This window comes from Falco biarmicus, chromosome W, assembly GCF_023638135.1.
Source record: "Falco biarmicus isolate bFalBia1 chromosome W, bFalBia1.pri, whole genome shotgun sequence".
In the NCBI taxonomy this organism is placed as follows: domain Eukaryota; kingdom Metazoa; phylum Chordata; class Aves; order Falconiformes; family Falconidae; genus Falco; species Falco biarmicus.
Window position 1 is genome coordinate 19,511,812 of NC_079310.1, and position 144,179 is coordinate 19,655,990.

Here is a 144,179-nt window from a genome sequence, read left to right on the forward strand (position 1 = left end):
CCCCTCCCTCCTGCTGGTGAGGGGGAGGGTGCCAATAATGCAGGTCAATAACTGGCTGTGGAACTGGTGCTGGCACCAGGGTTCTGGGTTCTACAACCATGGAACCCTGTTTGCAGGTCAGCGTCTGCTTTGGAGAGATGAGACCCACCTTGCCAAGTGGGGCAAAGGTATCTTTGCCAGCAGGATGGCTGACTTCATAAGAAGGGCTTTAAACCAAGAATGAGAGAGAGAGTAACCAGCAGCCTTGTGAAGGAACAACAGACAGGGCTGACGTGCAAAGGACCTGAAGTGATGTGACTGAAAGGGATCACAAAACCAACAAAAGAGGGCCCATGTTTGCAGGTCCTGGCCCTCATGGGGGGACTTCAGCCACCCCAATATCTGCTGGAGGGACAACACAACAGGGCATAAGCCACCCAGGCAGTTACTGGAGAGTATCAACAACAACTTCCTCATCCAAGTGGCAGAGGAGCCAAGGAGGAGACTGGCTCTGCTGGACCTCATACTCAACCACAAGTAGGAACTTGTTGGGGATGTGAGGGTCAAGGGCAGCCTTGGCTGCAGTGACCATGAGATGGTGGAGTTGAGGATCTTGAGGGGAGGGAGCAGGGCAAAAAGCAAGACCACAACCCTGGACTTCAAGAGAGCAGGCTTTGGCCTCTTCAGCGATCTGCTTGGAAGAGTCTGATTGGATAAGGCCCTGGCAGTCAAGAAAGCTGGTTGACACTGAAGGATCGCCTTAATCCTATTCTTTGGGATGGACTGCTCTTGAGCTTGGAAGTCAGGTAAAAATGCCAGGAGGCCTGTGTGGATGAACAAGGAGCTCCCGGCCAAACTCACAGAAAGGAAGCATACAGAAGGTAAAGAAAGGATGGTGTACTGGTGGGTTTATGTGGCAAGGTTGGGGGGGAGGGGCGCACGGTGCTCTAGGGGTGGCTTCTGTGAGAAGACACCAGAAGCTGCCCCCCTGTCCAACAGAGCCATTTCCTACCTGCTCCAAGATGAACCAACTGCTGGCCAAAGCTGAGCCAATCAGTGATGCTGGTAACCCCTTTAAGAAAGGGTGTGGGAAAACAAACAAAAAACCCCCAAAACCCAAACCACAAAAAAAACCACCAAAAAACAAAAACGCTGGAGCAGTCCATTACTGAGGACCTTACTCTGGGGAATGCTCCCATGTGGGAGCAGTTCATGAAGGAGTGTATCCTGTGGGAGGGATCCCATGCTGGAGGAGGGGAGTAGTGTGAGGAGGAAGGAGTGGCAGAGATGAAGTGTTATGAACTGACCACAACCCCCACTCCCCACCCCTCTGTGCTGCTCAGGGAGGGAAAAGGAGGTAGAAGAGTTGGGAGTGAAGCTGAGCCTTGGAAGAAGGGAGGGGTGGGGTGGGAGGTGTTTTTTTGACTTGTTCTTATTTCTCATTGTCCTACTCTGTTTAATTAGCAATAAATTAGTTTCCCTAAGTTGCATCTGGCTTTGTCTGTGGTGGTAACTGCTGAGTGATCTCCCTGTCCTTATTTTGACCCATGAGCTTTTACTTTCTCCCCCTATCCTGTAGATGAAAGAGGAGGGTTAGAGCAGTGTGGTGGGCACCTGGCGGCCAGCCCAGGTCAACTCACCGCAGATGGGTAACCTGGGAGGAATAGAGACACTGTCTGAGCTTGCTGGGAAAGCCAAAGCCCAAATGGAATTGAATCTGGTCAGGGATATCAAAGGCAACAAGAAGGGCTTTTTTGAAGTACATGGGTGACAAAAGGAAGACTAGGGAAAGCATAGGCCTGCTGCTGAATGAGGCAGGGGACCTGGTGACACAGGATGTGGCAAAGTCTCAGGTACCAAATGTTTTCTTCACCTCTGTCTTTCCTGGCAAGACCAGCCTTCAGCAATCCCAGGTCCCAGACAGCAGGGGGAAAATGTGGAGCAAGGAAGATGTACACTTGGTGGAAGAGGATCAGGCCAGGGAATACTTAAACAACCTGGACATACATAAGTACATGGGCCCTGATGGGATGCATCCACAAGTGCTGAGGGAGCTGGCTGATGCCATTGCAAGGCCACTCTTGATAATCTTTGCTTGATCATGGTGATTGGGAGAGGTGCCCGAGGACTGGAGGAAAGCAAGTGTCCCTCCTATCTCCAAGAAGGGCAGGAAGGAGGACCCAGGGAGCTACAGGCTGGTCAGCCTCACTTCCATTCCTGTGAAGGTGATGGAGCAACTATTCCTGGAAACCATTTCCAGATGCACAAAGGACCAGAAAGTGATTGGGAGTAGCCAGCATGGATTCACCAAGGGGAAGTCATGCCTGACCAAAACTGATAAACTTCTATGATGAAATGACTGGCCTGGTGGTTGAGGGGAGAGCAGTGGGTACTGTCTACCTAGGCTTGAGTAAGGTTTTTTGACGCTGTGTCTCCTGTAAAATACTTCATTAGCTTTTGTATGAGTATGTGCTGGACAAACGGACAGTGAGGTGGACTGAAAATTGGCTGAGTGGCCAGGCCCAGACTGTGGTGATCAGTGGCATGAATTCTAGTTGGACACCAGTGACTAGCACTGTACCTCAGGGGTCAATACTGGGTCCAGTTCTGATCAACATCTTTGTTAATGATCTGGATGATGAGCCACAGTGTACCCTCAGCAAGTCTTCAGATGACACAACACTGGGAGGAGTGGCTGATGCACCAGAGGGTTGTGCTACCATCCAGAGGGACCAGGACAGGCTGGAGAAATGGGCTGATGGGAGCCTCATACAGTTCAACAAGGTCCTGCACCTGGGGAGGAACAACCCCAGGCACCAGTATATGCTGGGGGTCACCCAGCTGGAAAGCAGCTTGTCAGAAAAGGACCTGGGGGTCCTATTGGACAGCAGGTTGAACGTGAGCCATCAATGTGCGCTTGCTGAAAAGAAGCCAAATGGTATACTGGGCTGCATTAGGAGGAGCACTGTCAGCAGGTTGAGGGAGGTGATCCTTCCCCTGTACTCAGCACTGGTGAGGCCCCACATGGAGTCTTGTGTCTAGTTCTGGGCTCCTTAGTACAAGAAGAGAGACACAGAGCTACTAGAGAGAGTCCAGCAAGGGGCCACAAAGATGATTAAGGGACTAGAGCATCTCTCCTATGAGGAAAAGCTGAGAGAGCTGAGACTCTTTAGCCTAGGAAAGAGAAGGCTGGGGGGGGGGAATCTCATCAGTGAATATAAATACCTGAAGGGAGGGTGAAAACAAGATGGAGCCAGGCTCTTTTCAATGGTGTCCAGTGACAGGACAATGGGCACAAGCTGAAACACAGGAGGTTGCACCTGAGAATCAGTAAACAGTTTTTCACTGTGAATCATTCCATGATTCAATGTGAATCGTTCCATGATTCTATGAACAGACAGGGACCCCAAGACAGAAGTGCATGCACACACTTGGCTTTTGAGGCAAGCCACAGTGTCCTGAAGTATTCTGTGAGTAAGAGTCCACACCCTTAAATAATACACCCAAGACCCGTTAAAAAAAAAGGCTCTAATTTCTTTCAAAGACAGAGGGAGATACACAAGTTAGAGCTACTGCCAAAGCTCACAGTTTGGCTTCCAGCCTTGTTGCATGTCAGATGAGCAGTTGTGCTGGTCCCTTCTGCATAGAATCACTATAAAAGCATTACCTTTGTGTGCTGTCCCCAGACTGCTGAGCACATCCCATGCTTAGTTTGCAACCCATCACGTTTCCATCCAAGACCCAAATCTCATCCATACCAAATGTCATGTTTCTTCCCCCACTCATTTCCCAGACAAAGTATTTGCTAAGGGACAGACTGTCCTTTCCATGCTACAGCAGTAATAACTTTGTCCGTCTCAATAAACAGGAGCAATGACCCAAACAGAGCCAGAGCCAATACTCTTAACTCCCACAAACCAGAAAAGCTTCCAGTAGGTGAAGCTGGCAAAGACTAACAACATTATAGAAGTGAGAGAACCAAGAAGCTCCTATGGGAAGAGCAAAGCCTGATTTCCAAGAGAAACTACCCAGTGAAAGTAGTGACAGCCATAAAGGCTTTCTACTGAGACATGTAGTAGGTCTGACAGTCTCCAGAACCAGTTATAATACTAGTAAGATGTAGTTAACCACTTCACCTCCTGGCCATCTCATTTGACTGATTACCTCCAAGTCCCCAGAGATGTTTAAGTTAAAATGCAATTTCATTCTGTTCCATGTTCCACCCACCTCATGCAAATGTCTGGTTCTGGCACAATACCAAACAGATGAAAAAAACACCTGGTTAAATCAGATTAGAAGAGTTGCAAATAGTCTGAATTGCACCATACATACTAAACATATGTACCCACAGGTGTAGTGGAATGAAGCTGGGTTAATTAGCATTGATAATATACAACTGTGGGTTGGCAGATGTAGATAAGGTGCAGCTGTGGCTGGTTAAGTGGTTGAGAGCCAATGAAGAGAGAGCAGCCAAGAAAGGGAGAGGGGGAAGAAGCAGAGAGAAGGGAGAGAACATGTGCCCTGGATGAGGCGAGATGAGGAGAAGGCAGCAGAGGAACTGTATGAAGAGTGTGCTGGATGAGATGGTAAAAGACTTTGTTGCAGCTTGATAGTTTGGAGAGTGCTGCGACACACAGGCACCTAAAGCAGGACTTGTTCCCCAACAGCTTCAAAAAAGTTCACATCTCTTCCCATTTCTATATATGAATATGCCCTTATCTCCCCAAAAGGGGATCATTTTTGCAGCACTTGTAAGCTCAATATCAGCATCACACTAAGGCCAGCTACAGTGCTTTCAGTCAGCACGGAATGCAGGTCACTGGTCTCCAGAGCCAACACACACACACACACACACACACACACACACACACACACAAAGGTCAACATCCTTACACAGGTAGTCTCTCATTTGCCATCTTGCAAGACTCAGTCTAAGGGCACATGGGCACCCTACTCTCTCTTAAGCAGAGGAAGCAGAAGCAAGCCACATCTGAGCTCTGAGGTGCAAATTCATAGGAGAGGCACGCCAAATTCCAGATGTGTTTTCTATTCATAGATGTAGCCTCTCTACAAAGATTGTCACAGGCTGTGCCTCATTTTTTGGGAAAACAAACTTCTCTCACACAAATGCACAGTATTCAACAGACTTCTTGTGAATGTCAGGTATGCCAAATGCTAGGGCCCTCTTTTCTGAAGCAGTGGTCTTAAGGTAGGAAATTCTGTGATATCCCATCCAGGCTCCCCTTGAAATGTTCTCAAAGGCTATTTTCACTTTAGCCCACAGCATTATGAAAATAAACATCAGTATTTTGAAAGTAACAATAATATAATTCTGGGAAACATTCTTTCAATGAAGAACACTTCCCTGCAAATACTCATCGGCAGAATGCTAGAACAGCACTCCCCCAATCGCTGTTTGGCATTATTTCTAAGCTAACAAAATCTAACACATTTGTGATTCTTAGAGGAGTTAATGCAGTAACTAAATTAAATTTTAAATGTAAGCCAGATTCTATCTAATACTCAGATTCTAATAATAAACATGGACAGTAAGAGTTCACAGGCTTTCCAAGTGCTTTATGTAAAAGAAGAATGGAGTTTGCAAACCCTGCAATGTAAACATCTTCAATAGACCAGCTATATATATATTTTAAATAAAAATTAATATTCATTGAGATACTGCTTTTAAGCAAGCCTTTTCTAGAAATTCAGTGCATGTACCTATGAAACAATAAGATTACATGCTTAATCACTGCTACATGCACTGCACAGAATACGCACTTAAAAAAGAAAAAAAAAAAAGTGTTTACGTAAATCACCCAAGGTTTTACCTCTGCATACAGTTGTGAAGGACAGTTTCATTCCAGAATTTCTTCTACAGCTATCTGGATAATACATCATCATCAAAGAATCAACTGAACAACAGCCCTTAAAATGCTTTATTGAACTGAGTCTTTTTGTAATGTGCAGAAGATGTGTCTGAAAAGACTGCAGTTTGATTTTTAGGGCTTTTTTTTAACATCCTCAACAATCAATTAAAAATTAATCTTTATTGAGGGTAACTCCTGAGATAACCATAAGACTATGTTCTCTTAAAACATTTTCTGTTGCAGAGACTAAAAGACAAACAACGCTAATACAGTACAAAATGGAAACAATCGGAAACTGAGAACTGAGAAAATAAGAATGGAACTCGAATGTCAACCTATGGGGTAGCTTCTTTTGTTGCTGTTATCTTAGATGAACATACATATCACAGTTCTCTTAGGAACATCATCAGGTTTTCAAGTCTAATTTTCAGAAGTTGTGTGCATTTTTATCTTTATAAGCTAACTTTACATTCCAAATAATTAAAGCCTTGCTGTCCCTTGCTTTGGGGCTATTATAATAATCCATACCAAAAAAACTTATAGGATTAACAGTATAGGCAAATGGGTAGCATGACTCAATTAAACAGGCTTTATTTTTTATGTCAGAAATATAACCCAAAACCCCAATAAATAAAAGTTGATAGGAATTAGCATTAAAAATTCAACTGTAACATATGGAGATATCTGGGAAGTCAAATCCTCAAGCTCTCCTGACACTAAGGAGTCTCTGCAAACTATGAAGCAAGTACATAAATAACTCAAAATGATAAGGACTGTGAAGGCTTAGAACCTTTAAGACAACATAATCCAGGTTAACTCCCCCCCCCCCCCCCCCGACAGCAAATATAGGAATCATTTACACCTAAATAAAATATGTTTAACATAAAAAGGAAAACTTTAAAGAAAGGTGAGAAAAAAAAAAAGTGGGTTTAGGGCACACAGAAGCCCTTTGTGGTAGATTCCAGTAGTGGCCCTTGGGTTTTGTCTCCTACAGGTGAATACAAAGTTCGATTCCACATGGATATGATGTCTAACAGGGCAACATACTGGTCATAGTATAGCAAAATGTCACACTCTGGAAGCAAAAACATAGCCCGCTGCAGAGTTTGCATCAATACGCAGGGAGATCACATAAAAAGGTTACTGGTCATGTGTTACTCAAAAGGCTAATTCACAGCCACGAACTGCTAGCGAGCATTATTTTTTTTTTTCTTTTTTTTTTTTGTCACATTACCTTTGAATAATGGGAAAGCTTTGGGATTTTATAGTTTTACTCCTTGTACTTACATTTTTTAAATGACAAGGTCACTAAAACTCATGCACGCTGCAAAAAAAATCATGCTGTAGTTAAGGTAAACCATCCAAGCAATTTTTATTCATTAATATTCATAAATACACACAGCAGCTTCATTAGAGATTTTTCATTTTTTCCTCTTCAGTTTGAATGTGGAGTATTAGGAGAGCTTTTTGCACGTCAAGCTACAGGACGCAGAGCTTTTTCTCTGCAACCTATATTTACCTGCTAAAAGTAAAAATTGGTTAAGTGGAAATGATTATCATATATATCTTTTCTCTCTTCCTTTGAATGTACACAACGTAACAAGAGTGACAGACCTGAAATTACAATCACCAAAACAAACCCAAAATAGTTGTTGTCCACTTTCATTGGCAAATACAGCACAGAGGACATTGTCTGCAAAGTGGGATGCCATCAAAGAGGAGGCTCATTTCCTTTACTATTCTCTTTTAAATTTAGGTTTTCTAAAGCAACATCTAGAGGCATAATATCTACACAGCCCATAGCACCAAAATCAGCAATCTCTCCCCGTTCTTCCTCATCTGAGGAGGAACTTTCTTCCCGCATCAAAGTGGACAGTAGAAGCTCTTGAACAAACAAGCTGCGGTCTGCCCGTTCACTTTCCTTTGACTGACGCTCTGCTTCTGACATCTTAGGATCATTCAACCTGCATGGCATCACAGAAAGAGAGAAGACAGGACATGTAGTATCATCAACAAAATGAGCTTTCACTAACTGCCTAAACAGCTGGACTGATGCATGCTGAACAACATCTGAAAGCCGTTCCTTTGAGAAACAATATAGGTACTGCTGCACTTCTCTTGACACACACAGATCTGACAACACCTGACACTCCTGATGCAAGAATCCAGACGTTTAACAAACTTGTTCCTAGATGCTTCAAAAAACTTCACAAAAGTAGACTCTAAGGCTGAAGGAAAAAAATAGCTATTTCTGAAGTTTCTTTCCCTTCAGAGGGGTTTTGTTTTAAGGGATGTTAAAATTCTCTAGTCATCCCTTAAGTGCTCATGGCAGAAGAGTTAAAACCACAGAACAAGTTACCTCGTAAGAAGAAACTGGGAATGCTGTATAGTCTGCTGATTGTTTTCCGTGTTAGATGTATTGGTTGCTGCTATAGACTGTGTAAGAGTGGTGGGGATGCTGCTTGTGTTAGTGCGTCTAGTTGCATTGCGTGCAGTCTCCAGTTGTTGTCTTGCTGCCTGTGCATGCTGTCGCTCCAACTGCAGTTGCATCTGCAGCTGCTGTAACTGAGAAGCAGAAGGGCCAGAAGAATTCAGCTGCCCTGCAGAACGTCTCACACCTGATAACTGAGATAAAAGCTCTGCCAGAAGAGAGAAAAGTTTCTACAGTGAAATCTGGTTAAATACATATCGCACAGCAGTATAAATATGTTCTGAATACCAGTATATCAATTCCTTTGCTTTCTAAAAATTTTCAGAAATTAAATTAATGAACAAATTGTATTGATTCAAAAAGCTACATGGGCTATCCATTACAAACATCCCATGTCTCAAACCCCATAGGGTAAGGAAGATTAAGAATCATCTAGAGTAAAGAACCATACATAAATAAGAGAGTCAAAGTTTAAAGCTTTTTAAACCAATAAAAGTAAACCTATGAGGAATACCATATAAGCAATATCCTGTGCAACAATTCTCTAAAATTTTATCTTCAAGTCAAAATAGTTATTGAATAAGAAACCACTTCAATTCTTCAGTTGGTGGCTTTATATACCCCCATGCACCTTCAATGCATATTCCAGAGGGAAGCTGTGCTGCAGAAAAGACAAATGTTATAGCATAATTCCAGACATTTTTAGAAAATATTCAGTTCAGAAAGGTTTTTCAAATGTTATCTTATATGAAAAATATTTGACCACAGCGGGAGTTTTTTGTGAGTCTTTCAACCTCTACTGGAAAAAAAGATAAATTCTAACAATAAAAAAAAATGAAAAAAAAGTCATTTGATTCCTTTCCTGCAAAGATTAAGACGGTGACAAATTCTGTCCATACTAAGCATTTCCCCAAACAAATGTTAATAATAAATTATTGCTCAGTGATTTACTACAGATTACATTCCACACAAAGTTGAGTACTACTCTGTTATGTTTGATGCAAGGAGGGTAGAAATAGTAGATTATTTTTTCCCCCTATCCATCCAACCCTCATTAAAGCTGCAAGTCATTATTACAGGTCATAAAAATATTCCTTCCATCTTACTTTCAAGATATAATCCTTTGAAATTAGGCTTTTCTTAGGGGAATAAAGCACAATGCAGTAGCTCTTTTCATCAGGAACACTTGGAACGCCAACAGTAAATGCTCAAGTCACTTTTAATCAGCACAGCTAATTATATTCAGATTAACTATCAATAATACTTTATTTCACTAATTACTGATAACCACCACAAAGAGAATAACTAATGTTTACAGGTCTGTTACAAGCACAAGTTCTAACTTCTGGTAGCATGTACTAATTATTACCATAATACAAAGGAAGACTTATAACACTGCCAGGTAAGACAGATGTATTTATCCACACTGTTTGCAAGATCACTTTGAGTACAGCTTAACAGAACCCTGGTAGAGATGTGAATTTGAGACACAGGCTTGGCATGACAGAGACAGCCATCCACACTGCACTACATTCTCTGAATGAAAAAAAATAATATTACTTCCACCAACAAAAATAAAAGACAAGACTAAAAGGAGTACCATTTTACTAAACACGCTCCTAAAAGGGAAGGCCTTGTGAGGCTGAACCAAAGGCAGAAATTCTGAAGTTTCCCTGACACTTATTATCTTTAACTATATGAGTGTAACATTGATATCTTAATATTTAACATTAGGACAAAATATAGATCTTTTAAAAAATAAAAATCAACCAAGGAGTTGATTTTACCTCTTTATAGAGAACTTATTTTTCAAAATCACAAAGTTGAAAAAATACAGATTATATCTGCAAATCCTAAACACATGCCTGCGTGATTGTTGCAAATTAAAAATGAGACATCTTCCCCTTGAAAATTCTCCTAAATCTGACCAAAATATGACACAAATCAAATAATGGTTTAGGTTGGAAGGGACTTTTAAAGATCATCTAGTCCAACTCCCCTGCCATGGACAGTAACATCTTTTACTAGATCAAGTTGCTCAAAGACCCATCCAACCTGATTTTGAACACTTGCAATGATGGGGCATCTACAACTTCTCTGGGCAACCTGTCTCAGTGTCTCACCACCCTCATGATAAAAATATTTCTTCTTTATGTCCAATTTAAATCTACCCTCTTTCAGTTTAAAACTGTTGCCCCTTGTCCTGTCACTACAGGCCCTGGTAAAAAGTATCTCTCGGTCTTTCTTAGAAGCCTTCTTTATATATTGAAAGGCTGCAATAAGGTCTCCTCTGAGCCTTCTCTTCTCCAGGTTGAACAACCCCAACTCTCTCAACTTTTCTTCATAGGAGAGATGTTCCAGTCCTCTGATCATTTTTGTGGCCCTCCTCTAACACATCCATGTCATTCTTGTACTGGTGACCCCAGAGCTGGACTCACACTGGATGCAGGACCTTGCACTTGGCCTTGTTGAACTTCACGAGGTTCACATGGGCCCACTTCTCAAGCCTGTCAAGGTCCCTCTGGATGGCATCCCTTTCCTCTAGTGAATCAGCTGCAGCACTCAGCTTGGTGTCATCTGCAAACTTGCTGAGGGTGCATTCAATCACACTGTGTCATTAATAAAGATATTAAATAGTACTGGTCCCAGTACAGACCCTTGAGGGACACCACTCATTACTGGTTTCCAATTGGACATTGAACCATTGACTGAAATTCTTTGGATGCAGACATCCAGCCAATTCCTTATCTATTTAAGAGTCCATCAGTGATATCCACCTCCCTCCAGTTTAGAGGCAAGAATGTTGTGGGGGACCACATCAAAGGCCTTACAAAAGACTAGATAGATGACATCCATAGCTCTTCCCTTGTCCACTGATGCAGTTCCTCCATCATAGAAGGCCATGAGATTAGTCAGGCACAATTTGCCCTTGCTGAAGCTATGTTGGCTGTCTCTTATCACCTCTCTGCCTTCCATGTGCCTTGACATGTCTTCCAGGAGGATCTGTTCCATGATCTCACCAGGCACAGAGGTGAGGCTGACTGGTTGGTAGTTCCCAGGGTCCTCCTTTTTACCATTTTTAAAAATGGGCATGATGTTTCCCTTTTTCTCTGGTCACTGAGGACTTCACTTTACTGCTGTGACACTTCAAATATGATGGAGAGTGGCTTGGCAACTACATCAGCCAGTTCTCTCAGTACTCTGGGATGCATCTTGTCAGGTTCCATAGACTTATGTATGTTCAGGTTCCTCAGGTCGTCTCAAACCTGATCTTCTCTTACAGTGGGAGGGACTTCATTCCCCCAGTCCCTGCCCTGAGGTTCAGGAGCTTAAGAGATGTGGAAAGAGAGATTACCATTGAAAACTGAGGCAAAATAAGTGTTGAACATCTCAGCCTTCCCTATGTTGGTTGTCACTAGTTCACATGTCTTATTTATTGGGGCTGGGTACATTTTCTTTAACGTTCCTTTTCTGGCCAACGTACCTGTAGAAGCTTTTCTTATTATTCTTTGCATCCCTTGCCAAATTCAGCTCCAGCTGTGCCTTAGCTTTCTTAGACCCATTTCTACACATCCAGGCAGCGTCCCTATATTCTTGCCAGGATACATGTCCCTGCATCCACTGCCTGTGCATTTCCTTCTTACACTTTAGTTTGACCAGGAGGTCCTTACTCAGCCATGCTGGTCTCCTGCCTTCCTCCCCTGAGTTTTACACATGGGAATCGAGAGCTCTTGCATCCTGAGAAAGATGTCCTTAAAGAGCTGCCAGCTCTGTTCTGCTCCGCTCCTTTATCCCTGAGGGCAGTTTCCCAGGTCACATTCACTAGTTCCTTAAAGAAATGAATGTATGCTCTCCTAAAATTTGGGGTCCTGACTCTACTCTTCACCTGGTTCATATCCCTCGAGATTGTAAATTCCCCCAGGGCATGACCACTGCATCTCAGGCTGCCAATAATCTTGACCTCTCCAATTAGTTCATCTGTGTTGGTAAGCAACAGGTCTAGTTGCTAGCTCTGGTGTAGCCCTGGTCAGGCTGTCTATCATCCGGATTAAAAAACTATCCAAATTTTCCAGTAGATGTCACGGTGGTTGAAGTCCCCCAGCAGGATCAGAGCCTGCAAGTGTGATGCTTCCTGTAGCTGAAGTAAGAACGCTTTATCAACAGGCTCCCCTTGATCAGGCGGCCTGTAGTAAACACCAGCCGCAAGGTTTCCTTTGTTGGCTTGGCCCCTAATTTTTACCCATGAGCTCCCAACCTGCTCATCGCAGTTTTTCAAGGACAGCTCCGTGTGGTCAATACATTTTTGTTTTACATAGAGGGAAGTCCCCCCCACCCCTCCTTCCTTGCCTGTCCCTTCCTGGATCCTGTCTGTTACTCATGTGCTCTTCGTTCTCCAACTCCAAAGCATCATATCTGTTACATAGGGGAACTTTAGGGGAAGGTCCTTCCTTCTACCCTGAGCAGAGACAATGGTCGAGCCTCCTTTGTCTCGTGTGTTACTTGCGTCAGTCAGCTCAAGGTTGAATTCAGGCTTCCCCTTGCACAATCTTAAGGCAGGGCTGTCACTCAGCTCTATATAAAACGCTTGTTAAAATAGTTATTTAAGAATTTTAGAAGTGTTAGAAGACCTCCTAAAAAATCAGGAAGCCTGTCATCCAAACTGTACTTTTAAAATAAACTGAGCACATTTTAAATGTCTATCAATAATATTCCAATTGAACAAATTTCATCTTGATGAATTCAAGTACAGTACTTTGTTTGCACTAAAAAAAATAAGATTAATTTCTAATACCTCTATGCACATGGCAAATTAAAGCTAGATGCATTGAAGCAGTTAATGGTGGTTAGAAACAATTACATTTAAAAATACATACATACATATCATGAGGAGAGGCTAAGAGACCTGGAACTCTTCAGCTTGGAAAATAGAAGGCTCAAGGGGGAGGAATCTTATCATTGTATATAAATACCTGATGGGAGGGAACGAAGGAAAGGGAGCCAGACTCTTCTCTGTAATGCCCACTGACAAGGCAAGAGACAATGGGCACAAATTAAAACAAATGAAATCCATCTGAACACAAGAAAACACTTTTTACTGTGAGGGTGGTCAAGCACTGTAACAGGTTGCCCAGAGAGGTTGTGGAGTCCATCCATGGAGATATTCAAAACCTGACTGGACATGGTGTGGGCAACCTGCCCTAGGTGGCCTATCTCAGGAAGGGGTGGGGTGGGTGGATTGTGTTTGACTAGATGATCTTGAAAGGTCCCTTCCAACTTCAACCATTCTGTGGACAAGTCAGTCATGGGAACGAACCTAGAAGTCTCTACATTTGAAAGCACAAGCTAAAGGGGGAGTGTTTTTCATTTCAGAAGTTCCAAGTTCAGTCCCTGTAGACAGTCCAATTAAAGATACTTTTCAACAGTAAACACCCATCAATTACAACATTGGGAAGCGCCTTTTTTTTTCCTAAAACACACAAAAACCCAAGGCAACTATTATCATCTTGGATTTTGATTCAAAGTCTATTTAAGGACTCTGAGCTAACATCAGTGGTTACAGCTCTTACCAGCTATAGGATCCATGGTTTCTCTATTGCTTGGAGAATATGAACTCTGAGAAGATGAAAGCCCACCGGTGGAGCTGCTAGTAAAGTGCATGTTTGATCTACGTGCACGGGGGCCTCCCAAACCCCGGCCTGGGTGAAACATTCTACGTACGTGCCGAACACCACTAGATTCATCGTAACCAAGCAGTTAAGAAAAGTCTTTTGCTATCAAGTATTAAATAACAAGAATATTTACAAGGTGGAATAATAAGGCAACACACTATTCCTCATTGATTCAACTTTATAAGTGTGATGCAATCATAGCTACAGTGATAGTCAGACCTATAGATATGAACCCATGGCACCCAGGGCTGCTTGCACCAAATTCATCTTTCCCAGGCTTTTTATCATGTCTAAAAAAATGTCAGGATGGATTTTCTGCCTTCTGGATCAAAGTTTTCTACTAGGTAATTTAAACTGATAATGCATATTTAGCAAAACACATTACTCAATAGACATAAGGGTTTTAACATCAACATTGGGAAAGAAGGGTATTTAAATACTGAAAATAATCTAAAAAGTTTTACTGTCATTCTTATGAAGAGCACACAGTAATTATTGCATTTTATACTTTTATCCAAGGAATGTCACCCACTCCAGCCTTCAAGGAACTGCAGATCAACAGAAAATTCAGCACTTCTCTCATACCCCTTTGCTTCATCTTCCCTCTCATTCTCCACACAAATTCCACTTGCTCCAATTATGAAAACAAGCCCTTTCACTTTATTTCCCACATTTCTTAGGAGATGTCTATAAAAGCTATGAATTGAAATAAGTGTTTTCATACATTATTAAAAGACTATCAGCAAATCATTTAAAGATGATCTTTCCCAGAACAGTGTTAACATATGAGTTCTCCCAAGAAAGTCTATCTAAAGCTTCCTTTTATCTTAAGAAGCACTAGTGCAATTAACTACTAAGCTAGGAAATAATGTACTTGGACATATTTTATTTTTCCAATTTCTAAATTAGTAGCTTTAGCTCACCTTATGTCCAATTTTCTTATTTTCAAAAATAGTGTGTTTATCACTTGTATAAAATCTATTATTTGTAGCAGACTGGGACCCAATGTACTTATCCCACAATGTACGATTATGGTGTAGAAATAATTTCCTCATGACATCACTAAGTTGAGAAATTTAAGACTGAGAAATTATTAGACTTCTTCTGGCAAGAATATCCAGTTACTATAATAAATACTTTCAGGAAGAATTAACTCTTTCAAATATATTATGCTACAGAGCATAAAACATTTCACTTGCAGGATTTAGGAGGGAGGAAAAAAATATCTCCCTTAGGACAGAATATAGTTGTCTAGCACAGATTGGTTTGTTCCTCCTTTGAATCTGTTGATACTGGATACTGGCAGCATGTCCTGGTTTTGACTGGGATAGAGTCAATTTTTTTCCTAGTAGCTGGTACAGGGCTGTGTTTTGGATTTAGTATGAGAATATCATTGATAACACACTGATGTTTTAGTTGTTGCTAAGTAGTGCTTACTCTAAATCAAGGACTTTTCAAGTTTCCCATGCTCTGCCAGTGAGCAGGTGCACAAGGAACTGGGAGGGTGTATAGTCAGGACAGCTGACCCAAACTAGACAAAGGGATAGTCCATGCCACAGAATGCCATGCTGAGTATATAAACTGGTGAGTTGGCCAGGGGCTGCCAATCGCTAGTCGAGGACTGACTGGACATTGGTCAGCAGGTGGTGAGCAACTATATTGCGTATCACTTATTTTTTTCTTTTTTCCCCCCTTGGGTTTAATTCCTCTCTCTTTCTCTCTCCCTTTCATTACATTGTTGTTGTTATTATTATTATATTTTACTCTATTTCAATTATTATTTTTTTCTTATTCAACCCATGAGTTTTACCTTTTCCTGATTCTCCTCCCCATCCCACCAGGGGCATGGGAGGGGGGGGGGAGTAAGCAAGCAGCTGCGTGGTACTTACTTGCCGGCTGGGGTTAAACCACAACATAGTGATAGAACGTTGTCAGTAATATTTTACTGATTGACTAATACTCTCATGCAGTTTGGGAAGCTTTCTCCAGCTACATCTGACAGAAAAATGCCCCTGTTCTGGGATTTTTTTTTCAAGTAAACTTGGGGAAATAAGAAAACTAGAACATCTTTAATATAAATCCTTTAAACAATTCCAGCCTTGGTCTCATTTAGAAAAGGATCTTAGTAGCTGCTAACTGCACCTTTAAAAGTGTTTTTAAGATAAACAACATTATTTAAATACTATTTAAGAGTATATTGATGTCTCACCCAACTATGTTAGGGTTAAAAAAAAGCATTTGGAACTCTTAATTCATTGCAAACATATACTGAAAACAATCCAGCTAGAACCATTTACACGGTCAAGACTAAAGTCATGTTTTAAACAGTAAACCAGTTGAAAATTGTTTAAGAAAGAAACTGGAATTTAAAGAGCTGTCCAGAGTCTCCAGGAATAAAGGTGATATCTTGCAGTGGCTGCACAGGATTCTCACAAGAAATACGTGCAGACATTTAAAACATCTTAAAAAAATCCTTCTAACTGCTACACAGAAAACAATATCCTTTCCTAAACTGCTAGCAACTGGGTGGGGGAAAAATCTCTCCTCCTTTTTTCTTCCTTTTAGGCTTAGCTGTCAGAAGACATGAAATAGCACTCAACATGGAACAGCTAGTCCAGAAAAATTTTCTCTATCAAGTTTTGTGGACTTGGCAACACTGATTGCTAAAGCAACGCTGTACAGAAACTTCCACGTGCATTTTCTATAATTATTTATAACATGGTCTAATTTATAAAGCTCCCCCCCATCAGATTTGTGATGACTGACACTGTGGCCTTATTCAGTAACTGAAAAGATTAATCTGATTTCTCTAGCTCTTATGTAGCTAGTAATAAACACACATTTCCCAATTAAAAGTTATCTGACATCACTGATGTGGGGAGGGGGAAGAAAAACTCCAGAAGCATGAATTCTAATCCAACACTTCATCCACTTCAATAGGAAGTCACTGTGTAATTTGGACTGACAATTTAAATGCTAACAAATTTAAATGTAAATACAGATCACAACCAAAGTGAAACCATTTCCTCTAATGCTACTAGCAGTAGATATAATGAACTTTTTTTTTTCCTTGTAAGAAGCCCTGAACAAAAAAGGCACTATCAAATTATACTGGTTTGATTTTTAAATGAGATACAGAAAGATAAATAATTTATAGAAATCACTTAACAAGAGTTTTTCATGATGGCCTGTACTTCCATGAAGTAAGAGTACCTTCTGAAATTATGTTGTAGGTATTTGTATAGCAAAAACCAAGCCACATTACTATTCCTAAGACCAAGTAGCACAAAAGAAAATTGTACTTAAAGTGCAAAGAAACTGACAGTTTGAGCTCTTCAGTCATTAAGAGTAGTTATATCACTACAATCTGCAAATAACTGAAAGACAGCCCTAATCCCTAGGAAGTCTCCTGATTGCTCTTCTAGTTACAGCTTTAAAAAAGTCAATAAAACCCAGGCTGAAACTACTGTATGAAATATGGTGATAAAACTAACCAAACACTTAAAATCACTCAATTTCAAAGTTCAAAACATTCTCTAACACATTTGCTTTTGGTGAAATTTGCTGCTTTTGGTCTTGTAATTACTTATAATACACTATTGCATTCAGATTGCTGCTTTCCCATACACAAAGCGGCATCAAAACTAATGACAAGGAAGGGTAAAAACTGCAGTGCAGAAAGAAGCAACTAGGTATTCAAAAACATCTTTAAAAGGTTTTCCTATCAGGAATAAAACAAAAACACACACCCACATTGTCAAGCTACACCTAAAGCCCATTCACAGTCTGATAGATATAAATATTTATACATATAAAAAAATCAGACATATAGACCCCCTATAACTAAACATCAATTCTAAAAAATAAGCAAAACTGATGTAGCCACTTAACTACGGAAGTCAAAACAAGTAGTTATAGCTATCATAAGGAACAGTCTATCCCTTTTCCCTCGACTTAGGAAAGGATATTAAATCTCTAGGAGCTCTGTGTTCCAGTGTAAGATGAGCTGCAAAGTCATCTGTGACATGATTCGGATCCCCTCCAGGTAATGCTGCACATATTGGACAGATCTGAAAAAACAAAGTGAGAAAAAACCCAAACACAACCAATTTCTTTACACAAATCACAAAACACATAATTCAGAGTTGATCACTTGACATGGATTCTTATACTTTAAATATCACATTTTAATCCTATATTTAAACAGCCACAGATTTAAAACAGTAAATGTGTTCAAAGGCAGCTGTTAATTTTAGTATTTTTTAAGACCCAATTTTCTTTGTAATTATGCTTTTAATAATACCACAGAAACCAAAAAGTAAAAATTTCAAATCCTATCTGCAATGTTTTGGCTTTCAAACTTGTCTTTATATGTCAATTCCAACACAGACAGCAGGCCTGGTTACACATGATTACTGCTTGTATGTACCTGCATATGACATTATCAAGTTCATTTACCACTCTTTGAATCCCCAAGCAAATTATTCATCTCACCAGAGAAGTGTGGGAAAGAGAAATCCAGATAGAATATTCATTAAAGTATCACCACTGAGACTACCCATTTAGGTAACATGCAAGTAGAGATTTGGCAGAGAAGAGAAACTCCTTATTCCTACCAAGTATTTTGGGAGATGACATTATAGTTTTGTTTTTTCCTTAAGCCTAAACACACATTTTTAAAAAGTCTAGGGGACACTTACTGCCATAGTAACCTTCATTTATTATTTTTATTTTTCCTCCCAGTGACTTTGCATCTACCTCAGAGAAGCGTGCCTTAAAAGTCCTTTGCAACAGTTTTGCAGGCCAGTCTTAAAGTTTGACAGATCACAGGATAATAAGCCAGAGAGGATAAACTTCCACGCAATACGTTAGATCTTAACTACACTTCCAGAGAAATGAACCTGGACTTTGCAACTGATAAGACTGTAAAGTAGGGGGGAGACACTGGACACCAGACTGGGAGGGGCGAGGGAATCAATAGAACCATACAAACCAATGAAAAGACATGCAGGGGAAGGGACAGCAGGGAGGAACAAATGGAAGGGTAGATGGAAAAGGATATAAAATGGGACAGTCGCATGTAAAACAGAGCTGGTGAGTATGTTTGGCTGGCTGAGCCCTGAGCCTGATCACCGCAGTCTGTCCTGTCTTTTTATATCTTCTTATTAAATCTTAACAATCTCTCTGCATAATCTCACTCTATCCCATGTGTATGTATGCTGCAAGGACTAAGTGCCAGCTACTGGTGAGGCCCAAGCATGTGTGAATGAAATTTGGTGCCAACTACTGGAGTCAGACTGGGGCTGTAGGTGCCCCTGTAACCTATGGTGTCAGCTACTGGAACAAATGAGAGTTTTAGCATAAGTAGTTGGAGGGGCCATAGCTCTCTAGACCTAGGGCAGGTACCAGAAACTTTGTGCCTGGAGTACTAGCTACTAGGGGGGGCTTCCATGAGTGAATTTTCTGCCGGCTACTCCAGTCAGACCAGGGGTGCAGGCACCCCTGGCCTGTGGTGTCAGCTACTAGACTGAGTGGGGTCTTAACATCAGCTACTGGAGCAAGTTGTGGTCTCTGCCTCCAGCCACTGGGCCAGGAATGGTATGTCCCAAAAACAGCTGATGGGAGGAACCAACATGAGTGAGGGGCCCAGCACTGGTGGCTGGAGCAGGACCACCAATCACAGACCATGAGGTGCCAGCTGCTGAGGGAAAGGGGGGGGAGGTGTCTGCATCTTCCCCAAACCTGGAGCATGTGTGTATTGGCTAGCAAACTTCAAGCTGAACTTCAAGCTAATGAGTAGGGAGGAGCCTCAAGTCTAGGCAGTAGTATGAAGCAGGCAAGGGTCTGTGTGGATATTCCCAGGGGGACCTGCAAATGTAGAGTGCCTGTGAGACAAGTGCACAAGTGTTTGCTAGTGAGCATCAAGCTGGACTAGCTGGTAAGTAGGAGACCTGTGAAGCAGGTAAAAGTGCCTGGAATCCAGGCGTGGTAGTGGACAAAGGGGGCCACACCAGTACTCAAGGGATCACAGCGAATGTGTGTGCGCATGTGAATATAGAGAGTATATCATATGTGTACCTTCACTAGTGACCTTCTGTCTCTACCAGCTGAAGAGGAAGAAGGAGAACATGGCTGCTTATACTTATGTTTTATGCAAGTCCTACATGTAGGTGTTATTGAAGGCAGCACCATGTCAGTGGTTGTCTGTGTGATGGGCCATGTCAGTGTCGTCTGTGTGTGTATGGGTCTCTGGAATATATGCTCAGCTTTCACTACTGGTTGAACCTGCAAACAGGAAATTGGCAGCTGCATCCCTCAGCCTAGACAGAGGCCCCAGGTCTGGGCTTCAGCAGCTGAGCAGAAGGGAATCCTGGACTGGAGAAGGCAGCCATGCTCTTAACATCCCTTAAAATTAACAGATCACCATATTACTTTGAATGAAATCCAGGAGATGATTAAAAAGCCTTAAGCCAGTTAGGCTCCAAACATCACAGTTGACAGTTTCTAGATTTGTTCTCTTATTACCATCACCTCCCTATTTATACAAATACTTGTGGTTTTGGCTGGGATAGAGTCAAAATTCTTCACAGTAGCCCATATTAGTGCTATGCTTTTACTTTATGACCAGAAGAGTGTTGATAACACAACAATGTTTTAGCTATTGCTGAACAGCTCTCACACAGCATCAAGACCTTTTCTGTCTCTCACATTGCACCAACAGCAGGTAGACTGGGGATGTACAAAAAGTTGGGAGGGAACACACCTGGGACAGGTGATCCCAACTTAAAGGGATATTCCATACCATATGCCATTATGCTCAGCAATAAAAAACATGGGGAAGAAAAAAAAAAAAGGGGAGGGAAGGAAATGTTCAGAGTTATGGTGTTTGTCTTACTAAGTAACCATTATGTGTGATGGAGCCCTGCTTTCTTCCTGAAGATGGCTAAACACCTGCCTATCAATAGGAAGGAGTGAATGAACTCCTTATTTTGCTTTGCTTGCACAGGCAGCTTTTGCTTTATCTACTAAACTGTCTTTATCTCAACCCACGAGTTGTCTCACTTTTACCTTTCTGATTCTCCCCCACCCCCCAAGCTCACTAGGGGCAAAGGGGGAAGTAAGCAAGCAGCTGTGTGATGTTTAGTTGCCAGCCAGGGTAAAACCATGACCAGCATTTTTGGTACCCAACATGGGAATCAAAGGGTTTGAGACAATGAAAGATTTGACCAGAGCATATTAGAGGGAACATATAATTATCATAGCTGTTTCACCACTGCTGACCACAATATTAACTTATCTGTTCTAATATTAGTTTATCTGATCTGCACCATGCTCCTTTTTTTTGCTGTACATATTAAAGACTCTTTTGGGCTTCTGTAACAAGACACCAGAAGCTGCCCCCCATGGCCAACAGAGTCAGTTCCAATCAGCTCCAAGACAGACCCACCCCCAGCCAAAGCTGAGCCATTCAGTGATGGTGGTAGTACCTCTCTGTAACATATTTAAGGAAGGGTAAAAAAGCTGCACAGCAGCAGCTGTGAGAGATGAATGAGGAAATGCAAGAGAAACAAACCTGCAGACACCAAGGTCAGTGAAGGAGGGGGAGGGAGGTACTCCAGGCAGCAGAGCAGAGATTCCCCTGCAGCTTGTGGAGAAGACCATGGTGAGGCAGGCTGTCCCCCTGCAGCCCCTGGAAAAGCACATATCCACACTACAGCCCATGGAGGACCCCACACCAAAGGAGGTGGATGTGCCCTGAAGGAAACTGCAGCCCATGGAGAGGAGTGCCTGCAGGACCAGATTTTCTGGCAGGAACTGTGACCCTGTGGGGGACCCATGCAGGAGCAAGCAGTCTATTCTTGAACTGCAGCCTGTAGGAAAGACCCACGTTGGAGCAGTTTATGAAGGACTGTATCCCATGGGAGGACCCCCATGCTGGAACACTGGAACAAGCTGCCCAGAGAGGTTGTGGAATCTCCTATGAAGACATTCAAAACCCACCTGGATGCAATTGTGTGACCTACTCTAGGAGAACCTGCTTTAGTAGGGGGTTGGACTAGATGATCTTCATAGATCACTTCCAACCCTAACCATTCTGTGATTCTGTGGAGTGTGAGGAGGAAGGAGCAGCAGAGAAAGCATTATAAACTGACCACAACCCCCATTCCCTGTCCCCCTGTGCTGCTCAGGGAAGGGAAAGGAGGTAGAAGAGTTGGGAGTGAAGTTGAGCCTGGAAAGAAAGGAGGGGTGGGGGGGAAGGTGTTTTTTAGATTTGTTCTAATTTCTCGTTGTCCTACTCTGTTTAAATTGGCAACAAATTAAACTAATTTCCCCAAGTCGAATCTTACTGAGAAAGCCAGAAGCAAAACAATTGTTCCAGTAGTCTATTATTACAGTGTATAATTGCTCTGCACCAATCGTTATTGTTGAAATAATCAGGAAAATCAAGTGGTAAAGGGAAACAGCAAGGGCCACTTTTTATAAAGAGTCAATATATTTAAAAGCTATTTATTTTTAAAAGGGTTTAACCCTCTCTGTAACACCAGTATTTAGCAGCCTGCATACCAAGGATCCAAGGACTCAGCTGCATAACCTTAACTCAGACTGCTGAGAGAGTACTGTGAGAGTCTGTAGAGGTAAAGGTGATATTGTAGACAGATGTAGGGTCGTTATGTTGGGGACTGTTAGTAGCGCAAAGAGTCAAGAGGGGAAAACACCAGCATGGTGTGTATGTATGGTACACACCTTCCTAGTCAGTATTTAAATGAACGCATATTTCAAGAAAAAAATACTCATTTTCCGGAATTTTTTATATACTTTCATTGTAATTGAAAAGCAATGCTGAAGTGACTTGGCTTACCACCTCTGATGATGTTTCTGTGTGTTCAGAAGCAACGTGTTCTTGAAGAGATGTTTCTGTATAACCCATCTTTCCACAGTAAGGACAAGTAAAGGACTGTGGCTGCTCTACAGAGAAAGCTTCTCCACCATAATACAAATCTGGAAAAAGATGTTATTTTATGAGGGATTATTTTCAAGCAGCATTATTATATTTATATAACCTCTTTATATATACACCTATGTGCACGTAATCACTGTCAAATTAATCCATTATTTAATCAAAATAAACATATTAATTCTGCACAAAGTGCATATGCCAATATTATAAAGTTGTTCCATGACTCAACTTCCAAAAGAATAGACAGACTACACAATTTTCACTAGCAAACAACATAACTTTCTAATATTCAGGAAGAGCAAAGTCTGATGGTGCTGCCAAACCATCACTTTTCCCTCCACCCTTGTTTTTACTATAGGTGAGCTTGTACTACATATAAGATCACTGTAGATGTACTGTGCTCTCACAGCCTTACTTGCAGCAAATTTATATTAAATATTATAATTTTAAAAGCCTCAGTGACACCAGCACACAATATGTTGATATTGGTGCCATAGCCGTTAACTAACAATATGGGGAAATTTTAGTGAAGCAAAAGGAGGTGTTACATACCAGTTTCAATACTTCAACACTTCTTGACTACTGAAGTAGCAGCCTCCCTTAAGCTACTGATTTAGCAATTAACATGAGACAAACTGATCATGAAGATTTAACAAACCATGCTAAATTCATACTAAATTGCATCACTCCAGGAAATTTTTCCTTCACTGCTTACAGAGGAAGAGCACTAAGACGATGCTTAGGCTCAGAATGTTCTCTAAAGGGGACTTGATGGCATACTAAATTAGATTTCGAGCCTAAGAGTATTTGGAAACTATAGTGTTTCCTAAAGGAAATGGCTTTAGGATGTTTGACAATCTCAATGGGGAAGTAAAAGAACAATTTTGCTTCATCAACCACAGAGCTAGCATATTCTTCCCTCTAGTTGCAAACCTCCTGGCACTCATTCAGAAATACACTAGCATTCCTTCGACAAAACCAGTATTTCAAGAAGCTGATTCAGAACTCAATGTAACAATTTGCCCTTGTAGACAGAGGAGACATATTACTTTAAGAAAGTACACAGAAACCAGAGTAATTTTAATAACACTTATTTTCATAAAGTACAACTTAATTTCAATTTAATATGCATAAACTAAAAATGTTAATATTATACAAGTAATATGCTGATTTCACACTAATATTTGAACTAAAAAGTTAAAGAAAATTAATGCTGACAATCTTTTTTCCCTCCCTTTTTTTTTTCTTGAGGTGGTACTTTAACAGTGATCAATAAGCTTCATTAATCAGAACAGTATTACTCTTAAAGCTACTGCATCTTCCGTTTTGCTTCACATTTTCTAGCTATAAAGATTCTGTGTTTTTTAGTTTCTGCTAAAGCAAAGTCTGGAAAAAGTTGCCAATTGCTTCCATATAGCACATCAATATTTCAACCTTTTTGAAATATCTCAGAGTATAGTAATAGCAAGAAACAGCACAATCTCTGGTTTTCTTCATACAAATTCATCAGTTTCTCAGTGTTCAGCTACAGAGCTAAGTAGTGCTTGCTGGGCTAACTACTTGAGAATCAGAAACACTCTGCTGGACATTCTGTTGTTGATACCACATACCAAAGCCATGAACACACTGAGGTGATGATGCAGATTACAAAGGATTTGATTTGATGCCCAGCTGTCAACGTCTAACACTGCCAACACAGCTGTCACTAACTGACTTAGCAAGACATGCATGACTAAATGGATCATCATCTAATAGTTTAAGACTGGTAAAGCCTCAAGCTGAATTCTAGTCAATTTATCCAGACCTCAGACTTGGCATTTTAAAGCTTAACTTCATGTACACAGTTCATGTTTTCGCAAAAGGTAGCTGGAGGGTTTTGATCTTGTACCCTATAAGCACCTGAGCTGAATTTACACTGGGGATGTGAACAGAAGTAACACAATATAAGCTCTTAATACAATTTTCCAGGAAAATCATATTACTTTCTTTGCCTAGTCTAACCCCTTGAAAATGGCAGGGATAGTGAGGAAATAACATGCTTCCACATAATACAAATCAAGCATCCTAACAGCTTCAAATATAGAGTTTGTGGCTCACTGTCAACAATTCTTTTTCAGGAACATGGAAACTGGAAAGTCTGCTCTGAACTTCTATGCTGCTCTAGCAAAAAGTATAATTTCTATAGACTACTAGACATGCACATCCCTATTCTTAAAGTAGACCTATTGCAATGCTTTCTGTCCTTTGCTATGACAGCATACCAATGTTTGTGCCCATTCAGCATTTTAAACCATGTCTAACAAGTATCTTTTCCCAGCATCACTCTAGGAACTGAAAAACAATACAACTGTCATCATTCATAATTCCACCTTCCTCATTCAGAAGAAATACTAGATTGTGCATTGACTTACGGTACTAGTGAGCCAACTAGGCTCATAAACACAAACATGGGTGAAGCTGGAAATCACTAGGTGCTGCTTATTCATTTCCAAGTCTCACATGAGTTCCTATACTGATCAAAGTCTCTGGAAATTCAAGGCCATGACGTCCTGGTTTCATCTGGAACGGAGTTAACTTTTTTCTTAGTAGCTAGTACAGTGCTATACTTTAGCTCTGATGTGAGAACAATGTTGGTAACACACTGATATTTTTAGTTGTTGCTGGGTAATGTTTATACTAAGTTAAGGACTTTTCGGTTTCTTGGGCCTTGCCAGCCAGAGTGCTGGAGGGGCACAAGAAACTGGGAGGGGACACAGCCAGGTCAGCTGACCTGAACCAGCCAAAGAGGTATTCCATACCATAGGACTTCATGCTTGGTATATAAATTTGGGGTGTTAGCTGGGGCCCGGAGATCGTTGCTCAGGGACTGGCTGGGCATCGGTCAGCAGGTGGTGCTGTGCATCACTTGTTTTCCTTTCTCCCTTTTCCTTTGGGTTTTATCCTTTTCCCCCCCTTTCCATTGTAACTTATTATTATTGTTATTTATATTATTGATGTTCTTTCTTTTTTATTCTGTTTAAGAACAACTGAATAATTTCTCTCAAGCCCCAAGTTTTACATTCCTTTCCAATTCTCCTCCCCGCCCCTCCGGGTGGGGGGGGGAGCAAGCAAGCAGCTGCGTGGTACATGGTTGCTGGCTGGGGTTAAACCATGACACACAACTAAAGCTCCTCCAGCAACCTGTCATTAGTATATATTTCACAGCATTTTAAAGCTCCTATGCACTGTAGTAATTGACCTTGGCTGGCCACCAAGTACCCACCAAGCCACTCACTCTCCTCCTCTTCAACAGGACATGGGGAGGAAATAAGATGAAAAAGCTTGTGAGTTGAGATAAAGATGGGAGATTGCTTACCAGTTATTGTCATGGGTGAAACAGACTCTTACACGGGGAAAATAATTTATTGCCAATTAAAAATAGAGTAGGATGGTAAGGAATAAAGACAAAACTAAAAACCCATCCCCCCCCGCCACCCTCCTCCTCCTCCTCTTCCTAGGCTCAACTTCATTCATAGTTCTTGTACCTCCTTCCCCCAAAGCAGTGCAGGGTGATGGGGGGTCGCAGTCAGTTTGTAACACTTCATCTCTGCCACTAATACCTCCTCATGCTCTTCCCCTGCTCCAGTGTAGGGTCCCTCCCACAGGATTCAGTCCTTCACAAACTGCTCCAACATGGGTCCTTTTCCATAGGGTACAGTCCTTCAGGAACAGACTGCTCCAGCACAGATTCTCCATGGGCCACAGATCCTGCCAGAGAAACCTGTTCCTACATAGGCTCTTCACTGGCTGCAGTTCCTGCCAGGAGCCTGCTCCAGTGTGTGGTCCTCCACAGGCTGCAGTGTGGTATCTGCTCTGATGTGGTCCTCCATGGACTGCAGGGGAACCTCTGCTCCAGAGCCTGGAGTACCTTGTCCCCCTCCTTCTTCACCAACCTTGGTGTCTGCAGGGTTGTTTCTCTCACATTGTTCTCACTCCTCTCTCCCAACCGCTGCACAGTGTTTTTTACCCTTTCTTAAACATGTTATCACAGAGACACCACTGACACTGCTGATTAGCTCAGCTTTGGCCAGTGGTGAGTCTGTCTTGGAGCCAGCTGCACTGACTCTTACAGAGTTATACAACTGCACAGTAATTTCATTAGATGTCCCAAGCTATTCCTGACACCTAGGAGAATCTACTTGGTTCACTGCCCCATCACAACCCATAACTTTAACAAGGTTTCAAGCACAGATTACCAGTACAGTCTCTCCACTTTCTATACAGAGACAATGCTGCCTACTGGTTAGCATGCTGAATGGAAGCAGAGATACTTAGGTCCTTCCCTTAGGTCCATCTTCATCACCAACTACAGATGAATCTTGAACATATCATCTCTATGACATATCTTCCCCCCCATGTTTAAAGGGGGTGGGGTGGGTGGGTGGTACTGGCCTCCTCTGAGCTTTCAGTTTTGCAATAAAATATATATATATATATAGTCTCCTGCCTCCCTCTTTACCACAAAATAAAGTGTTCACCATCTTGCCTACTGTCCACTCCCCAACTCCATCAACTAATAACCACCACAATGAGCTTATTCCCATTAAAACAGTCTCCACACACGCACAACCTTACATATTTTATTCAAATCTGACTGCAAGCAACAATTCTCATTTTTGTCAATAGAAAGGTATTCTAGTAGCCACACATCTACCTCCGTTAAGTCTTCAGTCTTCCACTCTGTTTTTACTTCAGGTGTTTTCCTCCCAGTGTTCTTTATTCTTATGTTTCCCACCCATACTTCCATAGACAGCAAGTGACATCTCTGTCCAGTTCCATCTTTTTTTCCATTTAGTTTTATACTGCTGATGTTTCCCTTCAGGATGTTTTCTTTTAACCTTCTTGTACATCTTTGGTTAATTATTTTTAGTTTCACTAGAACAACTAACCTGACAACTCTGAAACAAATTTAGACTAACTGCAGCATTAATTATATTTTTTCATTATCTACTAAATACCTCTATGTTCCTCTAAATCACATTACCTCCTTATTTATACAACACCCTTAAAAAACTTACTACACTTTCTCTATGCATCCAATTTTTAACCACACTGTACATACTTTCTTATATTACAATCCTGTATGGAATGTAAGGTAAGGCATAAGTATTTCCAGAATGAAGTCATAAACCTTCCTAAAGCCTAAGCAGAAAGACATTTATAAACATTCTTTATTTTAAATTGGTGCATAAATCAACAAGGTGAACTGTACTTTGGCTTTCTCTGCCATTAGCCCTTGTTGCAGTTCAGAATACAGTGACGTGCTTTCCTCTCATGCTGTTCCAGGTTTAATAAAACAAAAAGTCTTGTTGAAGGGCTGAGCTTCAGCATTTTCTTCTTTTACTATCACCAATTCTAAGGGAACAGTGTTCAAGTATAAGCTACATGAAAACACTAGAAGAATATTTTAAATTCTTCTGACAAACTACAGAAACATCTCCTATACTCCATAGAAACCAAACAATTTGTAAGTGGTCCTAAAAACATTTCAGATCAGCCCCCGTCCCTACTTCACTGCAAAGTTTCTTCCACCTTCCTGGCTTGTTTGTTCATAAAGACTTAGAATAGAATCGAATAGATTATTTCAGTTGGAAAGGACCTACAATCATCATGTAGTCCAACTGCCTGACTACTTCAGGGCTGACCAAATGTTACAGCATGTTATTAAGGACATTGTCCAAATGCCTCTTAAACACTGACAGGCATAGGGCATCAACCACCTCTCTAGGAAGCCTGTTCCAGTGTTTGACCACACTCTCAGCAAAGAAATGTTTCCTAAAGTCAAGACTGAACCTCCCCTGGCACAGCTTTGAACCATTCCCATGCATGCTAACACTGGACCCCAGGGAAAAGAGATCAGCACCTCCCTCTTCACTTCCCCTCCTCAGGAAGCTGTAGGGAACAATGAGGTTGCCCCTCAGCCTCCTTTTCTCCAAAGTCCTTAGCTGCTCCTCATAGGACGTGCCTTCCAGCCTTTTCACCAGCTTTGTTGCCCTCCTCTGGATGCATTCAAGGACCTTCACATCCTTCTTAAATTGTGGAGCCCAGAACTGCACGCAGAACTCAAGGTGAGGTCGCACCAATGCTGAATACAGCAAGATTACAGCCGAGTACAGCAGGATAATCACCTCCTTTGACCTGCTGGTTATGCTGTGTTTAACGTACCCCACAATGCGGTTTGCTCTCTTGGCTGCCAGGGCACGCTGCTGATTCATATTGAGCCTCCTGTCAACCAGCACCTCCACATCCCTTTCTGCAGGGTCACTCTCCAGCCATTCCTCTCCCAACTTGTGCCCAGCATTACTCTGTCCCAGGCACAGAATTGGACATGTGTTCTTGTGAAATTTCTTCCCATTAATCATAGCCCAATGCTCCAATCTATCTAGATCCCTCTGCAAGGCCTCTTGTCCCTCAAGAGAATCAACAGCACCCCCCAGTTCAGTATCATCAGCAAACTTGCTAATGCTGCATTCAACTCCTGCATCCAGATAGTTGATAAAAATATTAAACAGAACTGGCCCTAGAATTAAGCCCTGAGGAACACCGCTGGTGACCAGTCACCAGCCAGATGTAGCCCCATTCACTACAACCCTTTGAGCCCTGCCGTTCAGCCAGTTCTTCACCCAGCGCATGCTCATCCCACAGTTGGAAAACTCGTCCAGAAGGATGCTGTGAGGGGCAGTATCAAAAGCTTCACTAAAATCCAGAAGAACTACATCCACCGCCTTTCCTTCATCCACTAGGCAGGTGACCTTAACGTAGAAGGATATCAGATTCTTGAAACGGGACTTTCCCTTTGTGAACCCATGTTGACTGTGCTTGATGATTGCATTGTTCTTTAAATACCTTTCAGTAGTACTCAGTATAATTTTCTGCATAATTTTTCCAGGTACTGAGGTTAGACCAACAGGTCTGTAGTTCCCTGGGTCTTCCCTCATGCCCTTCTTGTAGATTGGAATAACATTGGCCAAGGTCTATCAGTATTATTAAAGACCGAGGGGGGGGGGGGGGGGGGGAAAGCACGCATTGAATGCCTCTGCCTTTTCTTCATCCTTATTTGTCAGGTGACCGTCTTCAACAAGTATCGGTCCAATGTTTTCTTTAGACCGCCTCTTGCTATTAACATACTTGAAAAAGCCTTTTTTTGTTGTTTGAAGCAACACTGGCCATTTTAAACTCCAGTTGAGCTTTGACCTTTCATGTCTTCTCCCTGCATATATGAACCACAGCTCTGTAATCTTCCTGCAAAGCCTGACCTCACTTCCAGAGATCATACAATTTCTTTTTCCTCTTGAGCTCTACGAGGAGTTCCCTGTTTAGCCAAGCTGATCTTCTGCCCTGCCTGCTTGACTTTCTACACAGTGGAATTGCCTGCTCCCGTGCTTCTAAAAGGTGGCTCTTAAAGACTGAGCAGCACTTGTGGGCTCCTAAGCCCTCAAAAGCAGATTTCCTGGGGACACTGCTCCCTGAATAGCTCAAAGTTTGCTCTCCTGAAGTCCAGGGTGGCAACTCTGCTGTCCTTTTTTCTCATTACACTGAAAATTTTAAACTCAACCATTTTGCAGTCACTGTGGCCAAGACAGCCACCTACCATCACATCCCCCACGAGTCCTTCTCTGTACATAAATAACAAGTCTAGGAGGGCATCTTTCCTAATTGGTCACTGAGTACCTGTGACAAGTTCTCTCCTATAAACTTCAAGAATTTTCAAGACCTGCTCATCACAGCAGTATGGTATTCCCAGTTGATGTCTGGGAAGTTGAAGTCTCCCATAAGAAGAGCTATGATCCAGAGATTTCTCCTAATTGCTTATAGAGTAACTCACCAGTGCCAATATCTTGGCTGGGCGATCAATAGTAGACACCCACAGCAACATCTGTTTTGTTTTCCTTCCCCCTAATCCTTACCTAGAGGTTCTCAACCACATCATCACTAACTGAAAGGGCTGTATATTCAAGCCTCTCCTCTACATATATAGTGTGACACCTCCACCTCACCTGCCCCGCCTATTCCTCCTGAACAGCCTGTAGCCCTGTCCATTCCAATACTCCAATTGTGGAACTCATTCCACCAAGTCTCACTAATACCAATGCCTTCCGGTTCACCCTGTTTGTTCTTCCTCCTGGCACAAAGCAGATCCAGGACCTGCCTCCATAACAGCCACGCTAAGTTGGTTTCTATGCATCAGAAATGACAGAGTACAGCTCCATTGATCAATCCCCCTCTCAGACTCTCGAATACTCCTCAGTCTACTCACCTCCTCCTGCTGCTCGGCCACCAAGCAGAGCAGTTCCTCAGTCTGGTCATACACCCCCCAGTCTTGCTTGCAATCACTTTCTACCTCTAGGAATATCCCTTCACATATCCCACTGCCAGAAACCTGGACAATTGCATGTTTGAACAGGAGCTCTGTCTCTGTGGATGCGCTGGTTTTACTAGGTGCTAGAAGCTCAGGAGAAGCAGAGGACACTGCTTTTTGCCACGTGCCTGCCTGCTGGGAATACATATGCTCCTGGGTTGCAATCAGCTGGGCCAATTATTTTCACCTGCTTAAGTCTCCAGCAGTGCAGGCTCCACCCCTTGCTGTCTCTTGCAATCAGCTGTCTGGGGTCAGTTGTTCAGGGAATACCCCCCGTTCAACTTGTCCACTTATAATTTTAAAAACCCCATGAGGGGTACATCAGCAACACACTCTAATCCAAAGGTGTGTTTAGAGTCTTTCAAAGAAAAATATTGAGGTTTCCAAGAAACAAAATGTTTTCTAGATGCACAGAACATTCACATGATTAGTCACTTTAACTTTTAAAAGTCCTTCCCACCAATACAATGGGAAAATTTATTGCAACATTCAAACTTTTAACACTGATTGTTAACTTATGGCTTCGTAGCAAGCATACGTCAGTCCTCTTTTCCCTATGAATCACGTACACTTAATGTTTATGATGATGCTGCCATTTAACCTTATATGTAACATGCAAGAATAACTGTCATCAGGGGACAAATAAATCTGAACCATACATCTCAAATAGTGACCAGAAAATTGAATTAATATAGATTGTTGCACAAATATTTTTACCTCATGAATAAGCAAAAAAGTGAAGCCCAAGAAGAAATATCTAGAAACTTAAATTATATGATTTTCAAAATTATATTTGTATATTTAGAATTGTCCTTCCAAACTCTAGATTCTCAGAGCACAGATTTCAAAGTCATTACAAGGCAGGCTTAGGGAAAGCAGGTACTTGAGAATTACATGTGAATGAGAATTCTCTGCTCAGAGAGCTCTGAGAAAGCAACTGTATATTGGCATATTCAGCTGTTCTGAGCTTTAAATGCATATAGGAAGGAGCATAATGTGTATATTCAATTTTTTTACCTTTTTGATTAAAAAAAAAAAAGAGCGCTGAAAAACTTCAAAACTAACATAGTTTGAATCACTGCAAACAGTTTTTAATAAAAATTACCCATGCAGGCTTAAAACAGGTATAAAAAGAAATAAGCATCCAACGTCAAAAACATCTTAATGCAAAGATCTGCTATGGAAATACCTCCTGAATGACAACACTGGTGTTATAAATATGACACAATAGAAACAACTCAGGGAAAACGGCAAATAAGACTATTACTTCCTAGCCCTTGCCATTAGTCTTCCACAGTCAGTACAGCCTACCACCCCTGCTGCATTAACATCCCCCGATGTAACTAGAAAACAGCATTTTCCCCAAACTCTCGCCACTATTTCTCTTCTTCACCATGGTACTTTCTGGTACAACATATTGAGGGAAGGGGGCAGGGGTGTGCATGTAGTTTTGTTGCACCTTTTGTAGTGGAAGTTAACTTAGGAGTAATCCTTTTTGTCAGATAGATATCTAACAGTCTGATAATTTGCTGTGTGCCAAAACACTTAATCCAAAAGAGTAAAGCTGATTTCAGATGCTAGAACCAAAGAGAAAACAAGCTTTTTATCACAGAGACAGGAACTTGCTATTATTTTCAGCATGCTATTTGGGGAAAAAAGTTCCTAAAGCAGTGAAACAAAAATACAAGTTTTTAACCACTGCAAACAGCTCTAATATGAATTAAATTATTACTTACCAAAATCTACTCTTGTTAGTATGCACTGCATTGGATGGTCAGTTGTATGCCTTGTTGTTGTTGCACCACTTTCATAACAAGTCGCACACAAATCGTAATCATAGCAAATTAAACACTTGTATCTGCGACCTCGAAAATTTCCTTTTAAACATGCATCACAACTGACACCTGTGAACAAAGATAATTGCTTGAAAACAATAATTTCACATTGTTTTAATGATCTAGATTTGTTGCTATTGCCCCCCAACAACAAATGGAATTCAGCCGAGAAGCTTTTATGCAGCTGATGCACAATAACATTCAATTTTAAGCATATTTATATCTTTAAAAAGGCAATAATCATCCAAAGTGAAAGTCAAACTCAAAGTAAAAAAAAACCCAAGCCAAACAGTCAAGCACTCAAAATTATAATTGGTTAGGCTATAATTTCTTTTTAACCACTTCCCCCCCCCCCCCCCCCCCCCCCCCCGGCCTTTGGAAGCTTGGTTCAAAACACTCTCAAGGTTAAATAGTACAGTGGTTGATCTGAAAGTTTTGTGAAAACGAGCAAAGAAAAAGGCCACAGCAGACCATCCCAGAAGCTGCACAAGAACACACACCACCACCACATAACACCATCCCTTACTGGCTTTTGTGTTTATTTTTATACTTTCTAATAGTTCAATTCTGAAGAATACCACAACCATTTTTCACAACATATACATATCTGGGAGCAGAAATTTGGATATTCTATTTTGAAGTACAGAACAACTTTAAATACATCTTAATTTTATGTTGCATCAGCTCTTCAGCTTCTTCCTTTTGGAAGTTCAATCTTTGCATGTAAATCAGTCACACTGCCTGTATCAGGAAAAGGCTTCATTATCTTCTGAAGGTTTTTAGATTTTTCTCTGTGTCATTTCAGCTCTCTGCTGTTAATTTAGATAAAGACAAAAGAAGCATCGTCATCTTTTCATCTGTCAAGGCCCACAACTTCTTTCACTAGCAGTAGTAAATTAAGGGCCTTCATGAAAATAACTAGCGTGTACATACAACACATGCGATATTTTGATTGAAGTCCTCTTTCAGGATCAATTTAAACAAGCTTTTCATAGTTCAGTGCAAATGCAAAATATGTTATAGAAACAAATTATTGGAAGAAAGCACTGACATTGACTCCAAGAGGATCAGTAGAGGAAGATCAACAAGGTCTCAAAAACTGCAAATATCCCAATGATCATTTCCTAACTATAAATTCTACAATCAGATAAAAATTTAGTATTAACACAAATCACCACTACTACTTGCAACATCAGGTTCAGAAGACAAAATTAAATTACATAGAGAATTATCTCAACATCTCTCCATGCTAGTATTTCTTCACTCTGAATTACTATGTTTTCATTTTGATAACCTGACAGCAGATGGCATAACACACTACTTTCATATCCTTTAATGTAACAGGAGAGGAAAGCGTCAAGAAAAAAAAAAAAAAAAGCCATATAAGTTCAACTGTTCTTTTTAACCTATAACTGTGTTAATTAACATTTTAGAAGTTTGGCTCTCTGCCCCTTAAAAAAACCCACAAAACAAAGCCACACACACACAGAAAGATAACAATGCTAAATTGAACTGGATGCATCCATATTAATCTCAAGTTTTGATGAAAAACACACACTCATTAAGGGTTCCATTATAAGCAGGGAACAAAGAAAGTCGTTGTGAAAAGAATTCAGATTCTTCACAAAGTTCTGATTTACATGACATGTTAGTGACTTTTAAAAAGCTTTTAAAATTAATTCCTATTCAATGGAAACTGTTCTCATGCATCTTCTCCAGAATGACCTTATGGAAACGATGACAGAAGAGAAATAATCCAGTTTATTTAAAAATAAAGTTTTTGATACATTTTACATTAAAGAACAAAGACTTTTTCAGTTTTTCTAGTATCAATTATCAATACAAAAAACCCACGTGCAGACTGATAAAGAGGCCCAAATAATGACATTTATACCAGTGTAGCCTCTCCTCACAATCAGAATAACTAGGCCTACCAGGTCTAGTTAAAAAACTTGTTGCTGATGGACAAAAATGTGCTAGCTTTTTAATGCAACAGTATTACACTAAAGGGTAGCATTGAGCTAAAAACCTAAAGATTCTCAATACATTATACCTTTTAATGATCAAACCTCACTCCTAAAGGCATTGTCAGCAGTATTCCTTTCTTAGTAATATCAATAAATTTCTACAGGTAAGCATTTTGAATTTATGGACAAGTCAAGAGATGCATAACAGTCCCATGAATAAAAATTAATAATAATTAAAAAAAGGTGCTTTCCTTTAACACATTGGACTCACTATTCTGGTATGTCAAGTTAACCACATTTTTCACCTCTATCATGGCTGAAAATTTCAAAGAAGAAGTTATCACACAAGCATTTTATGTGCAACATGCTTAATACTATCATATTAATTATATATATAGTTCCATATTTATTTTCATCTTCCCAATCAAATATAACTTATTCTTATACTATAACATTTGGTTAATCCCCAATAAAAGCAAACAGAAGAGAGAAATATTTATTAAGATCAACATCTAACCTAACATCAAGAAAAGGAAACTAGTACTAGAATAATATTAGGGTTCAAATGCCACCTCACATTGGGATTATTTTTTAAACCTACAAACAAAACTCGGGTGTGAAATCTAATAAGATAACCTGAACATCCAAATCAAAAAAATTAGTAGCCTTGAATAAACAGAAATAACTTGTTTTCTCTCTGAACAGTAAAAGACTTTTCCATTTTGCTTCCCTAAATACTATGGACAATCAAGATAATATTAGGAATGGGTAAAAATAACATTGAAAATTTCACATTCAACTCTCACAGGATATGCAAGACTTCAGGCTTATCAAAAGACCTCAGGAATAGCATTTCGAGGATATCAGTCCAAGACAAAGTTTTAAATAACTTGCTTCCTTTGTCAGTCTTATCCAAGACTAGCTCTATCCTGTTTCAGTATTTCATAGGAAAAGCACAGAAATATTGAATTCCACTTAACTAGCGGACAAAGTAAAAACAACACTTCGACGTAAATATAAAACAGTTAAAGATAACACATCCGTTTAAAGCAGCACTCTTTACTTGAAGACATTAAGCTCCAATTACTTCCTACTCAGAATGTATACCTAAGAAAAATAAGATTTTAATTAGAATAAATAACAGTTACAAAGTAAGGAGTAATACCTCATCCCCTTACAATCAAATTAAAAGACATAGTTTATGGTCACCAAGGTGAGCAGCACCAGTGCTGGCATGATCTGCAGTGGCTCACTGAAGTACTGAGGCCTGAACAACAGGCCCTGAGCCAAAGCTGACCTCTAGATGAGCCCACCAAGTGAATGTTATATATATATTTAGTATCCAATCATTAGCAAAATATGCATGATCATTAGTGAAAGATGTAGCTTAGAATATAATCACTAGCAAAGATATAGCGCATCCTTCCTTGCTTAGATGTAGGTAGTCAAGGCTACGAAACCAGATATATGGCCTTGTTTGCAAACCAGTGGTTAAAATCAAGTAGATAAGGGAAACTCCCTTGGTTCCTCCCTGGGCCAGGCTTTGGTGGGATCCAAGAGGAGAGTGAAACCAGATGTTTCCGCATCTGAAATTAGGTGAGCTTGTTTATTCAACAGCATAAAAGCTAGACACTCTTACAGTGACTTTAGAAATCTCCCAATTGCTGGGAAAGGTTCTCCAAATCCTTGCTGTAACTAGGGCTCCCCAGCAACTGTGGATCTGGATGATGGTAAAGTATTAGGGCAATTAGCGATGTATCTTTCTTAACTGCTATAGTCTGTCATATGCAATAATGACTAGGTACACTACCTTGTTTTATTCTTGCTGTATTATTTCACTTACTATTCTATTGCTTTAAACATAAGTAAAGACAAACTCGCTTCTTTAATTAGGCTTCTACATCCTTTGTACTGACCCAGTCTATTGGTAAAACAGTCACTCTAGCATTGGGGGGGGATCTGAACTAGGGAAATGTCAGGGGAGTGAAGAGACCCACCAGGAGCCAGCAATAGCAGCTGATGAAACCTGAGCTATGCCAGGAGTAATAGCAGCCAAGCCCCCAGGCTGCCCCCATATGTATAATAGAGGCCCCTAGGAAACACTAGTGACCAGGGCAGGGAAACAGGGTGTGGCATAGCAGTTTGCACAGAAGGGTGCTGTAACTCTGCTGGCCACGCCAGGGAGCAATGGTATCTAGCTGGCAGAAGGCCATATCCTCTCTAAACTCTGCACCTGCCACAACTTCCCAGACAGCACCGTGTTTTCCATCGCAGCTCTACGCAGGTATCAGACTGCAGGGTGTGCACTACTCTTATGACAGTACCAGAGAGCAGTAGTGAGCACAGCTGTGGGAGGTGCACCCAGGTAGAAGAACTCCTCTGCTTAATGGCAGAGCTCTGGGAGGAGGCAAGTAGGTTGAGAAGTATCAGGGAGTCTGAGGAGATAAGCTACTGGAACTGCACCTTACCTTCCCCAGGACAGATGATACAGAGTTCCCTGTCCTCTTTCCACCCAGCACATTGCAGTGACTTAAGGGATAGAAGGCAATGGTGACAAGTTCCTGCCTGGTGCAGCAGGCATGTCTCCTCTGTGACTACCTTTACCTTCCCAGGTGCCCCTGCATAATAAGTATAAGGCTATGCAAGTGGAACCGAACAATTACAAGGATGAGGGTTCATCTAGCATGGAGGTGTCACCAAGGTTAAGTCAGCCTATGCACCATGTCAAAACCAATTCCATAAAAAAAGATGAGTCACTGTCATAGGAGAGCCTCTTTTGAGAGGAACAGAAAGCCTAATTTCTTAGGGAAGTCTGCTGTCTCCCTGGGGCCCAGGTTAAAGGTGTGATGAGAAAACTTCCTACCCTGGTACAGCCCTCATTATTATCCGTTAATGCTTTTTCATGTAGGTAGTGTCAAAGTGGCAATAGGAGATCCAAAGACAATCAAAAGAAACTTCTGGGCCTTGGGACAACTGGTTATGGGATCAGTAGCAAAAGTACATTTATTTTTTTTCCCCCCTCTATCCTTCTAGTTGCAGGGAATAATGCTGGGAGAAACAGAAAGGCCCAGCTGATCAATATCTGGCTCCAAGCATGGTATCACCAGCAGAATTTTGCTGGTTTTTATCATGGGTTGATCTATATGACACCAGACCTGCTGGCAATGGATGAAGTATACCTTTCTCAAAGGGGGGAAAAGGATCTTTGCACAAGAGTTAGAAGAGCTCATTGAGAGCACCTTAAACTAGATTTTATGGGGGAAAGGCATAAAACAAGGTTCACTAGAGATAAGCCATGGAGCAGCATGCCAATATTTGAGGGACAGTGGGCTAGTGAGATCATTCAGCCTGCTCCCTGATGTGCTGAGTACACTGGAGCACATTTGAAATGTCCTTATACTAATACACACAGCACCCTAATCATATCAGTAGCAGATGGAGATCCCCATGGCAGAAAAGACACAAGGGTTATTGATGCAATAGAAACCACAGAAGTACCTGAGTGGTCACATTGGGCTTCTCCCCCTAAAAAGGTGGCAGGGCCAATAGCCCAACCAAATTGCATATACACCAATGCATGCAGCATGGGCAACAAACAGGAGGAGTTGAAAGCCACTGTGAAGCTAGAAAACTATGATGAAGTTGCAATTGCAGAAACATGGTGGGATGACTTGCATGACTGGAGTGTTGCAATGGATGGCTATAAGCTCTTTAGAAGAGATAGGCAAGGAAGGAGAGGCAATGGGGTAGCCCTCTATTTAGGGAGAGTTTTGACTGTCTAGAGCTTGACAATGGTGATGAAAGGGTTGAGTGTTTATGAGTAAGAATCAGGGGAAAGGCCAACAAGGCAGATATCATGGTGGGAGTCTGTTATAAATCACCCAACCAGGATAAAGAGGCAGATGAAATATTCTATAAGCAGCTGGGAGAAGTCTTATGATTTCTAACCCTTGTTCTTATGGGGGACTTCAACTTACCAGATGTCCGCTGGAAATACAATACAGTGGAAGGGAAACAGTCTAGGAGGTTCCTGGAGTGTGTGGAAGATAACTTCCTGACACAGCTGATAAGTGAGCCAAGTAGGGGAGATGCCCCGCTGGATCTGTTTTTTTTGTGAACAGAGAAGGACCTGTGGGTGATATGATTGTTAGAGGCTGTCTTGGGCATAGTGATCGTGAAATTGCTGGTTTTGATTCTCAGAAAAGGAGAGAGCTTAGCAGAACTGCTACCTTGGACTTCAAGGGCAGACTTTGGCCTGTTTAGGACCCTAGCTGATAGAGTCCCTTGGGAGGCAGTCTGAAGGATAAAGGAGTCCAGGAAGGCTGAACACTGTTGAAGAAGGAAATCTCAAAGGTGCAGGAGCAGGCCCTCCCCACATGCCAGAGACCTGCTGGCAGGGAAGACTACCAGCCTGGCTGAACAGAGAGCTCTGGCTGGAACTAAGGGGGGGGGAAAAAAAAAAAAAAAAAAAAAAAAAAAAAAAGAGAACTTATGACCTTTGGAAGAAGGGGCAGGCAGCTCAGGAGGACTATAGGAAATTGTAAGGTTACACAGGGAGAAAATTAGAAAGGCTAAAGCCCAATTAGAACTTCATGTGGCTACTGCCATAAAAGATACCAAAAAAAAAAATACATTCCTACAAATACATTAGCAACATAAGGAGGGCTAAGGAGAAACTCCATTCTTTATTAGATGCAGGGGGTATAGTGACAAAGGATGAGGAAAAGGCTGAAGTACTTAATGTTGCCTTTGCCTCGGTCTTTAACAGTAACAGCAGTTGTTCTCAGGGCACCCAGTCCCCTGAGCTGGAATACAGAATGAAGCACCCAAAACCCAAGGGGGAAACTGTTAGCAAACTGCTACATCACTTCTTAGACACACGCAAGTCTATGGGGCTGGATCAGATCCACCCAAGGGTACTGAGGGAGCTGGTAAAAGTGCTCACTGAGCCACTCTCTATCATTTCATATCAACACTCCTGGCTAACCAGGGAGGTCCCAGAAGACTAGAGGTTAGCTAATGTGATACCCATCTACAAGAAGGGCAAAAAGGAGGATCCAGGGAACTACAGGCCTGCCAGTCTGACCTTGGTGCCAGGGAAGGTTATGGAGCAGATCATCTTGAGTGCCATCACGCAGCATGTACAGGACAACCAGGTGATCAGGCCCAGTCAGCATGGGTTTATGAAAGGCACATCCTGCTTGACAAACCTGATCTTCTATGACGAGGTGACTCACCTAGTGGATGAGGGAAAGGCTGTGGATGTTGCTTACCTGGATTTTAGTAAAGCCTTTGACACAGTCTCCCATAGCATTTTCCTGGAGAAACTGGCTGCTCATGGCTTGGACAGGTGTACTCTTCACAGAGTAAACTGGGCCTGGCCATCCAGCCAGTTTAAGAGTTACATCCAGCTGGTGACCAGTCACAAGTGGTGTTCCCTGGACTTAGTATTGGGTCCAGTTCTGTTCGATAACTTTATTGACAATCTAGATGAGGGGATTGAGTGCACCCTCAGTAAGTTTGCAGATGACACCAAGTTGGGTGGGAGTGTTGATCTACTTGAGGATAGGAAGGTTCTGCAGAGGAGCCTGGACAGCCTGGACCAATGGGCCAAGGCCAATTGTATGAGGTTCAACAAGGAGAAGTGCCAGGTCCTGCACTTGGCTCATAATTCCATGCAATGCTACAGGCTTGGGGATGAGTGGCTAGAAAGCTGCCTGGTGGAAAAGGACCTGGGGCTGCTGGTTGACAACTGGCTGAACATGAGCCAGCAGTGTGGCCAAGTAGGCCAATAGCATCCTGGCTTGTATCTAAAACAGCGTGGCCAGCAAGACTAGGGAAGTGATCATCCCGCTGTACTCAGCATGGACGCCAGCAAGGCCACACCTCCAGTACTGTGTTCAGTTTTGGGCCCCTAACTTCAAGGGAGATGTAGAGGATGGAGTGTGTCCAGAAAAGGGCAATGAAGCTGGTGAAGTGTCTGGAGCACAAGTCTTATGAGGAGCAGTTGAGGGAACTGGGGTTTAGTCTTGAGAAAAGGAGGCTCAGGGGGGACTTTATTGCTCTCTACCTGAAAGGAGGTTGTAGACAGGTGGGGGTCAGTCTCTTCTCCCAAGTAGCAAGCGGGGTGATTGAGTCACCATCCCTGGAGGTATTTAAAAGACTTGTAGACATGGTTTAGTGGTGGACTTGGTACTGTTAACAGTTGAACTCAATCTTAAGGGTCTTTTCCAGCCTAAATGATTCTATTTCAATTGGCATGACTTAAAAGCAGCCACATGAAGGATATTTTCAAAGCACAGTAAAGATGTCTCTAACATGAATTGTCATCTGAAGTGAAAAGCTCAAGATCTAAGCTGCCAAAATTATAAAGCAGTGCAAGCTTCACTTATCAAAAAACTAAGTCAGAACTAGAACTTAGGTTAATGGTTGGACACAATGAAACTAGCTACTAACACTCCCAAGTTAACCACTTTCCTGGGCAGCCTGTTCCAATGCTTGAAAACCCTTTTGGTGAAGAAATTTTTCCTAATATCCAATCTAAACCTCCCCTGGTGCAACTTGAGGCTATTTTCTCTTGTCCTAGTGCTTGTTACTTGTGAGAAGTGACTGACATTATCCCCCAATCACTATAAAACCTACTTAAAATGGACATGAAAGCTGCATCTGATATTCAAGTACAAAATGTTCCTGGCTAAGAAAGCTCAGCGAGGACAGCAAGATTTAGCTGTGGATACAGAACAATATCTCAAGGTTAGAAAAAAAATTTAGACTAAAACCCTTTCGTTTTAACAGGACACTGAAGTACTGCAATGTTTGTGGGTAGTTCCCCTATAACATTCCAGTTAAGCATTCAAGAACTAGCCTTCTGGCCTGTAACTTGATTACAGTCCTTCCTACATTAATACACTAAGAAAGAATTACCAAATCCTTTAGGTATCCAACATACATACAAAACTAGCCTAACACTCATCTCTTCTCCAGAAGAGAAGTGCCAGTTATCTAAACTTTTCTTTGTAACTTATACAGAGTGCTAAGCAGGTTGATCCTTCTCAAAGACTAATGGAATTACATACAAGAATACTACTGAATTTCAACACGCAACATCATTGTACAGCAGCACGGAAAAGGAAGTAACCTGACTAAAGTGTTTCCAAAATGAATTTGTAAGACTGAGGCTGCAGCCAAAGGCAAGGTAGAATTATAGTTGAATAGAAAGGAAGAAGAAAACCAGGCCTGTACCAGGCCAGACTGGCAGAAGAGGAGTTATTCTCCAAATGAGACTCCTTTTCTCTCCCACATCCTAACCTGGAGTAGAAGCAGATCCCCAGATCTTGTTCTCTCTCAGTTATCAAACTTGTGGAGTCCACTGCTACAGTATCTGATAGCTGTCTGACCCTATTGTAAAGATATGAGCATGAGTTTCAGCTCTGCTCATAATACATATGGGTGTAAACACAAGGTTAAAAGGAGTTGTTTCACTTCACTTTCACCCCCCAGAATCCAGAAGTTAGACATAAAAAGTACAAGTTATCTAGAAAGCAAGTAACAAGTGATTAATAAGCACCCAATAAAGTTTGACTTGCCTGACACTGTACAATAGACATGTGGCAGAGGTACAGTTGGTTTTCTACAGCAGTATCTTAAACATGAACGTATAATTTTTTTTTTCCTGGACTTCCCAACACATATATCAGCTCTTGCAAAAAAAAGCAGCAATGATTTTTATGGGTGTGGGTTTGTTTTGGTTTTTTTTTTTTTTTGGGGGGGGGGGGGGGGCAGGATGATGACACACAGGATGGGACACAACAGGACACACAGATATCACCTCCCTCAACCTGCTCATCACATTTCTTTTGATACAGCACAGGATACAGTTGGCTTTCTGGACTGCAAGCACACAATGTCAGCTCACGTCCAATTTTTCATCCACCAGTATATCCTCAAATCCTCCTTTGCAGGGCTGCTCTCAATCCATTCAGCCCCAGTCTGTCCTGATACTGTGGATTGCCCTGACCGGGTACAGGACCTTGCACTTGGCCTTGTTGAACTTCACGAGGTTCACATGGGCCCACTTCTCAAGCCTGTCAAGGTCCCTCTGGATGGCATCCCTTTCCTCTAGTGAATCAGCTGCAGCACTCAGCTTGGTGTCATCTGCAAACTTGCTGAGGGTGCATTCAATCACACTGTGTCATTAATAAAGATATTAAATAGTACTGGTCCCAGTACAGACCCTTGAGGGACACCACTCATTACTGGTTTCCAATTGGACATTGAACCATTGACTGAAATTCTTTGGATGCAGACATCCAGCCAATTCCTTATCTATTTAAGAGTCCATCAGTGATATCCACCTCCCTCCAGTTTAGAGGCAAGAATGTTGTGGGGGACCACATCAAAGGCCTTACAAAAGACTAGATAGATGACATCCATAGCTCTTCCCTTGTCCACTGATGCAGTTCCTCCATCATAGAAGGCCATGAGATTAGTCAGGCACAATTTGCCCTTGCTGAAGCTATGTTGGCTGTCTCTTATCACCTCTCTGCCTTCCATGTGCCTTGACATGTCTTCCAGGAGGATCTGTTCCATGATCTCACCAGGCACAGAGGTGAGGCTGACTGGTTGGTAGTTCCCAGGGTCCTCCTTTTTACCATTTTTAAAAATGGGCATGATGTTTCCCTTTTTCTCTGGTCACTGAGGACTTCACTTTACTGCTGTGACACTTCAAATATGATGGAGAGTGGCTTGGCAACTACATCAGCCAGTTCTCTCAGTACACTGGAATACATCATCGCATTGGGTCTCATGGACTTGCATATATTCAGGCTACTCAGACAGTCTTAAACTTGATCTTTCCTTGCGATGGGGGGTGGGGGTGTTCCCCATCCCTGCTTTGAGATTCAGGGGCTTGAAACGTGGGAAGAGAGAGAGATTGCCAGTGAGAACTGAAGCAAAAAGAATCGCTGAGTACATCTATCATACCAGGAGAGGGCATGCCACAACTAACACCAATGCTACAAGGCCTAAGATTGCAATCCGAGTATAAACACAAAGTGCTTAATTTTCCCCTTTTAAATCAGTGAAGCAGTTTCACTACCACTCTAGGTGGAACAGTCTGTTGGCCAAAGATTTCTTACAATCCTAGGTGGATGTCATAACATAGATTACTAGTAGACCCAGAGAATGCAGTTTATTTTTTTAAAAATTTATTCAATACAAGGTTATATTCAAACAAGTGATTAAATTCACTGAACTTTGTGTCCCCTCCCCAATCCCACAAATCACTAAACTACTGATGTTATCAAGTTGATTATCATAAGAACCAAGCCACTGAGAGGATACAATATATTTTAACCCAGAGAAGTATTTGTAAACATTACCCATTTATACTGAAGTAGACCAGAACAGGTTCTATATCAAAACACTTTAGGTGGATCAGTTTCTGCCAATACTAAACATATACACTCTCTCAGTATGCCAATAAAATAAATCAGTTCTAAAGATTCACATGCAAATCTGCAGATGCTTTCAGCTTTTCAAGTATACCTCTGGGGCACCAAGCACATGAATCGGAGACTCCTCTAGTTCGACACTTGAAAACAGGACCTGCTCTCTAGACAGCATTTGACACCACCACCACCCCACCCCCCTCAAAAAAAAAATAAATCATTCAATCTAATACAACTATATTCCTGACGAGCCAGGATGAATACTTCCCAGTCTCAGCTCTAGTGAAGAGCAAGCTTCTATCCACTTAGAGAGAAAAACAGACAAAAAACTGGACACCCTTATGTCAAATTCAGAAAGCAACCATAGAGGAGATGATAATTTTAAAATGCTTATAGGATTCCCAGGCAACTCATCTAGATAAAACAGATGCAGAATACTTCATCTCAAGAATGCTTTAATTTGTTTAGCAACATGCAATTGCTCAATTCACATTACTGGAGAAAAGCTACTGCTGAAATCTCCAAGAGTAACACTTTATTTGCTGTCTTAGATACATTTTTTCACTAGCTTTACAACTTCCAGAAAACACTGCAAGAGACACAAACCATGTTTTTCAGAGTTGAATAAGCAAAGAACTCTACATTAGTAATACTGACCATCCAAAATTTATCCTTTATGCCTGATGCCCTAATCAGTCTCTTTATGATTATAGTCTACTTTTCTCTGAGTTAGTTCAAAGAACTATTAATGAAGCACTCTCTCCTACAGCACACAGACATACCTGTATTCAGACTATGGATAGACCTTTGCATTTAAGAAAAAGTTAGGTTAAATCTAATATTTTTAGAAGATACCTATCTAAACATTTAGAAGATAACAGAAGTCATAAGCTGTAAGCAAAACTTATTTACAATAAAAGTTTTTTCATACCTAATAATCTCATAAAACAGAAACACAAACTTAGCGGACAATGCAAGGACTTTTAATCAAGCAGACTTTGTTTTCATTAAATATCTGACATTGTCTCAGTAGCCTTATCTTTCAATTAAGATAATGTAGTCTTCAAACACCAGCACATGAAAGGTTGCTAAACTACTATAAATACAGTAATTTAAGTAAATAGCAAGGCATTGTATCAGCACAGACAGACTTACATGGCAGCATAAGAATTGGCACTGTGTGGTCTTACTTAACATTTCTGTTAGTTTGGAAATTGGTAAACAGCACACGAATTCTACAGAAATTACTTGAACTGAGGAGAGCTCTAAACAATAACAAGTGCAAGAAAATATTAATAGCAGCATCCAAGTCCTGCACTCATTAAAATCAATGATGAAGTTTCTTACTTAACAGCATGAGATCAAGGTCCTGAGATTTTTGTAGTTGTGAAAAGGACAATAAAGATTCAACTTGGGAGAAGACGGGGGGGGGGGGGGGGGGGGGGGGAATATAAGGACTGAAAGTTGTCTGTCAAATCCTGTGGGGCTTAAGGGTTGTCATTCTGAAGAAAATCTTTGAAGGTTTTTAAGAACTTGCCTTAATCCACACAACAAAACACACACAGAAGAGTGACAAAAAAGGAGAAAGCAAAGCAAACAATGGAAACAAAGTGATATACCTGCTTAGGCTTCAGAGAATTAAATAGTATGGTTCAGTTGAGCAGACAGACTACCTTCACCTTAACTCATACTTTTATAAACTTAACCAAGCTTTTTCTTTCAGCCACTGATTATTTAACCCATCTGGCAACAGTACAAATGAATTTTCCTTGTAAACTCTTACCTTTACACACAGTTATGTGGAAATTTACTATTTATTTAAAAGGTACACTCTGTTAGGAGGTGCTGAAGCTGGTAGCTCAGTAAAGGCAAGGCTACCACAGTGCCATACCCCCAGGTGCAGAGTAGCAAGACTGAGTGAGCATGTATTTCCAAATAGGCACACATGCTACAATACATACACACAAAGCCAGCCACACAGATCAACACTGACAGAAAAATGCAGCAGCACTCTTGATATAAGAATTATTTACTTTTAAAAAGAAAAAGGGGGGGGGGGGGGAAGTAAATATCTATAGTGAAAAACAAGAAAGAATTTGAAAAACAGAGGATGTTAGTTAAATCCTTACAAGCAGTTAACTAAGCACGGCCTTGGGAGAAGGAACAGACACCATAAATACCTCAAGCTGGGGCACAAGATAACCATTTGGTTCTCCTTGAGTTTAAGGAGACCAAACAGTAAATTCCTGGAACTGTGAGAACTATCCTAATTAGCATAGTAAAAGATCCACCCCCGAGCAAAGAGAGCCCCCTACTGACAAAGCCACCTCCCCACAGAACATGCAGGGTGGGAAAAAACACCAACCACTGTACCTTTAAATGGAGACGAGGCTCATAAGAACCAGTGAGAATTAAGTGCAACTAAACATAATTGTAAACAATTGTTTAAAGTGTATAAAGAGTTCTGCTATGCGTTAAGAAGTGTGCTAGCTTTGTGGATTTACCACCTAGCACCCATCTCTGCAGACATGCAATAAACAAGTATCTTGGCTCTGTGTGTGGATTGGCTCTTGCACACCAGGTAAAGAACCCAGATTTGGGATAACACTCTCTCAAACAGCACCAATGACCTGTTCCTCTCTCTGGCTGATCAGGATGAAATCCTGTTAAAGGAAAATACATACGTATATATATACACACACAGTATGGCCCCTAGATCCCTAGTCTCCCCCATTCCTGGCAACTAGGCATGCGAACTCCCAAGGCATGCAGGCACACTCCAGCTGCGGGTACTCAGACCTCATGCACCTACACACACATATACCGTGGATTCCTCCAGTAACTGGCCTTAGACAGTGTATCCAGTAGCTGGCCCCTGGATCCCCTGGTCTTCCAGCTGCTCGACACACACAAATAGGTGTCTCTGGTAGCTCATCTGGACTTATGGCCAGTAGCTGTGTCTCAGACCCTGTAGCCTTGCCAGTAACTGACCCAGACTTACCACCTCTCCGATACCTGGCTCACAAGCCTCTCATCCTACTTTCTGGCTAGTCTGGCTTGAAGTTTACTGGCTATTACATGCGCTCAAACAACTGGAAGGCACTCCAGTTGCTGGGACCTCAGGCTTATGAGGCCCTTTCTCCAGTTGCTGGCATTCAGACCTCCATACACACACATGCACACAAAATAGAGAAACTCCTCACCTAGGAAAAATAGGGAGTTTAATAAGACAGGTTAGACTGTGTTGATCAAGCACAGGGCATGGCCAGGCAAATGTAATGATAAGCAACCTGTTTACACGTGACTGGGCCTTTTATCCCCTTATTCCACTATTTTCCCATGCTTATTCCTCTCCAGTTCACCTCTATACCTCCCTTCCCTTGCCTTTGGGCCTTCCCCTAAATACCCCATACTAAGTCTTGCACAACACCAAAATGCTCTTCCCCTGCATCCCGAGTACTATATCCCTGAAGGCAGAACACACACACACCCCCCATCCCCCAGAGTCTGCACGGCAATAAGGAAAGCCTTTCTTTTTGACTACTCTCAGCAGGTCTCATACCCAGACAATGATCTGATTTGCAAAAATAAGGGTTTCTTTAAACCCAAAATAATACAAGTGTACTGAAAAATGTTATAGTAGAACATAAGAAAAAAACCTACACTGGATCATTTAAGTATTACCCATGTTCTACCTTCAGGAATTCTCAAACATGGTCTTACAATGGAAACAACAAAGAGAATGACTTCACAACCACTCCCACTCATCCTCACAGAGAACCTCTTTTCAGTCAGATAACACACCCACAGAAACTACAACTGCTTACAAGGAAAAGCAATAGAGAAAGTAGTCTTTAATATGGGATTTGAGGCTTTTATAATAAAGAATGTACAAGAACTTTCATGCCTACTTCAGTCAAGCTTTAAACTTGTTGCATTCTTCTCCTCCCCTTCTTTCACTCACCACTGCACGTGCTTCTTAGCTACTGGCTTGTGCTTTCCCCAAATACACAGCCCGACATACCACACATCCATCTTGCTTTCTCTTGGTCTCATAAGCAAGGGTCACCCCGTTGGCTTCACGATTCATAATTTCTAATTTCTTTCCTGTTGTCATACACAGGAAGTATCTAAAATATACCACAGTATGTTCCCCTTCCAGTCTTGAATCATTTTTACATGCCTCAGACCTATTTCTCAACAAAGTGCCTGAACATTCCTCCCTAACAGTACGCTAACACAAGGAAATTAGTAAAAACAAGTGACAAAAAAGTATTGTTATATGTAAAGGTAAGAGCCATCACTGACCTATGGATCACAGTTGATGCAATCAGAATAACTTATGTGGAAGGGACTTCTGAAGGTTTCTGGTCTAACCCCCTACTCAAAGTAGGGCCAATGAGAGCAGATTGCACAGGGCCTTGCCCAGTTGAGGTTTGAATACCTCCAAGGATGAGGATATCACAACCTCTCTGGGACCCTGTTCAAGCATTTAACCACCCTCATGGGGAAAAAGGTTTCTCCTTATATCTAATCAGGATTTAACATGTTCCAACTCATTGCCCCTTTCTTCTTGTCCTATCCTTGCACACCTCTGAGAAGAGGCTGGCTCCATCTTCTCTACTCCCTCCCATTAGGTATTTAGACAGCAAGGAGATCTCCCTGAGCCTTCTCTTCAAGACATCTGGGTTTGTTCAGTCTCTCTTCACATATCACATGCTCCAGTCTCCAACTGTCTTGGTGGCCCCCATTGGACTCACTCCAATATGTCATAGAATGGTTTGGGTTGGAAGAGATGATCTTTAAAGGTCATCAAGTTCAACACCCCCTGCAATGAGCAGGGACATCTCCAACCAGGTCAGGTGGCTTAGACCCCATCCAACCTGACCTTGAATGTTTCCAGGGATGGGGCATCTACAACCTCTCTGGAAAACTTGTTCCACTGTTTCACCACCCTCACTGTAAAAAAATTCTTCCTTATATCTATTGTGAATCTACCCTCTTTTAGCTTAAAACTATTGTCCCTTGTCCTATTGCTACAGGCCCTACTAAAAAAAGTCTGTCCCCACCTTTCTTATAAACTCCCTTTAAGTAATGAAAGGCTGCAATAAGGTCTCCCTGGAGCCCTCTCCAAGCTGAACCACCAAAACTCTCTCAGCCTGTCTTCACAGGAGAGGTGTTCCAGCCCTCTGATTATTTTTGTGCCCCTCCTCTGGGCCCACTCCAACAGGTCCATGTCTTTCCTGAGCTGAGACCATCATCAGATGCCTGTGAGGAAATGCTCACCCTCACATGAAACACCTCCAATAGTTAGCACCTTCTTTAAAAACATAGGATGCACATAAGATGTCAACGACTCAATGTCCAAGTGGAAACCAGTAACAAGAGAGGTGTCCCTCAAGGGTCTGTACTGGGACCAGTACTGTTTAATATCTTCATCGATGACATAGACAGCAGGATTGAGTGTACCCTCAGCAGGTTTGCAGATGACACCAAGCTGAGTGGTACAGTTGATTTGCTAGAGAGAAGGATGCCACCCAGAGGGATCTTGGCAGGCTTGAGGAGCAGGCCCACGGGAACCTCGTGAAATTCAACAAGGCCACATGCAAGGTCCTGCACCCCGTCAGGGCAATCCACAGTATCAGGACAGACTGGGGCTGAACGGATTGAGAGCAGCCCTGCAAAGGAGGATTTGAGGATATACTGGTGGATGAAAAATTGGACGTGAGCTGACATTGTGTGCTTGCAGTCCAGAAAGCCAACTGTATCCTGTGCTGCATCAAAAGAAGCGTGGCTAGCAGGTTGAGGGAGGTGATTCTGCCCCTCTACTCTCACAAAACCCCACCTGGAATACTGTGTCCAGCTCTGGGGTCCCCAGTACAAGACAGACATGGACCTGTTAAAATGGGTCCAGAGGAGGGCCACAAAAATGATCAGAGGGCTGGAACACCTCACCTGTGAAGAAAGGCTGGGAGTTGGGGTTGTTCACCCTGGAGAAGAAAGGTCTCCAGGGAGACCTTATTACAGCCTTTCAATACTTAAAGGAAGTTTATAAGAAAGGTGGGGACAGACATTTTACCAGGGTCTGTAGTGACAAGACAAGGGACAAGGGTTAATAAACTGAAAGAGGATAGATAAGATTGGACATAAGGAAGGATTTTTTTTTTTTTTTTTTTTTATGATTAAGGTGGTGAGACACTGGGACAGGTTGCCCAGAGAAGTTGTGGATGCCCTCCCTCCCTGGAAGTGATCAAGGCCAGGTTGAATGAGGCTTATCTAGTGAAAGATGTCCCTGCCCATGGCAGGGGGGTTGGACTAGATTATCTTTAATGTCCCTTCCAACCCAAACCATTCTTTGATTTGATGTTGCACATATGAGGGTCTCACCTGTGTGCTGTATTCTCAAGTTTCCTTTTAAGAATGCACATCACAGAAAAGTACAACTGTATCACCCTACTAGTTTACCACATCAAGACAGCAGTTTTCTATTCTAGGAAATTATGTACACACATACATGAACTTGATATTCCATCAATTAATTTCAGAGAAACTTTTAAGAAGGTGGCATTTGGGGTGTGCTCTAGCCTAGAATAAGTCTACCTGTAGCACAGAACCTCTATATTCCTAGTACTACTCTACACTTATTTTCACATCTTTTATGAGCTTTCTATATAGAGAGTTAGCCCACCCTGGCTCCTGCAGGAGATTCTAAAGGATGAATTGCTCTCCTCCTACATTCTGCCACACACACCATAGCAGTCACTACCTTACAGCACTGGCAACATAGCTTTGCAGAACACAAATTCAAAAACAGCTCAGCACCCTCATACCAACACCTCCTGTCAATACCAACAGATGTCCAATACTTTTTTAATCCTGCATTACCCTGTCAAAGAAAGAGAGGTATAATACAGCAAAGGCCCTAGTGTAGTAGCTGTAATACCGACCACAGAATGCTTTTCTTACAAAAATAGCTCAAGCTTTTTCAAGTTAGAGCTTATTAACAAGTCTGCTTTTTTTCTGCAACATTTGCAGAGGCCTTAGAACAACCACAGGTAGACAACAGAAGTATTCTCAACCCTATTGTTCATATGCAACTTCTCTAGCATCCTGAACTTCTAAGTTGTTGGGGTTTTTTTCTCTCCTTGAACTATATAAATCTAAATTCAAAAGTACTGCCTCATTTTAACCAAAAAAACTAAAGCAGCATAGACTACTGTAACTGCATCACACAGCTGAGATTCAAGTCCTTAGTGCCACAAAAAAGAACGCAGGCAACTTCTTGCAGTCTAGAGAGGTTTAACACATTATCCTACATAGTTAAAAAATTCCATTGACTTCAAAAACATTAACAAAAAGAACATATGAAGAAAGGGGAAAAACATGTCTGGAACAAGTTTAACATGAAATTCAATGCAAGCATCACAAACAGAAGCCATTAGCTGCTGATCTGATGCAGTTGCTCAGAAAACTGCCATTGTGGCATCCCTCCAAGCCAGAATTCAGAGTTCTGTACCCCCAACCAATTATTTCAAAGTGGTTCCATTTTGGTTGTTGGGGGTTTTTTTGAGGGAGGTTTGTTGGTGGTTTTTTTTCATTCCTGAATAGACTTGTATTTTTACATGTTTTTCAACAATCCTATCAGAGATGAGCTCCTTATTCAGCTTTCTTTTCACACCACTTAAATCATTCCTGCTTCCAGAATACAAGAAACAAAAGAGTAACTAAGCTCTATATTACAAGGAACCAGCAAAGCCCTGATTCTCCGTTATGTAAAAGACTGAATAATTTATTTTCTCACACCATTACAGACTATAAAACATGCCCATATATGTCAAAACACCATTTAAATATGATTTCTTTTATATGCCACCATGTGTTAAGCCTAATAACCTGTGCTCTGCAGATCCCCTGTTCCTTCAGACAGCTATCTGGAATAACATCGACAGCAACACCTACCACTAATAGTTTGACCCATGAGGATCACAGAACTACTCTAAGAACATCCTTTACTTATAAAGCACTCTTCTATAAGAAGGTTTCATATTGCTTTTTCAGCTCCTTGCACCAAGTCTTCCTTATCCTGGAAGTTTTTGGTTTGTTTTTTTTTTATACTGTTGGGTCCTGCCTACCAAGTAGTTTGACAGATTTGTAGACCTTATAACAAGAGACCCGAAAGAGAACATTTTGCAGATCATTGCATCTATTCCACTTTCAGTATCCAAAAAAACACAGGGCAAAAAGCTTTTCATCCTTAGAATTCTCTGAAATTGAAAATAACCAAGGGAAAAGCGTGCTAGGAAACATATCTAAAGTCTTTAGGAATTAACTGATACCACCCAGCTCCCAATTCAACTTAATAAATCTGCAGTTGATTTAATGAATATAGTTTACAATTACAAGTCTATAAGATGAAAGATTGTCATGGTTTACAGCAGGAGTAAGAGTCTGGGGACGAGCATTCTATCTGTACAGCAGTCAACTTACATTTGTTGATATTTTCATCTTACATGGGCAATACGTACAATAGCAGAAGACAGAATTAAGATGTATACAAGGTAGTTCACACACACTCTTAAGGTCGTATGTGTGTGTTTTAAAAGTTTAAACTGCAAAGGGTTGTTCTCTATGGCTTACATTGCCAAAGCTTTGGTGCCCTTCTTAAAGGGCACCTTGAATTTTTATTTCAGACACCTACCTTTCCATAGTCAAATTTAGAATGAAACCTGCCATAAATGAACCTGTTGTCTGGCTACAAGAACTTTCTAATAATCATAGAAGTCCAGTTGAGTCCGTATTGAGACTCCCAGCAATTTCAAGATCCACCCAAGTAAAAAAAATACCACCAGCGTACACAGAAATACATAAATTATGCAATAAATGTGTAGGAAATAAACCTGAATGCTTCTTAATAATTTTTTTCCTCAGCAAAGATTGAAGTTACTGACAAGTACACAATGAGTCCTTCTACTAATATCTCTTAATACATTTTCAACCTTGAGAAACTCCTATGATCCGCTGCTTCTGGGGCTGGGATATTTGAGATAGGTATCCAGACGTCACCACTAATAAAGCAGTTTAGATCATATCTATCCAGTTGGATACCTCCAAGACACTTATGTCCAGACCCCAAATAATACTGAAGGCTTTCTAGCACACTTGCACATGCCCATATATTTATTCACAGAAGCTACTACCAGTTTCCTGCCACACTACCATGAATCTGTAGAGAAACTCAAATGTTTCACAGAGGTAAAGACATCTTTAGTTTAAACAAACCTAGTCACTTTTCAAAGTATCTTGAGGGTTTTCTTCATGTTCAAAAAGAGCTCCAACCTCAACCAAAGACTGCAAAAGGTACGAGTCAAGCAACTGCTTGTACTCACTTCTGAACTCTATGAATGAGGACCACTTACGCAAGTGATAAGGAAAGCTGAAGCCACTTCTATGAGGGAAAAAACAGTATTTTAACTTTGCAGAGACCTCACTCGCTTTTAGGCTCTAGACAGTTGTTGAGCTTACACAAAATAAAGCTTCATGAAATAGCTCAAAACCAAAAAATTCGTTTACACATACTGGAAACCAGTGAAACTACTGAGCATGTCACTATACCCTGCACTGAAAGAAATTCAAAATTACTTTATTTCATTGTTACTTTATCACAGTGTTATCATAATTAACTTTGAAACAAACGTGTTGTGGTGGATTAACCTCAATTGGTTACCAGATAGCCACCCAGACACTCTCACTCCCCCTCAAGAGGTCAAGGAGGGGCAGGGGTGTGGAATAGGATGAAAAAGCTTGTGGGTGGAGATAAAGATAGGGAGATGACTTCCCAATTACTGACACAGGCGAAAGACTTGATTTGGGAAAAATATTTTTTAATTGGCAATAAAGTAGGATGGCGAGAAACAAGCCCAAAAAACTAAACCACTCCCCCTCCACACTTCTTCCCAGGTTCAGCTTCACTCCTCCATTCCCAACTCTTTACTTCTTCCCCCAAATAGAGACACACAGGAGGGAGACAGAATTGGGGGTTGCAGTCAGTTCATAATAGTTTTTCTCTGCCACTCCTCCTCCTCACACTTTTCTCCTGCTCCAGCACAGGTCCTCTCCACAGACTGCAGTCCTTCAGGGAAAAAAGACTGTTTAGCATGGGGTCCTCTCCATAAGCTGCAGTTTCCGCCACTAGCCTACTCCTGCACCAGATTCTCTCCACAGGCCACAGCTCCTTCCTAGAGCCTGCTCCATTGTGGTCCTCTCGACAGGTTCCAACACTGGTCTGTTCCCATTCCTCTCCATAGGCTGCAGGGAAATATACCTGCTATAGCATCCAGAGCACCTCCTCCCTCTCCTTTTATTCTGACCTTGTTGTCTGCAAGATTGTTTCTTACACTTTCACTCCCCTCCCCTGTTTCTTACACACACTGCTGCACAGCATTTTTACCCTTTCTTAAATTTGTTTTCACAGAGGTGCCATCAGCTTCAGTGACTGGCTCAGCTTTGGCCAGTGATGGGTCCTTTGCAGAGCCAGCTAGAGCCAGCTCTGTCCAGCACATGGGCAGCCCTGTCTCTTCTCACTGAGGCCACTCCTGGAGCCCCCCCACCAAAACCTTGCCGCATAAACCCAATACACGTGAATGACGTTAAGGATCATATTTACATAAGAACATAGGAATTAACATGAGTTCAGATCAGAGATTCAACTATTCATGGAAGGTTGTAGGAACATCACAGAATATCAGACGTTAGATTCTCTACACAGCAACCTTTTAGTCTCAATTAAGAGACATGAAATATTAGGTTTGAGATAGAATCCAAAGTTTTAATCCTTCAAACTAGAAACCAGGTGGTATAACTTTTTCTGTGGAAAAAGTATTGCACAGTCTAGTTACGGTGTGAAAAAGCACTTCTGTTCATCAGTTGTGAATCAGCCTCTTTAATTGTATAACCTCCTGTTCTTGTATTACAATAAGCAAAAGTTATAGGCACTCTTCATCTGTATTATTTAAGCTATTCATTCTTTTTAGATTCTCTTTGTCAACCTTGAAGATAAGGATTTTTTTCAGTCTTTATTCATGCAGTAGTCTTTTGTCTCCTTCCCCCCCTCCCCCCAGTCACATCACTTCTTGAGTTGTTTGGAGGGGATTCAAGCTGCATACAATAGTTTATATTATAAACTTTTTTATATGTTATAAATTTTATAACACTATTATACTGAAATCTGACAGTGCTGCCTGAATTTAACTGTTGGTCTTATGACACATTTTCACAGACTTTAACTATCACATTTGTCCACCTAGTTAAAGTTCCCTAGGCCAATAATGCATTTTGATTAGATGTTTTGGTCAAAACATTCCTAAGAACTAAAATAGGAGAAAAGCCACTGATTTACAGGTATTAGTTGCAGCTTTGAACACCCAGAATTTTCAGTTGGGCCTTCATGAAACAAGCAGCACACAGATAGTAGCCACCTGTAAACTCCTGTCCAAGTGATTTGCCTGGCATTTCCTAAGAACTCCATAGAAGAGGAAGGAATGAATCCAGCTTTCCACAGCAAAATTCAACTATCAACATCACAAAAATAAATCCTTTCTATAATGCCTCATCTAGTCCTCCCCTATATACAACAGCCTCCTTCCCTATACACCACTGACAAGGCAGAGTGCAACAGATAATATGCAGCTATGTAATTTCATAGTGCATGTATTCAAAGAGGGCTGAATTAGGTTTCTCTGCACAAGCTAGCTCTGGCACATCCCGACTCCAGAGTGCTCAATTTGACAATCTTGCTGAACAGCTTCATGAATGCAGTAACATTTTTCATCTTACCAACAAACAGTAGCAGTAAAAACAAAAGCATGATTATCTACAGTGATACCCCACAACCTTCCCCAAGTTGATACCGCTGAAGTAGACACTTTAAGGTACCTGAAAAGTTAATTTCTCCCTATTGTTTTCCTTTAAACACAAGTTAATTTCACTCATCTAGCACTGCTTATTGAGAGCTTATTTAGCTCTTTCTAAAGTTCCTTGGAAGACCTTCTAGTCACCCCTAGCTCAAATAACTGTCTTATTTGCAAACATTTCTATCCCACTATTCCCTTTCCCCACATTCTCCACTCGCTGGATAAAGTTCTATACCAGTTCCATTTCTGAAGGTATTAAACAGTCAACGGTTGAATTCTCCTCTCTTTTCCCGTCTCCCAACCAACTTCTGAACCACAACATGACTTAATTTCTTGTCATAAAGCAAAGAAAATTACCAAGAGACTGATGAAAAGTAAGCTTATACCTCCATCAGACACTTAAGAGCCCCGAGACATTTGAATTCCAAGTTCTCCAGTATTTATCTTCTCAAATACATCCTTCCCCATGACAAAACTGATTCTTGCAAAACCAAGCTATTTTGACAAAACGCACACAGCAGAGATACAATTTATTAACATATTCAAAACTCACTTTTCTCCTATACCTTATCCTTGCAAAAACAACTTCCATCAACTTACAGATTAAGAACTCTCAGCTAACCACAGACCCTATATCAAGGCAACTTATTCTAACTTTATAACTAAAATAAACTTAACACTTAAAACATGTTAAAAGTGGAATAAAATAAAAACATTAAGAAAACAAGACAAACCAGGTTCCTATAAAAAAAAACAACCTATCAAAGTACAACTGTTGCTGCAGCTTTATATCTTTTCAGTTTTTATGAGGTTTTTCCTTCTTTATATAAAAATATGTCAACAATGTAACATTACCATCAACAGTTTTAGAAGATGTTTTCATTTTTAAAAACATGCAACTTCAAAGAACATTGATATACCCATTTCCAATTTTTAACAAAACCATATTTTACATTATTTCCATACTTTGATTTTGATGAAAAGACTGAGAAAAAACCTATTATTCCCCATGCTATAAACAAAACCTAGCATCCACTAGAAAGACCTCAAAATGTAACCTCTATCAATCAAAACCACTTTTGATAATTCTCCTTTATTAAAATTTCACAACACTGAACAATGCATCATACCACTTTTGTAGCTTTAACCAGTGCAATCTAACAAGTCACATCATACTACCCTGCTTTAAATAGCATACCATGGATATCTATCAAAGCAGCAGTTTACAGAGTATTTTCTCCAACAAAGCCACAAACAAAAAACTTTTTATTAACCCTTCTTTTACTCACTGCTTTTAGCATTTGCCTCATTATCTACATAGGATGCGGATAATCCAACAACCCCACCCACCCTCTGGAAAAAGCACCAACATACATATACACCCCAAACAAAAACCACACACACAAAACCACATCTTAATCAGAGTAGAACCATGAGGCTTTGGTACCTTTACTAGAAAAAAGGGTTAGTAGATTCAGGCAAGACTGGTCTTAGATAGGCAAGCACACACAGTAACAAAATGCTGAATAACCATCATACTCTAGTTCAACATCAAGCTACCAACCCTCCATCTAGAACTCAGTATTATTATTCCCAAACATTAAAGTCTTCTAGCACATTGCTTTCAAAACATTAAGATTAAATAAAGATATCTCATTCCTTTTAAAAAAGATTATTCTCACAGCTCTAGGAGAATCAAAATTATATATGGAGACAGGTTCCTAACAGAACAAAATATTATCCTTTTAAGATACAAGGAAGAACTTCTATGTAATATGTTATACTAGTGTAACTACCAGTAAGAAAAGGCAGAAAACCAAGCAAGTTTCCTTACAAATATCATACACGACTTCTCACTACATAAATTTCCCTCTTTCATTTTCCTCTCCATTCTTCTCACTTTTAATTAATCCTTAACTATTCACTTCACTTACCCATAAAAAAATAAAATACAGAAGAACAAACACACAAAACAATTGTATGGTGACCTCTCTACAAAAGCTGCTGCTACATCAGCATGTTTCCTCTTTAAAATACAAAAAATGTACATTACTTCTCAACCTGCCAAAGCTATCAAAATACAAACTACACATGAACAAGGCCATGAACATTCTATAAACTTTTTCTCCCAATCCCAACACCACAGCCAATTATGTGCATGAGTTCCTTCTGCACCTACCATGCACATACCCACCCACCCTTCATTATACCAAAGCAAACCACACCCCAATCCAATTCCCCTGGATACCAGGCCACCTCTCCTTGCATCGCCTCCCCTCAAATACTATTCTTCCCATGCTTTATGCCTACGGTCCCTTCTCTTCTTTCTCCCTACCCTAAGAAACCTGGGGGTACTTCCCATCGTCACAGGGAGCATATCATGCCAAACCTGCCTCCCCTTCCCCTCCTGCGCCCCTTCTTCCTTCACATCGTGCCATTCACAACTCCCAAGACACATCAGCAAGCCACCCTGACACACATTTCCCACCCCCCTTACACCTTCCTCCTTTCCCCCCAAAACAGATTCCTCCAGACCCATGTCTCAGGCCCGTCCTTCAAACAGTGAAGTAAGAGGAGTGAAAATAAACAGCTCTCCTGTCTCCTCCCCTCTATTATCTGCCTCGGACACACTCCTTGTCCGGGGCAAGCCAAGGCCCGAGTGGCAGGCTAGTGAGGGGTGACGGTGAATAGGCCTACTTCAAGCTGTAGCAGGCCCTTCAAACTCAGTGAGCACAGGCCTGGCGTGCATGTTTAGTGGCGACAGAAAAGGGACTCGGGGCCTAGGAGCCTACTCGTAACGGCCACAGCCACCACCTCTCCTCCCGCGACACTGCAAAGCGAGGCCTGGCAGCCGCCTTCCTCCTCCCACCACAACCACTTTTCGCAAGCGACTCCACAGACCTCGCTCTCAGCGACGGCGCCGCCATGTTGACCCACCTCACACGGCAACACGCGAGGCCCTAACGCCGTACAGGGCTCAAGGACATCTCTTTCCGATTGATCCCGACACCCCCCTCCCTCCCCGCCCCCCCGCGGACTTGGGTCTCTCACCTTCATGTCGGGACATCCTAATTTTGAGGCTGCAGCCCGAGCCTGTCCCTAGGCTCCTACTAGGCTGCTCGGGCGTCGCTTTAACCTAGGTCCCTCCCTCCTTACGGACTGACCGCCAAGCGAACAAGCAACAAAAAGGTGAAGGGGGGGGGGGGGAGGAAGGAAGCAAAGAGATATCTGTTCCAGCGGCGCCGGCCGGCTAGCCAGCCTGCCTCTCCCTCCCTCAGAGGGGCGGATCCACCAGCAATAACTTCCCAGGCGCCGCGATACGGTGAATCTTAGGCCCCTCTTCCTCTTCCGCCGCTTTAATCTACACCCCTCTTCCTGAGTCCCCACTTCTGTTCCCTTTTCTGTTATTGTAAGAACAATAACTCCTTCTTGCACCCTTCAGCTCTTTCCCGTCCTAAGCTTAATGTCTCCCAGTTTCTTTCCTTCTCCATCTGTGTTTTATTTTTAAAGTCTTTCTCTCTCTCTTTTTTTTTTTTTTTTTTTTCTTCGTTCCTTCTCTGTCCAATAGCCGCTGCTACTGCACACAGGAAGGAAGAGAAATACACAGCCAATGGAAAGGAGGATCGGCACCACCCAACGCAGGGAAAGCTGTGGGATTGAGCATAGTTTACGTGTACTAGATGGGGCTCTTCCCTTCTTCCTCTAAACTAGGAAAGACTGCTGTCTTTCCACCAAAGGCACAGCCTCCTCCACCATTTCGGCTTCTGACAACTGCCCGCGTGCCGCGGGAGGCGGAGAGAAGCGTCTCCCCGCTCGCCCCTGTTGTAGAACACACTGCTGTAGCGGTGAGGCTAAACCTTTGCGGGTGCACGGAGATCTCCTCCCTCATCCCCTAGTAAGGATGCCAGAGAGCAAGGAATTGCAGCAACCTGAGAGCAGCCTTGAAGAAGGGGACAAGTTCAGCGAGGTGGTTCATGGTACTTCCCATTCCCTCTCCTTTCCAGTATGGCTTGCAAAACCCTTTCTAATTCGAGGAGGTGTAGCAAATAGTGATGAATCTGACAGGTCCTGGTGCTTCCTGCCCCATCCTGGCTGCCTGACTCCTGCAATGCTGAGGGTGCTCGGGTAACCTCTTAATCAGTCGAGAAAGGTAAATGCCAGCCTGCCTGCAACAGGTGCCATATTGCACATGTGTGAGTTTTACCTAGTCTTGATAATTCTCAGTGTTTCTGCTTAGGCTGTGAAGTGCTGAGAGGTGGAGAGGGTGACCTTGTGGCCACAGTAACATACTGATTTATCATAGGTGAACTAAGCCATTTTAGTGGGATATTCCCATACTTTTCTGTGCATTTTTTTTTCATTCTGCCTCTTACTAGTGTTAGGCTCCAAAGGACAGGGTTGTGTGTTTCAGAATGCAGAGGAGGAGCTCCAAACCTTGCACAGCTCCTGACTGCTGCAGGAGCTTTCCCATAAGAGGATTAAGATAGCAGCAGGGTGCCTGATTACCGTGACGTGCTGAGAAGTGAGAGCCACATAGTTTGGAAGGGGGGAGGCAGAACCTTATAAAGAATGATGAAAAAGCAAAGTTTGTGACTTGCAGAATTTTATTTGCTTTCCCTGCAACTTTTTGTCTTTTGCGAAAAGACATTAGTCTAGAGAAGAAATTGTAAAGGTAAAACATCTATCATGGGAGGGGGGGGAAGAATGGATCAGATGGGGGAGGGGTGGTAGGGGGAAGGAAGGAAAGGGTGGGGAGAAGGGGGAGGGGTAAGAGAAAGATGGGGAAAATGGGGAGGGGTAGTAGGGAGGGGGACAGGAAGTGAGACAGAAGGAGGTGTAGGGAAGGGAAAAGAAGGGGGAGTAGGTAAGAGGGTAGGGAGAGGGAGAGCGGAGGAGACAGGGGTGTAGGGTTGAAGGGAAAGGGAAGAGGTGGAAAGTAGGGATAGGGGGTTGTGGGGAAGGGGGTTGGGGATAAGGGGGAGCGGAGGGATTTGGGAGTAGAGAGGTAGGAGGGTGTTTTGCACCAGGAGGTGCTGGTTCATGATGATCCTGGTAAGAAAGGCACTTAAACTCTGATGTATCATTTAAAATGCTATTTATTAGTCCTAACACTATAAAGGAGAGGATAGTATAGATAATGTTATGTCCTATAAGGTGCTGGGAACACCCAGTTGCGCAGCATTGAATGGGTCTCTGATCAGTGCAGCACACCATGAAAACCCTATCTGTAGAGACAACCCTTTTTGGTCATTTGAGCTCTTATAGGGTTTTCTTACAAGAAAACAACTCTGTTCATTTCTACTGTCAAACAGAAAGGATGTTTAGAATCATAGAATCATTTAGGTTGGAAATGACCTTTAAGATCATCAGGTCCAACTATTAACCCAGGACTGCCAAGTCTACCACTAAACCATGTCCCTAAGAACCACATCTACGTGTTTTTTTGAATGCTTCCAGGGATGGTGATTCCACCATGTCCCTGGGCAGCCTGTTCCAGTGCTTCACAACCCTTTCAGTGAAGAAATTTTTCCTAATATCCAATCTAAACCTCTGAGAAGAGACCTACCCCCACCTGCCTACAACCTCCTTTCAGGTAGTTGTAGAGAGCAATAAGAGCCCCCCTGAGCCTACTCTTCTCCAGACTAAACAACCCCGGTTCACTCAGCCACTCCTCATAAGACTTGTTCTCTAGACCCTTCACCAAATTCATTGCCCTTTTCTGAACACACTCCAATACCTCAATGTCTGTCTTGTAGTGAGGGGCCCAAAATGGAACACAGTGTTTGAGGTGCAGCCTCACCAGTGTGGAGTACAGGGGGACAGTCACTTCCCTAGTCCTGCTGGCCACACTGTTTTGGATACAAGCCAGGATGCTATTGGCCTTCTTGGCCGCCTGGGCACACTGCTGGCTCATGTTCAGCCAGCTGTCAACCAGCAGCCCCAGGTCCTTTTCCACCAGGCAGCTTTCCAGCCGCTCTTCCCCAAGCCTGTAGTGTTGCATGGGATTGTTGTGACCCAAGAGCAGGACCTGGCACTTCTCCTTGTTGAACTTCATACAATTGGCCTTGGCCCTTTGGTCCAGCCTGTCCAGATCCCTCTGTAGAGCCTTCCTATCCTCAAGCAGATCAACATTTCCCCCCTCCCCCCAACTTGGTGTCATCTGCAAACTTACTGAGGGTGCACTCAATCCCCTTGTCCAGATCATTGATAAATATATTAAAAAGGACTGGGCCCACTACTGAGTCCTGGCGAACACCACTTGTGACTGGCCACCAGCTGGATGTAACTCCATTTCCTACCACCCTTTGGGCTCAGCTGTCCAGTCAGCTTTTAACCCAGTGTAGAATACACCCCTCCAAGCCATGAGCAGCCAGTTTCTCCAGGAGAATGCTGTAGGAGGCAGTGTCTACCCATCTCCTCCTGGACTGTGGTGACTTCATTGTGCTCCTTGTCCCAGACTTCCAGTTCAGGGGGCTGAGTACCCTGAGGGTGACTGGTTTTGCTAATAAAGACTGAGGCAAAGAAAGGCATTAAGTACCTTTTCCTCATCCTTTGTGGCAATGTTCTCTGCCACATGCAATAAAGGATGGAGATTATTCTTGGCTCTCCTTTTGTTTCTAATGTATTTGTACAAACATTATTTGTTATCTTTTATGGCAGTGGCCAGTCTGAGTTCTAGCTGGGCTTTTGCCTCTCTAATCTTTGTCCTGCATAACATCACTACTTATAGTCCTCCTGAGTTGCCTGCCCCTTCTTCCAAAGGTGGTAAACTCTCCTTTTTTTCCTGAGTTCCAGCCAAAGCTCTCTGTTCAGCCTAGCTGATCTTCCCCACTGGCTCATCTTTCAGCACATGGGGACGGCCTACTCCTGTGCCTTTAAGACTTCCTTCTTTGAAGAATGTCCAGCCTTCCTGGACCCCTTGACCCTTCAGACCTGTCTCCCAAGAGACTCTGTTGACCAGACTCTTTAAACAGGCCAAAGTCAGCCCTCTGGAAGTCCAAAGTAGTGGTTCTGTTGATCCCCTTCCTTTACTTCTCCAAGAATTGAAAACTATCATCTCATGATCGCTATGCCCAAGATGTCCTCTGACCACTAGTAATTCTATCCCAGCCAAAACCAGCACAATGGCCATTCTGGTGGTTTGGGTCGGCCGTGAGGGCTTCTTGTTTCAGTTCACAAGATTGGTCTCCTCTTTGCCCTGGGGCAGGGATTAGATGGATGCCCCTTGAATAGCCTCCTAGGAGGGTTCCATACCCCTTGTGCATGTTCAAACTTCTTTGTGTCTCTCCGATCCTTTTGGCACACCCCATTCTCTTAAACTACTCTTTACAGAGAACAGAACAGATAGAGCAGGGGCACAGAGAGACAAAGCACTTCAGAATAGGAATAATGCTCTAGGCACTAGTGAGCACAAACAAAACCCTTCAGGAATTCTTCAGAGGTAGGTGAGCCAAAGCCTTGTTGTCTGCATGTGATAGTTACTGGAGACTCCTTCTTGCAGGCGATGGAGGCATCAATCTGCCAACTTGACCTGATGTCTTAGGTGGTTTGTTGTTTGCCAGGAGCTAGGATCCAGAATGTTGCAGAGGGACTGCCAGGGTTTGTCCAGCCCTCCAACTATTACCCCTTTCCTGTTTGTTGTGGTTTAACCTTGGCCAGCAACCAAGTACCATGCAGCCGCTCACTCACTTCCCCTCACCCAGAGGGATGAGGAAGAGAATCGGAAAGGAATGTAAAACTCAAGGGTTGAGATAAGAACAATTTAATAGGTAAAGCAAAAGCCAAGCATGCAAGCAAAGCAAAAGAAGGAATTCATTCACTACTTTCCATCAGCAGGCAGGTGTTTGGCCATCCCCAGGAAAGCAGGGATCCATCACGCATAAGGGTTACTCAGGAAGACAAACGCCATAATGCCAGATGTCCCCCCCTTCCTTCTTCTTCTAGTTTATATACTCAGCATGACGTCATATGGTACGGAATATCCCTTTGGCTAGTTTGGGTCACCTGTCCTGGCTGTGTCCCCTCCCAGTTTCCTGTGCCCCTCCAGCCCTCTCGCTGGCAGGGCCCAAGAAATCAAAAAGTCCTTGATTTAGTATAAACATTACCCAGCAACAAATAAAAACATCAGTGCGTTATTGACATTATTCTCATACTAAATCCAAAACACAGCACTGTATGAGCTACTAAGAAGAAAATTAATTCTATCCCAGCTGAAACTAGGATACTGTTCTTCCATGTAGGCAGGAATAGTACTGTCAAGGGTATCCCAAAGCGTATCAAGAGTGACTACAGAGCTCGGGATGAGGGTAAAGGGCATGGGAGCTCAGATGGTGTCTTCTCAGTCCTGTCAGTGAAGGGGAAAGGCTCACATAGAACCAGATTCATTCAGCAGATCAACACCTGGTTGTGGGGCTGGTATCACACTGATAGATGTTTGACTTCTATAACTATTTGACCCTGTTTGAGGAGTGAGGACTACTGAGCAGGGATGGGATACATTTGACAGTGGGGCAAGAGTGTCTTTGCAAAAAGGCTTGCTAACATACTGAGGAGGACTGTAAGCTAGGTATGTTGCTGGGGGTTACTACAACCTGAAGAGAAATGAAAGTGCAGAAGGCAGAGCAGATATGTCTAGGGGACAGCATGACAGGAGAGGCTTTCATACTTGGCATGTGTAAGGGGCTTAAGGCAGTCCTGCCGAGTTATAGGTTTGGGATATGGTTAATATGGTGAGTTAGTCTTGGCTAACAGCTAAATGCCCACCCAGCTGCACATTCATTCCCCCTCCTCAGCAGGACAGGGGATAAAATAGGGTAAGAAAGCTCATAGGTTGAGATAAACACAGAGATTGTTTACCAGTTACTGTCATGGGCAAAACAGACTCAACTTGGGGGGGGGGGGGGGGGGGGGAATGCCAATTAAAAAAGATTTGGATAGTGAGAAACAAAGACAAGAATCAAAACAACACCTTTCCTCTCCTTCCTCTCCTAGACTCAACTTGACTCCTTCACTCTGATATCTTCTACCCTGCCCCACCTTGCTGAGCGGTGCAGGGGGATACTGGGGGGTTACAGTCAGTACATAGCAGTTTCTGTCTGCTGCTCCTTCCCTCTCACACTTTTCCCCTACTCTGGTGTGGGCTCTCCAACAGGGTGCGGTCCTTCAGGGTAAAGATCTTCAGTGTGAGTTCTCCTTGGGCTTCAGTTCCTTCAAGAAATATCCATCTTCTTGGGCAGGGGTCCTCAAACTACGGCCCGCGGGCCGGATACGGCCCCCCCAGGTTTCTCAATACAGCCCCTGGTATTTACAGACCCCCCCGCCCCCCCCCCCGCCGGGGGTTGGGGGGGGAAACCAAGCAGCCGCAGATGACTGCCTGCCACTTCATCCACGCACCGGCCTCCTGTTTAAAAAGTTTGAGGACCCCTGGTCTTGGGTATTGGTCCTCTATGGGCTGCAGCGAATATCTGCTCCAGCACCGTGGAACACTTCCCTCTCCTTCTCAGCCCTTGGTGTTCCCTCTGCCGTTTCTCTTTTGGGTTCCCCCCTCTTCTCTCTCTGTCTGCTCTCCCCCCTCTCCCCCTCCCCCCCCTTTCTTAAATGTGTTTTCACAGATTTATTAGCTCAGCTTTGACCTGCAGTGGGTCTGTTGCCAAACCAGCTGGGACTGACTGTGCCTGGCACAGGGCAGCCCCTGACCTCTTTCCACAGAGACCACCCTTGCAGACCTCCCACTACCAAAACATTGCCATGTTGTGACTGATTAAGGAACCCCTACAACAGAAGAAGTCTCAGAGAAGATAGGCAAGGATGATGTGCTCATGAAGCTCAGAAAAGAATACAGGAAATAACCACAGCTATTGTAAAGGAAGCTGAACTTATCTGAACTTTCTTAAGACCAAGGGGACCAGAGGGTCACCTTTGCTCCAGATAAATGGCTGTATCAGTTGAGTGGGTCAACTGGTTATGTAAATGGCCTTCCCTAAAATAATCAATAGAAAGTATTATCTCCCTTGAGACAGCCAGACTTACATGGGGGAAGGGTATATGTGTCTCAGCCCAATACAGAGTATAAAAATCGAACAACCAGCAAATTTAACTTTGAAGAGAGCAACTGTCTTGAGCTGACTTCAACCCATGTATTCCTTTCCAGCAACTAAGGATGCCCAGTGTTATGACAATGAGCAGAAAGAGACAGGTAATGGGAATCGTGTTTGTTTTGTGATTCAACTGTATATTGCAATTGCTATATTATGCTTGTGTTGTGATTTTAGTATATTGCTATATCACTCTGCTAAATCAAAATCCCATGTATCATCAAATATCTTCAGCTAAGTAAATTTGGTATTAAAACATTAAAGCCTCCTTCTGTGGAGTATCTAAAAGAACTTGGTCAGAGAGTATTTGACTCTAACACATGTACACCCAATACAGTTACAAGATACCAGACCAGCAGCTTTAGGGCTAAACAATTTATCTCAAAATAACAGTAAGGTAGCAAATACAAATCAGTAGTACAATTACCCAGGTCAAAACAACAGTAAATCTAGTAATTCACTGGGCTAAACTTAATATCCAGGCATGCGAAGACTTACATAACTAAAGTTATCAGGCAGGATGGCTGGAAGCAGGGCATAGTTTCTGTTATGAGTAACTTGGACCAACTGGTGGGATTGGGAATTCCAAATTCCCTAACTGGACTGTCCTTTATTGTGGAGTCACGGAAGCACTATCTGGACTTGATAACCGATCATCACATCCCAACTCTGCTTCCCCTCTGTGCTGGTTCTTTCCATTGTGTGCACAATGGTCAGTTGCTACCTAAATATGTTACGCAAGCTCCATATGGAGTTATAGCCCTATATGGTGCAGGGTCATAATGTGGAGAATTAGCATATAAGGTAGTAATATAGGGACAACTTTTATCCAAGACAAGAAGTGACAGGTGCCCTGCCCCCCTGCAGGCATCCATGTGTACCGGTCCCCAGAAGGCAATCCCCTCTTCTGCTCATATGTTCTGTTGTGATTGGCTGACAGGACCAGCCATGCCTTCCAGTTTACCTAGAAGTACATCAGACTAGAAAGTACCTTCTCTACAAACAAAAGGGGCTGCCATTTTGTTTAAGATGCCATTTTATGGCAGAGAGTTGCCATTTTTTACAATATCACACCTATATGTTCTTAGATCTCCCTCTGATAGGCTGCCCTCATCCTTTGGACCAAGAAGTGCTCAAATATCACAGACTCACAGAATGGTTGAGGTTGGAAGGAACCTCTGAAGGTCATCTAGTCCTACCCCCCTGGTCAAGCAGAACCACCTAGGACCAGTTGCCCAGGACCATTTCTAGAAAGCTTTTGAATATTTCCAAGGAGAGAGACCCCCAAAACCTCTTCCAGTACTCAGTAACCTTCACAGTGAAAAAGTGTTTTCTGATTCTCAGACAGAACCTTCTGTGTTTCAGCTGGCCTGAAGGGGATTCTTCTGTTTTCAGAAAACCAAGTCCAACAGCTGGCCACAGAAATAGCTCATGGAGTCTCAGTGTTGGTAAAAGTGAAAGGCAGTCTCACAGGCACACTGCATTTCTTCTACATCCCTGTGGAGTGGCTGGAAGACAACGGACATATTATGAGCAATCCAGACCAAGTAACTTTGTTGTAATAGCAGGCCGAGCAGGCCAAAGCTGTAACAAGCTGCAGGTGTTGTGAAGGACACATGCAAGGCCAAGGGAGACAAACTGTGTATTCACAGAGAGATAAGAGAGTTGGACAGAAAGATGAGAAAAAGCAGGATGCCCGCACAAGGGGGGAGCAGCATGTGGGCACCACACCTGGACCTATCATAGGGGAGGTGGAAGCGTGTGAACGAGTAGTTTTAACCTATCACCTTTTACATAACAAAGCCTGCGTAGCATGTGTATTTTTAGCTGGGGGTATAAATTGGTGTGGGTCTATTAATAGCACCTGTAGAGTATAAATTGCGGTGAGTCTACTAATAAAGTGGCAATAACTTGATCACATTGGTCGTATAAGTTGTGTCTGAGCCTTCTGCGTCAACAAGTGGCGCCCAAACAGGGACCCTCTCGTCCATGCTTCCAGGAGCGAAGAGGCAGCTCAGAGGGGGCGGAAGAAGCCGGCCGTAGCAGGCACTGCCCCGGTGCCTGGGAAGATGCGCACGCACAACTGTCGAAATTTCGCCCTGATCAGGTGAGGGGTCGGGGAGGAGATGGGGTCCACGCTAAGCAAAGAAGAAGCGGCAGTGCTGAAGTTCCTCCAACATATCCTCTCTAAGAGAGGGTTATCTTATGATGAGGGAAGCCTGAGAAAGTTGCTGTCATGGGCTTCGCAGTGAGGACTGATACCCTCAGTGAGTGTGGCTTTTGAGTTAACGACTTGGGATAAGATCAGCGCAGCACTGTGGGAGGACATTAGTTCAGTCTCTAAAGAAACTGCAAAATTCTCCACAATGTGGAGGTTGATTTTCGAAACTTTGAAAGAAATGAAAGCGGTCAGCAGATGATTGTATGATGCTGCCAGGGAGGGGAACTCCGCGTCAGGAATGCATTTAGGACCTTGGTGGCAAATTCTGACTACTCTTCGCCAAGTGTGGACTAATTCTACTAACGGTGCTAAACCAGAGGAGGCTGTAAATTCCACCGACAGCGTGACTCTTAACACACCGTCAACGATGGCGATTCCAATTCACACCTCTGCTGCCCCCAAAGCTTCTGTCACTGATTGCAGCAACCCTCACAGCACAGGACCAAGTGTGGGAACAGGACAACTCAGACAATGATTCCATTGACACTGATAAACCTTTTGATCCAGGTCCTATAGATCCAGAAAAGGAACCAGACATTTTTCCCCCCAGCATCCCCCCCGATGCACTGACTATTTTTGGGGAGGGTGAAAGGGGGTCTGAGGGACTGGTGGCAGGAATGCAAGTTGGAAACGCTTAAGCAAGGGATTTTGGGAGTCGCTATGGCATGTTCAATATTTTGTCAGATAAATCAACCTCGAGAGTGGCAGCTTATGCGATACGAGGCTGTTAAAGAGTTAAACAAAGCAGTGCAGGAAGGGACGATTCATAATACATTTGCTATGTCCCTTCTTGAAGTGATGGCAGAGCCTTATACACTCACACTGCACGATTGGAAGTCATTGCATTGTATGGCACTAACTGATACAGTCTATGATGTGGTTATCTGATTTTTGTGAGCTATGTGTAGTGGCCTTGATTGAAAACCTTAATCAGGGAATTGCTGTTAACTAGGAGCAGTTGGCTGGAGAAAATTAACTGTGCCAATTCTGTGACTCAGGCAAGGTATCCCAGGGACAACTATCTGCAAATGAATGAGATGGCTATTAAGGCAGTCAGGATGCGGGAGTCTTGCCAGTCTTGCCGGGTCCTAGAGAGTCACTAACTTTAATACTAACTTTATTGATTGGCTTCAGAATATTTTGCAACAACAAGTCGAGCATGAGGAAGCTCAAGGGTTGCTTTTAAAACAACTAGCTATGATAATGCCAAGGAAAATTGTAAACAGGCGACTTTCACAATCACAACCCCAACATGTGTCAAATGATTGTAACGCAGAACTCAGCAGACTCCCAGGCTAAGTTCTGGAATGTAGCACAACACTTTTTTTTTTTGCTTCTCTAGTCTCTTCTGTAAGAATAGTACACACTCTTAACTTGCTTATTAAATTAGGCTGCTAGCTTGCTAAAGAAAGTAATACTACAAATACTATTCTTCTTTTTTCCTGGCTTATTAACAGATGTTGATTCTGTCTGTCATATGTTGCTACAGAACCGAGTTGCTATTGATTGTTATTATTAGCACAGGGACACAAGTCTGAAGACTTTGATAGGATGTGTTACGTGAATCTGAGTGACCACTCTGAATTAATCCACAAAAGCATACAAAACTTAAAGGCCTTAAACAAAGATCTGCAGCAGAGCCAGGGGCGGGATGCCTTTGGTTGCTTCTCACGGCTGGGAAACTTTGGGCTGTGGATCAAGAGTATTACAGGATTTATTATAATTATCTTAACCACCTTATTGATGTTTGCCTTATGTCTCCCATGCCTTTTCTCCTGTGTTCAGTGTTTAGTTGATGGTAACATAAATCAGGTCATGGTCACCCAGCTACACAAAACCTTTGCCTTGTCACAGTTAACAAGCAAAAAAGAGGAGGATAGAGAATGTCTGAAGAGAGATATAGGAGAGGAAGCTGGAGAATATTTGACCTAACAAGAGATGAGAGAACAGCTAGGTATTGTGAAGGAGAGTAGGAAAGATGAACATGGTTATCTAGTGATAAATAGGCGTCTGCATGCTTGTAGTGATATAACTATGTAACTGCATGAATGGTTTCTGCCCTGAGCCTGGTGGTGCATGCAGCTGCGGTTTGTGTCCGGGCTCAGAGATGTAAATATGGACTTCTCTGTTATAATAAAGTTTCTCTGGTTGCATTAAAAAAAAAAACAAATGGTAAAATGAAGGGAATAACCCCAGAAGGCACGATTAGAGAAAGCATGTTATGTTTTGAACTTTCTGAATATCTCTGCTGACCATGCAGTGCCTCCCATTGTGCGGCACTTTGTGTTAATTGGTGACAAGCAGCAAAAGCACGAAGGTGTCTTAGTATGCATGAAAGACCCTCATACCGGGCATTGGTCGGGACCGCGTGAATTGTTAACTAGAGGGAGAGGTTATGCTTGTGTTTCTACAGATGAAGGTCTGCGATGGATACCTGCTGGCTGTGTGCGGCCTGAGCTTAGTGTGCCGGATCATGGGAGCACTGCTGCCGCCAGTCAACCCAACAGCTAATGTGTGGTCTCCATACTGAACCAGGCCTTGTTTGGTGTGCCCTTCCTGACTTGCAAATATTGTTGCCAAAAAGTGAATGTATGTGGGGAATGAAGAATCTTACTGAAAGTCTTGATATTTAGGATAATTGATTACCTCTGTATAATGTTAACCCAAAAGAAGATGGTATTGTTTGCACTTTGAATGTTGATAGTTGTTTTTATGTAGATGCTAATGTAGTAGGAGGCTATGATGGGATCATGACACCCACATAAATCAGCACATGAACGTGTTGATAAGCATAATGCGCTTAAACGCAATATAGCTTTGGATGAAGCATGTAATGATGTAGTTGATTTATGGAACTGATGGGAACGTATTGCAGCGGTTCTTCTCTTATCCAAAGTAACAGCAGGGAAAGCATTAAAGAGTTAAATCACCTTGTTTGTTAGGCAGTTACGAATGTGAGTCAAATTTGCCACTATTACATACAAAACAGAGCAACTATTGGCTTTTTGTTGTCGGCTCAAGAACATGGCTGTGAGGATTTTGATGTTATGTGCTGCATGGATTTTAGGCGCCCCATTGCAGCAACATGTTATCAAAATCAGAAAATGTCAACCTTTTTGGTATCAATTCACTCAATTGGCAGTATTGTTTGTTTGCTATTGCCTTGGTTGCCGTCATGTTTGCAAGGGCCCTGCAGAACATGGCAAACATGGTATTAGCTGTTCAGAAACAAAAAGGGGGAAATTATAGAATTGTAGAGAACAGAGACAGTGGGTTGTTTTGACATTGATAATGTGCAGTTTTGGCCTTACTTTAGCGATGTGCAGCTGAGATCCTGCAGCAAAGAGTTAAATAACTTTGAGGGAGTATGAGGAGAAACTAGGATGCGACAGAAAGAAAGAAAGAATGTGATCTCACCTCTAGAAGATAAGGAAACAGCACGAACAGTAGAGAGTAGCCTATGGTGAACAGCGCTAAGGAAAGTGTTGTATGAATTTGACTGATCACTCAAACTCTATTCATAAGCAGCTTGCTGAGTTGAGAAAAAATGTACAGGCCATAAAGATTGAGAACGGGTTAATGGACTGACTACAGAATTTAGGAATTACTGAATGGTTAAAATATTTGTTTCTGCATGGGATAGCGGTATTAATTGCCATTGTAATCTTTTTAATGATATTGGGCTGTGTGTGGAATTGCTATATGAGAATTATGAACAGAATAATAAAAGGGGTCTGGATCACTCAAAAACAAAAAGAGGGATTTGTGGAATGGCTGGAAGACAACGGACATATTATGAGCAATCCAGACCAAGTAACTTTGTTGTAATAGCAGGCCGAGCAGGCCAAAGCTGTAACAAGCTGCAGGTGTTGTGAAGGACACATGCAAGGCCAAGGGAGACAAACTGTGTATTCACAGAGAGATAAGAGAGTTGGACAGAAAGATGAGAAAAAGCAGGATGCCCGCACGAGGGGGGGGAACAGTGTGTGGGCACCACACCTGGACCAATCATAGGGGAGGTGGAAGCGTGTGAACAAGTAGTTTTAACCTATCACCTTTTACATAACAAAGCCTGCGTAGCGTGTGTATTTTTAGCTGGGGGTATAAATTGGTGTGGGTCTATTAATAGCACCTGTAGAGTATAAATTGCGGTGAGTCTATTAATAAGGTGGCACTAACTTGATCACATTGGTCGTATAAGTTGTGTCCAAGCCTTCTGCTTCAACACGTCCCTAGGAACGTATTTAAAGATTTATATTGGAATATGAATTAGTTGTTTTCTGCAGAACTTGGAAAGGAGATTAGTCTTAGAATTTGAGCTATGGCTTCATGAGCTGCTTACAGTTCCAGCCATGGCACTTCTTCTGCCAGATCCCTAATGAAGTTTGTAGTTGAGATAGTATGCTTTCGTTTGCATTTCTAACTTCTCCTTTTCGACCCTGCTTGTGTGTTTGTTCCTAGGCAATGAATAAATGTTACTTCCTGTTTCCGAATTTGAAGAGAAACATAAGGGATATTACTTTGGTAAACCATGCTTGTTTACCCTACTACTTCTGATAAAACAAGAGCCTTTACAATAATATGCTTGTTGCGACGGAGGGAAGACACAGTCACTCAATATGAGTGATCAGCAGACTTCGTTTATTGTCCCTTACAGTCACCTTTTATGCCTTGTTATAATTAGCTCATACATATTACAAAAGTTAAGCTCATTATTGGTTAGTTGCCTAAATACCAAGCCCGCCCCTAGTTTCTCTTCTGTAGTTATCTGTTCCCACCTGCAACATTCTTTTCCCACCAAAATCTTCCTGTTATTGTGTAACAAGGACAGCCAAAGACAGTGTATTTTGCTTTACTTCAGATAAGCTGAGAGCGATGTGCATTTTTGTCCAGCCAGCTGGACTATGTCTATGTGACCCTTTTCAGCTAGCCAGTTATCCACAATTCCCCCGTTTTTATTTTGGGCGACACAGGCCTGGTTGACCATTTTCAATAACAGCGTTTTAACACAGGAACATACACAGCCAACTTATAAAATCTCAGTTCAGAAGTATAATTCCTGAAATACTTGAAAAATAAAGTTAGCTTGAAGCTTTAATTTAGATGCTCTTTCTGTTCCAGTGATATAAAAAGTTTAAAAAATTCAAAGGTAATTTTAAAGTTCTGAACATGGACTAATGCAAGCTCAAAACCCAAAAAGAAACCAAACTGATGTTTGACTAGGAATATTTGCAAATATTTTAGTGGAAAATCCCTGACCATTAACAATTTTCTGTCCAAATAACAACTGCCCTTATGCAACCAACCAGTCCATACATTTTCTGAAGAATACCTCATTGATATCAAAGAATTAACAAAGGGAAAAAATTAGTTCTAAGCTATATACATTCATAAGTGGATTTTTCAATAGTTACATACAGATTTACACACTAAGCCATAATGGCTTGTAGGTGATACACACAAGAAGAGTACGTTGCTTATCTGTCTGAATGTCTATGCTAAATTTGACAACTGTGCCACAAGCCAAGCCTACATGGGTGCTGTATGTTATGCACGTTCCTTAACAAACAGAAGTATAATAGACAAATTCCCAAGATCTAGTCCCCAACCTAATTATATTATTTTGTAGCCAATTAAGGAAAATAACACAAATGTGCATATCTACATGTGCACACACCTTTTAGTTCAGAACCGATCTGTGATAAAAGGCCTTAGCCTTATGGCATCATCGAATCTTAACGAGTACAGTAATTAAAAATGCAGTCTTACTGTAAGTGCGATTTATGCTGACATTCCCTCAAATGCTACACGTGAGTATTTCTCACTCAACTGCCTCAAGTTAAAATAGTAGTATTTGTTAATATGTATTAAAAAATCATTAATTCTCTAGAATAGCAGTTGACTTCCATAACACTATGTAAGCAAAAGAGGCTTAAGATGGGTTTTCTGAATGCTAACAATTTATTTTAGACTGTCTAAACTCAGGTCTTGAAAGATTTCACTCTGCCAGACGTAGAAACACTGTTGCACTCCAGTTGTGATATCCCTTTTCCCAAGTTGTCACATGCACATCTCGCTCAAGCAACATTATTGTTAAAGTTTCTCTCTGCTACATAAAAGCATATTGCACTTGTAGATATAAAAGACAGCACCCTTACTTAGATTATTACCTTATTACCTCATAACTCTTAGTATACCTTGTATCTCTGATTTCATCACTTCAAAAATTCACCAGAAGCAGATAAAACCACAGCATCAGACTAAACTACACCTTAACTGCTGATTCAAATAAAGGCATTCTCTTCAGATATGCCTAATGCTTACAAATAATTTTGGCTGGTTTTGATCAAAAAACTATTATTACAATAATGATCAAAAATAATAATCCCGTTTGCAAAATGCCTTTAAGCCAGCCTCCTAGTCCCAACCAATTTCCACATTCAGAATACAGCATAAATACAGAATACAGAATAAATTATCTCCATCAAGGCAAAAAGGCTTCTCGTTAAACACAGAGATGTTTGCTAGTTCAAGGCAGAAACCCATTTCTTGTAGGGGACATCTGAAGCACTTTTTTTTTTTTTTTTTTTTGTGGGTTTGTAATCAAGTCCGTATTTTTCCTTGAGGAGCTTAAGCTGTTCCTCTTGTTTCAGGAGTGTTTCCAGCTCTGATTTGTCGAATAGGTCCGTATTTCCCAAAAATATCACACATTTCCTCCGCTGTGATTTTATACGGCAGGTTCCGAATATAAAGGATCCGATTGACCTCTGGGGGCAGCCGGATGTCAGCTCGCTTGGCCGCTTGCATCGCCATGGCGCCGATCGGAGGGGGGGGGATGGTGCCGCCTTGGAGAGAAACCGCGGCCGGGAAGGGGCCTGCCGGGCTGCGCGCCGCCGCTCGCCGTTGCCGCGGGGGTCACGGACGCTATCCCATACGCTAATAACCCGAGGAATTCCTTTTTACAATCTATGTCCTGAACGCTCCGCTTTTCTAAAAAGCATTTGAGCGAATCGTACGTCGCTTGTCTCTCCGTATCTTCGTCAGCGCTGTTGCAGCCTTTGCGAGACTTCGGCGACGCGTGGCCGGCGGGACCCTCTGTAGGTGCTCCCGGGCGCGGGGACTGTGCCCTTCCGCCTCCTGCGCTGCTTTCAGCACCGGTACCCGAATCTCCGTCGAGCCGTGGCTCGCAGGTTCAGCCCTCTCTAGGGTCCCTGTTCGGGCGCCATTTGTCGCGACGGAGGGAAGACGCAGTCACTCAATATGAGTGATCAGCAGACTTCGTTTATTGTCCCTTACAGTCACCTTTTATGCCTTCTTATAATTAGCTCATACATATTACAAAAGTTAAGCTCATTATTGGTTAGTTGCCTAAATACCAAGCCCGCCCCTAGTTTCTCTTCTGTAGTTATCTGTTCCCACCTGCAACATTCTTTTCCCACCAAAATCTTCCTGTTATTGTGTAACAAGAACTGCCAAAGACAGTGTATTTTGCTTTACTTCAGATAAGCTGAGAGCGATGTGCATTTTTGTTCAGCCAGCTGGACTATGTCTATGTGACCCTTTTCAGCTAGCCAGTTATCCACATATGCTTCAGATTTTTATGCTGATAATGTGAGGGGAGAGAACTTTAAAGGTAGTTTTATGTAATAGGGAATGAATCCTTAATGAAGGCTGAAGGTTGAATAGAGGTTTATATGCAAAGTATTTTGGATGAAAAAAGCAAATAAGGATTGTGCTATTAATAAGCAGAATACATATCTGTTTCATAAAGTATAGTTAGATCCTAGAGTTCTATAGAGTAGAATAGTTTAGTTGGAAGGGACCTACAATGATCATCTAGTCCATTCTGCTATAGAAGAGTTGTCCACTCTCATTCTAGCTCTTTTAGGAGGTTTAGAATATTGATTTTTTTTCTGCATTCAAGGGTGGGTGGGTGGGTGTGATTTTCAATTACATGTTGAGAAAGAGCACAGGGATTTAAACGGTTTCTGTGTCTAGAAACCTGGGTTGGGACAAGTTATTGCTGTCACACTGATTTTTATCAAAGCTTGTGATAATATCTCAATCTAAAACTTTTTTAAAAGAATAACTTTAAAGAAAGTATCTGCAAATGTCAGTCACTGATCTTGTGAGCTAGGATAGAACTGAAGCAAGCAATTTCCTTGCTTCTGTTAGGTGATGGTGCATGCATTGATAAGTGAAGTGAATGATGTACCGTGCTTTGGGAATCTCTGGGCATTATGTGTGTGGTAATGTATTTTTTGTCATGCTTGCATTTAGAAGTTGTCCTGGGGACAAAATGAGCACTTAAGGGATGACTAGAGAATTTTAACATCCCTTAAAACAAAACCCCTCTGAAGGGAAAGAAACTTCAGAAATAGCTATTTTTTTCCTTCAGCCTTAGAGTCTACTTTTGTGAAGTTTTTTGAAGCATCTAGGAACAAGTTTGTTAAACGTCTGGATTCTTGCATCAGGAGTGTCAGGTGTTGTCAGATCTGTGTGTGTCAAGAGAAGTGCAGCAGTACCTATATTGTTTCTCAAACGAACGGCTTTCAGATGTTGTTCAGCATGCATCAGTCCAGCTGTTTAGGCAGTTAGTGAAAGCTCATTTTGTTGATGATACTACATGTCCTGTCTTCTCTCTTTCTGTGATGCCATGCAGGTTGAATGATCCTAAGATGTCAGAAGCAGAGCGTCAGTCAAAGGAAAGTGAACGGGCAGACCGCAGCTTGTTTGTTCAAGAGCTTCTACTGTCCACTTTGATGCGGGAAGAAAGTTCCTCCTCAGATGAGGAAGAACGGGGAGAGATTGCTGATTTTGGTGCTATGGGCTGTGTAGATATTATGCCTCTAGATGTTGCTTTAGAAAACCTAAATTTAAAAGAGAATAGTAAAGGAAATGAGCCTCCTCTTTGATGGCATCCCACTTTGCAGACAATGTCCTCTGTGCTGTATTTGCCAATGAAAGTGGACAACAACTATTTTGGGTTTGTTTTGGTGATTGTAATTTCAGGTCTGTCACTCTTGTTACGTTGTGTACATTCAAAGGAAGAGAGAAAAGATATATATGATAATCATTTCCACTTAACCAATTTTTACTTTTAGCAGGTAAATATAGGTTGCAGAGAAAAAGCTCTGCGTCCTGTAGCTTGACGTGCAAAAAGCTCTCCTAATACTCCACATTCAAACTGAAGAGGAAAAAATGAAAAATCTCTAATGAAGCTGCTGTGTGTATTTATGAATATTAATGAATAAAAATTGCTTGGATGGTTTACCTTAACTACAGCATGATTTTTTTTGCAGCGTGCATGAGTTTTAGTGACCTTGTCATTTAAAAAATGTAAGTACAAGGAGTAAAACTATAAAATCCCAAAGCTTTCCCATTATTCAAAGGTAATGTGACAAAAAAAAAAAAGAAAAAAAAAAAATAATGCTCGCTAGCAGTTCGTGGCTGTGAATTAGCCTTTTGAGTAACACATGACCAGTAACCTTTTTATGTGATCTCCCTGCGTATTGATGCAAACTCTGCAGCGGGCTATGTTTTTGCTTCCAGAGTGTGACATTTTGCTATACTATGACCAGTATGTTGCCCTGTTAGACATCATATCCATGTGGAATCGAACTTTGTATTCACCTGTAGGAGACAAAACCCAAGGGCCACTACTGGAATCTACCACAAAGGGCTTCTGTGTGCCCTAAACCCACTTTTTTTTTTTCTCACCTTTCTTTAAAGTTTTCCTTTTTATGTTAAACATATTTTATTTAGGTGTAAATGATTCCTATATTTGCTGTCGGGGGGGGGGGGGGGGAGTTAACCTGGATTATGTTGTCTTAAAGGTTCTAAGCCTTCACAGTCCTTATCATTTTGAGTTATTTATGTACTTGCTTCATAGTTTGCAGAGACTCCTTAGTGTCAGGAGAGCTTGAGGATTTGACTTCCCAGATATCTCCATATGTTACAGTTGAATTTTTAATGCTAATTCCTATCAACTTTTATTTATTGGGGTTTTGGGTTATATTTCTGACATAAAAAATAAAGCCTGTTTAATTGAGTCATGCTACCCATTTGCCTATACTGTTAATCCTATAAGTTTTTTTGGTATGGATTATTATAATAGCCCCAAAGCAAGGGACAGCAAGGCTTTAATTATTTGGAATGTAAAGTTAGCTTATAAAGATAAAAATGCACACAACTTCTGAAAATTAGACTTGAAAACCTGATGATGTTCCTAAGAGAACTGTGATATGTATGTTCATCTAAGATAACAGCAACAAAAGAAGCTACCCCATAGGTTGACATTCGAGTTCCATTCTTATTTTCTCAGTTCTCAGTTTCCGATTGTTTCCATTTTGTACTGTATTAGCGTTGTTTGTCTTTTAGTCTCTGCAACAGAAAATGTTTTAAGAGAACATAGTCTTATGGTTATCTCAGGAGTTACCCTCAATAAAGATTAATTTTTAATTGATTGTTGAGGATGTTAAAAAAAAGCCCTAAAAATCAAACTGCAGTCTTTTCAGACACATCTTCTGCACATTACAAAAAGACTCAGTTCAATAAAGCATTTTAAGGGCTGTTGTTCAGTTGATTCTTTGATGATGATGTATTATCCAGATAGCTGTAGAAGAAATTCTGGAATGAAACTGTCCTTCACAACTGTATGCAGAGGTAAAACCTTGGGTGATTTACGTAAACACTTTTTTTTTTTTCTTTTTTAAGTGCGTATTCTGTGCAGTGCATGTAGCAGTGATTAAGCATGTAATCTTATTGTTTCATAGGTACATGCACTGAATTTCTAGAAAAGGCTTGCTTAAAAGCAGTATCTCAATGAATATTAATTTTTATTTAAAATATATATATAGCTGGTCTATTGAAGATGTTTACATTGCAGGGTTTGCAAACTCCATTCTTCTTTTACATAAAGCACTTGGAAAGCCTGTGAACTCTTACTGTCCATGTTTATTATTAGAATCTGAGTATTAGATAGAATCTGGCTTACATTTAAAATTTAATTTAGTTACTGCATTAACTCCTCTAAGAATCACAAATGTGTTAGATTTTGTTAGCTTAGAAATAATGCCAAACAGCGATTGGGGGAGTGCTGTTCTAGCATTCTGCCGATGAGTATTTGCAGGGAAGTGTTCTTCATTGAAAGAATGTTTCCCAGAATTATATTATTGTTACTTTCAAAATACTGATGTTTATTTTCATAATGCTGTGGGCTAAAGTGAAAATAGCCTTTGAGAACATTTCAAGGGGAGCCTGGATGGGATATCACAGAATTTCCTACCTTAAGACCACTGCTTCAGAAAAGAGGGCCCTAGCATTTGGCATACCTGACATTCACAAGAAGTCTGTTGAATACTGTGCATTTGTGTGAGAGAAGTTTGTTTTCCCAAAAAATGAGGCACAGCCTGTGACAATCTTTGTAGAGAGGCTACATCTATGAATAGAAAACACATCTGGAATTTGGCGTGCCTCTCCTATGAATTTGCACCTCAGAGCTCAGATGTGGCTTGCTTCTGCTTCCTCTGCTTAAGAGAGAGTAGGGTGCCCATGTGCCCTTAGACTGAGTCTTGCAAGATGGCAAATGAGAGACTACCTGTGTAAGGATGTTGACCTTTGTGTGTGTGTGTGTGTGTGTGTGTGTGTGTGTGTGTGTGTTGGCTCTGGAGACCAGTGACCTGCATTCCGTGCTGACTGAAAGCACTGTAGCTGGCCTTAGTGTGATGCTGATATTGAGCTTACAAGTGCTGCAAAAATGATCCCCTTTTGGGGAGATAAGGGCATATTCATATATAGAAATGGGAAGAGATGTGAACTTTTTTGAAGCTGTTGGGGAACAAGTCCTGCTTTAGGTGCCTGTGTGTCGCAGCACTCTCCAAACTATCAAGCTGCAACAAAGTCTTTTACCATCTCATCCAGCACACTCTTCATACAGTTCCTCTGCTGCCTTCTCCTCATCTCGCCTCATCCAGGGCACATGTTCTCTCCCTTCTCTCTGCTTCTTCCCCCTCTCCCTTTCTTGGCTGCTCTCTCTTCATTGGCTCTCAACCACTTAACCAGCCACAGCTGCACCTTATCTACATCTGCCAACCCACAGTTGTATATTATCAATGCTAATTAACCCAGCTTCATTCCACTACACCTGTGGGTACATATGTTTAGTATGTATGGTGCAATTCAGACTATTTGCAACTCTTCTAATCTGATTTAACCAGGTGTTTTTTTCATCTGTTTGGTATTGTGCCAGAACCAGACATTTGCATGAGGTGGGTGGAACATGGAACAGAATGAAATTGCATTTTAACTTAAACATCTCTGGGGACTTGGAGGTAATCAGTCAAATGAGATGGCCAGGAGGTGAAGTGGTTAACTACATCTTACTAGTATTATAACTGGTTCTGGAGACTGTCAGACCTACTACATGTCTCAGTAGAAAGCCTTTATGGCTGTCACTACTTTCACTGGGTAGTTTCTCTTGGAAATCAGGCTTTGCTCTTCCCATAGGAGCTTCTTGGTTCTCTCACTTCTATAATGTTGTTAGTCTTTGCCAGCTTCACCTACTGGAAGCTTTTCTGGTTTGTGGGAGTTAAGAGTATTGGCTCTGGCTCTGTTTGGGTCATTGCTCCTGTTTATTGAGACGGACAAAGTTATTACTGCTGTAGCATGGAAAGGACAGTCTGTCCCTTAGCAAATACTTTGTCTGGGAAATGAGTGGGGGAAGAAACATGACATTTGGTATGGATGAGATTTGGGTCTTGGATGGAAACGTGATGGGTTGCAAACTAAGCATGGGATGTGCTCAGCAGTCTGGGGACAGCACACAAAGGTAATGCTTTTATAGTGATTCTATGCAGAAGGGACCAGCACAACTGCTCATCTGACATGCAACAAGGCTGGAAGCCAAACTGTGAGCTTTGGCAGTAGCTCTAACTTGTGTATCTCCCTCTGTCTTTGAAAGAAATTAGAGCCTTTTTTTTTAACGGGTCTTGGGTGTATTATTTAAGGGTGTGGACTCTTACTCACAGAATACTTCAGGACACTGTGGCTTGCCTCAAAAGCCAAGTGTGTGCATGCACTTCTGTCTTGGGGTCCCTGTCTGTTCATAGAATCATGGAACGATTCACATTGAATCATGGAATGATTCACAGTGAAAAACTGTTTACTGATTCTCAGGTGCAACCTCCTGTGTTTCAGCTTGTGCCCATTGTCCTGTCACTGGACACCATTGAAAAGAGCCTGGCTCCATCTTGTTTTCACCCTCCCTTCAGGTATTTATATTCACTGATGAGATTCCCCCCCCCCAGCCTTCTCTTTCCTAGGCTAAAGAGTCTCAGCTCTCTCAGCTTTTCCTCATAGGAGAGATGCTCTAGTCCCTTAATCATCTTTGTGGCCCCTTGCTGGACTCTCTCTAGTAGCTCTGTGTCTCTCTTCTTGTACTAAGGAGCCCAGAACTAGACACAAGACTCCATGTGGGGCCTCACCAGTGCTGAGTACAGGGGAAGGATCACCTCCCTCAACCTGCTGACAGTGCTCCTCCTAATGCAGCCCAGTATACCATTTGGCTTCTTTTCAGCAAGCGCACATTGATGGCTCACGTTCAACCTGCTGTCCAATAGGACCCCCAGGTCCTTTTCTGACAAGCTGCTTTCCAGCTGGGTGACCCCCAGCATATACTGGTGCCTGGGGTTGTTCCTCCCCAGGTGCAGGACCTTGTTGAACTGTATGAGGCTCCCATCAGCCCATTTCTCCAGCCTGTCCTGGTCCCTCTGGATGGTAGCACAACCCTCTGGTGCATCAGCCACTCCTCCCAGTGTTGTGTCATCTGAAGACTTGCTGAGGGTACACTGTGGCTCATCATCCAGATCATTAACAAAGATGTTGATCAGAACTGGACCCAGTATTGACCCCTGAGGTACAGTGCTAGTCACTGGTGTCCAACTAGAATTCATGCCACTGATCACCACAGTCTGGGCCTGGCCACTCAGCCAATTTTCAGTCCACCTCACTGTCCGTTTGTCCAGCACATACTCATACAAAAGCTAATGAAGTATTTTACAGGAGACACAGCGTCAAAAAACCTTACTCAAGCCTAGGTAGACAGTACCCACTGCTCTCCCCTCAACCACCAGGCCAGTCATTTCATCATAGAAGTTTATCAGTTTTGGTCAGGCATGACTTCCCCTTGGTGAATCCATGCTGGCTACTCCCAATCACTTTCTGGTCCTTTGTGCATCTGGAAATGGTTTCCAGGAATAGTTGCTCCATCACCTTCACAGGAATGGAAGTGAGGCTGACCAGCCTGTAGCTCCCTGGGTCCTCCTTCCTGCCCTTCTTGGAGATAGGAGGGACACTTGCTTTCCTCCAGTCCTCGGGCACCTCTCCCAATCACCATGATCAAGCAAAGATTATCAAGAGTGGCCTTGCAATGGCATCAGCCAGCTCCCTCAGCACTTGTGGATGCATCCCATCAGGGCCCATGTACTTATGTATGTCCAGGTTGTTTAAGTATTCCCTGGCCTGATCCTCTTCCACCAAGTGTACATCTTCCTTGCTCCACATTTTCCCCCTGCTGTCTGGGACCTGGGATTGCTGAAGGCTGGTCTTGCCAGGAAAGACAGAGGTGAAGAAAACATTTGGTACCTGAGACTTTGCCACATCCTGTGTCACCAGGTCCCCTGCCTCATTCAGCAGCAGGCCTATGCTTTCCCTAGTCTTCCTTTTGTCACCCATGTACTTCAAAAAAGCCCTTCTTGTTGCCTTTGATATCCCTGACCAGATTCAATTCCATTTGGGCTTTGGCTTTCCCAGCAAGCTCAGACAGTGTCTCTATTCCTCCCAGGTTACCCATCTGCGGTGAGTTGACCTGGGCTGGCCGCCAGGTGCCCACCACACTGCTCTAACCCTCCTCTTTCATCTACAGGATAGGGGGAGAAAGTAAAAGCTCATGGGTCAAAATAAGGACAGGGAGATCACTCAGCAGTTACCACCACAGACAAAGCCAGATGCAACTTAGGGAAACTAATTTATTGCTAATTAAACAGAGTAGGACAATGAGAAATAAGAACAAGTCAAAAAAACACCTCCCACCCCACCCCTCCCTTCTTCCAAGGCTCAGCTTCACTCCCAACTCTTCTACCTCCTTTTCCCTCCCTGAGCAGCACAGAGGGGTGGGGAGTGGGGGTTGTGGTCAGTTCATAACACTTCATCTCTGCCACTCCTTCCTCCTCACACTACTCCCCTCCTCCAGCATGGGATCCCTCCCACAGGATACACTCCTTCATGAACTGCTCCCACATGGGAGCATTCCCCAGAGTAAGGTCCTCAGTAATGGACTGCTCCAGCGTTTTTGTTTTTTGGTGGTTTTTTTTGTGGTTTGGGTTTTGGGGGTTTTTTGTTTGTTTTCCCACACCCTTTCTTAAAGGGGTTACCAGCATCACTGATTGGCTCAGCTTTGGCCAGCAGTTGGTTCATCTTGGAGCAGGTAGGAAATGGCTCTGTTGGACAGGGGGGCAGCTTCTGGTGTCTTCTCACAGAAGCCACCCCTAGAGCACCGTGCGCCCCTCCCCCCCAACCTTGCCACATAAACCCACCAGTACACCATCCTTTCTTTACCTTCTGTATGCTTCCTTTCTGTGAGTTTGGCCGGGAGCTCCTTGTTCATCCACACAGGCCTCCTGGCATTTTTACCTGACTTCCAAGCTCAAGAGCAGTCCATCCCAAAGAATAGGATTAAGGCGATCCTTCAGTGTCAACCAGCTTTCTTGACTGCCAGGGCCTTATCCAATCAGACTCTTCCAAGCAGATCGCTGAAGAGGCCAAAGCCTGCTCTCTTGAAGTCCAGGGTTGTGGTCTTGCTTTTTGCCCTGCTCCCTCCCCTCAAGATCCTCAACTCCACCATCTCATGGTCACTGCAGCCAAGGCTGCCCTTGACCCTCACATCCCCAACAAGTTCCTACTTGTGGTTGAGTATGAGGTCCAGCAGAGCCAGTCTCCTCCTTGGCTCCTCTGCCACTTGGATGAGGAAGTTGTTGTTGATACTCTCCAGTAACTGCCTGGGTGGCTTATGCCCTGTTGTGTTGTCCCTCCAGCAGATATTGGGGTGGCTGAAGTCCCCCCATGAGGGCCAGGACCTGCAAACATGGGCCCTCTTTTGTTGGTTTTGTGATCCCTTTCAGTCACATCACTTCAGGTCCTTTGCACGTCAGCCCTGTCTGTTGTTCCTTCACAAGGCTGCTGGTTACTCTCTCTCTCATTCTTGGTTTAAAGCCCTTCTTATGAAGTCAGCCATCCTGCTGGCAAAGATACCTTTGCCCCACTTGGCAAGGTGGGTCTCATCTCTCCAAAGCAGACGCTGACCTGCAAACAGGGTTCCATGGTTGTAGAACCCAGAACCCTGGTGCCAGCACCAGTTCCACAGCCAGTTATTGACCTGCATTATTGGCACCCTCCCCCTCACCAGCAGGAGGGAGGGGAGCACCACCTGGGCCCCCCCTTGCCCACTTCCAGCACCCCCAGAGCTCTGTAGTCACTTTTGATACTGTCCAGGTTTCCCCTTGCAATATCATTGGTGCTCACGTGGAAGAACAGCAAGGGCTAGTAGTCGGAGGGTTGAACAAGTTTCAGCAGTCCCTCTGCAACATCCCAGATCCTGGCCCCCAGCAGGCAGCAAGCCTCTTTAGATGACAGGTCAGGTAGACAGATGAGTGCCTCTGACTCCTGTGGCAGGGAGTCACCCATTATGATCACTTGCTGCTTCTTCCTCATAGTCTTGCATGGTTTAGGGTCAGGTGGACCAGGTTCTTTGTTTGTGGGAACATTAGCGCCTCTTCGACTTTGAGGGTGGTGAACCCAATTTGTAGTTGTAAACCCTTAGGTGGGGTCAGGAACCTTCCTCTGGGTGCCAGAAGTCATCAACTTCCATCCTTTGCTATGGTGGGTTGACCCTGGCTGGACACCAGGTGCCCACCAAAGCCTCTCTATCACTCCCCTCCTCAGCTGGACAGGGGAGAGAAAAATATAACAAAAAGCTCAGGGGTCAAGATAAGGACAGGGAGAGATCACTCACTAATTACTGCAATGGGCAAAACAGACTCGACTTGGGGAAGTTGGATTTGATTGGTAATAAATTAAGCCGAGTAGGGCATTGAGAAATAAAGCCAAATCTTAAACCACCTTCCCCCCACTCCTCCCTTATTATCCCCAGGCTCTACTTCACTCCCAAATACCTCCACCTCCTCCCCACCACCACCCCAACTGAGCAGCGCAGGGGGATGGGGAATGGGACAACTGTGAAGTGACCGCAACCCCCTGCTGCTCCTTCCTTCTCAGGGGGAGGACTCCTCACAGTCTTCCCCTGCTCCAGTTGCGGTCCCTTCCATGGAAGACAGTTCTCCACAAACTTCTCCAACGTGAATCCTTCCCAAGGGCTGCAATTCTTCACAAACTGCTCCAGCATGGGCTCTTTACATGGGGTGCAGTCCTTCAGGAATGGACTGCTCCAGCATGGGTCCCCTGCGGGGTCAGAAGTTCTGCCAATAAGCCTGCTCTGGTGGTATGGGCTCCTCTCTCTCCACAGGTCCATAGGTCTTGCCAGGAGCCCACTACAGTGCAGGCTTCCCACAGAGTCACAGCCTCCTTCAGGCGTATCCACCTGTTCTGGCATGGGGTCCTCCATGGGTGCAGGTGGATATCTGCTCTACCATTAACCTTCATGAGCTTCAGGGTGACAGCCTGCCCCCACCATGGTCTTCACCATGGGCTGCAGGGGAATCTCTGCTCCAGCACCTGGAGCACCTCCTCCCCCCCCCCTTCTTCACTGACCTCAGTGCCTGCAGAGTTGCTCCTCTCACATATTCTCACTTTTCTCTTCCAGCTGTGGTTACACAGGGGTCCATCCATCCATCCATCCACACCCCTACCCCTCCAAATATCTTGTCACAGAGGCACTACCACCATCACTGATTAACTTGGCCTTGACCAGCAGCAGGTCGCTCTTGGAGCCAGCTGGCATTGGCTCTATCAGACACAGGGGAAGCTTCTAGCATCTTCTCACAGAAGCCACCCCTATAGCCCCCCTCCCCCCTGCTACCAAAACCTTGCCATGCAAGCCCAATATGTTTGCCTTCTCCAGAGTTTGCACTTACCTTAGTACTAGGTGTGGACACTGCCCTGTGTCTCTACTGCAGTTGGGGTCTGGGCCTCTTCAAGCTATTGCCTCTCAGAGAACATTATCTATCACCTTTTCATCTTCTCTGGTGCCACACAGCCTGTTCACTTCCTCCTGTAACTCCTCCGCTTGGCAACGCAGCTTCTCCAAGAGAGCACTTCTGCAGGAAAGAAGATCGTCTCTCTTGGCATCAGAGAGAGGCCCCAGGCACTCCCAGCAGCTTGGGACTTGGAGGGCTGCATCCACCATCCCAAGCTCTGCCTACAACAAAGCCTCTGCCCCAGCAAGGGCAGCTGCTCCAGCACCTGCTAGGGAAAACTGCCCTGTGGCATGTTACCACCGTATCTGAGACTGTTATGCTGGTACAAATTCAACTGAGGCCCCTCTCCTCACCACCCCTTTATGCAAACTACTTCACCTGTCAGCTGTACTCTGGGCCTGTCTCTTATATAGGCCTCTTAGCACCAGCGAACAGGGTGCTTGACCCTCCCTAATCAGGGGGCAGTTGTAACAAAGGCTCCAGGTACCCTTGGGTTCAAGGGCAGCTGATCATGCTTATTAGAAGCTGCTAGAGCTTCCTCAGACCCACATTCTTGTAGCTCCCCCTACTGCATCCTTACATAGCAGCAGCAGGCACTCTCATGTCTCAGAGGGTTCCCCGGCGTTCCTTGGTGGTCCTGGATCTTGTCCCTAGAAGATCCAGAAGCTTCCAAAGCAGAACCAAGAGACTGCTGTACAAGCTGCTGCCTCTGTTGGCTGTGCTTTTGGGAGGGAATAAAGGCAATTCTTTGCTATTACACAGAGAAGCCTCAGTCCTGTCAGAGGGTGCTAAACAGTGAATGTGTTTGGTATTTGCTAACTCTCTTCTTGCATCATTTCTTTTCCTCCTCTCTTGGCAACCTCAGCTTTACTGGTGGCTGTGCTTTGTTTAATGAAATAAAAGGGAATAGCTTGTTCTGATGAGTTAATCTTATTCCCTCTGTGCTGGTTTTGGCTGGGATAGAGTTAATTTTCTTCAGAGTAGCTAGTATGGGGCTATGGTTTAGATTTGTGCTGAAAACAGGAATGATGATACAGGGATGTTTTGGTTATTGCTGAGCAGTATTTACACAGAGTCAAGGCCTTTTCTGCTTCTCACCCAACCCCACCAGTGAGAAGGCTCTTCTCTCTGCCCCCCTCCCCCTTTCCCTGCCCATGGTCTCAACCTCTGCCTATCTCCCTCTTTCACCTTCTCTTCCCCACCCACCCCCGGTCTTTTGCCCTTGACTTCTCTCTTCCCCCATCTCGGGCTCTTTCTTGATCTCCCCCTCTCTGCCCCTCTCTCTGCCTCGCACCCCTCACCCGCTCTCTCTCTCTCTCTCTCTCTCGCGGCATCAGCCTCTCTCTTGACCTCTCGTTCCGCCCTCTTTTAGTGTCCCTTGGGATGTCTGAATATATCCCTCTTGGCCTTTAGCCTAGCGTTCTTACACCACACCCCCCCACACCCCCACACCCCCCCCGTCACAGTCCCTCTTCATCTCAGTCTCACCCTCTCTCTAAATCTCATTAAGTTCATCAAGGGGAAGTGCCAAGTACTGCACCTGGGGAAGAAGAAATCCATCCACCAGTATATGCTGGCAGACACTGAGCTGGAAAGCAGCTTGGCAGAGAAGGTCCTGGTGGACAGGGTGGTGAGCTGAACTTGACTGGTCACCAGGTGCCCACCAAGCCACTCTATCACTTCCCCTCCTCGATCGGACAGGGGGAGAAAATACATCAAAAAGCTCATGGGTTGGGATAAGGACAGGGAGATCACTCAGCAATTGTCATCAAAGGCAAAACAGACTCGACTTTGGGAAATTAGTTTAATTTATTGCCAATTAAACAGAGTAGGACAATGAGAAATAAGAACAAATTGAAAAACACCTTCCCCCCACCCCTCCCTTCTTCCAAGGCTCAACTTCACTCCTGACTCCTCTACCTCCTCTTCCCTCCCTGAGCAGCGCTACCAACGTCACTGACTGGCTCAGCTTTGGCCAGCAGTTGGTCCATCTTCTAGCCGGCTGCAACTGTCTCTGTCCAAAATGGGGGCAGTTCCTGGTGTCTTCTCAAAGAAGTCACCCCGGCAGCCCCTCCCGCTGCCGTAATCTTGCCATGTAAAGCCAATACCGACACCAAGTTGAACATGAGCCAGCAATTGGTATCCTGGGCTGCATCAGGAGAACTCTTGCCAGCAGGTCGAGGGAGATGATCTGTCCTTTTTTTTCAGCACTGGTGAGGCCACACCTGGAGTATTGTGTCCAGATCTAAGCTCTTCAGTGCAAGAGAGACATGGACATGCTGGAGAGAGTCCAGCAAAGAGCCACAGAGATGATTCATGGTTTGGAGCATCTCTCCTATGAGGAAAAGCTGAGAGAGATGGGACTGTTTAGCCTAGAAACGAGAAGGCTCAGGGGGGAATCTCCCTCCTTGGAGATATTCAAAAGCTGTCTGGAGATGGTCTCGTGCAACTGGCTCTAGGTGGCACTGCTTGAGCAGGGGTTTTGGACCAGGTGACCTCCAGACCTCCCTTCCAACCTCAACCGTTCTGTGATTTGGTGAACATGTGCATGGGGATAATAAGGACAAGACCCTAAGGGCTTCTGAAAACAAACATGCAAACCAGAAGGTTTGGTCAATGGGACTGTGAATCCCAAACTGGATTTTGAGGTGTCTCACAGAGAGTGTGTGTGGGGGGAGATCCCTTTGCCCATGGTTGTGGGCAATCTTACAGCTATCTACCTGTGAGATCACTATGGTGTGCAGGCTTGTCCTATATGTGTTTCCTTATCTTTAGGGTACTGCTGCAAAGAAGCAGCAGAAGACTGAGTATGCAATCAAGACTGTCCTGTTAGTGATTACTGTGAAAGCAGCAAGACCCAGGCTTTGGGACAGAGATTGCATCCCTATGCTCTTAGAGATCACAGCTGCTGCAGAAAGAGCAAGTGGATCAGTAAGAGCAATGGGGGTGCTGCAGAGCTGAAAGACCATATTTATTTCCAGGCAAAAAGGAGTAGCAGGTAGGATGGTAGTGATAAAAGAACTGATGGGGTTGCTAAAAGGGCTGGTGGGACTGTTTTCCTGTTTCTAGCAAAACAGAAAAAACTCACAACAAACCTGCTAATTACAAAAGAGAAATGAATTTTGCGTCACTGCAAGCATCTTGTTTGCAAGGGGTTATGGGGACCACAAGGGCCCCATATGCAAACTGCTTTTCTGAACTTGGTGGGCCACTGAACATGTCTCCCACTAGGGTAGAAGATGACCCCCTGGAAGGGACTTCCCAGTTACTGCGGCCCCCTGCAGAGCGAGAGGCTGTTGAACAGAGTGAGGATATTTTCCAGGGAGGACCGACAGCTGTACTCCCAAGGCCTGAGGGGTCATTTGAAAACCCAGCTTTACCCCCACCCTCAAATGCAGCAGGGGTGGCGGAGGAGGCAACAGACTGCCCCGTGGCTTCTATGGAGCATGTTTTGCATTGGGAATGGCCAATCCAGAGGTTCGGGGATAGACATTATGTAGAAGAATACAGATTTGTTAATTTAGATCTGGTATCACTTACACAAAGCTTATCAAACGTTTGTTTAGGGTGTAGAGCAAATTTCTGACAGTTTATGCCAGCTGTTTGAACCTGGTGATTACACTGAGCTCCATCTTGAAGCTGTCAGCATGCATGAGTCTTTATATTCTCTCAGTATTAATTTAAGCAATATGAATGCTGCAAAATGTTTAGACTGGGTCAGTTCTCTCCTGCAAAGTAAGGGAGTGCTGTCTTTTGATCAGACTTTCCGCCTGGCTATCAATATTGTAAAAGCTGTTGGGGGTGGGGTACACAGAATCCTGCAGTCTGTCCCCCATTCCAAAATTATAGACTAAAAGTGGTGTTGTTTGATTGATCTAAATAACAGTGACAATAGTCTCTGTTTGGCTGAGAGTCTCGCAGTGCTTACAGCCACGAGGGACCTGACATATGCAGAACTGATAAGTGGAGCAAACAAGCTATATAAAAAACTGAGGTGGAAAAGGGTTGAGGGATTTTAAAGCCAAACAACAGTCTTAGATATCTGTATTGTGTTTGTGTGGCAAGCTTTTGTTGGGGGGGGGGAAGCTACAGGGGTGGCTTCTGTGAGAAGCTGCTGGAAGCTTCCCCTATGTCTGATAGAGCCAGTGCCAGCTGGCTCCAAGATGGACCTGCTGCTGGCCAAGGCTGAGCCAATCAGCAATGGTGGTAGCACCTCTGTGATAACATATTTAAGAAGGGAAAAAAACCTGCTGTGCAACAGCAGTCGGAAGAGAGTAAGAATATGAGCACAACAACTCTGAAGACACCAAGGTCTGTGAAGAAGGAGGGGGAGGAGGTACTCCAAGTGCCAGAGCAGAGATTCCCCTGCAGACCGTGGTGAAGACCACGGGGAGGAAGGTTGTCCCTCCTGCAGCCCATGGAGGTTAATGCTGGAGCAGATATCCACCTGCAGCCCGTGGAGGGGACAGTGCCAGAGCAGGTGGATGCATCCAAAGCAGGCTGTGACCCCATGGAGAGCCTGTGCTGGAGCAGGCTCCTGGCAGGACCTGTGATCCTGTGAAGAGAGGAGTCCACGCAGGAGCAGGTTTTCTGGCAGGACTTGTGACCCCACAGGGGGACCCATGCTGGAGCACTCTGTTCCTGAAGGACTGCACTCCATGGAAAGGACCCACACTGGAGCAGTTCACAAAGAACTGCAGCTTGGGGGAAGGACCCATGTTAGAGAAGTTTGTGGATGACTGTCTCACATGGGAGAGACCCCATGCTGGAGCAGGGGAAGAGTGTGAGGAGAAAGGAGCAGCAGCAGCAGCGTGTGATGCACTGACCACAACCCCCATTCCCCACCCCCCTGCACCGTTCAGGGGGGAGGAGGTAGAGAAATTGGGAGTGAAGTTGAGCCTGGGAAGAAGGGAGAGGTGGGAGGGAAGGTGTTTTAAGATTTGGGTTTATTTCTCATTATCCTACTCTGATTGGTAATAAATTAAATTAATTTCCCCAAGTTGAGTCTGTTTTGCCCATGACGGTAATTGGTGAGTGATCTCCCTGTCCTTATCTTGACCCATGAGCCTTTCATCGTATTTTTTCTCCCCCTGTCCGATTGAGGGGGGAAGCAGCTTGGTGGGCACCTGGCATCCTGGCAAGGTCAACTCACCACGATAACCCAAGACCTGTTTCCTTCTTTTACATTGTGAACATTATTATGGTGTTAAGGGTGGCAGGAAGGTATTTGGGGTGAGAAACGTTTGTGATCTTTCTCATACACTGTAGAACCATGGCCATAGCTGTAAATATTATTGCTGTCTCTGCTTGTCTCACGACTATACAGTTAACTTAGGGACAAGGATAAGGTGCCCCAACTGCAGACTGCTGAGCAGGTCTGGGGAAATGTTTAGATAGGCACGAGGCCCTGGCTACTAAAAGAGAAACTGATTGTTCAGCTATGATTTTCTGTGAGAAGTGCAAGGCCTATGTAGAAATCTATCATGAATGTAAAGGTTGGAAGTGCAGAATGTGCTATAAACAGCTCTGTAATGTACACCAGCACCTGTTGGGAGAGGGGTACGCCGGAGTCAAGAAATTACTCAATATGAGTTATGCATCTTGCTCATCTTTATTGGCTTCTAACACTTCTTATATAGACTCGATACACAAGCATGTTCCCAAAGCAAGAATATAATTATTAGCCCCTAAGCGCGCGCTGTTCTCACACCACTAATTATCATGATTAAAACAAGCATTCTATCCATGCAGCTATTTGCATTGCTATGTTTTAGCCTTGTGGTTTGCTACTCCCTTTATTCCCATTCCGTTCCCTATCTCCCTTGGCCTTGCACATGTCTTCCCTAACAGCTGCAGCTTGTTACAGCCACGGCCTGTTAGTACAACAAAGTTACTTGGTCTCAGGATTCAAGAATAGATCAAGGCCACTTTCTTGTTAACTTCAGCACAATTCTAATTCCAGGCCTGGATTGTGCAGATCTTTAGGGATTCTATGGCTACGCTTCTGCAGCCATTCTTCTACAAGCACCAGTGTTTCAGAAATCTAGAAGGAGGGCAGGGCTATATTATCTACAAGATGGAACGTATGCAGGAAACCAGAATGCATATCCTGAATGACATTTTTGCCATGGAGTTAGCACTGAATGCCCCATGGGATGAAGAAGAAGGGGCAGAAAGGAAAACCGAATGAGAATGGGAGTTTAAAGGGGGCACGTCTCAGACTTTATTCAGTTGTTTATGGACACAAAGTTTTGGGGCTACATGTTCCTAGAGCATAACACCAAAGGCTACGATAGCTACTTTGCTGTTACTCAGTTTCCAAAGGAAAAAATGGATATGCAATTAATCCCCCATGATAGTAAATGCATGTGGATAGAAGTACCCAGCCTCAGTATGTGTAGTGGATTGACCTTGGATTGCAGCCGGATACCCACCCAGCTGTTCACTCACTCCCCCTCCTCAACAGGACAGGGGGAGAAAATAGTATGAAAAAGCTTGTGGGCTGAGATAAAGACAGGGTTATCACTTACCAGTTACCATCACAAGTGTTGTGGGTTAAACCTGATAGGCAGCTAAGCACCACACGGCCACTCGCTCACTCGCTCCCAGTGGGATGGAGAAGAGAATCAGAAGGGTAAAAGTGAGAAAACTCATGGGTTGAGATAAAGACAGTTTAGTATCTGTGCCCGCAAGCAAAGCAAAACAAGGAATTCATTCACTCTGTCTCATCAACAGGCAGGTGTTCAGCCATCTCCAGGGAAGCAGGACTCCACCACGCATAATGATTACTTGGGAAGACAAATGCCATATCTCCAAACTCCTTCCTCCTTCTTCCCCCAACTTTTATTGCTGAAGCAAGATGTCATATGGCATGGAATATCCCATTGGTCAATTGGGGTCAGCTGTCACAACTGCATCCCCTCCCAGCTTATTGTGCACCACCAGCCTACTTGGTGGTGGTGGGGCAGAAGGAGAGACAGTGTTGACAGTGTGTAAGCAATGGTCAGTGTCATGGTTTAACCCCGGCCAGCAACTAAGCACCACTCACTCACTCGCCCTGCAGTGGGATGGGGGGGAGAGTAGGAAGGGTAAAAGTGAGAAAACATGTAGGTTGAGGAAAACCCAAAAATTGTAAGGAAAAAAACCCCAAAGCAATAAAGAGAGAGGAAAAGAAAGTCCAAGAAAAACAAGCGACAGAAGAGAAAGCAATTTCTTTCCACCAACTGACCGATGCCCAGCCAATCCCCTGAGCAATGGCAGCCCACACCAACCTTCCCCCCCCCCCCGTTTTATTGCTGAGCACAATGTCGTATGGTATGGAAAATCCCTTTGGTTGGTTGGGGTCAGCTATCCCAGCTGTGTGTCCCCTCTCAACTTCTTGTGCACCCCCAGCCTACTCACTGGTGGGGTGGCATGAGGAGCAGAAAAGGCCTTGAAGCTGTGTAAGCACTTCTCAGCAATAACTAAAATATCTATGTGTTATGGACACTGATTTTGTCACAAATCCAAAATATAGCCCTGTACTAGCTACTAAGAAGAAATTTAACTCTATCCCAGCTGAAACCAGGGCATAGATATACCTTTAAATTGTTGTAGCTCATGATTTGCATTGCATGTTTTAGGAATTGCTATAGCAGGTGCCACCTGAACCAATGGAAGATGAGCCTCACAAGAAGCAGTGCAAGTGCAGCAGTGACCCGATCACAGCAGTGCTGTGTTTTGGATTTGGTGTGAGAATAATGTTGATTATGAAAGATGTCATCTTGCCATCTCCCCCTCCCGCCTTTACAGCTCCCCCACCCCCATCTCATTTGTGCTCTCAATATCATCCCCCCCCCTACCCCGTATCTTGGTCCTGGCCTCTCTCTGCCTCAGCCTCCCCCTTTCCTCCTCTCCCTCTCTCCACCTCACCCTCTGTCTCTTCATTCTATCTTTAAGTCTCTCTTTTCATGTATCAGTCTATCATACCTCTACCCCCCCTCTTTCTCTCATGCCTGGCCTCTGTGCATGTGTGTATCTATCTCCCCAGTCTCAACCCCTTCCTGTCTCTCTCAGTTATGGCTCTCTCTCACATGGCATTTGGACCTCTTCCTCTCTCTAACCCCTCTTAGCCTTTACACCTCTCTTGCTCCTTCTACATCTCTCTCTGTCTTGGCTTCCCCCACTCTCTGTCTTGCCCTTGGCCTCTCTCTGCTCCCCTCATTCTTCCCCCCCCCCCCCATATGCCCCCCTCAGTCTCAGCTCCCCACTCAAGTGCTCTCACACTCTCTCTCTCTTTGCTTGTAGCAATCTCTCTTAGACACCCATGCCCCCTGTCTTGGCCTCCTCATCCTCCCCCTCCCCCCCCCCCAGCCTTCAGATATCTCTCTCTTCCCCTCCTCCTCATTTGAATTCCCCCTTTTTCCCTACCTCTCTCCTCCCCCTATCCCTCTTGGCACCTGTCTGTAGAGGAATGCAGGCAGTGGGTTAATCAGCATTGATAACATGCAGCTGTGGCCTTGCCTCAACGGCAGTGGGTTGATTGACATGGATGATGTGCAGCTGTAGCTCGTTCCTGCTAAGTGGTTAAAGAGCCCTGAGGATTGTTGGGTGCCAGGTAGAGCAGCAGCAGTGTTGTCTGACTTCTGGGGAAAGGTGATACAGCATGGACAGTAGACTCTGACCAGTGGTAAGGCCTTGTTGCAGCCTGCTAGTTTGTTTGTGCTGTAACACTTGTTGATCTCTTTCTGAGCTTTGTTAGTAGTGCCCTCTCTCTTGGCCTACCCCCCCCCCCCCATTCACTTCCTGCCTTTGTCTCAACCTTTGGATCCCACTCCTTGGCCTCTCTCCCCATCTTGTCCTCTCTTATACTCTAAGTCTCTTGTGGTGCGTATAACTGTTCTGCCCAGTGTCTCTCTTTTTTCCCCCCCTCCAGCACACCCACACTCTCTCTTTCAGCCCCTCTCTTGTGGTCTATTTCAGCATGGATCAGTCTTATGCTCTCTTGGCTTTGTGCTCATGTGTACTCTTGTCCTTAGCCTCTCCTCTGACCTCAGTCTCCCTCTCTCCCCCCCTCTTCAGTCTCAGCCTCTTTCTTTTGGTTCTTCTCTCTCTAAGACACCCCCATCTAGATCCCTCTTCCCTACATCTCTTTTTTTTTTTTTCTTCCCCCTCTGGTCTCAAGCTCTGTTGACCATGCTGTCTTTCTCAGCATCTCTCTCTCACACCTCTCCCTCTGTCTCGGGTTGCTTCACCTCAATCTCTGCCTCTCTGTCCCTCTCTTGGTTTCACCCCCCTCAGCCTTTGAATGTCTCTTTGTCTCTGCTTCTCTCTCCTTCCTCCCAGTCTATTGCTTTCTCTCTTGCCCTTGCCTCTCACCCGTCTCTTGGCAGCACATTCTCTCAGCCTTTGGATCTCTTTTTCTCCCCACCATCTCTGTCTTGACCCCCTGCCTCTGGATGTCTTTCTCTCTTTTCCTCAGTCCTTGGTCTAAGCACCTTTATCTCTCTGTTTCTCTTTCTCAATCTTGACCTCCTCTTCTGTCTTTGGGTCTCTCTCACATCCTCTTGATTCCCTTTCTGCCCCCCCCCCCCCTTTCCCTTTCTCTACTTCCCCATCTTGTCCTCTGTCTCTCAACCTCTCCTGTCTCCTCTCCCTGCCCACCCCTCTCTCAACCTCTCTTGGCATGTATCAAGCTTGCTCACCTCTGCTTCCCTCCTGTCTCACCTCTGACCCCCCCAGATGCACACTCTCTCGGTGCTGGCAACTCTCATCCCCTCTCACTCTCTCTTGCAGCCTCTCTTGGCATGTCTTGTCTCTCCCACCTACTGTCATGCTCTCACCCTCTCTTTCATCCTTAGGTGCTCTTGGCAGGTCTCAGCCTCTCTGTGTCTCTGTCCTGCTGTGCCCTTCCCCCCTCCCCTTCTGGTCTTGTTCTCTCACTGTCTTGTGGCATCTGGATCTCTTCCTCTCTGTACCCCTCTGCATAACTCTCTTGTGTTGCCCCCCCCCCCCACCTTTGGACTACTTGCTTTCTTTCAATCTCTCTTGCCCTCACCATCTCTCTGTCCCCCCAGCCTCTGTCTTTCAGTCTCACTCTTGCACACCTGCATTTTGATCCCCCCATTCCTGTGCTCTCGCGCGCGCCCCCCCCAGCATCTGGATTCCTGATCCCCTCTATTTCTCCCCTACTCCCTTCCCTTGGTGTCACCCACTATTTCTTAGCCTCTCTCACCCTCCAAAGGTCTGAGAGGGAGAGAATGTGTCCCTTTCTTCTCCCTCTCCAGCCATGTCCTCTCTCTTCCACTCAGCTGTGGTAGGGGTGGGGATCAAGCAAGACAGACTTATCTGTCCTCCTGCCTGTTCCAGCCCTCTGTGCGCCCCTACCCTCGCCCCCTATCAGCCTCTGTAGTAAGCCTGACCAGAAGGCCACTGGACATCGAGTAGTCTTACAGTCTCTCTGTCACATTCTAGCGGTGCCTTTTTAAACTTCTCTCATAATTTCTCTTCTTTTCCCTGTCTGTCTCTCCCTTCCCCCTTTGCCCTTCTTCTTGGGTTCTATTTCTATCTCTTTGTCTTTCTTGCTCCCCTCTTGTCTGACATTCTCCCTTTCTGTCTCTTTAGTGCTCTCATTCAGTCTCTTTGCCTCTCTCTTTGTTCTCTGTGCCTTTCCCTCTCTGTCCACTCCCTTCTTCTGTGTCTCTCCTTATTTCATCTGCCTCTCTATCTGTATCTGACTCTACCCCCCCCGCTCTCAATAGCTCTCCCCCTGACTTTCTCTTGCTTTTCTCCTTTTCTCTTTCTGAATTTTTTTCCCATTTATTTTCTGTATAATTCTCTATTTGTATGCCTTCCTCCTCCCTTGTCTGTCACATACTTTCTCTCTCCTGACTGTGTCACTCACGCTGTCTCCCTGGCTCTTTGTGCCTCTGGCTCTCTTTGCACATTCCCCATCCCTCTTCCCTCTCTCCCTTATCTCTTTCCCTCTCGATTTTCTCTGTCTGCCCTCTATCTCTGCTTGTCTGTCGCACTGCCCCTCTCCGCTTTTTTTCACTCGTGCTTTCTCGGTATCTCTCCCATGCTTCTCCACCCCGCATGCACTCTTGCATGCTCTTGTGCTCTGTCCATATCTCTCTCTCAGCACCTCTATCTCTGTTTCCCTGTCTCCTCACTCATTCTCTCTCTCTCTCCTCATCTCACATTCTAATCCTTTCTCTGTCTCTTTCCTTCTCGATCTGCCCCTCTCCCTAATTCTTTCTCTTTTCCTCTATTTCTTCCTCTTGCTGTCTCTGCCTTCTCAGCTCTCACACACGCCCCCTATCTAGCTTTATAGCTGTCTCTCTTCGTCTCTACCTCTCCCTGTCCTGGCTCTTGTGCCCATGTGCCCTCCTCTTTTGCCCCTCCTCTCCCTCCCTTTTTGGGAAGGAAGGTGTGTTTTAACCTTGTCCTTCTGCTTTTTCCCTTGCTGCTTTTCAGATGGAGCAAGCAAAAATAATTGCTTTTAAGATTTAATTTGACTGCATGCAACACCAATCCTAAACTTTAAAACCACAGCAGAATAGGCTTGTGAGCTCATGGCATGATTAATATCCCCAGATGTGAGTGCAGAGAGCCCTGAGCTGACTCTTTTCAACTCTGGAAGCAGCAGAGTCACTTTCACCTGGCCTTATGGCTCAAGTCAGTGGTAACATACAGATCTCCATGCACTATAGGCAACAGCATCAATGACTGTTCTCTTTTCCATTGCAGATTGACTAAATTTCTTATTATATAGTTTACATATGCTTTGCATTATCTGTGTGATCCTGGATTATCACCTGCTGGATCCAGAAGGCACCACCAGCTGACATCTTATAACACCAAAGAGCACTTTGTATTCAAAACCATATTTTTAACATGAACTGTGCTTTAACTGTTCCTTATAAAAAAAAAAAAAACCCAGAAAATGAGCATTAAAATTTTAGAAACCTGTATTTACAACTTGTTTAACAACTGTACACTTTTCTGTTGCCTTAGAAGCATTAGTTTATTTGGGAAAAACATTAAATGTTTTAATTCTAATGACCATTACCAAGTATTTTTGTCTATATACAAATATGTATATTGCTACCACTACTACGACAACCTGGTAGTTACAGAAGGCATAAGTGAACTGAAATGGGGAAATTATTTGACACTGTAGGAATACATACATATGAAAATATATCACTCAGTTTCATAAACAGGTATCTTGGTAACTGGTCAAAACCTAATTCAGGACTATCAAACAAGTTGTTTGTTATTAAGGAAGTAAAACACTTTTCTATGCAGCACAAATGAAGTTAGCATATCATAGATATGGTAGAGATCACTGCGGAGTTGTGACTGAAATTTGCAGTCACTTAATGACAGAAATGCTAATCTAATTAAAATAGCCAGCACAGTTGCTGGAAGCTACTAGTGCCACTTGATGTTTCTCTGCTGCATTTAGTGGACTCTGCTTTTGTCAAGCTAAACTCACTTCCATATAAATGCCTTATTGCTCAAAACCAACTGCTAGTTGGTCACTAATGCCACTTGGAAAAAAATGAGGTACAGCTCTACTATGTCTTAGAATGCCCATCAAGACAAAGCACAGCTGACCCCTGCCACCCAACATGGAACTATCATCATCAGGATTCCCCCAAACCACATTGGATGTAGAAGTGGTGAGGTCCTAATTGCAGCAGTGTTTGCAAATGGAAAATGCATCACACTCCAAACTCCCAAGAAGAAGGGGGACACGTTTTTCATACAGTTTGCTCTGATACTTAACAAGAGAAGTAGGTCTTGAACCAAATCCCAGGCTTGGCATACAGTTTGAGACCCACTTGCTTCAGGATTCAGGCTGATCAGAACACTCCTTATTTCTGCTGGGTGAATAAGTGATATGTTACTGTCCAGAACTCAATTATTCCTTGGTGGCCGAGTCAGGCTCCACTGCCCCTGAATGCTGGGGGATCAGGAAGGACATGTCTCTGTTTCCTAAACAGTGAGGAGACATCCCAGACTGCTGTCAGCCAGAGTGCATCTGCAGCAATGGAGCTCTCAAATCTCCCAAAAGCAGAAGCGAGAACACAGGCCCAGTCTGTATACTTCTTCTACTTCCAAGGCAGGGGTAGGGAGAGAAAATGGTCTGGTAACTTAGCCTGAGCCTTCTCTTCTACTACAATCTGCCTGGAGCTCAGTCCTTACCTGCACTTCCCCTCATACTATTGGCAGAGACCTTATAATGCAAAAGGAGGCAAGGACAAGCTGTACTTCCAAATCACTCTGCACATGACTACCTACGCAGGTATCGTGCCTGCCACTTCATCCACGTGCTGGCCCCCTGTTTAAAAAGTTTGAGGATCCCTGGCCTAGAGCCTCATTTGATGGGCCAGGGACTAGGCTCGTGCTGTGTTTTGTGATTGGAAGTGACTGCAGAGACTAGCGGACGCTTATCAATACTGGATGGGATAGGAGTTTTCAGATGGAAGAGACCTACAATGATCATCTAGTTCAACTGCCTGACCAATTCAGGGCTGACCAAAAGTTAAAGTGTGATGTTAAGGGCATTGTCCAAATGCCTCTTAAACACTGACAGGCATAGGGCATCCTAACACTGGATACCAGGGAAAAGAGATCAGCACCTCCCTCTTCACTTCCCCTCCTCAGGAAGCTGTAGGGAACAATGAGGTTGCCCCTCAGCCTCCTTTTCTCCAAAGTCCTTAGCTGCTCCTCATAGGACGTGCCTTCCAGCCTTTTCACCAGCTTTGTTGCCCTCCTCTGGATGCATTCAAGGACCTTCACATCCTTCTTAAATTGTGGAGCCCAGAACTGCACGCAGAACTCAAGGTGAGGTCGCACCAATGCTGAATACAGCAAGATTACAGCCGAGTACAGCAGGATAATCACCTCCTTTGACCTGCTGGTTATGCTGTGTTTAACGTACCCCACAATGCGGTTTGCTCTCTTGGCTGCCAGGGCACGCTGCTGATTCATATTGAGCCTCCTGTCAACCAGCACCTCCACATCCCTTTCTGCAGGGTCACTCTCCAGCCATTCCTCTCCCAACTTGTGCCCAGCATTACTCTGTCCCAGGCACAGAATTGTTACAATCAGATGGTCTACCTGGGCAGCAATAACTTGCCACAATGCAGCAGCCCAAATATATTTACCTCTGTGCTGCCAGTTGGTCTACTTCCATTGCTGTAGCCACCCCAAAAGAGCATTTGCCACCATGACTCAGTATAAAGTACTGGCCATTTTTCTCATTCAGCAATATCTAAAGCCAGCTGGATTGCTTTCACCTTTGCAAATTGACTCGATTCTCCTTTTCCTTCAGCAGTTTCTGTGACTTCTTGTGTAGGACTCCACACAGCAGCTTTCCACCTTTGATGTTTTTCCACAATACGACAGGATCCATCTGTAAACAGGGCATATTGCTTCTCATTTTCTGGTATTTTATTATATAGAACAAGTCACCACCTCTGGAGACACTCCACAGTTTCAGCCTTCTGGACAGTCCATGGTCTCTTTCAGGATTCCTGGGCAATTGAGGTTCCCCATTCAAGCCTATTGCATTACCAACACTAAACACTTACTCCATGTAGCGTCAGTTGCATGATGTCTAGAGGAGACCCTCCCTTTGAACATCTGGCAGGCAAATCAGGAAGACTATAAAGTATGTCATGATGTTATGTGGGACAAAGATTAGAGAGGTGAAAGCCCAGCTAGAACTCAGGCTGCCCACTGCCATAAAAGATAACAAAAAATGTTTGTACAAATACATTAGAAACAAAAGGAGGGTCAAGAATAATCTCCATCCTTTATTGTATGTGGCAAAGAACACTGCCACAAAGGATGAGGAAAAGGTACTTAATGCCTTTCTTTGCCTCAGTCTTTATTAGCAAAACCAGTCACCCTCAGGGTACTCAGCCCCCTGAGTTGGAAGTCTGGGACAAGGAGCACAATGAAGTCACCACAGTCCAGGAGGAGATGAGTAGTGAACTTGCTGCTCCACTTAGACATGCACAGGGAGCTGGCGGAAGAGCTTGCCAAGCAACTCTGTCATTTATCAACAGTCCTGGCTAACTGGGGAGGTCCCAGAAGATTGGAGGTTAGCCAATCTGATGCCCATCTACAAGAAGGGCAGGAAGAATGATCTGGGAAACTACAGGCCTGTCAGCTTGACCTCGGTGCCAGGGAAGGTTATGGAGCAGATCATCCTGAGCACCATCACACGGCATGTGCAGGACAACTAGGGGATCGGGCCCAGCCAGCATGGGTTTATGAAAGGCAGGTCCTGCTTGATGAACCTGATCTCCTGACAAGATGAGGGTGAATGAGGAAAAGACTGTGGATGTTGTCTACCTGGACCTTAGTAAAGCCTTTGACACATCATCTCCCACAGCATTCTCCTGGAGAAACTGGCTGCTCATGGCTTGGACAGGTATACTTTATGCTGGATAAAAAGCTGGCTGTACCCAAGCCCAAAGAGTGGCAGTGAATGGAGTTACGTCCAGCTGGTGACCAATCACAAGTGGTGTTCCACAGGGCTCAGTATGGGGGCCAGTTCTGTTTAATATTTTTATGGACGATCTGGAGGAGGGGATCAAGTGCACCCTCAGTAAGTTTGCAGATGACACCAAGGTGGGTGGGAGTGTTGATCTGCTTGAGGATAGGAAGGCTCTGCAGAGGGACCTGTACAGGCTGGATTGATGGGATGAGGCTAATTGTATGAAGTTCAACAAGGAGAATTGCCAGGTCCTGCACTTGGGTCACAACAACCTCATGCAACGATCGAGGCTTGGGGAAGAGTGGCTGGAAAGCTGACTGGCAGGAAAGGACCTGTGGGTGCTGGTTGACAGCTGGCTGAACATGAGCCAGCAGTGTGCCCAGGTGGCCAAGAAGGCCAACGGCATCCCGGACCCTCATTACGAGATCTGCTGGTGTGTGTTATGTGGGACCTACCTAAGCATGATGCAAATGGTATGGATTAAGGGGTGGAGATTGTATTTGGTCTGGCTGAGCCCCATAGCAGCCATCATACTGCTGTGCTTTGTATTGGTAGCTAGAAAGGTGATGATAACACACCAGTGTTTGGGCTACTACTGAGCTGTGCTCACACAGCATCAAGGCTGTCTCTCCAGCCTTCCCCCCACCCCATCAATAGGCTGAGTGTGGGCAAGAGAATAGGAGGAGACATAGCCAGGACAGCTGACCCAAACTGACCAAAGGGATATTCCATACCATATGATGTATGCTCAAATATAAAAGCTAAAGGAAAGGAAGAGGAAGTGGAGATATTTGTTATTTACAACGTTTGTCTTCTGGATCAACCGCTATGCGTACTGAAGCCCTGCTTCCCAGGAAGTGGCCAAATATTGTCTGCTGATGGGAAGTAGAGAATAACATCTTTTGTTTTCCTTCACTTCTACATGCATGACTTTTGCTATTGCTTCATTAAACTCCTTTTATCTTGACACAGAAGCTTTTTTTTTTTCCATCTTATTTTCTTCCCTCCCTGTTCTGCTGAGGAGGGGAATGATAGAACGGCTTGGTGGGCACCTGGTGTCCAGCCAAGGTCAACCCACCACATAGGTCAAGGATAACAAGAAGGGCTTTTTCAAGTATATCAGTAGGAAAAGGATAACTAGAGAAAATGCGGGCCTGCTGCTGAATGGTGAGTGCCCTTGTGTCAAAGGATACAGAGGAAGCTGAGTTACTGAATGCCTTCTTCAGTCTTCACTGCCAAGGCCACCCCTCAGGTTTCCCAGACCCTGGAGGCAAGAGAGGAAGTCTGGAGAAAGGAAGACTCTCCTTTGTGTCATGACCCGACAGACTTCCCGCCTGCTACCCAGAGCAGGGAATCTGCTTCACCGGTTATAGACCCAGGCAGTGCAACCAAACACTAGGACTCACCATGTAATTAATAAGATTACTTTAATAAAACACCATAAATCAATACTCACAAGAAAACCACTGTCCCTGTTGATGTAATGGAGGTAGTGATCATATGTTGATCACCCTTGATAGTATTATAATAAACGCACATAAAGGTAAAGAAATAGACTACAAAGTTGATCGACACATTATAGTAAGCAGACAAAGTAAACAGACATATGACCTGCTCAGAGGAAAAACACTGTGTGATGATGATAAGGGATCTCAGGCCAGCTGAGAGGGAGCTACATAGAGCACTTTCTGAGTTAAGATTTTATACCCTTACAGTCACGTAGGCTTTTTGCATGTATAATTTTGATAGGCAAGCCTTTTTTATCAATTTAGACACAACATGGAGGTATTACAACACTGGATGTATGCTCACCCTTAGCCAATAGATAGTTTTTATCTTTGGGCTTTGTTCCCCTTGAGACAGAGGGTGTGAACGAGGCATTGTTATCACATATGCACAGTAGGGAGAGGCTCTCAAAAATGAGAAACTACCTGACCTATGCCCAGTCCTGCTCCTCTCTTTATGGCTTCAATGGCTGTTTTCCTTCTTCAGCAAACTTCTTTGTTGGCTGCTTTTTTTTCCAAACAACAGCCTGAACCTCACAACTTGGTCGAGGAGGATCACATTAGAGAACACTTGAGCAAACTTGATACCCACAAATCCATGGGCCCCAATGGGATGCACCCCCAAATGCTGAGGAAGCTGGCAGATATTATGGCAAATCCACTCTCCATCCCCTTTGAAAAGTCATGGAGAAAAGGAGAGGTGCCTGAGGACTGGAGGAAAACCAGTGTCACTCCAGCCTTCAAAAAGGGCAAGAAGGAGGACCCAGGAAACTACAGGCCAGTCAGCCTCACCTCCATCCCTGGAAAGGTAATGGAACAGCTCATCCTGGAGGTCATCTCGAAGCATGTGGAGGAAAAGAAGGTTATCGGGAGGAGTCAACATGGATTCATCAAGGGGAAATCATGGCTGACCAACCTGATAGCCTTCTACGATGGAATGACTGGCTGGGTAGACGAGGGGAGAGTGGTGAATGTTGTCAACCTTGACCTCAGCAAGGCTTTTGACACTGTCTCCTACAACATCCTCATAGGTAAGCTCAGGAAGTGTGGGTTAGATGAGTGGACAGTGAGGAGGACTGAGATCTGGCTGAATGGCAGACCTCAGAGGGTTGTGATTAATGGCACAGAGTCTAGCTGGAGGCCTGTAGCTAGTGGTGTTCCTATGGGGTCAGCGGGGGCCCAACTTAAATGCAAATACATGTAGCATGGGGCATAAACAAGAGGAGTTAGAGACATGCGCATACCTGCAGGGTTATGATCTAATTGGCATCACAGAGACATGGTGGGATGACTTCTGTGACTGGAGTGTTGTAATGGAAGGATACAAGCTCTTTAGGAAGGAGAGGCAGGGGTGACAAGGAGGGGGCATCACCCTCTATGTCAATGACCAGCTGGAGTGCATGGAGCTTTGCCTGGGCATGGATGAGGAGCCAACTGAGAGTACATGGGTCAGGATCAAAGGGAGGACAGGGACAGGCGACATTATAGTGTGGGTCTGCTACAGGCCACCAGACCAGGGAGACTGAGCAGGTGAAGCCCTCTATAGGCAGTTAGGAGCTGCCTCATGTTCACAAGCCCTGGTCCTCATGGGGGACTTCAACCACCCTGATATCTGCTGGAGGGACAACACAGCTGGGCATAAGCAATCCAGGAGGTTCCTGGAATGCGTTGACAATAAGTTCCTTCTCTAAGTGATAGAGGAGCCAACGAGGAGAGGTGCCATGCGTGAACTTGTTCTCACTAACAAGGAGGGGCTGGTGGGGAATGTGAAACTCAAGGGCAGCCTTGGCTGCAGTGACCATGAAATAGTGGAGTTCAAGATCCTTAGGGCAGCGACGAAAACACACAGCAAGCTCACTACCCTGCACTTTAGGAGAGCAGACTTTGGCTTCTTCAGGTATCTGCTTGGTAGAGTACCATGGGATAACAGCCTGGAGGGAAGAGGGGCTCAAGAAAGTTGGTTAATATTCAAGGATCACCTCCTCCAAGCTCAGGAGCAATGCATCCCAACAAAGAGGAAGTCAGGCAAAAACAGCAGGAGGCCTGCATGGATGAACAAGGAGCTCCAGGACAAACTCAAACACAAAAAGGAAGCCTACAGAGGGTGGAAGCAAGGACAAGTAGCCTGGGAAGAATACACAGAAACTGTTCAAGCATCCAGGGATGAGGTTAGGAAAGCAAAAGCCCTGATAGAATTAAATCTGGCCAAGGAGAATAATAAAAGCTTCTATAAGTATGTCGGTGATAAAAGGAAGACTAGGGAAAATGTGGACCTGCTCTGGAAGGAAATAAGAGACCTAGTTACCTGGGATATAGAGAAGGCTCAATGACTTTTTTGCCTCGGTCTTCACCAGCAAGTGCTCCAGCCACACCACCCAAGTCGCAGAAGGCAAAGGCAGGGACTGGGAGAATGAAGAACAGCCTGCTGTAAGAGAAGACAAGGTTTGAGACCATCTAAGGAATCTGAAGGTGCACAAGTCCATGGGACCTGATGAGATGCATCCACAGGTCCTGAGGGAACTAGCATATGAAGTGGCTAAGCCACTATTGATCATATTTGAGAAGTCATGGCAGCCCAGTGAAGTTCCCACTGACTGGAAAAGGTGAAACGTAATGCCCATTTTTAAAAAATGAAAAAAGGAAGACCTGGGAAATTACAAGCCGGTCAGTCCAACCTCTGTACCTGGCAAGATCTTGGAGCAGGTCCTCCTGAAAACTATGCTAAGGTACATGGAAATCAAGGTGATTGGTGACAGACAACATGGCTTCATACAGGGCAAATCGTGCCTGACAAATTTGATGGCTTTCTATGATGAGGTTACAGTGTTGGTGGATGAGGGAAGAGGGAACAGAAAGAGCATCTAAATTAAAGCTTCAAGCTAACTTTATTTTTCAAGTATTTCAGGAATTATACTTCTGAAGTGAGATTTTATAAGTTGGCTGTGTATTTTCCTGTGTTAAAACGCTGTTATTGAAAATGGTCAACCAAGCCTATGTTGCCCAAAATAAAAACGGGGGAATTGTGGATAACTGGCTAGCTGAAAAGGGTCACATAGACATAGTCCAGCTGGCTGGACAAAAATGCACATCGCTCTCAGCTTATCTGAAGTAAAGCAAAAGTTACACAATAACAGGAAGATTGTGGTGGGAAAAGAATGTTGCAGGTGGGAACAGATAACTACAGAAGAGAAACTAGGGGCGGGCTTGATATTTAGGCAACTAACCAATAATGAGCTTAACTTTTGTAATATGTATGAGCTAATTATAACAAGGCATAAAAGGTGACTGTAAGGCACAATAAACGAAGTCTGCTGATCACTCATATTGAGTGACTGCGTCTTCCCTCCGTCGCGACAGTACTGTCCACAACCGAGGCACTGCAATTGATTGTCCACACTCTAATCCTATAATAATGTTCTTGTTAATAATATAAATTCTGCTTGCTAATATAATATATTGAAACAACAACCATGCAGTAGCCCGTACTTCTAGGCTTTCAATCAATGATAAAAAATTTACAAAAACTAAGTTTGGCAAAATCTCAGAACCTAATCCTATAACTCCCTCTATCTCCAAAAGAGGCTTTCCCATTAAACGTTCAGCCCACTGTATCTGATTAAACCTTAATAGTTGATTGTAACACCCAGAACACATCCAATGACCCCATCTGTCCCTTAGTCTTACAACTCGCCAGCTATCCTGATCACAGAGTTCACAATGAATCTTGATCCACGGTCAACAGAATGGTCCATGTTCATAGCAACATAACTGTAGAAATTGAGATGCTGTCCAATCTGGTTCATGACAGTGTCGTTGAAAGTTGATGTAAGGGAAGATAATATCTGCTAGCGGTGCCATCAGTGCGTTGGGGATCTGGTCTGGTCCAAACGTATTACCTTTGTTAAGTGGTTTGATCCAGGATGATAGTGTTCATTCTAGGCGCTATAAAAAGCGAAATCTAGATTCTATATCCTGAATTTGGGTATCTGACATTAATGCAAAACAGAAATCCTCACACAGTTTTTATTTCATTTTGTAGGGTCGGTGTCAGTATCAGTTGTCTGCGGTAAAGGTTCACGGAAAGGTCTTACATTCTTCGCTGGGATCCATCTGGGTCCTTTTTCTGTGGAGACACAAGCATAACCTTTTCCCCATGTAACAAGAGGATATGGTCCCATAATTTTACCTGTTTCTGGATCTCAAACCAGTACTGGGGCTTTAACCCGTGCCTTGAAGGAGGTATTTGCAGTAAAATGTCGAACTATCAGTGGGTTGTTATCTATTAAAGAAAAATTTAAAAAATTAAAAACATACAATGCTTTCTGTAACCGTTCCTCCAGAATAGCCATTCCCATTCCCCCTTTTTGTTGTTGTAATAGACGTTTTAGAGACTGATGAGACCGTTCAATGAGAGATTGACCGGTGGGGGAATGAGGAATGCCAGTAATATGAGTTATACCCCATAGGGCAAAAAAGGTTTTTATAGTTGTTGAAACATAAGCTGGACCATTATCTGTCTTTATCTTTGAGGGAATACCCAAAGTAGCAAAAGCACGCATTAAATGTCTACGAACATCTCGTGCCTTTTCTCCTGTGTGACAAGAGGCAAACAAGGCACCTGAAAATGTATCAATAGAAGAGTGGATATATTTAAGGTTACCAAATTCAGAATAATGTGTAACATCTGTTTGCCATAATTGTAGGCTTTGTAATCCTCTAGGGTTAACTCCTGCAGCAATTGATGGGAAAGAATGTTTTTGACAATCAGGACAGACAGCAATAATATTTGACGCTTGTTGAGAAGTAAGGTCAAACTGTCGTTTAAGAGCTCCAGCATTTTGATGGAAAAAAGAGTGACTTAGTTTAGCTTGTGCAATACGGTCTGGCAGTACTTGAACTGGTAACGTCAATAGATCAGCTCGTCAATTGCCTTCTGCAAGAAAACCAGGTAGTGAGGTGTGAGACCTAATATGCATAACAAAATAAGGCGCAGATCGAGAGTCCAAAAGGAAAATAAGTTCCTGTAACAGGGTAAAAAGTTGTGAATGTGAAACATTCCGCAGCACAGAAGCTTCGGCTCGTGTAACAATACCTGCAACATAAGCGGAATCAGTAACAAGGTTGAGTGGTACATTCCATTTTCGGAAAATGCGAACAACTGCATTTAGTTCTACTATTTGAAGTGAACCGGAGACTGTCTCTATGTCCGAGTCCCATCGTCTCCGTTGATCATCCCACCACAGAAGAACAGATTTATGTGATTTGCCTGATCCATCTGTAAACACAGTAAGTGCCTGTAAGGGTTGTTCGCTTCTTTTGGGTTTTAACATTAGACGAAAGTCAATGTTAAACAGTTTGTGTGAAGGTGGATGGGAAGTTATTTGACCTGTATAGTCGACAAGTGCCCTAACAAAGGTGTCTGATCGCTGATAAAGCCATTGTAAGTATACTGTTGTTATTGGTAGACAAATACAGACAAAATCCTTCCCTGATAAGGTTAACAAGCGTGATCTAGCTTTAACAATCAGAGGCAAACATTTCATGTTGCGTCAAAATAGTTTTTGTAGACTGGTTAGGTAAAAAGATCCGTTCAATAATTAACAAGGGGTCTGAGTTCTGAAGGTCCCATTGAAATATCAGGGCATGAGGCTGTCGTGCAGGGTTTAAAATAATCAAGTAAAAAGGTAGTTCAGGGGCCCATCGTTGGGCCTGTCGAGAAGTGATAGCTGAGGCAACCTTTTGTAAAGATATATCTGCTTCAGAGTTAAGATTACGTGGAGAACAAAGATTAGTGTCCCCTTTTAGTAGTTCAAACAGAGGACCCAAGTCTGTATTAGAAATTCCCAATAACGGTCGAACCCAATTTATTCTTCCCAGTAATTTTTGTGCATCATGCAGGTTTCTTACATTGGTATTGATCTGCAATGGTTGAGGAACAATAGTTTGTGCTCTTATTCGCCAGCCCAGATATTTCCAAGGGGGAAACTTTTGGACCTTTTCTGGTGCTATACAGAGACCAGCCAAATTCATGGCATCTGTAACAAGGGCTACAGCTTTCTCCATGACTTCGTGATGTTGTGCTGCCACTAAAAGGTCATCCATACAATGATACAATAACACAGTAGGCATAGCATTTCGGACAGGACTGAGTATTTTTGCAACATACCATTGACACATTGTAGGACTATTTTTCATACCTTGTGGCAGTACAACCCACTGATATCTCTGCAACGGAGCTTGCATGTTGATGCTTGGAATTGAAAAAGCAAATTTTGGGGCATCATCTGGATGCAACGGGATACTGAAAAATCAATCTTTAAGATCTATGACAGTTAGATGCCAATGTCGAGGGATCATAGTTGGGGATGGGAGCCCAGGTTGGAGGGCTCCCATATCTTCCATAGCATCATTAATTTTTCTGAGATCATGGAGCAAGCGCCACTTGCCAGTTTGTTTTTTAATAACAAAAACAGGTGAATTCCATGGGCTAGTAGAAGGTACAATGTGTCCTTTGGACAGTTGTTCTGAGACTAAGTTTTGAAGTACGCAAAGTTTTTCCAAAGGAAGGGGCCATTGATCCACCCAAATAGGAACATCAGTTTTCCAGGTTATTTTTAGGGTGTCGCGCACTTCAATGGCCCCATCTAAAAATGTGTACAGATAGACATTCCCCATTGTGACAATACATCACGTCCCCACAAAACCATAGGGACAGGTAGCACAAAAGGTTTAACAGAAGCCACATGTCCCTCTGGTCCTTGAATTCAAATTAGTTCCAAACTCTGACGACTGTTACCGGTCCCCCCAATCCCAGCCAGTGTCTGAGAGACATTAGTCAATGGCCATTGCGGAGGCCATTTAGCTTGAGAAATTACTGTGACATCAGCTCCAGTGTCAATGATTCCATTTAGTGCTATTTGTTGGTCATTGTAAATAAGGGTACACTGATACATAGGTCGCTGTGGAGAAATGGATTGTACCCACAAAATATGAGGTAACCCTGTAGATCCAAAACCTCCTCTCCTCTGCGGAGGGTGATCAGTAGTAAGAAAGCTTACCCTTGCCAGAATCAGAATCAATTGCGCTATTCGACTACCTTGAGGTATCGTACAAGGCGGAAATGGAGTCCATGCCATAATTTTGATTTCGTCCACACTGTCAGAGTCAATAACACCTGGTAAAACAAATAGACCAGACAATGTTGTGGAAGATCTACCAATTAATAGAGCTTGTGTATCAGGGGGTAATGGTCCTTTGACATTTGTTGATAATAAATGAACCGAGGAATCGAGCAACGTTACTGTGTGTGAGGTTGCCAGGTCCAATCCGGCGCTGCCTGAGGTTGCTGGACAGAGACTTGAGGTGTCGGTACTTCTCTCCGAGCTTGTTGAAATGTCAGCTGTGGCACTTGTGTCTGCGCGCGTCACTGCCCCACGCTCCGTGGTCGGTTTCCCTGTATCGGTTGTCCCTGGAAGTCATACTTAGATCGACATTGATTAACATAATGACGCCCTTTCCGACATTTCGGACAAACTCCAACCAGGAGGTTGTTGTTTATTCCCTGCAGCCTGTGCAAGTCAATTTCTCTTTAGATGACCAGGCTTACCACAACCATAGCAATTTCCCACACCACGCATCGTTTCAAAAGCATCAGTCATAGCTTCAAACTTGTGGTCAACCGTACTGATTCGGTTACATGCTTCCACCATTTCCACCAGAGTGGGGTTTGGGTTGGGAAGAGACTTCAATAGCCTTTTACAATCAACATTAGCATTTTCAACAGCTAGTTTTGTTAGCAATATATCCCGAGCTTCCGCATTATCTACTTGACGTTCCAAAGCCTGTTTTAGTCTATCAATAAACTGCATATAAGGTTCTCGAGACTCCTGAGTGATGTTAGTAAAAGCTTTTTGTGGCTTTTGTAAGTCAGGGACCTGGAAGAAAGCCTTTTTCGCCTCTTCTCTAATTGCCTCGAGAGCCGCACGGGGGCAGTTTTGAGCCTGTGCTACAGGATCAGCATGTGCACCGGTGCCTGTAAGATGTTCTATTGTTAGTGCAGCTAATGCAGCATCATTATGATTAACATACGTGAGTAGGAGTGCTTGCAGTCCTCCTCTCCAATGCGATTCCCATAACGTGTACTGAGTCGGGGTTAGTAACAATCGTGCTAAAGATTTCAAATCATGAGGAGTCATGATATAAGTATCAAACACAGAAGATAACAGACTTATAAAATAGGGAGAAGAAATACCATGTTCCGTAACTGTGCGGCGCAGTTCTTTAACAACCGAAAAAGAAAGAGCCTCCCATCGTGCTCCCCCTGCCCAACCCTGAGTATACAAGACCGGAGCAACTATAGTTTTAGCCATTTCTAAATCCCCCTCCTTTAAGGCTTGTTTATTTTTGTCCACACATCACGTAGATCAGGAGGGTATACAGGAGGGTATAAATCAGGTTCTTTTTCAGGGTCTATCGGTCCTGGGTCAAAGGGATCTTCTTCTGGTGGATACTCCACTGCATTGACACCCAGGGGTCTAGAGCACTGTGACTTAGAGGCTGATAAGGAAAGAGCTGTAGGAGCTTGCGATTCCTCCTCCTCTCCTTCCTCTGGCTTTTCTTCCTGTGCTTTCATAGTCTCAAAAATAACTCTCCATGAAGAGAGCAAACGGTGGGACTCAGTATTGCCTTTTGTCGCAGAATCCCACAATTTCACCCCTGTGTCGTCCCAAAGTTCCCGCGTAAAAATTGTAGATGCAGTCACTGCGGGCATATTTACTTGCACCCATTTGAGCATTGCTTTAAGGTCTTGCTCAGAAATACTTTTCTTATGTTTATTAAGAAGACCTTTCATAAGCTCATAAACGTCTCTTTCTGGGGATGAAGCCTGATTCCCCATTACGGATTTCCCACAGCTCACCTCTCAACTCCGGAGGGATTTCAGGCCGGCCGGCTCCTGCTTCCTTTCAGTAGATCATTCAAAGTTCTGTGGGATTCACTGCAAGTCGCTCAGATAGGTGATTCGAGATCCCCTCCACGTCAGATCCTTCACCGGATCACGTCGGGGGTCACCAATTTGCGGCGAATGAAGAGACGGGACGCAGCTTGATGCAAGCAAGTTGTCCGTTTATTAGTGATTTTCTTACAATTATATACGTTTCTATCTCCTACATATTACACACTGATTGGTTAAATCTTAAACATAAAAAACACTGATTGGTTGACATTTAAGGCACACCGTTAAAACAATAGGAACTGATTAGTTTACCTTGTCATAGCAACAATTTCTATTCTAAGATTAGGGGGTTTCTTCCTACGTGACTTCCTTAATTAATAAAGTTCCTTATCGGCACTATCCATTCCCTTATCTGGCTACTTGTTCCTCTTTGTCCATCTGGTTGCCATCTCAACTGCAACGGCTCAAGAGTCTGCAGTTAGCTTGCTCCTTTGTTCCCAGGGCTTGTGCCCTACACGTTCTAACATGTCTCTATTCATCAGGCTAACAGTACTTGGACTCTTGTCCTTGAGGCCTTGTCCTGCAGACAGCGATGATGGCTGTGCCAGGGGATGTTTGAAACAGTGATGGCAGTGACCCAATGTAGCGAAGACAGGCGGGGATAGCCTGCGATCCAGATCACGTTGAGATAGGTGGGAAGAGCCTGGGGATCTGGATCAGACACCGGTTAAAGTGAGCTGTTGGGATCAAAGAGATGGAAGCCTGGCTGCCGTGGAGTTAAGAGACTGAGGGTAATGGGCAATAGCGGCAGAGTACACGGCCAGATGTGGCAGCAGCCTGCAGTGGTGGCAGGTCCAGAGTGGGTCTGGCTAGACAGCAGTGATGGCTGTGCTGGGAGAAGGTGCGGGAGCTGTGTGGTGCCACGAACGGCTCCTGCTGTTGCTGCTGCTGCTCGGCCTGGTGGTATTCTTGCTAGCGTTTATGTGCTCATTGAAGGTGTCTCCAGTTGAAGAAGAAATGGGCGACCACAAAGATGTTAATAAGTTTTTCAGGTCACAGAATGATGTGTCAGTGCTGTATTCTAGATCTGCTGCTGCTGAAAGCTCACTCAGGTTACTGTCCAGTATGATCCAAGAGGCGAAAGGACAAGGCCCTATAAGCTCATCAGAACCGCCCTCTGAAGAAAACAAAATCCCAGAAGCTAAGAAAGCAGATAAAAAGAAAGGTGATCAACCTGCAGAAGATGAAAAGAGTTAAACAAAGCAGTGCAGGAAGGGAGGATTCATAATACATTTGCTATGTCCCTTCTTGAAGTGATGGCAGAGCCTTATACACTCACACTGCACGATTGGAAGTTATTGCTTTGTATGGTACTAACTCTAATACAGTCTATGATGTGGTTATCTGATTTTTGTGAGCTATGTGTAGTGGCCTTGATTGAAAACCTTATTTGGGGAATTGCTGTTAACTAGGAGCAGTTGGCTGGAGAAAATAAGTGTGCCGATTCTGTGACTCAGGCAAGGTATCCCAGGGACAACTGTTTGCAAATGAATGAGATGGCTATTAAGGCAGTCAGGATATGGGAGTCTTGCCACAGTCTTGCAGGGTCCTAGAGAGTCATATACTAACTTTATTGAATATTTTGCAACAACAAGTCGAGCATGAGGAAGCTCAAGGGTTGCTTTTAAAACAACTAGCTATGATAATGCCAAGGAAAATTGTAAACAGGCGACTTTCACAATCACAACCCCAACATGTGTCAAATGATTGTAACGCAGAACTCAGCAGACTCCCAGGCTAAGTTCTGGAATGTAGCACAACACTTTTTTTTTTTGCTTCTCTAGTCTCTTCTGTAAGAATAGTACACACTCTTAACTTGCTTATTAAATTAGGCTGCTAGCTTGCTAAAGAAAGTAATACTACAAATACTATTCTTCTTTTTTCCTGGCTTATTAACAGATGTTGATTCTGTCTGTCATATGTTGCTACAGAACCGAGTTGCTATTGATTGTTATTATTAGCACAGGGACACAAGTCTGAAGACTTTGATAGGATGTGTTACGTGAATCTGAGTGACCACTCTGAATTAATCCACAAAAGCATACAAAACTTAAAGGCCTTAAACAAAGATCTGCAGCAGAGCCAGGGGCGGGATGCCTTTGGTCGCTTCTCACGGCTGGGAAACTTTGGGCTGTGGATCAAGAGTATTACAGGATTTATTACAATTATCTTTAACCACCTTATTGATGTTTGCCTTATGTCTCCCATGCCTTTTCTCCTGTGTTCAGTGTTTAGTTGATGGTAACATAAATCAGGTCATGGTCACCCAGCTACACAAAACCTTTGCCTTGTCGCAATTAACAAGCAAAAAAGAGGAGGATAGAGAATTTCTGAAGAGAGATATAGGAGAGGAAGCTGGAGAATATTTGACCTAACAAGAGATGAGAGAACAGCTGGGTATTGTGAAGGAGAGTAGGAAAGATGAACATGGTTATCTAGTGATAAATAGGTGCCTGCATGCTTGTAGTGATATAAAGCTATGTAACTGCATGAATGGTTTCTGCCCTGAGCCTGGTGGTGCATGCAGCTGTGGTTTGTGTCCGGGCTCAGAGATGTAAATAGGGGCTTCTCTGTTATGGTAAAGTGTCTCTGGTTGCATATATATATATAAAATAAAAAGAGGGAATGAAGGCAATGACCCCAGAGGCATTTTCAGAGAAAGCATGCTATGTTTTGAACTTTTTGACTGAACCAGTTCTTGTTTGGTGTGCCCTTCCTTGAAACTGACTTGCAGACATTGTTGCAAAAAAGTGAATGTATGTGGGGAATGAAGAATCTTACTGAAAGCCTTGATATTTGGGATAATTGATTACCTCTGTATAATGTTAATCCAAAAGAAGTTGATATTGTTTACACTTTGAATGTCGATAATTGTCTTTATGTAGATGCTAATGCAGTAGGATGCTATGATGGGAACATATTGCAGCGGTTTTTCTCTTATCCGGAGTAACAGCAGGGAAAGCATTAAAGAGTTAAATCACCTTGTTTGTTAGGCAGTTCAGAATGTGAGTCAAAATTGCCACTGCTTTTTGGTGTTGGTTCAAGGACATGACTGTGAGGATTTTGATGGTACGTGCTGAATGGATTTTAGGCACCCTATTGCAGCAACAAGTTATCAAAATCTGAGAATATGTCAGCCTTTTTGGCATCAATTCACTCAATTGGCAGTATTGTTTGTTTGCTATTACCTTGGTTGCTGTCATGTTTGCAAGGGCCCTGCAGAACATGACAAACCTGGTACTAGCTGTTCAAAAAACAAAAAGGGGGAATTGTAGAGAACAGAGACAGTGGGTTGTTTTGACATTGATGATGTGCAGTTTTGGCCTTGCTTTGACGAAGCGCAGCTGAGATCCTGCAGCAAAGAGGTAAATAACTTTGAGGGAGTATGAGAAGAAACTAGGATGAGACAGAAACAAAAGAGGAATGTGATCTCACCTCTAGAAGATAAGGAAACAGCATGAACAGTAGAGAGTAGCCTATAGTGAACAGCACTAAGGAAAGTGTTTTATGAATTTGACTGATCACTCAAACTCTATTCATAAGCAGCTTGCTGAGTTAAAAAAAAATGTACAGGCCATAAAGACTGAGAACGGGTTAACGTACTGGCTTTCAATCCTTGGGTTAGGGGGCTGGTTACAAAATATAATCAAAGGAGCATTGATGGTATTGACAGTATTGTTGGTTTTAATATTATGTGTTCCTTGTTTGTTTCAATGCTTACAGTGAGAAGGCATGTTGGATTGATCAAAAACAAGAAGGGGGAGATGCAGGAGGGGGCCTGGAAATCTGGACCATAAGTGGCAATCAGTTAGCTGAAAGGAATGTGCTCTAGCTTGTAGGCCACAAACCCTGGGAGGACAAGGAATGTGAATAGATAACAATCAACAGGATGAGTCATGCTGAGAAAAGATAAGGGAATGAGGAACAGATGGGCCAAGGAGAAGTAACACAATGCTGTTAATTGATGACTGTAAAAACTTACTTAAAGTGTCCTTTGTAGTTAACCAATCAGGGATTGCTTAGTATGTAATGCTTAGCTTAAAGAACCAATCTGTTTAAAGTGCGCAGTTTCTGAAAACATATAAACTCGTGACTGTGTACAATAAATCGACATCTTGCTTGCATCAAGCTACTTCCTGTCTCTTCATTTGCGGCAGGAAGCGTAGTGGAATGAAGCTGGGTTAATTAGCATTGATAATATACAACTGTGGGTTGGCCTATGGAGATAAGGTGCAGGTTCTGTTAAGGGGTTGAGAGCCAGTGAAGAGAGAACAGCCAAGGAAAAAGCAAGAGCAGGCCCTGGATGAGGTGAAGGCAGCAGAGGGACCATATGAAGAGTATGCTGGTATGAGATGGTGAAAGACCTTGTTGCAGCTTGATAGATTAGAGAGTGCTGTGACAAGTAATGATTTTAAACTAAAAGAGGGTAGATTTAGATTAGATATTAGGGAGAAATTCTTTACTGTGAGGGTGGTGAGGCACTGCAACAGGTTGCCCAGTGTTGTGGTTTAACCCCAGCCAGTAACGCAGCTGCTTGCTCACTCACCCCTCACCCAGAGTGATGGGGAGGAGAATCAGGAAAGAACGTAAAACTTGAGGGTTGAGATAAGAACAGTTTAATAATTGAAATAATTAAAATACCACCCAGTTATAATGAAAAGGAGGGGGAAGGGAGAAAAGAAAACAAGTGATGCAAAATACAATTGCTCACTGCCTGATGACTGATGCCCAGCTAGTCCCTAAGCAATGGTCGGCAGGCCCTGGCCAACCCCACCCAGTTTCTATATACCGCATGATGTCCCATGGTATGGAATGCATCTTTGGCTAGTTCAGGTCAGCTGTCCTGGCTGTGTCCCCTCCCAATTTCTTGTGCCCCTCCAGCCTTCTGGCTAGCAAGGCCTGAGAAACAGAAAAAGTCCTTGACTTAGTATAATCATTACCTAGTAACACCTAAAAACATCAGTGTGCTATCAACATTGTTTTCACACCAAATCCAAAACACAGCACTGCACCAGCTACTAAGAAGAAAATTAACTCTATCCCAGATGAAACCAGGACAGCGTACACCCCCTGATTCCATACCATTTACATCATGCTACATTTTCCAATACATTATCACCTCTCCCATCTTTTACATAAATACACAGATATCATTCCCTTCATATATAGACCATTCCTCTAAAGTCCATTGAGTTCATTTAGTCCATGAGGTTGGGCTCCATCTGTTATAACAGTCTTTCTGGGCAGGGAAGATGGTACAAGGTGTTGGATCGGTCCATGTTGAAGCCAGTTCTGATTCTATTATGGCTGCACTGATCTGGTTTCACCAAGGTCATTCTTCTTTGGTGTGGCAGTTGAAGAGGAGTCAGGTATAGATCTTCAAATCCAAAGCAGTAGAGATGGATGCCACAAGGTGCCCAGTGTACTAATAGGCATATAGAAGTGACAATATACAACATTATGTAACAATTAACATCACTCAATTCATTGGCTGTTTTTATCCAAAATAAAATCCTCTTAAGACACACATTGAATCTCCCCATCCTCCCATGTTGCCCACCAAGTGCACCCAGGTCCTTGAGCAAAGGCAATCCCATGAATGGATTTGCCTTTGCCTGAAGCAGGAATAACCCAGACTCTTTTCCTAAAAATATTTTTAAGGTGCACTACAGGAACTTTATCCCCTTCTACAGTATGTAAAATCCTTGACTGGGCAGGACCAGCTCAGATGGCAGATCCTCTGGTGTTGACTAACCAAGTGACCTTTGCTAGATGTGTATCCCAATGTTTGAAACTTTCACCACCCCTTGCTTTCAGTGTAGACTTTAACAGTCTCTTACATCATTCAGTTTTCCCAGAGGCTGGTGCATGATAGGGAATGTGATATACCTACTCAATACCATGCTCTTTGGCCCAAGTGTCTGTGAGATTGTTTCGGAAAGGAGTTCCATTGTCCGATTCAATTCTTTCTGGGGTACCACATAAGACTTCTCTTTCAAGGCCCAGGATAGCGTTTCAGGTTGTGGCATAGGGTACAGGATATGTTTCCAGCCATCTGGTGGTTGTTTCCACCATTGTAAGCACATGGAACTTGCCTCGGTGGGTCTGTGGGAACGCAATATAGTCAATCTGCCAAGCTTCCCCATATTTATATTTTAGCTATCATCCTCTATACCAAAGAGGCTTTGACCACTTGGCTTGCTTAATTGTACTGCATGTTTGACATTCATGTATTACCTGTGCAATAGTGTCCATGGTTAATTCCACATCTTGATCTCAGGCCCATCTATATGTTGCATCTCTTCCTTGATGACCTGAAGTGTCATGGTCCAACCGAGCTATGAATAGTTTACCTTTATGTTGCCAATCCAAATCTACCTGAGCCACTTCAATCTTAGCAGCCTGATCTACCTGCTGGTTGTTTAGATGCTCTTCAGTGGCCTGACTCTTGGGTACATGAGCATCTACGTGACATACCTTTACAACCAGGGTCTCCAACTGAGCAGCGATATCTTGCCATAATGCAGCAGCCCAGATGGGTTTACTTCTGCATTGCCAATTACTCTGTTTCTGCTGCTGCAGCCACCCCCACAGGGAATTTGCTGCCATCCATGAGTCAGCATAGAGGTAAAGTATTTGCCATCATTCTCATTCAGCAATGTCTAAAGTCAGCTGGATAGCTTTCATCTCTGCAAACTGACTCTATTAATCTCCTTCAGTAGCTTCTGCAACTTGTCATAGGGGACTCCATGTGGCTACCTTCCACCTCCAGTGCTTCCCTACAACATGGCAGAACCCATCAGTAAACAAGGAATATTGCTTCTCATGCTCTAGCAGTTCATTGTAAAACAGGGCTTCTTCAGCACGTCACCTCTTCCTCTGATGACATTGCAAAATATTTACTTTCTGGCTAATCCATAATAATTTCCACAATTCTTGTATGATTGGGATTTCCTATACAAGCTCGTTGTGTAATCAGCATGACCCACTTACTCCACACAGCATTATTTGCATGATGTGTAGAGGAAACCAGGAGGAGCTGTGCTTCAGTACCAATGGCTTTCAAAGCAACTCAAACCCCTCCATGAGCTGCCAATATGCCTTTTTCAGTTGGACTATAGCAGGCTTCCCATCCTCTATATCTGTGGTAAAATTGTTGTCTAAACTCCTGGATTACCCAGCTCTGATTCAGTGTTCAGAAAGCCAGGTCAGGCTGACTCACTCTTTAAAATTGTTACAAATGAAGGGACTTCTAATCAAGGTAGTCAGCCTTGGGGAGAATGAGAAACACAGAACAGATAGTGGAAAGAACACCATTATCTAAGTTACACAGAAAGAAGCCTTCAAGTGAGGAAAGCTCTAGCTATGAGAGGAAACGGGATGATAAGGTGTTGCAATCCATTGAAAGCAACAGAAAATTAGTTGAAAATAGGACAATGTTAATTGCAGCAGTGGGAGATCACAACCTCCAACTCAAATAGCCCCCCCCCCCCCCAAAAAAAAAAAAGAGGGCAAAACCCTGCTTGAGGAGCATGCGTAGTTACTAAAGAACTTCAGTCATGCTATCTGAGGATATGTACTAATTTGCATTAGAAGAAACTTTTAACCAATCCTGTGTATGATAAATGAATGTGCAATGTACTATGAAGTATAAAAAGTGGACAGATGAGGGGAGAAGTTGGGGAAAACTATTGTAACTTCTGGGATCAGTCGACAGGCTAAACCAGTCTTCTCCACCCTAGGGACACTTATTGGGTAAGATCTTTGTCTTATGCATGCTAAATAACTCAAGCTAGCTGTTATTAGTGATTATAGTTTGGTTGTATATCACTTCAAGCTAGCTTTTGCAGACAGCCCCATCACCAGCAATCACAAACCTTAACTTGTCATGATTTTATATTAATAAAGACTGTTATTCTGTAAACTGTTAGTGCTAATCCTTTGTGGGTGCTGGCAGTTGCCCGTAGCAGGTAACATTCAAATAAAGTGGGAAGACCCACTGAGGGGTCTCACTTATGCCGTTGGCATGTTTCACTGAACAAGTCAGTTCAAGTGCTCTCCAATCCACTGGGACTGTTCAGTGAAGGGTCCCTGTAATAGGACACTGACAGACTGGTCAGGCACAAGGGTCCCAAGCTTTCCTGGGGCACCAATAGACAGATCAAACACCTGGGGCTGAGGGAATCCATCCCCCCCCCCCCCCCCCCCCATTTTCACATGACATTGGTGAATCAGCAAGTCTCAGTTGCTGCAGTATTGCAGCCAGTGCACCACTGTAGTAGGAATCAACACCTGTTGTTTTTCAACTTCCAGTAACCCCATGTCATGGTTTAACTCCACCTGGTAACCAAGTACCATGCAGCTGCTTGCTTACTCCCCCCTCACCCAGAGGGATAGGGAAGAGAATCAGAAAGGAATGTAAAACTCAAGGATTGAGATAAGAACAATTTAATAAGTAGAACAAAAGCCATGCATGCAAGCAAAGCAAAACAAGGAATTCATTCACTACTTCCCATGGGCAGGCAGGTGTTCAGCCATCCCCAGGAAAGCAGGGCTCCATCATGCATAACAGTTACTCAGGAAGACAATTACTCAGCATGATGTCATATGGTATGGAATACCTCTTTGGCTAGTTTGGGTCACCTGTCCTGGCTGTGCCACCTCCCAACTTCCTGTGCCTCTCCAGCCCTCTCACTGGCAGGGCCCAAGAAACCAAAAAGTCCTTGACTTAGTATAAGCATGACCCAGCAACAACCAAAAACATCAGTGTCCTATCAACATTATTCTCACACCAAATCCACAACACAGCACTGCACCAGCTACTAAGAAGATTAACTATCCCAGATGAAACCAGGACACCCCACCACAGAAGGGTCTTCTGAAAGGCCAGGCAAAGTAGATATCTGCTTAATTACCTCTATTTCCAAGGCAGCTATACCAAAAGCCCACCAATACCTCTTCAGATCCTTGAAATACCCTCCAAGATAGTCTACACCAAGGATATATGGAGCCTCTGGGCCAATCCAAAGGAATGTTTTTGCCACTCATTCCCAGTCAAGCTTGCTTCAGCCTCCAATGCAGTCAGCTGTTGAGATCCCCCTGTCACTCCAGAAATACTAATTTGTTCTGCCCCTTCATTGATGGCATTAAAGTACACTGCGCACCAGTATCTACTAGAGCTTTATATTCCTGTGGGCCTGATGTGCTAGGCCATCTGATATACACAGTCCAATACACCTGGTTATCCCTCTCCTCCACCTGACTGGAGGCAGGGTCCCTCTAATCCTGGTCATAGGACTCCCCACCAAGACAGCAAGTGGTGCAAAGTGGATGTAGCATGTAATAGTTCTGCTCACTTATGTCTTGCCAGAATGGATTAGGATTCCTTTTCACAGGATCAAGAGTAAAATCACCCCTGTCACTCTGTCTGGGAAACTGTCCTCTGGAGACTGGAGCAGCAACCTTCCTGGAAGGCTCCTTATTTGTGACTGGTTTTCCTTGTTGTTCACATACTCATGCCTCCAGTGTTGAGGTAGGTTTTCCGTCCCACCTTCTCATGTCCCACAGGTAAAACCACAGGGTATCCTGTGGTGTATATATCCTATTTTCTCCCTCCAAAACATGAGGGCATCTATGGTCGATAGCTGAAATGTGGGTCTGTAGAGGTGGAGAGTAGGATATGTTCTCATCAAGTTGCTGGACCAGTCTCTCCACAGCAGAGATGGAGGTAGAGATACTATCTACGTAGTCCCGAAGATAGCAAACCACTTCATCCACCATCAGTGGTGAATCATCTCTCTAGTCCACTATTGCCAATTAGTTGGCATATGATGGTGTGCTCCATATGAATTTCTGCCACATGGGTTGTGTGCATAGGACTGTCAGGATCTGTGGGTGACATAATAAGTCATCTCTTTCATGGCTAATTCCCTCATGTACTGGATACCTCTCTCTATTGCAGTCCACTTGCCTGGACAACATGTAATATCCTCCTTGTAGGGATACCTTAACACTTGACAGGAGTTGCTTCAAGAGGCTGAGGGTTTCCATTCCTTTTCCAATTGCCTTGTCAACGTCCCCTTCTTTAGAAAGTGATCCCAGCTGCTTGGCTTCCCTACCCTCCAATTCTACACTATTAGCCCCATTATCCCAGCACTGGAGCAATCAGTTGACAATGTGTTCACTTGACTGATGGGCATAATCATTCTGCATATCCCACATTTCGCTCACAGATAGGGATTGAGAGGTTACCTCTTGTTTGGCTGCTTCATCCTGATCCTGTGATTGCCCTACTTCATCCTCTTTTACAAAATGAGCTACTTTCAATTTCTTTTTCTGTGGAGGGGCCACCGATACTGACAGGGGCTGGTCTTCTGTGTCACTCATTGTGGAGGCCAAGGTCGCTGCTGTGCCTGCCACAGGGGCTGGAGCAGCTGCCATTAGTTGCTTCATTCCCCACCAGGTCCAGGAGGTGAAAACCACATTTGGTATTCCTAGCAATGGGGTCAGGACCTGTGCTATGGTGCTTCCAATGGACCAAAATATTCACAATTCCCAAAACTCCTAAATGCTTCAGTAATTAGCCATGGGGAGAAGAGGGAGGTGTAGGCCCCACCCATAGGCTGGCTTTCAGAAAAGGAAAGCCAAAAGGTACAGTTGTTGGTATTACACTCCAAGGGCCACCCAACACACAGGGGCAACACCACCACTGCATATACAGACCAGATTAATTTTATGACCAGTGAGCGCATCAAATTGTAAACCAGTACTATATAGTACAATGCTATGATAACTTCAGCACAGGTCCCAAGGACAACAAACAACACAACAAGGAACACATACTGCAAGTAAATAACGCAACACTGAGACCATGGGCAGCAACTTTAACAGCAGAGAAATAAGCATTGTGGCCAATGATTATTAATCCAATACAATGAATACTGACAATTACATTCAACATAGTCTGGTTGGACCTGCCATTGTCTCAACCCTTCGTGCCCCACACTGGGCGCCAAAAAGTAGTCATAGTTGCTGGCTGGGGTTAAACCAAGTACCATGCAGCTCCCTCACCCAGAGGGGTGGGGAGGAGAATCAGAAAGGAACATAACACTTGAGATGGGAACAATTTAATAACTGAAATAAAATAAATAACAGTTATAATGAAAATGAGGGGGAAGGGGAGAGGAATGAAGTCCAAATGGAAAGGAGAAAAGACAACAAGTGATACAAAATACAATTGCTCACCACCCACTGACTGATGTCCAGCCAGTCCCTGGAGCAATGATCAGCAGACCCCAGCCAACCAAGCATGACAATCCATGGTATGGAATGCCTCTTTGGCTAGTTCAGGTCAGCTGTCCTAGCTGCATCCCCTCCCAATTTCTTGTGCCCCTTCAGCCTTCTGGCTGGCAAGGCCTGAGAAGCAAAGTCGTCCTTGACTTAGTATAAACATTACCTAGCAACCACCAAAACCAGTGTCCTACTGTTGCAATTGAGTTACAGCAGTCAGGAAACAATGCAATGCAAACAAACTAGTAAGCAGTAAAAAGCTTTACTATTAGTCAAACTACTGTCCATGCTGTTTCTCCATCCTCCAGAGGCCAGACCACACTTCTCCTTGTCTCTGCTTCATCTGTTTTTTTCTCCTACACCCCTCAGAGCTATTTAACTCCTTTGCTGCAGGATCACAGCTGCATATTATTAATGTCAATCAACCCACTGTCTTAATTCCCCTACAATTTCCACTTTTTTTTCCAAAAGGTTTCTTATGCATTATGAAGACTTGGCACATGCTGGGGTTGTGATTAACCATGCCTGCAATAACCTTCCTACAGTCCTCATTCACATTGTCCTTGGCTAGTTGGAGTAACAATGCTTCCTTAGTTGCCCCATTCTATTGGCAATTAAATACAGCAAAGCAGTGAGCCTTTATTTGTTTCTCCAGGTCTATATACCCTTTCCCCAGCTTCTCTAATTGGTTATCCTTACAGCTAGCATGCTCAGCAACAACTATTGATTGGCAAAGATGTGTGGGTTTCATGTTCTCAGCAGATGACATGTCACCTTGCATCTGGCTCTAGCCTTGCTTCGTATCCTGTTTTCTCTCTCTTCCTTCTTGTCTCGGAGTTCACTTGGTCAAGATCATGGCTTGCTCTCTTTAAAGACACAGCTCTATCTCATCATTAAAGCCTGAGATGCCAGCAACCCAGTTTAATCCCTCACTTCCCCGTTTTTGTTTTTCAACCAAAATGGCAGCATTTATCATCCATTGCAGGGCTCTTTACAAACAAGAAAGCAAACATGGTATCATGAACAAGATGTCACAGATAATAAACAGTCTCATGAGTCACAACTCAATCCCATGAACCAAGACCCTAACCCCAAGTGACTTAACAGATCATCTGGAAACCCATGACTATGTTCTGTGAAAGCACTAACAAACTTGATTTGCCTATGGTATGTGGTCCTCCCCCACTTTTCCTGCTGGGTAGCCCTGGCCAAGCCTTATCTCCACAAATTATAAATAAACTTTTCAGTAATTGCCTAGGCAGGGCCACATCTGGGGCAGGTTGTGTATAATTACACCCTACACACCAGTTTGATTCATTTCTCCACAAAGGATTGTCAGGTGTGACATTTTGCCCTCCCACCCCATTGTTCCAACAAATATCTGCTGTAGGTGTAAAATTAAAAAACATGCAGGATTCCACCCCTAAAGTCCCTGGAATATCAAGTTCTTGGGGTTCCAGAAGACTGACAGACTGACAAACTATCATCCTAAACATCCCACCATTGGGCACAATCTGTCATATTTTTACACTTGCTCTATCTCAGTGTTGACAATTTTTCCATTATCCACTGACTCTTTGACCTGTTTGAGGCAACCCCCCTTCCTATACCGCTTTTCCACTGATCCCCCAGACCCCCTTTCACCCTCCCCAAAAATACAATCAAGTCATCAGGGGTGGGGTGGGTGGGTAAGGTCTAGTTCCTTTTCCAGATCTATAGAACCTGGATCAAAAGGTTTATCAGTGTCAATGGAATGACACAGTTCCCATGGGAAGCCAAAAATTCCTCCACTTATAGCAGTTAGAGCTATGGAGTGAGGATTATATGTTTCGGCTAACTGTAGACTTTTCTTCACTGTCTTTCTAACAAGAACATGCACTTCTCTGCTTCATCTTTCCTCCATGCTGTTGGTCCCAGGTGAATGATGTTCTTGCAATGGAGTTTCCCAGTGCCCATGGTAACTGCACACCCAGGCTACAAACTCCCATTCTTCCTCACCAGCTTGTCACACTCCTGTTGCAGTTCTGGACCAGCTGCTTTTAACAGTGCCTCAGCAAGGCCACCAATGTGTTTCAAGTCCTCATTAGATTTACATTTACTACAACATCAACAGAATAAGCACACAAGGCAGCTTTATAAACAGCTATTACAATTCCATCTATGGTCACTTAACTATAGGTCTTACCTGTATTACTATTTTTTTTGCTGTTCTTCCAGCTATTCTGACTGCTCTTCCAGCCTGATTAGATACTTAAAGCTTGCATGTTTTCATCTACAAGGTTATAAAGTTCTTCAAAGGCTTTTGCTACTGCTTAAGAACATATGTGAACCCATAACAATTAGTCTCCAACAGCTCACCTCTCCCAATGTCTATTACATGATCCAGATCACAGGTTCTCCCTGCCTCTCTCAGTTATGTCAGGCACCGCCATCACTGCTCATTACCCACAGTCTCATATAAGCTTCAAATGTATTGAGTTACAGCAGTCAGGCTTCCTCCTTTTCATACCCAACAGCTCACCTCTCCCAGTGTCTGATCCAGATTGTAGGGTCTCCCCACCTGTCTCAGCTATGTTTGGCACCGCTATCACTGCTCATTACCCCCAGTCTGTCCAAATCAGTTTGCCTCACACAGGGCACCATTTGTTGCCATTGAATTACAGCAATCAGGAAATAATGCAAGGCAAACAAACTAGCAAGCAGTAAAAAGCTTTACCATTGGTCAAACTCTACCAGCCATACTGTTTCTCCAGACTATGCTTCTCCTTATCTCTGTTTCCTCTGGGTTTTTCTCCTACACTCCTCAGAGCTATTTAACTGCTTTGCTGCAGGATCACAGATGCACATGGTCAAAGCAAGGCCACAGCTGCATATTATCAATGTCAATCAACCCACTGTCTTTGTTCCCCTACATCCTATCAACATTGTTCTTACACCAAATCCAAAACACAGCACTGCACCAGCTACTAAGAAGAAAATTAACTCTATCGCAGCCAAAACCAGGACACCCAGAGACATTGTGGATGCTCCATCCCTGGAAGTGTTCAAGGCTAGGTTGGATGGGGCTTTGAGCAACCTGGTCTAGTAGAAGGTGTCCCTGCCCATGGCAGGGGGGGTGGAACCAGATTATCTTTAAGGTCCCTTCCAACCCAAACAATTCTATGAATCTATAATCTGTTTTGATTGGCGATAAATTAAAATTAATTTTCCTGAGTTGAGTCTGTTTTGCCTGTCACAGTAATTGCTGAGTGATCTCCCTGACCTTATCTCGGCCCATAATCCTTTTGTTATATTTTCTCTCCCCTGTCCATTTGAGGAGGGGGAGTGATAGAATGGCTTGATGAGCACCTGGCTGCCAGCCAAGGTTAACCCACCACAGCTGTAAAGTGTTCTATGTAAAAATTAGCATGCTTTTGCTTACCTTGGGGTTTATTATTCTTTATACAATGAAAGATAGGACTACAGGAGTGACAACAAATAGAGTGAATATCAAGAGTCACGTAGCAGTATAGCAGGAATACCAGATCCTATGCTTGGGGATTGTAAATTAGGTTGTACAAAACACTACATACGCTCTTAAAAAAACCCTTGTACTGACAGGGTAATAAAGAAATTAAGTAACTACAGAAGTATTTCTTCTCTAGTTGCTGTGAACTTTTGATCTTTTTTCAGGGACATATTCCTTGGTATGTTCAACATGACAGGCTATACAACCAGCTGGACAAAAATCCAATAGGCTTAGCAAAACTTTGAAATTAAACAAACTTGTTGCTACATAACTAGTATCTTGATGCTGTTTTGATGTGCTTCATGCCACCAGGGAATTCAAAGAAAGGGAAGAAGTAATTAGAAGAAAATCTAAAGGTTATTACATCTTATGTTCTGAGTTTCAAGATAAAATGGCCAGTGACGTGCGGAATTAGACTCTATAACTCGAAGTTATAAAGTAGGTATGTTTATTGCGCGCAGATGCACGGGGGATCACTCCTCCACAAGCGTGCATGCCCGAAGTGATGAACCATCTCACATTTATACAATAAAATAAATGAATATTCAATTAACGCCTATACATATTTGTTACCTAAACCCACTTACGCTTCGTATGTTAATTAGCTTATCAGTCCTTTGCCTGGACTGTGGTGGTCTTGCAGGTTTGTAGGTGATTCATGTCCTTGTGACCATCTGATCTTCTCCAGCAAGGAGACTTAGCACTTCCTCCCTCTAGATAACATTGGAATGTCTCTCATCCTTTTCTCATCCTTTTTATAAATAGCCCCTTTGTTAGAGGAAAAAAGGTAGGTGTCTCCTCAAAGCTGTGTGACTATGTGACCATACACCACACCCATGACCAGTCACCATACCCACATTCCTTGAGCAGACATATACAATCACAATCGATGTCCATTGTCCCCATTTCACACTATTTCTCCATATCAATCCCCCCTTTTCTATCAAACTAAGTAAATTCTTTTACTTAAGCAGTCTTCCCGAATAATATAAAGCATCATACATAAGCGTTACCCTTTTAAACATTCTCCAAACCCACAAATATAACATAATGGTTAGTATTAAGGAAATTCCTAAACTGATCAATAAGATCACAATGGGGTGTACTGACGTGCGGAATTAGACTCTATAACTCGAAAGTTATAAAGTAGGTATGTTTATTGCGCGCAGATGCACGGGGGATCGCTCCTCCACAAGCGTGCATACCCGAAGTGACGAACCATCTCACATTTATACAATAAAACAAATGAATATTCAATTAACGCCTATACATATTCATTACCTAAACCCCGCTAATTAGCTTATCAGTCCGTTTCCTGGAATGTGGTGGTCTTGCAGGTTTGTAGGTGATTCATGGTCTTGTGACCATCCGATCTTCTTCAGGTGATTGTGACCACCCAATCTTTTCCAGCAAGGAGACTTAGCACTCCCTCCCTCTAGATAGCATTTGAATGTCTCTCATCTTTTCTTATTCTCTTTTAAATAGCCCCTTTGTTAGAGGAAGAAGGGCAGGCGTCTCCCCTTTGTTAGAGGAAGAGGGGCAGGCGTCTCCCGTCTCCCCTTTGTTAGAGGAAGAGGGGCAGGCGTCTCCTCAAAACTGTAGTTGTCACCGCACCCATGACTAGTCACCATACCCACATTCCTTAAGCAGACACATACAATCACAATCCATGTCCATTATCCCCATTTCACATTATTTCTCCATATCAGTACCATAGTGTTAAGAATTCCTGTTGCAGAAGGTGACCAGCCAAAGAGAGTATCCCACCACTTATGGTTTCCATCAGGAAATCATTTACATATTCATTATAATTCCAGGAATTCATTTACATATTTCGCTCCTGCGCAGTGTCCTTGAGGAGTGGTCATCTGGGGGTCTTCAGAATGAAGATCAGGAGTCTTCCTCCAGTGAACCTTTTTTACCTTCTTGTTTCTGCGCAGGCTCTGTTCCTCGATAGACTAGTGAGCATAATTCAAATTCCTTGTTTAGGTAGCGTTATATACACAACAGAAACTTAGGACCAGATGGCCCTTATAAAGATAACGAATCCAAGGACCTTGTGTCTAGTACATCCGTGGTGCTGACACTAAGGGTCTTGGTGTATTCATCATGTTGACAATAAGGGTCCTTGAACACCTCCCAACTTTGGATAATTATATAGAAGCACATCATTTTCTAAAAAGGTAGTATACCATTCATCACTCATTGTACGTAGCTCATTATTCAATCCCCCCTGTTCTAAAAACTATCATTATGCTCTCTGATCATTATTCGACAGCACCAAAGAGAACAGTGAAGTAATAAGGAGTATGTAATTGCCAATCTATTGCCAATACTGTACTCACTTGTTGTACTATTTTGGCACAAAAGCGTGAGTCTCTATTGGAAGAGATTGTTGCCGGAACCCCAAAGCGGGGGATAATTTCATTTAACAATCCCTTCGTTACCTCTCTTGCTTCATTTGTTCAACAAGGAAAGGTTTTTGGCCAACCTGAAAACATATCAGACATAACTAACAAATATTGGTACCCCCCTTTTCTTGGGAGTTCGGAAAATCAGCTTGCCACTGTTGTCCTGGATAATTCCCTCTACTAATGTTCCCTAGCTTTATTTTATTTGCTGTATTGGAATTATTGCATAAACACATTTCACATTGCTGAGTCACCTGTTTTATTACAGTATACAAGTTTCGCCCTATCAATTTCTGATTTAGACTTTTATATAAAGTATCAGCTCCCCAATGCATCTTATTAATAATAGGGCTGTGGTCCATATTAAATTGGATGGTACCACTATACGACCATCCCTTAAATAAGTCCACTTATTTATTTTTATTTTATCATTCATGTCCTGAATTACCTTAAGTTTTCTTTAGAATAGTTTGGCTCCTGATCTGTACTTACAGTTTGGATTTTATCACCTGGTATTAAGGATAATTCCTCCTTTCCTACCTCCTCTGTTACTTGTCTGGCCTCATGGTCGGCCAGGCGGTTTCCAATTTCCAAATCAGTGCCTCAATGGGTCATCTTATGTTCTTTCTTCCTGGATGACCCTCTCATAACAGAGGGGGCCATTCCTCACATCAAGGTCTGGCATGGCATTTGTTCCCACCGCTCAACGCCTACTGGGTTGCAGCCAACAGCGGAGCTCAAGATTCTTCTTGGTGGCAAACACAGAGGCCAACCCAGTCTTGCCCTTGACTATGGTAGGAGGCACCTGACCAACCTTATTCCTTGTACTTCGTTGTCAATGCAGAGTTTCATCTGCGCATCCCATAAACAAGTCACTGTCATGGCAAAACACACAGATTTACATTAGTAGAACTACTAGAGAGTGTATTTTATTTCAGTTTTTCTGCCAATATTCCCCACAGCCTTGCTGACCAAGGGATATTGTTCTATCTGAATTGGGCAAGCCTCCCCCTTATCATTTTTACTGTAACAGGTAAAGCATTTTTCACCTTTCCTGGAATTTATTCCCAGATACACCTGGTTAAAAATTTCTTTTACTTCAGGGAGGCCCTCTTTTCCTGTTTTCTGTTGAATTAAAGATAAGCTCAATATTTCAATCACTTGATCATTTTTAACTTTTAGTTTCGTTTTTCCTTCTTTAAACGTCTAGATGTTCTAATAAATCTCATCCCAACAAAGAATTTGGTGAATTTGGCAGTCTTATTTGTTTTCTTAGTTTGTACTTTAAAGGTTTCAGGATGTATTCCTGGTGGCCAGCAGCTCCCACAACTGTAACAATTTTTTTATTATTTTTTTTTTTTTTACTGAAGTTTAACAAATAAGTTGGTTTTGTATTCACTAAAATTCCACCTCATACCCATTCGCTGCCCTAAAGAGGCCGTTACCGGTCCTGTTGTACTGCAAATGCTGCAGCAATTGGGGTGACATTGTCAAGTCCTTCTGCTCAATTGTCAGCAACAGCAACCCCCTCCTCCTTACCAGCAGAAGGGTTCGGGGCAGGAGATGCTGTTCCAGCTCTGCAGGTTACACAAGCCTGCCTCTGCAACAGCACTTCTGTTTTAACTCTTTCTTACCCTGAATGCAAATCTGCTACTTGTTGCTTTAAGTCTGTGTTCTTACATATCAGCCTTTGCAGGCAAACAGAAAACATCCCAGCATGATTCAGTCGCACCTTTGAGGGGGTACGGGGGTTTGTACAAACTCACCCCAACACTTTCACAAGGTCTTTGAACCCCACCCCACCCCGCCTCAGGTTTTACATACATTAGTACAAGTTCTTATCTTACAACGTGTTTCATTCTGGTTGCTCCACAGAAGGAACCGCAACCTGAGCTTTTTAACACAAAAATTTCAACAAGAACAATTTTCTAGTTTAGGTCTCAGTTTTTTTTTTCCTATCCTTTTCTGGAGCCATCATCAAAGATCAGGTGATGTTAATCCCGCACTCTTTCTAGTGCTAGTACCATAGGATCCCGAGGGGGTACTAATCCACAGTCCTTTTGCCACTCAGGTTTGTCCTGGAGGATGAAGAACATGTCTACATACGATACATAGTCCCATTTTCCTTCTCTTCTCAGAAACAACATTAATTGCAGGAGAGTGTTATAATCTAACGTTCCTCCCTCCTGAGGCCATTTCGCATCACTCCCCACTTTATACAAAGGCCACCACTGATTACAATATTTAATCAATTTCCTTCTATTTTCGGTACCACCCTGTCCTACGATATCCCTCCAATGTTTTAATATACAACCCAAGGGCGATTTTTCACAGGGCTTACTCCTTCCATTTCCCATTTCGCAATTTTAATTACTTAGTTTGTCTCCGGCCGCCTTAGCCACCCAAGGTCGGAAACGCGGATAGAGCTCCTTACTCGCTTTGCACCCAAACGCGCGTCTCAAGCACTCTTGCACTCACACTCAGTCAAAATAATTAAGCTATACATGGAAAATCAAAACGCGCATCTCAGTCACACCATTCACACTCTCCGGGCAGCCCGCAGTCACACAAGCAGTATGTTATACGGTACCGTGCACTTATGTACAACTTTTAGGAACACTAACAGTTCACAAAGTATGCATTTCAATGAACAATTGCCAAAAAACAAACAACAAGCAAAACCCAATTTTTCCTGGTTTTAAGCAGAGTGTTAAGTTTTCCGCTATTTGCCACAAATTACCAGAATATTATTATTTTTCAACATACATTTCATAACTCCAAGTTTTGAACATGTAACAAGACAACACATAGAACAAACAAGACACAGAGCGCTATTTCAGTTGTTACATTCTAGGAATTCCCCAATTCTTAAGACAACCTAAAGGAAGTTTTTAGCTCCCCCCCCCCCCCTTTTTTTTTTTTTCCTACGCAAAAGTTTCCCTTTTACTTTTGCTATGAGGTCCCTCTTGTTCCTGTGAGATTCCGCCTTATTCCGTCCCGCCCCCCGCTTTCCATCACGAGGCCTCCGGGCTTTTAGGAATGGCAGTAACCTCAGGTTTGCTCGATCTGCCCTCAAGATCGCTAGCGGCCACCCCTTGGTCAGCAAACCCCCTCCCAAGGTGCCTTTCCTCCTGGGGACTACTCTGCGCGCCGGATGTCTCTGTGCGTCTCACCAGCCGCCCCGTTACTAAACATACCGTTTTATCCGTGGATCCAGGGGTTTCTCTTCTGCTCCCGGGGGAACAGCTGAGAAGAGGAGGCTCCTCCGAGGAAATCTCCCGGGGCGCGCCTAGGAGCGTCCGCTCCGCAGCTGGTCCCTCAGCCGAGCAGAAATCCTCCTGCCTGGCTCGCCAAACTGACGTGCGGAATTAGACTCTATAACTCGAAAGTTATAAAGTAGGTATGTTTATTGCGCGCAGATGCACGGGGGATCGCTCCTCCACAAGCATGCATGCCCGAAGTGATGAACCATCTCACATTTATACAATAAAACAAATGAATATTCAATTAACGCCTATACATATTTGTTACCTAAACCCACTTACTCTCGCTTCGTATGTTAATTAGCTTATCAGTCCTTTGCCTGGACTGTGGTGGTCTTGCAGGTTTGTAGGTGATTCATGTCCTTGTGACCATCTGATCTTCTCCAGCAAGGAGACTTAGCACTTCCTCCCTCTAGATAACATTGGAATGTCTCTCATCCTTTTCTCATCCTTTTTATAAATAGCCCCTTTGTTAGAGGAAGAAGGGTAGGTGTCTCCTCAAGGCTGTGTGCCTATGTGACCATACACCACACCCATGACCAGTCACCATACCCACATTCCTTGAGCAGACATATACAATCACAATCGATGTCCATTGTCCCCATTTCACACTATTTCTCCATATCAAGAGGACTAATAATTTTATTAAAAACTAAAATTCTGAAACAAATATATGAATTTAATTTTAGTTATGTATGATAAAAAAGGATTAACTAGCTTATGAAAAGTCCCAATTAAAGCTGAATATCATGCCCTCAACAGTTTTGAAATAAATACCTAATTTGAGATTGTTATCCTAGGAGTCAATAGATGATCTCACACCAGCCTCAGCAAGACCAAATTTTCACCCTGATGGGCTGCTGCAAGCCTGGCCCTGCAATAAATATTGTATATGCATTTTCCACAGTAAACTAACTGCCATTAAGAACCTCTCATTATGTTTCTGAGCTATGTTCTATTCAGCATTGTTCTGGGTGAATAACTGTTAGTTCCTTAATAAAAACTACTGTATCAATTAGGAGCATTTTACCAACCTACCATTAATATTCATCTTTGTACTTAATAGGACTCTGGAGCATAGCTTCTATATCACACCTATAACTATTTTTGGAAAGCAAAACTGAAATCTTGTGTTTATTAAATTTAAGAACATTTTCCAGTATACAACTGTAGTGAACCACTGTAGAAGACACTGTAATGAGGAGATAGTGATTTCAAGTAGAACGTAGTACCCTGGTTGTTGTACGAGGTTTGGCTGTGATGGAGTTAATTTTCTTCATAGCTGCTCATAAGGTGCCATTTTAGATTGGTGACCAAAACAGTGTTGATAACACACCAGTGTTTTAGTTATTACTGAACAGTGCTTGCACAATGTCACGGTCTTCTCTGTTTCTCCCTCTGCCTCTACAGTGAGTAGGACAGAGGTGGGGCAGCTGACCCGAATTGGTCAAAGGGATATTCCATACAATATAACATCATGCTCAGCAATAAAGCTGGAAGGGACTTTTTCCAAAGTAGTCAGTGCTTGGGGATTAGCTGGTGGTGATTTCTTTTGCATCACTTGTGGGATTTTTTTGTTGTTGTTGTTTTTTCCCCTTCACTTAAACTGTCTTTATCTTGATCCACGAGTTCTTTTTTCTTGCTTTTGCTCTTCTGATTATCTCTCCCATTCTGCTGGGGACAAATGAAAGAGCAACTGGGTGGAGGCTTACCTGCCAGCCAGGATCAACTCACCACAGTTGTAGAGCCCTATATGTTAGCATGAGTAATTTACATAACTTGAGCACATACCATGACTGTCTTTAACTTGTTCCTATGAAGATGTGGTGGAGCGTCTCAACAAACCTCAGTGACAGTGAACCTCAGTGAACCTTCAGTTCATCAGCTGGATGAACTTAACTGATTAACTGTAATGGGGAAGCCTGTACATGGTTCCTACTTAGTACACATAGATGTCATCTACATATCTTATCTTGAGATTAAGCAGCATATCTACATGTAACATTCCTTTACCTGACAGCAGAAATTATGAGATTTCTTTACATGTAAGAAAATCTTATAAAAGCTCTAAAGACCACAATGCCAATAAACCTGGCCACAGACAGGAATTCTGGACAGCATGCTGTGATCAACCCTGAAGGGGCTTGTCTGATGCTGCAATAGCTGGGGTTTCCAGCATCAGAAAGGAGCAAGACTGCTATTACCTTTTCTATTGCTTCTATTAACATCAGAAGGGACATAAGATTGTTACCACCTTTTCTACTACTTATGTTCTTTACACAATAAGCTAGTTAATTAACCTTAAGTGTCTGTGCCTTTCACAAAGAACCATCATCTCCTTGATATCAAAACTGCAGCCAGTTACAGGCATCTTACTTAAAGGAAAGCAAGAGCACTACTGCCCTCCAGCTATGCTCTCTCCTATGGTGAGCTTCATCAGCTTAGCAGGCTGCATGATATAAACTGGCATAGGAACCCACCTACTACACTTGCATAGCGATACACAGCACTTGAACTACAGGGCCCATGATGGTGATTGCAGCGCCCAAGATTTTCAGACTTCCTACCTATGGAGGCACTGATCCAGTATTCTCTATGTGGGAAAAAGAAACTCACCTACTTCCAAATCATACATAGCTTTGACTTGTGAAAACACAACCCATGGAAGGTTATAAAGCAGGTATGTTTATTGCAGCACTGGGTGCAAGGAAGATCATTCCTCCTAACTTGCACACCTAGTTCAACTCACAATGCACATGTATACAGTTAAGTTGGTTAGTTCCGCCTAAAGTCGACGCCTCCTAACTAATTATTGGTTAGTTTCTTTCCCGCTTCGATTTAAGGGTACAGCTCCTTTTTAATTCACTACGCATGCTCCCCGAGCTGGGGATTCGCCTCCTGGGGGGGAGATATTTGAGTAGGAGGTCGCGATCTTCCACTACCACAATTACCTTTACCCTACTTTTGCTCGGATTTCTAGTATCCTTGAGTTTTATCTCTTCAACAGTTTATTTCTTTTCACAGTTAGCACGTCTTTGTCAGAAGGTTCCTTATCTACATTCTTGTTGAGCTCATCTGCATCAGTGCTAACAGCCCCCTCCTTGGAATGCTGAGCAGACTGAGCTTCAAACCGCCTTTTGCAGACAATAGGGCTCCATCTTGCATATTGATGGTTCCTGTTATCTATGCAATTCCTGCCTGCAGCAGAGTTTTAGGTTACTTGCTAGATTATTTTCCATATCAGTTTATGCAAGACAACTCTTGTAAAACATGAGTGATAAACTTCTAAACACTATAAATAATATAAAAAGCTGTAGTGGGTTGATACTGGCCAGCAGACACCCTGCTTCTCTCTCACTCTCCTGCAGGATGGGGATAAAATAGAAGGAAGATAAAAGGACTTGCGGACTGAGATAATGATAGTTTATTAAAGAGAGCTAAAGCTCATACACAAGCAAAAAGAGGTTCATTCACTATTTCCCATTTGCAGGCAGATGTCCAGCCACATCCTGGGAAGCAGGGCCTCAGCATACATAACAGTTGCTTCAGAAGACATTGTCATAACCACAAACATACCCCCTTCCTCCTGCTTTTGCTGAGCATGCAAAATATATGGTATGCAATATCCCTTTGGTCAGTTTGGGTCACCTGTCCTGGCTATGTCCCCTACCAATGTCTAGCTCACTCCTATCCTACTGACTTTTTTTTTTTTTTTGGGGGGGGAGGGGGGAGAAAGAAAAAGCATTGATGCTGCGTGAGCACTTTATAGCAATAGCTAAAACACTGGTGTGTTATCAAAACTGTTTTAGCCACAAATGCAAAGCACAGCACCATACAGGCTGCTACAAAGACAGTTAACTCCATCCCAGCCAGACCCAGGACAATCTCTACCCTTTATTCCATACCATTTACATCATGCTTGGATCCCATATTACCCGACACATCTAAATACCCTGTGACCATACCATTCACCTGTTGTTTCATTTCTATACCCCACTCAAACCTTTCTGCTTACTTAACCTAGCTGACACGGATATTGTATGAATTCACTGTAGGATAGAATAATGACATCCTCAATGTGTATTGTTTGTCAACATCTTGTAATGCTATCCTGTTGTCCGTCGACCTTTTGTTGAAACCTAAGCTAACATCCTGTTATCTGTTGTCCTTCTGTTATGATCAAACTTAAGCTAAAACACCCCGGTGGGGGGAAAGACAGATAAAGCGAGAATTGGTTGAAACTGGTTCTGCAGGTTTGGAAAACAGCCAACTCAGCCAGCTCAGCATTTTCTGGCAAAAGGTGAAAAGTACACCTTGAGGAAGACCTAAGGCCTTCCTCCCAAAGACCACTGCCCACGTCCCGAGGACCCCTGCCCACAATTCTTGGAAGAATTTGTGCAAGCACAAAAGACTGATAAGCTAATTAACATACAAAGCGAGAGTAGGCAGGTTTAGGTAATAACTATGTATAGGCGTTAATTGAATAGTCATTGTTTTATGGTATAAATATAAGATAGTTAGTTACTTTAGACATGCACATTAGGCGGAAGGATCCCCCGTGCATCCAGCGCTGCCAATAAAGGATACTTAGTCACTAACAAATTTTGACTACGTTCTTTAAATCAACACTATCACTGAAATCGGGAATCAAACCTCTTGAAACCAATGTAGTATTAAGAAGCAGGCATTCCTTTATTGCAGCGCTGGGTGCTCAGTGGCATCTCCACAAATTAAGCACACCTGTGTAGATTTTACCATTACATTTATACACAAAATTACAAGGTCGTACACTCCCAGTTACAATGATTGGTTAGAAATTTGCATATAATTGTAATATTTGCTGTGTCATCTTTTTCTGTTACTACACTTGCACAGGGGAAGGGTCTTCACCTGGGTAAGGGTCATCTTGACCTGTGGGTGTGATTTTTAGTATTATAATGAAGGTAGTTCACTTCAGGACACCTTAAAAGCAAGTTTTGTTGCCAAGTTGGACAGCTGGATATCAGCCTTGCCAAGCTGTCCAGTAACTCATCCTATACACAATAGAACCTAGGTGCTCTGGTTATGGTCTAGAGAGTAAAGACTAAGGGTATTATGGTCTATAGCATAGGGACTTCAAGTAACAGTCTCGGATAACAAGCAGCACAGCGATTCATACGTCATTGGTTAATAAGTGCTAACATAATTCTAACATGGAGGTTAGTTAACTCCTTAAAATCAAAATGCTCTTATAACTAACTGTTACATAAACACAAAATATAGAAAGATTCAGTAAAATCTTAAGATAATCTGCAACAAGGGAAGTTCTCTTTTCCACTTTTCTATTGAATTAAAGATAAGCTCAAGATTTCAATTAATTTATCATCTTTAACTTTTAGTTCCATTTCTCCTTCTCTAAATGTCTAGATGTTCTAATAAATCTCATCCCAACTAAGATTTTGGTGAATTTGGCATTCTTATTTGTTTTCTTTATTTGTACTTTAAAGGTTTCAGAATGCTTTTTCCTGGCGGCCAGTAGTTCCCACAACTGTATCAAATTCTTTTCTCACTGAAGTTTAACACCAAATAAGTTGCTTTTGTATCCACTAAAAATTCCACCTCGTTTTTCTCTAGTTCCTAGCTTTAATTTAACCAGTGGATCCACTAGGGTTGTTTCCCCAAGTCCCGTCAGTCTAGTTCTAATCCAGTCACCCAAACCCCCTGATGGTTCTTTAGCTTTCAGTGCCCACTTTCTCTACAATATGCACACTGATCCGGTCCCACAGGAGAGGGATTCACCCCTTCACCTCTGCCTGACACTCCTCCTCTGCCTCATCTTCTCATATTAGTCCCTCTACCAGTTTTCACTTTTCCCAAAGCAGCCACCATAGCTGCGACTACAGCATGACCCAGCTTTTCTTGTCCCACCTGCTATACACTTTCCATGCTTCTTCTATCAATTTTTCTACATCACAATTACCCAGTAACAATCAACTCAAACCTTTTTCTACTCCTATTGGATCATCCTGAGAGTCTTTCACAACTGATTTCCAAGCATCTAAATCTCCCATCAAAAATTCACCTTTATTCTTGTCTGACCCTCTGGTCCCATTGCCTGCCCTAAAGGTGCCAGTTACCGGTCCCGTTGCACTACAAATGCGTGCAGCAATTGGGGTAACGTTTTCAGGTCCTTCTGTTCTATTGTCAGCAATAGCAACCCCCTCCTCCTCACTTTCTGAAGGATTCGGGCAGGAGAGCTCTTCCTGCTCTGCAGCGGTTACAAATGCCTGCCTCTGCAACGGCACTTCTGCTTTAACCCTTTCGTACCCTGAATGCAAATCTGCTACTTGTTGCTTTAAGTCTGTGTTCTTACATATCATGCCTTTGCAGGCAAACAGAAAACACCCTGCCATGCGTCCAGCATGATTCAGTCGCACCTTCGAGTGAGTATGGGGTTTTATACAAACTCACCCCAATACTTTAACACTTCCATAGGGTCCTTTACTTCCCCCCACTTCAGGTCCTACATTAGTGCAAGTTTTTATCTCACAACGTGCTTCACCCCGGTTGCTCCACAGGAGGAGCCACAACCTGAGGCTGTTTCTTACAAAACATAGCAATCACATATTACACAAAAAATTCAACAAGAACATCTTTCTAGTTTAGGTCTCAATTTTTCCCTATCCTTTTCTAGAGTCAAAATCAAAGGATTGGGTGGTGCTATATTAATCCCGCACTCCTTCCGCCACACTCTGTATGACTTCTCAATGTGAAAAACATACCTGCATACATTACTTCATCCAATGTTCCTTGTCATCTTAAAAATAGCATTAACTGTAGCAAGGTGTTACATTTTCCTGATCTTCTAAAATATATAAAGGCCACCATTGATTATAATATTTTATCAATGTTTTCAGATTCACACTCCCACTTGGCGCTCCTCCTATATTCTTCCAATGAGCCAAAATACAACCCAAAGGGCTCTTTTTTACTATTTCCCCACTCTGTTGACCTCCCATTTCAACTTTATACAATACAGTTAATAATAAAAATTATTACAAGTTACAGGTTTCAGCACTTTCTTCGTAGCTGAGCTACATCTCAGTTGCACAAAACACACAAAAGGGCCCGTTATACACTCACTCACTCTGCTCACTCAGATAGATAACAAAAATACCATTTTGTAATGGAAATTCCAAACTCAAACAACGTTATGCCATTCCAGAGCATCAAATATAAACAAGAGGTCTCAAATAATACATGGTACCAAATTTTACAACAGATGACAAAATGACCAAAACACATTCTTGAAGAGAACCCAAATTACCATGGCCAAAACACACCACTCCAGAGAAAACCTAAGTTACCCCTCAAGAGGCCCCTTCTTGCTGCTGTATCAAGGAGAGCACCCAAATTACCATACCCAACCTTTCCAGGGGCAAGCACCATCGCTCTTTATCTCGCATAGGACGTCTCCTCACAACTAACAGGTATCCCCAACCCAATTACAACATAACTGGTCCTCCAATGATGGTCCTTGTCTGTCCCTGCCATGATCTGGGTGAGGAGGAGAGTCCTCCCGAGAAATCTCAGGGGCGCCCAGATGAGTCCCATCCTCAGCAGGTCCCGCAGCTGGACAGAGAATGTCCCACCTGGGTCATCAAATTGACATGCGGAATTGAACTCTACAACTTGAGGAGAGTTATAAATCAAGTATGTTTATTGCAGTGCCAGGTACAAGGGGGATCGCTCCTTCTAATTTGCACACCATTTCAACAAGCCAATGGGTATGTCGAAAGGTCCCGCACCTTTCTGAGTGGCACCAAGGGGTTTTGGCAGGGAGCAGTCTGCAGTCCTCCCAGGTGAAGCAAGATGTGTGAATCCAAGTCATGGCATCAGATTATGTCATGGAATAACTGGAATACAAATTTTTGGTCGGGTCAGAAGCAGTTTATTTACTATAGCTATGGGAGAGAACATAGCAGCAGAGAAACAGACTGTTGATGTGAACTCTCCCTGTAAAGTGGATACTTAGAGACACTATGCATAATACAGATAACAGATATGTATAACTCGCATCCTGTTACGTACGCAAGGCCACAGAACTGCTCAAGGTCAGTCTGGAATCTGCTTTCTTTAGCACAGGGACTAATTTATCATAAAGGTTACACAGTGATAATTATTGTTTCAGGAGACAGGGTGAGAGTTCAGTCAAGAGGCCCGCTCAAGCCTTAGCATTTTAATTTCCACGCTGATTATTCAGCTTAGTCATGTGAATACTCTTCCTCTAAAATCAGCATTTAAAAACCTGTTTCAGGATTAATTTAAGCCCCTCAAGTATTCTTATTCTGGAGGAGTCCCTCTCTGCCTACTGTCACTGAACTTTGTCACTGTGACTGTGCAGCTACTTAGCCAGCTTAAAAGGCATATTCCTGCCATATGACTCACACACTCACAACTAAATAAGCAAAATAAAGGTACATTGCATTTTATCGCATAGTTTGTTCATATCCAGTGTGGTGGCTTGTAGAGGGATTTTTAAAGGACCAAGGACATATGTTACCATTGTCCGGGTTGGACAACTCAGGCCTGTTAGTTGAAGCTGCAGAGCAACTTTAAATTGTCCTTGGAACAAGCAGTGGGAAAAAGAAAACAAGCTGTGCACAAACAAGAAGCCAGGTGCAGAGCAAGTCCTGGGAACCGCGAAATCAGCACACTCTCATCAGCACACTCTGATCAGGTGCCTGCAGCATGCTCACCGATCAGCGACACGGACGCCCGCATGGCCAGAGACTTTTATCCACTCACCTGTGTGTAAAGTCGGGTGAGTGGTCGGTTTAAGTTGTAAATATGACCTGTTTGTTTAATAAAGTGAGCACGGCATGTAGCCATATTGGTGTGATTGTCGTGACTTGGCTGACTCTCCACGGGGGACTCTTTTCGTCTGGTGCCCGAACAGGGATCCATTTAGTCGCTTAAATGTGGTTCGCTTAAATGAGGCAGTCTCCGTGCATCGGACCCGAAGGGACGTTGTCCGATTAGGGAGCTGGAGGTCGGAGGCGGGCGAAACCTGGAAGGCGAAAAGTGGAGTCCAGAGTTCGGTGTAGAGCTGCAGATCGCACCCCCGCCAGCGGTAAGACCGCATAGAGTAAATCGCGGCAGGGCTCTCCACTGATATCCTATCTGAGAGAAGGGAGGGCACTAAGGAAGACCGCAACGAGTGCGGCGGGGCTTCTCCGCTCATACCCTTTCTGTGAGAGGGAGGAGCTCTGAGAAGACCACGATGGAATTAGACGCGGCAATTAAACTGTTAACTAGAATCCTCCTTAAGAGAGGGGAGGGCGTTAAAGAAACAGAAGTGGAGACATTAGTTCACTGGGCACGAAAAAAGGATAAGATCCTCGAGCCCGCGTTATTGTTTAGTACTACGGAATGGAGAGAAGTGGAAAATTGCCTCTGGGATACTACAATCGATGGAGGTAAAGAAGGAAAAGAAGCTAAAGCGTTAGGAGCTACGTGGCGGTCGATAGTTAACACTCTGGAAACTATGAAGGCGGGAAAAAAATTAGCAGCGGCAGCCATAGAAGCGTTGGGGGGAGATGTGGTAGAAAAATCAACAGAGCAGAAGGGTGACTCACCAAAGCCTTCTCTCTTGGCTACATTTTTCGGAGTTGGGCATACTCATCCTATGAAGGGTATGTCCGCCCCTGCGTGTTCAACAGTGCCGGAGCTTTTAGATAAGACAGCGGACAAACAGGAAGTTACTCCTCGGGGGTCTGTTGTAACTGAGCCGAAACCGGAAGAGGCAGTTGAGCCTCCCCAGAAAGGAGGAGCAGCGAGTCCTGCTGCACCAATTGGAGCCGTGGGTGGAGCAAGGCCAAAAAGGAGGGTGGCTACAGCTCGTAGGTCAAATGGCGGGGGGGGGGGGGGGGGGAAGGGCAAAAGCGCCGTCCGATGACGTAACCTCCTCGTCCTGAAACATCATCTGACGAATTTGAGGAGGAAGGCAGGGAAAAGCTTTGTGATAACAATACAGAGAAATCCTTACAGGAGGTAATAGATAGATTAAGAAACCTGGAAAAGTGAGTTAAAATGAACCTGCCTACTACTTCAATACATGTAGTTCCTCCAATAAGCCCAACTACCCCACCGATGCTGAACTCGAGAAAAGATCCAATTCTACAGTGTTGGTCTGGTGTTGTTTGTGATGCTATTTTGGAGGGTGATTGGCAGGTGAACTAGCTCGTTAGCTTGTCCAGTAGGGGTTAATAATCTTGATGCACATAATTGGGGCATGATTTATGGAAGGTTAATGATCAGATTTCAGCGATGGGAGTGTTGCAACCTGGTCTTCTAACTCCTACAGTGATCCCTCAGAATTGGCAAAATTGTTGTGATAGACTTGAAAGACTGTTTCTGCACGATTCCCTTACACTCTGATGACATGCAAAGAGCCTCACTAATTATGATTTGCAACCGTTCTGATCCTGGTTGCATGACACCGAAGCCAACAGTCCTCAAACTTGTTCACCAGAGCAGCGGGCTGCCCTAGAAGTTGTGTCCTGCAAGATTCAGACTGGCTGGTGTGGTCGCCGAATGGCAAATCATCCCTTATCCTTTTTGTTTTGTAATGTTGCCACTTCACCTTTTGCCCTTATTTTACAATGGCAAAAGAAAAAAGGGGAAAATATGGCAATCATTTTAGAGTGGTGGTTTTTGCCATTG

The 144,179-nt window shown here is 43.4% G+C and overlaps 1 protein-coding gene and 2 long non-coding RNA genes across 5 annotated transcripts; 1 reads left to right on the forward strand and 2 right to left on the reverse strand.

The window, feature by feature from the left end:
- Window positions 1-7,196: 7,196 nt before the first annotated feature.
- LOC130141976 (E3 ubiquitin-protein ligase KCMF1-like) lies at window positions 7,197-59,683 on the reverse strand. Of its 3 annotated transcripts, none has more exons than XM_056323344.1 (7): window positions 59,518-59,683; window positions 33,043-33,210; window positions 22,813-22,949; window positions 17,918-18,019; window positions 13,848-14,022; window positions 8,209-8,488; window positions 7,197-7,813 (listed from the first exon to the last, which is right to left on the reverse strand). In XM_056323344.1, exons 1-7 carry the CDS (start codon window positions 59,531-59,533, stop codon window positions 7,561-7,563), a joined length of 1,131 nt encoding a protein of 376 aa, XP_056179319.1. In that variant the 5' UTR covers window positions 59,534-59,683; the 3' UTR covers window positions 7,197-7,560. The 3 variants fall into 3 exon arrangements, with proteins under 3 accessions (XP_056179319.1, XP_056179318.1, XP_056179320.1); XM_056323343.1 differs by having other exon boundaries at window positions 22,810-22,949; window positions 59,518-59,682; XM_056323345.1 differs by lacking the exon at window positions 33,043-33,210 and having other exon boundaries at window positions 22,810-22,949; window positions 59,518-59,682.
- A 13,465-nt stretch (window positions 59,684-73,148) lies between these two features.
- LOC130142007 (uncharacterized) lies at window positions 73,149-78,060 on the forward strand. The gene is made up of 2 exons (XR_008819255.1): window positions 73,149-73,305; window positions 77,444-78,060. It is a non-coding gene; the product is annotated as an uncharacterized LOC130142007 (long non-coding RNA).
- Window positions 78,061-141,151: 63,091 nt separating this feature from the next.
- Window positions 141,152-143,281, reverse strand: LOC130141996 (uncharacterized). The gene is made up of 3 exons (XR_008819241.1): window positions 143,093-143,281; window positions 142,263-142,524; window positions 141,152-141,370 (listed from the first exon to the last, which is right to left on the reverse strand). It is a non-coding gene; the product is annotated as an uncharacterized LOC130141996 (long non-coding RNA).
- Window positions 143,282-144,179: the final 898 nt, after the last annotated feature.

Coding starts and splice junctions, on each gene's coding strand:
- LOC130141976 (XM_056323343.1), bottom strand. Junction 22,950..33,042: donor ACTAACAAGAGTAGATTTTG/GTAAGTAATAAT, acceptor ATCTTTTTCCAG/ATTTGTATTATGGTGGAGAA. Junction 14,023..17,917: donor ACAGAGCTCCTAGAGATTTA/ATATCCTTTCCT, acceptor CTGCTTGGTTAC/GATGAATCTAGTGGTGTTCG.